General features: G+C 36.3%; 14 protein-coding genes, 1 long non-coding RNA gene and 2 other non-coding genes across 25 annotated transcripts in view; 10 read left to right on the forward strand and 7 right to left on the reverse strand.

The window, feature by feature from the left end:
- Nucleotides 1-3,512: 3,512 nt before the first annotated feature.
- Nucleotides 3,513-4,005, forward strand: LOC140789490 (glutaredoxin-C1). The gene has a single exon (XM_073139203.1). It carries the CDS (start codon nt 3,565-3,567, stop codon nt 3,874-3,876), a length of 312 nt encoding a protein of 103 aa, XP_072995304.1. The 5' UTR covers nt 3,513-3,564; the 3' UTR covers nt 3,877-4,005.
- A 910-nt stretch (nt 4,006-4,915) lies between these two features.
- LOC140789284 (pentatricopeptide repeat-containing protein At4g15720) lies at nt 4,916-7,409 on the forward strand. The gene has a single exon (XM_073138927.1). The coding sequence runs from the start codon at nt 5,263-5,265 to the stop codon at nt 7,108-7,110; it is 1,848 nt and encodes a 615-aa protein (XP_072995028.1). The 5' UTR covers nt 4,916-5,262; the 3' UTR covers nt 7,111-7,409.
- Nucleotides 7,410-8,972: 1,563 nt separating this feature from the next.
- Nucleotides 8,973-13,870, forward strand: LOC140789709 (tyrosine--tRNA ligase, chloroplastic/mitochondrial). Of its 2 annotated transcripts, XM_073139505.1 has the most exons (3): nt 8,973-10,690; nt 13,348-13,414; nt 13,500-13,870. In XM_073139505.1, the coding sequence occupies exon 1, from the start codon at nt 9,038-9,040 to the stop codon at nt 10,595-10,597; it is 1,560 nt and encodes a 519-aa protein (XP_072995606.1). In that variant the 5' UTR covers nt 8,973-9,037; the 3' UTR covers nt 10,598-10,690; nt 13,348-13,414; nt 13,500-13,870. The 2 variants fall into 2 exon arrangements, with proteins under 2 accessions (XP_072995606.1, XP_072995605.1); XM_073139504.1 differs by having other exon boundaries at nt 12,480-13,870.
- Nucleotides 13,871-14,598: 728 nt separating this feature from the next.
- Nucleotides 14,599-14,669, reverse strand: TRNAG-CCC (transfer RNA glycine (anticodon CCC)). Its single transcript has one exon. It is a non-coding gene; the product is annotated as a tRNA-Gly (tRNA).
- A 348-nt stretch (nt 14,670-15,017) lies between these two features.
- LOC140789972 (electron transfer flavoprotein subunit alpha, mitochondrial) lies at nt 15,018-25,434 on the reverse strand. The gene is made up of 8 exons (XM_073139917.1): nt 25,301-25,434; nt 24,121-24,303; nt 21,492-21,703; nt 21,000-21,163; nt 18,623-18,781; nt 17,611-17,663; nt 16,058-16,198; nt 15,018-15,390 (listed from the first exon to the last, which is right to left on the reverse strand). Exons 1-8 carry the CDS (start codon nt 25,394-25,396, stop codon nt 15,313-15,315), a joined length of 1,086 nt encoding a protein of 361 aa, XP_072996018.1. The 5' UTR covers nt 25,397-25,434; the 3' UTR covers nt 15,018-15,312.
- A 2,700-nt stretch (nt 25,435-28,134) lies between these two features.
- On the reverse strand, nt 28,135-32,285 carry LOC140789482 (vesicle-associated membrane protein 724). Its single transcript, XM_073139196.1, has 5 exons — nt 31,854-32,285; nt 30,771-30,912; nt 30,555-30,675; nt 28,653-28,715; nt 28,135-28,565 (listed from the first exon to the last, which is right to left on the reverse strand). The coding sequence occupies exons 1-5, from the start codon at nt 32,074-32,076 to the stop codon at nt 28,407-28,409; spliced, it is 708 nt and encodes a 235-aa protein (XP_072995297.1). The 5' UTR covers nt 32,077-32,285; the 3' UTR covers nt 28,135-28,406.
- A 7,883-nt stretch (nt 32,286-40,168) lies between these two features.
- Nucleotides 40,169-41,049, forward strand: LOC140788634 (protein RALF-like 33). Its single transcript, XM_073137980.1, has one exon. It carries the CDS (start codon nt 40,404-40,406, stop codon nt 40,737-40,739), a length of 336 nt encoding a protein of 111 aa, XP_072994081.1. The 5' UTR covers nt 40,169-40,403; the 3' UTR covers nt 40,740-41,049.
- A 2,887-nt stretch (nt 41,050-43,936) lies between these two features.
- Nucleotides 43,937-48,838, reverse strand: LOC140788635 (translocase of chloroplast 159, chloroplastic-like). The gene has a single exon (XM_073137981.1). It carries the CDS (start codon nt 48,576-48,578, stop codon nt 44,175-44,177), a length of 4,404 nt encoding a protein of 1,467 aa, XP_072994082.1. The 5' UTR covers nt 48,579-48,838; the 3' UTR covers nt 43,937-44,174.
- Nucleotides 48,839-52,166: 3,328 nt separating this feature from the next.
- On the forward strand, nt 52,167-59,490 carry LOC140787910 (uncharacterized). Of its 3 annotated transcripts, none has more exons than XM_073136936.1 (5): nt 52,167-53,207; nt 54,363-54,757; nt 54,948-55,157; nt 55,540-55,718; nt 58,943-59,490. In XM_073136936.1, the coding sequence occupies exons 1-4, from the start codon at nt 52,352-52,354 to the stop codon at nt 55,669-55,671; spliced, it is 1,593 nt and encodes a 530-aa protein (XP_072993037.1). In that variant the 5' UTR covers nt 52,167-52,351; the 3' UTR covers nt 55,672-55,718; nt 58,943-59,490. The 3 variants fall into 3 exon arrangements, with proteins under 3 accessions (XP_072993037.1, XP_072993038.1, XP_072993036.1); XM_073136937.1 differs by having other exon boundaries at nt 55,540-55,575; XM_073136935.1 differs by lacking the exon at nt 58,943-59,490 and adding an exon at nt 56,495-56,698 and having other exon boundaries at nt 55,540-55,575.
- Nucleotides 59,491-64,464: 4,974 nt separating this feature from the next.
- Nucleotides 64,465-89,837, forward strand: LOC140788399 (uncharacterized). 3 transcript variants are annotated; one of them, XM_073137642.1, is made up of 28 exons: nt 64,475-64,677; nt 64,778-64,970; nt 65,055-65,176; nt 67,289-67,405; nt 67,539-67,685; nt 67,887-67,998; nt 68,068-68,587; nt 73,025-73,146; nt 73,238-73,329; nt 73,506-73,725; nt 73,813-73,876; nt 77,656-77,804; nt 77,909-77,979; nt 78,052-78,225; nt 78,443-78,511; nt 83,675-83,776; nt 83,883-83,972; nt 84,852-84,927; nt 85,008-85,107; nt 85,237-85,306; nt 85,596-85,775; nt 86,991-87,113; nt 87,201-87,284; nt 87,400-87,584; nt 87,681-87,819; nt 87,907-87,966; nt 88,299-88,403; nt 89,435-89,837. In XM_073137642.1, exons 1-28 carry the CDS (start codon nt 64,588-64,590, stop codon nt 89,546-89,548), a joined length of 3,690 nt encoding a protein of 1,229 aa, XP_072993743.1. In that variant the 5' UTR covers nt 64,475-64,587; the 3' UTR covers nt 89,549-89,837. The 3 variants fall into 3 exon arrangements, with proteins under 3 accessions (XP_072993741.1, XP_072993742.1, XP_072993743.1); XM_073137640.1 differs by having other exon boundaries at nt 64,465-64,677; nt 67,887-68,587; XM_073137641.1 differs by having other exon boundaries at nt 64,465-64,677; nt 64,790-64,970; nt 67,887-68,587.
- A 1,687-nt stretch (nt 89,838-91,524) lies between these two features.
- On the forward strand, nt 91,525-96,165 carry LOC140788736 (uncharacterized). Of its 4 annotated transcripts, none has more exons than XM_073138147.1 (4): nt 91,525-94,725; nt 94,883-94,980; nt 95,595-95,685; nt 95,786-96,165. In XM_073138147.1, the coding sequence occupies exon 1, from the start codon at nt 91,754-91,756 to the stop codon at nt 94,520-94,522; it is 2,769 nt and encodes a 922-aa protein (XP_072994248.1). In that variant the 5' UTR covers nt 91,525-91,753; the 3' UTR covers nt 94,523-94,725; nt 94,883-94,980; nt 95,595-95,685; nt 95,786-96,165. The 4 variants fall into 4 exon arrangements, with proteins under 4 accessions (XP_072994248.1, XP_072994249.1, XP_072994247.1 ...); XM_073138148.1 differs by having other exon boundaries at nt 94,939-94,980; XM_073138146.1 differs by lacking the exon at nt 94,883-94,980.
- A 461-nt stretch (nt 96,166-96,626) lies between these two features.
- On the forward strand, nt 96,627-97,169 carry LOC140789142 (pectinesterase 1-like). The gene has a single exon (XM_073138749.1). The coding sequence runs from the start codon at nt 96,627-96,629 to the stop codon at nt 97,167-97,169; it is 543 nt and encodes a 180-aa protein (XP_072994850.1).
- A 12,619-nt stretch (nt 97,170-109,788) lies between these two features.
- Nucleotides 109,789-113,190, forward strand: LOC140788739 (nucleoside diphosphate kinase 2, chloroplastic-like). Its single transcript, XM_073138150.1, has 7 exons — nt 109,789-110,094; nt 110,506-110,559; nt 110,690-110,776; nt 111,406-111,486; nt 111,630-111,742; nt 111,846-111,895; nt 112,864-113,190. Exons 1-7 carry the CDS (start codon nt 109,861-109,863, stop codon nt 112,929-112,931), a joined length of 687 nt encoding a protein of 228 aa, XP_072994251.1. The 5' UTR covers nt 109,789-109,860; the 3' UTR covers nt 112,932-113,190.
- Nucleotides 113,191-114,326: 1,136 nt separating this feature from the next.
- Nucleotides 114,327-116,401, forward strand: LOC140788741 (translationally-controlled tumor protein homolog). The gene is made up of 5 exons (XM_073138151.1): nt 114,327-114,505; nt 115,235-115,308; nt 115,497-115,625; nt 115,767-115,924; nt 116,105-116,401. Exons 1-5 carry the CDS (start codon nt 114,478-114,480, stop codon nt 116,220-116,222), a joined length of 507 nt encoding a protein of 168 aa, XP_072994252.1. The 5' UTR covers nt 114,327-114,477; the 3' UTR covers nt 116,223-116,401.
- An 82-nt stretch (nt 116,402-116,483) lies between these two features.
- On the reverse strand, nt 116,484-119,421 carry LOC140788742 (uncharacterized). The gene is made up of 2 exons (XR_012109083.1): nt 116,797-119,421; nt 116,484-116,719 (listed from the first exon to the last, which is right to left on the reverse strand). It is a non-coding gene; the product is annotated as an uncharacterized lncRNA (long non-coding RNA).
- On the reverse strand, nt 117,494-117,675 carry LOC140789995 (small nucleolar RNA snoR127). The gene has a single exon (XR_012109295.1). It is a non-coding gene; the product is annotated as a small nucleolar RNA snoR127 (small nucleolar RNA).
- Nucleotides 119,422-122,806: 3,385 nt separating the features above from the next.
- LOC140789143 (trafficking protein particle complex II-specific subunit 130 homolog) overlaps nt 122,807-142,568 on the reverse strand; it is a 23,919-nt gene continuing 4,157 nt past the window's right edge. Inside the window, 19 exon segments of the mRNA XM_073138750.1 lie at nt 122,807-123,293; nt 123,385-123,475; nt 124,697-124,968; nt 126,970-127,153; nt 129,786-129,870; nt 129,982-130,072; nt 130,159-130,546; nt 130,845-131,057; nt 131,326-131,871; nt 132,757-132,976; nt 133,096-133,253; nt 136,564-136,654; nt 136,822-136,883; nt 137,204-137,362; nt 137,503-137,592; nt 141,212-141,231; nt 141,234-141,371; nt 142,165-142,255; nt 142,386-142,568. The exon segment at nt 142,386-142,568 is cut by the window's right edge and continues 1 nt beyond it. Coding sequence (XP_072994851.1) covers nt 123,118-123,293; nt 123,385-123,475; nt 124,697-124,968; nt 126,970-127,153; nt 129,786-129,870; nt 129,982-130,072; nt 130,159-130,546; nt 130,845-131,057; nt 131,326-131,871; nt 132,757-132,976; nt 133,096-133,253; nt 136,564-136,654; nt 136,822-136,883; nt 137,204-137,362; nt 137,503-137,592; nt 141,212-141,231; nt 141,234-141,371; nt 142,165-142,255; nt 142,386-142,568 — 3,258 coding nt within the window. The 3' untranslated portion in view covers nt 122,807-123,117.

The following is a 142,568-nucleotide window of genomic DNA, read 5'->3' on the forward strand; positions in this document are numbered from 1 at the left end:
GAGTTGGGCTAGCCCAAGCCCAGCATGAGTGGGTTGGGGTGGCTCGAACCCAGCATGAGCGAGTCGGGGTGGCTCGAGCCTAGGATGGGCTATGGGCTAGGTTGGCCCGAGCCTATGCGGGTTGCAAGCTGGTCTGAGCCTATTTCTCGGGTGGGCCTTAGTTGAGTCCACCAATGGTGGTTTTAGCATTTTAATCATTTATGATAGATTGTGAAGTTGATGGTAACTAACTTTTACAACAAATCTCTTTGGCACTAGAACGAACCTCAAAGCAAACTCAATTTAAGACGGGGCTTTCTCATCACTAGGGAATTTAACGTATCTAGGCAAGCGAATTATCTTTCTTGATTGTTATTAACTCTTATGTGCTAGTCTGTACACTAGAACAATTCTCATATAACATGTCGTTTTAGCATTTAGTTGCAAATATTGATTTATTATGATGATTTGTATGACTATATTTACTTAAGAATTCCATGCACCTCATTAGCATGCTCATGTACGATATTGCATGTTACTCCATGATGATTATATTTTTCATTGTACTTGCTGGTTAACATGTTATTATACTGTTAAGGTCTATTCCTCCTCTTAGGGGCATTTATTTGGGGCGAGTATAGGTGTCGACTAGTGGCCTAGTGTTGGGTTTAGTACGGGTGTTGGTTAGTGGATCTAAAAATAGGTGAGTCAAGTGGACTAGTGAATATAGTGAAAATTAGCATGTATAAGAGTTGAATTTGCTAGCTTATATAATTTGAAGCTTGACTTATGTCGTGCATTGAGATAATTGAGAATAAGCATATTATTCATATAACATGGTGAAGACCTTGAGATTGTCTAATATCGTAATTTCTTTGGCTATTCATGTATGTGTCATGTTGAGTATAACACATAAACTTTATCATGCTATAAAATCCTTTATACATTGTCATTATAGAGATAGTGTTACCGATCGTCAAATTCATTGTATTGACATAAGATATAAATTGATTAGGATCATGCTAGGAGCTTATATAGTAGTTTTACTTAGTAGAGCATTATGCCTCTCTTATTTTTTTTGTGTTGTAGTTTTGTATTGAAATGTATTTTCTTTTTATAGATAATTGCAGCATGTACTTTTGTATTCGAGCAATCCATCCACTTTTATACTATTGATGAACTTATTGTGGCATGCAGGCTTTACTATTATTTCTGTTATTTTAATTTTATATGATGACGATGTGTATATATGCTAGCTCATCTAGCATACATGCGAGCTTCACATTCGAGGGGGCCATACGACAGATCTGAGATATTTTAAGAAAAACACATAGTAAGAACTCAATAAAGGGATAGTGTCTAAAAGAAGCCACAATTTCTTCATTTAAAACAACTATCATATCAAGACAATTAACGTATCATTTAACAATGACTCTTTCACAAAGAAAGAGTGCTAGAGGAATCAAGCCTATATAGGAATTTATTACAATGAAAGCTAATTTTTTAATGCTTCTAAATTTGGAACCATGATTATATATATATTAATATGTATTTATTTGTGTACAATAACATATATAGTATTTTGACATGTATATAATTTGTATAATTCAATAGCTAGTTTGTTTACCAATGAGTACAACACTAAAAAAATAAGATAAAACCTACATTTAATATTACAGTTGATCAGGACTATATGCTGATAAATAGGTTTAAGGGCATTATAGTTATTTTATAGCTAAAATGGGTATAGCTAAAGAGGGTAAAGTAAAATAGGTAGGGGTGTATTAAAAATAAATAATATTATTTTTTGATGTAAATCAGTCATTTATTATTTATAATATATATTACTAAATAAATCTAGCCTTATAGAGCATAGATTGATTAAGTTAGCATATGCTTAAGCTCACTTGAAATTAATTTCGAACCTAAACAAGCCAAGCTGACTTGATTATTAGCCTAATCACATATATTTGACTCTTCACTTCTAGACTTAAAATATTTTAATAATTTCAAGAAGTAGATTTGACTTAAATAAGTGGACATTAGAGTGTATAAATAACTTCTCTAGTTAAAGTGGTTAAATTGCTTAGTTTCCTGCACACTAATATATATTAATCTCTGAGCATGGCTTCAAAGCTCTTGGGATCAACCTCATTCTCTCCCTACATATATATACTTCCAGATGCATTAATATTGTCAGCAGTTGGAAGACTACAAAGGGAGCACTTCATTTTGCATCACATACTCCATTTCTGAAAAGCATCATGCCTTTCGTCATCATCTTATATATTCCCGATTGCATCTCATCCATTTTGAAGAATGTCAACTTTATTGAGCATGCGTGCAGCTAGAGTGCATCAAAATATAAATTAACAACGAAGAAAGCAACGTCGGATCGCAGCATCACGTACTTCACATCGGATGAAATGATGCTATTTATTATGTGGTACAAGAGCACACAAATGGATGGCTTTTCTTTTTGTTCATATCTTTCTGAGATTCTAAGCACAAATATAAGAGCAAGGAAAGCAAGAGGGAGATCATTTTGAAGATAGGGGTGATCTAATTCAACTTCAAACAAGTTCCTTTGTGGAATCAAGAATCTCTTTGTCGATGACGATTCTGCTGATATGGATCATATTATTCCATATGTTATGCAATGCGGCATCGACAAACAACATCGATCGCGCTGGAATTATTCTCAGTGTTTGTCAAGTGATGATTGGATAGCACAGTATCAAAGTTCAAACTCAAAGGTTCTACAAACTTACATAAGAAGTACTGAAAAGAGTTGCAACTTGCTCGCATATAAATGGCATGCATATGCTATTTTGCTAATTACTCACTTTTGCTTCCTTCTTTTTGCCACCGTTTACACCATATCTAATTACATGGTGTTGAATTCTTCTCCCTTTCTATCCATCTGGAGTCACAATTGAAGAGAATTTGAGTGGTTTGCAAAGTTAGGAAGCACAAGTACTATATATAGATAGATAGATAGATAAACTCAACAATGTAGTGGTGGCTAATCCACTGTCTTATGCCATGTTTGCATGAGATCATCCAAGTTTTTCAAACACATTCCTTTGCAAATAATTATCATTTGAAACCTTCTTCAATTTTCTGGGTTAGGAATTATGTATGTTGACAGTAACATACTGACTAGCTTACAGAATGAGTCAATAGGGAAGGTATATATCCAAACCTTATCAAAAATGAGTCAATATATAGTGGGGTTGCCATCCAAATATTCCACACACCACTCAACCCTATCTTTGCCCCCCAGCTGAAAGAAGATCATGACTTCAATATTATCCAACTCCCCCCCTACCAACTTTATCCAAAAGAGTACATCTGGCAGAATGTGACACTGTGCTTCATCACTCTCAAAAGCTTATTTTTATCCACAAGTCTAGCTAGATATACATTTCAAACCCTACTCGGATGAGAAATTGCAACCCAATCCTTGTCTTCTTAACCTATATAAGCCCAGTCTTTAATTGCCATGACTTCAGCTTCCAAACTCTCATATCTAATCATTTGTTATATTAGAGCTAGCACTCGATCAAGCTTCTAACGGTTGTGATGGATAGGGTGATGAAGTTGGCATCCCAGCGTGCGGTGGTGATCTTTAGCACCAGCTCATGCTGCATGTGCCATACTACAAAGAGGCTCTTCTGTGAGCTTGGGGTGAATCCTACGGTGGTTGAGCTTGATGAGGATCCGAGAGGGTGGGAGATGGAGAAGGCACTGGCTAAGCTTCTCGGCCGCAGCCCGGCGGTGCCGGCGGTATTCGTCGGCGGCAAGCTGCTTGGGTCTACTGATAAGATCATGTCACTCCACCTCTGTGGCAATCTTGTGCCTCTGCTTCGAAATGCTGGCGCTCTTTGGCTTTAGAAGACTTGAATCTCGCCTCTGATGACATGTTAGAAATGATTACTTTCTATGTACCATGAATTAGAATCAGATGTAGTAAAGCAGGCCTTTTTTTTAAAAAAAAAATCTTTGTTGTGAATGATATAGTGAGTGACCTTTTTGACATGGTAAGTTGCACTCATAAAATTTTGACTTCTTTTTCTTTGAATTTATTACTGGAAGTGAGATAAATAGGGCAGCACATCTTATTATCTTTCATCTATTTATATTAATTTAATAGTATACAGAGACATTCAAGTATCTAGTAATAACTATTGATTCAATTGGACAACTTACAAATATGCCCTCGCCTCTGGCACAAAAGTTCATAATTGGACTGAGCCCGATATGAGAGTAACTCTGTCTGGGTCCTCCCAACCCAAACTGGAAGCCTAGAACCGCAAACCCGAAGCCTAGAACCCAAACTTGAAATATGGAACGAAATCAAACCTGCAATCCGATAATTAATAGTATAGGCTAGGGTGGCCCATACATTTCTTGGTTTCCCATCTTCAAAATAGTTTTTTTTTTCTACCATCACACTAATATTTTCCTTTGGAAGAAGATGGTATTTTCTTTTCTTTTCTTTTAGCCTTATAAGCCATAGATGATAGAAGCCATGATGGCCATCAGTAGGCAAAAATCCTCTACTTAATATACGTGATAGCCTTTTATTTTTTTTTGTTCTTACTATCCACTATTACCACCAAGAACTATTCAATATATTATAGTACTCGGTATCTATTTTCTTTCAAGTAAAGCTCTAATTAATTCCAGCCTTTAAACTAAAATCCGATCCGATCTGGACTGTGGGAAGTTGGATGGCAGCAGCTTGTTTTATAAAACCGGAATAATACCTGGGCTTAAAAAAAGAAATAGTAGTAACATTTCAGCATACAAATTTAAAGAATTTCTATAGAGCTTAGTTTTTATTAAAGAAAATTATATTATTCTGGATCCTTTGTAGCAAGAACTTTCAACATAAATTTTCCCCCTCCCCCTCCCCCTGCATCTCATAACATTGCAGAGATATATCTTCTCCAGATCATTGCCCATCTCATAGATTGGCATTCTCTCTGATTGTATTTTAAGATAATAGAATGGAGATGGTAGTTTGTATACTTATTTATACGTAGTTGAGTAGACAACAGAGTAATTGAGTTGTGAACCAAAGAGTACACCCGCATGCGTATCAGCACCTCTCTCGGCTTCGTGAACACCTGAGGCGCCGCCCGGCCGGTTCGTTCGGACGTCCAATAAGCTCGCCATCTTCTCCAGAACCGCCGTTCAACCCGTCGCAGTGCCTCATCATATGCTTCATGTCGTAGATGTTCTGCGCTCCGAGGAAGAAGTCGACGTGGTTCATTCATGAAACCTCCCATGTCGTCGGGGAAAGTACTGTTATTATCTGCAGGAGAGAAGAAGAAGAAGTTAGTCTCTCCTCCAGCCTTAGTTGACCTCTCTCCCTATTTGGTTCGTCTTCTCCGAGACTCGCGACATCTTGACTCGGTGTCTTGTACACACTCCAAGATCCTCAAATCGGGCTCCTCAGCTACTGTTTCCGTAGGCAACTACTTGATCACAGCATATGTACGATGCCAAACCATCGTAAACGCACGCAAGATGTTTGACGAAATGCCCGAAACAAATGTAGTCTCATGGACATCCCTGATGGCAGGCTATGTCGATGCCGGCCAACCAGAAAAGGCCATCCTGCTCTTTGGCGCAATGGGTCGTTTTGGAGTCGAGGCGAACTCTTACACATTTGCGACGGCTGTCAATGCTTGCTCGCACCTTGCCGACCTCAAGTTGGGCCGGAGAATCCATGCCAAGATAGAGCTTTTTGGCCTACGGCCGGACGTCGTGGTCTCTACTGCACTCATCGATATGTATGGCAAATCTGGCGCGCTTACAGACGCGCGGAAGTTATTTGATGGTATGGTTGATAGGAACGTCGTGTCATGGGGTTCGATGATCTCGGCCTACGCGCAAAATGCTTGCGGCAATGAGGCTCTCTCTCTTTTCGGAGAGTTTCTTCATAGGAGATCTTTGTCAGGCTTAAGTCCTAACCACTTCATGTTCTCGAGCATCGTGAATGCCTGCGCGATTGTCGGAAGGCTGGGAATGGGGAGATCGACTCATTGTGCCGTTATCAGGTATGGACATGATCGGAACGATGTGATCGCCGGTGCATTGATTGATATGTACTCTAAGTGCGGCTGCATTGCTTATTCAAGAAAGGTGTTCGACCAGATCGAGCACTGTTCTCTCATTCCTTACACTTCCATGATTGCAGCGGCGGCGAAGTACGGTCTTGCAAGGCACTCCTTCGACCTGCTCGAACAGATGATCGATGAAGGAGTGAGGCCCAACAGTGTGACCCTACTCGCCATCCTCCATGCTTGTAGCCACTCGGGCCTTGTAGACATCGGCCTTTGGCACCTTAAGTCCATGAGGACCAACCATGGAATTGAGCCATGTGTGAAGCACTACACCTGTGCGGTGGACATGCTCGGCCGTGCAGGTCGTCTCGACGAAGCATATGAGCTGTCTAAGGAAGTCCGAGCAGAAGGCGACGATGCCTTGATGTTATGGAGCGCATTGCTCTCCTCTAGTAGGACGCATGGGCGCCTCGACATAGCGGTTGAGGCTGGAAACAGAATTGCTGAGTACGATCGGGACGTGGCAGGGACCTATGTAGCAATGTCGAACACCTACGTTTCAGCCGGTCAATGGGATGGTGCGGCAAGTGTGTGGTCTGAGATGAGGCGGCGGGGAATTCGGAAGGAGCCCGGGTGCAGTTGGGTGGAGATAAAGGATATGGCCTATGTGTTCTATGCCGGGGAGGTCTCATCGGCCGGCAGGAGGGCAGGGGAGGTGATGGAGTTATTGGAGGAATTGGAAGAGAGAATGAGGGAGAGAGGTTATGTGAGTAGGGGAGGTCACTGGGTGTTTGATGGTGTGGGAGAGGGGGAAGAGGAGGGGAAAGGAGTGATGGTTGGAGTACATAGTGAGAAGCTGGCTCTGGGATTTGGGCTGATAAGCATTCCAAAAGGGGTGACCATCAGGGTGATGAAAAACTTGAGGATGTGCAAAGATTGCCATGAGGCATTCAAGCTGATCAGCGACATTGTAGGGAGGGAGATTGTGGTGAGGGACTTGAACAGGTTTCATCACTTCAGGGTTGGCTCTTGCACTTGTGGGGATTATTGGTGATTCTGATATATAATACCTTGCAGAGGACCATTTTGTACAAGAGATTGGTTAGCCTAGCCTACTGTCCAAGATTGCAGAAGAATGGCAGGTAGAAGTCAACTTTTGAAGTATGTTTATATGTTATAGAAATTGAATTGGATGAGTTTGTGGTTAAGATCTCAGAGGATAGACGTAACAATCACATGATGCATTTAATTTGGACAATAAGATTATGGGAGTTATGCAAATTGCCGACCTGTTCAAAAAGTGGGTTGTTTCTTCTCCCTGGTTCATTTGCGTCCAGGATAAAATTATGTTGTCAAGAGGACCAAACTAGAAAATGTTGAAATAAGCTACTTGTTTGTGCCGATATCAGGATAAAATTTAAGATATTGGCATGTAGGCAGATATCATCACAAAGAAGACAAATAATGAGAACATAGTAAGCTCTAATGTTTTTTTTTAAAAAAAAAGGTCCTTGTCATTAATAAAAACAAGCACTTTTTATCAATGACAAGGACCTTTCCAAATTAAAAAAAAAAAAAAAAAAACTTTCCTATCTGCAAAGTTCAAAGTTTCATTGGGATGATAATGTCTGAAGCTGTGTATGTGTATATAAGACATGTACTTGTCGGTGATGAATGGAACAAGGAATTTGCCTTTTCTCGTGTCTCCTCGTTAAGTAGACACTAGAACGACCAGCAATACTCCTGTTGCGGAAAATCTCAGATGCCTCTTTGAGCCCCTACATTGTACATTGTGTATCTCCAAACAAATATGTTAAACAACAAATAATAAGAATTCTTAATGCTAACGGGATAATCCTTGGATTATTAAAAGAGCTCATGTTATATGAGTGATCTCAAATTCGAATCTCAACGGTATCGATTTAATTAGAATTAAGATTGTCAAAGAAGTTTGTCGACTCGTGAGCTCAGTTCAAACTCTAAATAAGTTAAGCTGAGCTAGAGTTGTTCGCTCGAGCTCTCCAAACATACTCCAATCATTTTTGCTATTTTTTTTTCTAGAATTAAGCTTTAATCTTTAGTCCATATCAGAAAATTGGTAGTACTTTTATGCCCTTGTGAGCATCGTTCCCTCTAATACATCAAATCAACTTATGTGATTTGGACTAATAGCATCAAATTAACTTAAACAAATTAATTTATAAGTTATTAGCTATTTTGGCTCAAGCTTTGAAGCTGAGCTTAAGCCTCAGTCGGGTTGAAGACGAATAGAGCCAGCTTTTCTAATTTACACTCTAACACCGTTAAGTTTTCACTTCTCCTAAAAGATAAGAATTCTTAATCTTCATGTATTACACTTTTCACCATTAGTAATACAATCATCTTCTCTCCCATTTCTATGAAAAAAAAAGTTCATCTTCTCCTACGTTATATTGAGAAACTGTAAATAAAATATTTATCCCCTATGATTCATACCACTTAAATATTATTAATAAATATATTGAAAGACTAATATATCCCTTCCAACTTCTCTAATGCCCCCTTCTAATTAGATGGATAAAGGTGCTCTTATTTATTTATTTATTTATTTATTTTTATTCTACTCTTGTGTTAAAATTAGATTTTAAAAGAATTTGAGAAGATGGATTTAAAGTTTGATATTTTTATCCATCTATTAAATTAATTAAAATTATTTCTATTAAGATTTCGAATACAATATTAATGGTGATATATTTAAAAAATTTAGGGGTGTATCTATTTATTTTTCTTTCCCAAGGAGTGAAAGTGATATAGCGATAGTTAAGGGGTTCGATATGTAATTAATTCTGGTATTTCAGTATACGTGGATCCAAAATCCAATTCACAAGTTCAAATATTTGAACCATATTTATTGATGACATCCGGATTAAAGCTGCCACGAATCCATATTATCTCTCTAAAACTCGGATAGATAGACTTGGGTGGAACAACGGAGCTCTCCCATGGCGGCGGCCAGAACCTTCCTCATCGTCCAACCGAAGCTTCTGGGACCTTCCAGAACCTTCTCGGCCCTCTATCGGCACCACCAGCGGAGGAATCTGCCCCTTCTACTCTGCCGTAGCTCTTCCAAATCCTCCAGCTCCACCCTCGAATCCGAGAAGAAGACAGCAAACGTAGTTGAAATCCTACAGAAGCGAGGCCTAATCGAATCCATCACTAGCGAGAATCTCAGGTCTGCGTGCTCTGATCCTCGCGTTTCCCCTCTTAAAGTCTACTGTGGCTTCGACCCTACGGCCGAGAGCTTGCACTTGGGTAACCTTCTCGGTATCATTGTCCTCTCTTGGTTCCAGCAATGCGGGCACAAGCCCGTCGCTTTGATCGGCGGCGCCACCGGTCGAATCGGGGACCCCTCGGGCAAGAGCATGGAGCGGCCGGAGCTCGACATCGAAAGCATCGAGAAGAACAGCGCTGGAATCAAGAATTTGATATCCAAGATCCTTTGGAGGAATGCAGTATGTGGGAAGGAGGGAAATTTGGATAGGGGCAGTGTAAAAGATGGCATTTTGGAGGTAGGCTTTCAGAAAGATGGGATGTTGAGCTCTGGTTTGGAAGACGGTACTGATTCTTTTACTATTTTTAACAATTATGATTGGTGGAAAGACATTACCTTGTTGGATTTCCTTAGGGAAGTAGGGAGGTTTGCGAGAGTAGGTGTGATGATGGCAAAGGAGAGTGTTAAGAAGAGGTTGGCGTCGGAGGAAGGGATGAGTTATACTGAGTTTACCTATCAACTGTTGCAGGGTTATGATTTCCTCTATCTTTTTAAGAACATGGGTGTGAATGTTCAGATAGGCGGGAGTGATCAGTGGGGCAATATAACGGCAGGGACAGAGCTGATTCGGAAGATACTGCAGGTTGAGGGAGCCTATGGCTTGACATTTCCCCTTTTGCTCAAGAGTGATGGGACCAAGTTTGGGAAATCCGAGGGGGGAGCAATATGGTTGTCGCCGGTGATGCTATCGCCTTATAAATTTTATCAGTACTTCTTCTCCGTGCCAGATGTTGATGTTGTAAGGTTTTTGAAGATCTTAACATTCTTGAGTATGGAGGAGATTCAAGAGTTGGAGGAAGGGATGAAGAGGCCTGGCTACATTCCGAATACAGTTCAACGGAAGCTTGCAGAAGAAGTGACCCGCTTTGTTCATGGTGAGGAAGGATTGAGCGAAGCTTTAAAGGCAACAGAAGCTTTAAGGCCTGGTGCAGAGACACAGTTAAACTCAAATGTATTTGAGGCAATAGCTGAAGACGTACCATCATGTACTTTGGCATATGGTCAGGTGTTAAACTCTTCTTTGGTTGATCTTTCAGTTTCTATTGGTTTGCTAAGTAGTAAGTCAGCTGTGAGGCGTCTGATGAAGCAAGGTGGACTTTATATGAATAACAAAAGGGTTGACGTGGAGGATAGAATGGTTGAAGAAGGTGATATAGTTGAGGGGAAAGTACTGTTGTTATCTGCAGGAAAGAAGAACAAGATGGTAATCAGGATATCTGATTCTTCTTGATTAAATTTCAATGCTATTTTGGTTGACACCCCCGTCATATATTTAATGGTATTTATGAGGCAACATAAGCTGCTTTCAAGTTGAGAAATTTAGGTACTGTACTTCATCTTTTGGGCAATTATTCACACATATATGCGTCACTTTTGGACTGAAAGTGTATCATTCTTTCTCCTATTTGTGATTTCTTTTTCTAGTAAAAGATCTTTTTCTCAAAAATCCATGCTATTTGTTGTATTTTGCAGTAATAAGCTTTTTTCTTATCTAGTATCAGTTGTGTTGTAATTATATGTTTAGGCAGTAATCCCTTCGTCTTATTTATGATTTTTCGTAGTCCTCTGAATGTGCTGCTCACTCAGCCAGGTATTCCGATTTGTCTTATGATTTTAATTGTTATTGGTTATCTTATGGTCTGTTGTAATATCTTGCAAACATCCTTCAAGTCATATGTGCAATGCATTGTCTCTGGTCTACAAATTATGAAGATTATCAATTATTTGTTTGTTGCATGGTTTGAAGTTTTGGTTTTGGGTATTGCCTCCTTCAGCGAACAAAAAGTTTGTGCCGAAATGGATTGTTTTCAGCCATGGGTGGGCAGAAAATGGGGAAGAAGGACAACGGATGTACCAAGTAGTTTGAGAGAGGAAAATTGGGTGATATATAGAGAATAGAAAGAAACAAATCCTAGGTTCAAAAGAAGATACAGGACGAGAAAAAAAGAGAGGTGAGAGAATCTCAGTACTGTACGGAGCTAGAGAAGATTGCCCACTCTTATTTCTGTGTGAGAAGCTGCAGTCAGTTCTCTCTTGAGACAACAGCAACCCTCAATAGGATGAACTTTCGCAATCAACATTCCAATCTGGAGTTTTCTAAGTTGACTCATAATCCTCGAAGGAGAAGTGTGCAATGCTGGGGAAATAAATGGGTCCAAAACTAGGTGCATAATTATAGTTGACTTGTAATCCTCAGAAGTAAGTTATGGACAAAGCAAATGGTGGTAGGAGGTAAAGCAGTAAATTCAGTTTCTGAAGGCTGTCTGATTAAAACTCTGTGGTACAGCACACTGATCGTGGGATAAGATGCAATAAAGAATAAATAATGTGCGCTGGGATGGCATTTGAATTAGAGAACCCTTTAGGCCTTTATCATGCTATGTTTGCTGGGGAGAAGCAAACAATGAGGACATGGGAAGAAGTCAATCCCCCAATATTGTGTAGGCTATATGATCCCAAATCTCGCAGAAATAAGTGTTGCTATTGAGATAACATATCAAATGGTCTTTTTAGAGAAGTTGGCATCTAATATTGGCATAGTTAGGGACTTAAGGTAACTAACTGATAACAATATTCAAACTTCTTTTGTTATCTCTACCCTAAGGGATCTTTGTTAGTTTTCTTAAGAGAAGGTTTCTGTAAGGACCAAAGAGGAACAAAGTGGAGAAAGCATTGCAGAGGCCAGAACTTTTCTGTGTGTATGACAACTCAACTTACAACTGCTGGTACGGATCCTGTTACTGAGATCCTACAGGAAATATAACAATCACCATGCAGTGGCTTTAAGCTTTTAACATTACCATCTTAAAGTCTGATTATTACTCCTGAAGCAGATAGGCAGATGATTCGTGAACTGCACCAGTATCCTCTAGCAAGCAAGGCAGAAAGACCTTTGAAATGCCAAATTATGGGAGCCATGCGGACAAGAGATCAGAAGCCATGTTAATATTACTGCAAAGCTTTCATCATTTTTCCATTCCAGTCAAGTTTGTAGGGATGACAAACTGGCTAATATATTCTGAAAATTTGCAAAAGTTCCAATGGAATTTTACAACCTTGCTGATTCATTTATTTATTTTGGTGCACAATTTGACAATAAATCAATATTGCAGGGCATGTGCTCCTTTTCTTGGTGTGGATCTATTTGATATATGCCATGGTAGTGCAGGATCCATCTATTATTTCTGAGACTAGGAATTCATATGAAAAGGAATAACCGAAATAAAATTTGACAGACATCCATGACAATAAGCAATTTAATAGCTGCAGGGTATGTGGCACCGTCACCATCTTTGAAGAAAACTTTGCATGTGTCAGGCATGATTGTCATCTATCTGTGGTAAATGAGATGCCCCTTAAACAGTGAGAAGGAAGATTTATTCGCAGATTTGCTCACAGATGTTAAAGAAGTATTACAATCTAGTTGGCAGGCATTGTGTGCTAATATGAAAAGTGCACTGTAAGGTAGTGTATTTGACTAGTTGAATCCACTGCTAGATCTTTGTCCTTCTATTTTCACCAAAGAAAAGTGGATGAACATTGGTAGACAGAAATATAGCAGATTTCCTTACTAGATCTAAAATATTTATCCGACAAAGATGTCCTCCGGACAATTGACTAATTTGCATCTTCCACACTCCAACAGCATTTTAAATGTTTGGAAGAGAATTTAAGATGTTGATGCATTTATCCTTTCAGCACTTGAGGTTGGATAGTGTGTGTTGTCTAAAATTATTGTGAGTGAAAGACCTAAACAATAATTCACAAGACTTGTATATTAGTTTGCAAGTGGTTGACTTTGTAAGGATATAGTGTGGCTTGTTTGAAATTTTCGACTTCAGAAGAATATATATCACAATTTGACTGGTGAAAAAAGGTAATGTACATGGGTCTTATGTAATGTCAGAGTTTTGCAATCTTACTTTGAGGAGTGAAGACTTTGATAGATGCATCATCTTTTTGAATTCTATGCTTCCACAGGTGTATTCAATTTCAGACACACTGATGCTTCCAATTTTCTGCCATTCATCTGAAGAACACTAGAATAGTGAGTAGTTCATTATATCAGCCATATTCGCTTTGAGATTATTACTTATCAGTCTTAATTATAGCTTACTCCTTCCACAATATAGCTAAATGAGCATGATGATAGGCTGGATGGAGAGCTGTACATTTCTGTATTCTGTTTTCTCACAGAATCCTCGGTCAAGTGGTAGAAGAATAACGCTATTATATGAATCAAGCATTTTTGCTGGGAAAAGCTGCAATGCGAGGAATTTTAGGCTCCCCTCTTAATTAAAACAGAAGAGGGAGAGGGAGGTGTTTTCAGTTGCACATGCTCTTTTTTCTTTTCAGTTGTGTATGAAGATTTCTCGCACACTGGCGAGAGTCTTTTACTGAAGAGATTTTGTAAGGAATTTGTGAAGAGGTTTTTAAGGTCTTTCTGGATTCATTGTTTCATTAGCATTGGACCTATTGAAGTTTCATCATTTTTTTCCCATAATTGAGGGTACTTCTACACAAATGTTTCACATATTTACAGTTCTTATGCTGATCTTTTCAGTGGTTTGGCAAGATGATTCTGGCAGAACTGTCAATTAAGCTTAAAAATTGTGAAAATGTGCAACATTGACATTTTTCAAGAGTTCCAAATGCATATTTTTATTTGAAAAGTTTATTTTGTTTTATGATCTTGCTTCACACAGTCGTCCGAGATCTCTGAGTAGAATGAGAAGCTCTGGATTAGTTGTTTGGTTGCTACTTTTTGGCTTTAGAATGACTACTTCATTTTACCATTTCCTCCATCAAATTGATTCCAGGTGAAATAAAGGGAAATTTTCAAAGAAAAACCCTATACGTTATGGACCTTTTACAGTTCGAAACCTACTAAATCGTAACCAAAAAGAAAAATCCTATCTTTTAATAATGAAAAAAACAATGCAACTAACACCTTACAGTTATTATCATCATAGCACCCTAATTCTACCATATGAAAATTAAGTGATCATACTTCTAAAAATTATCAGAATAGTAAGGAAGAATCGATACAAAATGTACATGATCGTGAAGGTAAAAAAACTATATGATCTCATTACAAGCATTGATGAGCGTAAATTTTAAAAGTGTTATTTTGAATAATATTGTTTAGAACCAAAAAATAAACGGATAAGATAAAGGGTTTCTTTTGCAGATTTCCACAAGAAAAAAATAATAAAAGAAAAAAAATAAGCGTGCGCATCCAGGGAATCGAACCCTGGTCAGTACCGTGGGAGGGTACTATGATACCACTACACCAGATGCGCTGGGATGATTTAAATTGAGTGCTGAAATTATCTCGTATTATATTATTTCTAAAGATAAAAGAATATTAAATACCTAAAATGCTCCTCACCTCATTTGAACTTAAAAGACTGGTTCCATTTTTATTTTCACATCAACGATAAAAAATTTGTATTAAGGCTATTTTGCATAGAACGGAAGTCCGGATATTTGTGAAGAATTAAAACTAAAATGTAGAGGTTGAATGATAAATAAGTACATCGTATAGTTTTAATGATAATAAAGGCATAGAAGATGAATGAGGTCTAATACTTGAGTTCAGCAAATTTTTCTCAAAAAAATGACAGTAAAGAAAAAATAAATAGAAAAAGGGGAGAGGAATACTATGCATATCCCATAAAGGTTTGAGAAATACTATGTTGTATCAATGCTAACTTAATGACTTCTGGAAGGGCTCTTCCATCCCTCATTTGAACAGAAGAGAGTGGGAAAATGATGAAAGAAAAATGGCAAGATTGCCAGTCTTTACAGTGCCTTTAAATTTACAGTTGGAAGGGCCCTTAAGCTTGATCTTATCCACAAGAAAGCAAGGGCTTTTATTTTGCTTCTTATTTACACAATTAGAACATGGGAGCAAAGTTAAATGAGGAACTGTTAACAGAAAGATCATTTCTTCTCTGGCAGCTTTTCTAGCAATTCCGGAATCACCTCAAACAAATCGGCAACGAGTCCATAATCCGCAACCTGCAAGCAGCGATATCACTAGTTTGAGGTATAGAAAAAGATAATTTACTCCACAAAAAAAGCTCCATAGTAGTTAGATATTATGTGATTAGCAAAAAAGAAGGAAAAAATTGATGCAGCAAATGAGCAAGTTAGTATACATTTTCCATTACCCCAGAAAAGAGGATTCATAAAAATATAATATTGGTGCAAGCCACTGTCTGATACTACTGCACCTACAGATAAGATTAGCAAAACCAAAAGCAGTGCTATGTCATGCTTGGGTGTGCCACATGCAAAGGTACCTCAAGAGATGCCATCTAAAAGTTATAACTGTGATTGACCAAGCAACTTGGTGACAATTTTGACTACTAGTTACATGATTATTTCACTAGGGCCCCTGACTAAAATCATAAATATTCATAAAAGGCGGAGAGTCCTGCTGTCATTAAAATATTAATAGGAAAGCAATTAAAAGATCAGCAGTGGATAGATGAGAGCAGAAATAGCATAATCCACCTAAATGTAATCAGTATTCTCCATTACTAAGTTTCTTCTTTTCTTGGTGCAAACTCAAGTATACATAGAAAATTAGTGATAAACATATCTCAGTAATTTCTGATGATGCCAGACAGTGGCCAAAGCCTAGTCAGACAGAAATTATTCAGATCACAAGTTCTCTCATCACCTGAAATATGGGTGCATCTCCATCTTTGTTTACGGCGACGATGACCTTGGAATCTCTCATTCCTGCCAAGTGCTGTATGGCACCTGAAACCCCAAAAGCCATATATAATTCTGGAGCAACAATCTTTCCAGTTTGACCAACCTGACAGGAAATTCCTTTGTTATACTACGGGAGAAAAAACTAGCATCACTGTAAAAAGGGAAATGCTGAAATTAATGATTTCGAGATGGTAGAAAACTAGATATTACTCTATATTAGATAGATGAAGAGTGAATGTTAATGGCATCTGAGCAACTTTGTTCCACTTTAGTAGCTGTGCCCATAGATTATACTATTATCTTTATGAACCTTAGGTCCTCCTACTGCAATAATTGATTGATGATATCACATTAATAGGATAGTACTATAAATCTGATAATGGGGAGATGACATACTACTTTTGAAGGTTAGGAATGCATTACAAATCTAACTGTACAGATAGATAATGCTGGCACATGCCATTAGATTCATAAAAGGGAAGAGGAATTTATCTATAACAAGTGGTAGAATAGGTTTAATAGAACTAGACCGCTATCCAGGTCAGACAAGTATACTACACTTATTCTGCTTGGTTACAGAAGGTAAAAACTTCACAAGGATGTTGACAGTGATTGAAAGAAAAGAGCACATAATCATACTGTATTTCATTTCAGATGAGAAATCAATAAAGTTGTGAAAAAAAAATAGAATGGTATTATTCAGATTAAAATATCCAACAAAAATCATACCTAAATAGATAATTACTAGGAATGCTAGCAAAGTTCACAGCCCAAATGCCACACCAACATTAACACAATTGCTAAGTCCAATCTAGTCCATAACAAGATCACATAGAAAACCAAAGTCCTCTTTGAAATGATAATTCTCTGTTGTTGATTGGCAAATAAGGACCCATCATGAATGGCACAAGGAATGAATTTACGAAGGCATGGTTACTCATTTGTTTATGAAGAAAACCACACAACTTGAAAACATGTGATCTCCTTCATGTTCCATTTTCTTCCCTCCATGTCTTCATAAGAAAAGAAAACCCTAATTATAATTCCTTTTTCCTATCAAGGGCATAGGATCATTAACCTGAACTATTTAATTTAAGAGGATTAATTTCTCAGTTTTCTACTTGAAATCACTAAAACACTAAAAATGATCAACAACGAAAAAAAGCTAAAAGGATCAACCTGAGACACTTTGAAAAACAAGAGATAAGAGATCATTACAAACTTGACACATCCATAGGAATGCTGGATATACAAATCAGGGTCTCCAAGTAACTAATAGTGCCTTGGTCAATTTCTGGTCTAAAGACTAAGATATTTCATTCCAAAAGAAGTAGGGTACTTTGAGCTCTCCTCACGAGATAATGCCAAATAAAAAGGTCTTTAATTTGGGAGCACTACATGTACACCTTTTGATATAATGTATCAACACTTCTAAATGGCAAAACATTGGAAAATAGCGATTCTAATCTAACCATAATAACATAATTAATTTAACCGATATAATCTAAGTGATACCTGGAGGTCATTTGGCACAAATCCTGCATCAACAGCAGCCCGAGTCGCCCCAACTACAAAAATGAAAAGTAGCAGTCTGTAAATATAGAACAACATGAATTACACTAGGCACCAACATGAGTTATACATGAAATAATATGAGCCCCAAGAATAAAGTTTCAGCTAAACCATAATTCAAGAAACATTTGTGAATACTTATAACACAGCTCAAAATAGTGTAATGAACAAGATTTGATGAATATTTTTTGCCACTAAGGAAAATGCCATCCCCTTTTGCTTAGAAAGGATATAAACAAGTAACCTATTTAATCCGCCAAGGCAGACGGTTTTTCAATTTTAGGTGCCCTTTCATTTACGGAAAATGATGAATTCAGGTAAACCACATTTTACAATAAACAGAGAGTTGTGGCCCTTTTGCAGTTAGAAACTGGAAGAATACATAACATGCCCAGAACCATAGGTAGAGAGTCAAAATCAGAAGGAAAAGAATTTACCAAGTTCAATGACAATTTATCCAGAGAAGACATGAATGCATAAAAGAAACAACATAATATCCAGCACTCATTAGTACACTGCATCTTGCAAGTATTTGAGATCCTATCAATGTGAAAGCTGACTGTCTGATTTGCAGTCTAAGCTGGTTTTGATCTGGTGTCAGATGCACCATGCATCTATGGGGTGCCGCTGGTAGCATGAAATATTTACAAGGAAAAGGAAATACACATCTGAATAAACTTTGCCAAAAGTAAGATCTAGCTTCCATCAAATTCGAAGACCACAGAAAGCTGCCATAACTAAGAAAATAAAATCCAAATAAAGGCATCAAATAACTTGTACTAACAAAATGCTTCGAACTAACTTATCCCTTAAATATCAAACTGATTGACACCCTCAATTCACATGTTATCTGATATGCGATATTTAATAATTGATTTATTACAAATAAAGTTACTTTTTTCTCAAGGCATGCATTTGTAATTTGTAAATTGTTAACAAGACTTGGAAGTGATACCTGCTGCACCAAGTTTCTCGGCTAGCCTCTCCAACATTTTGAAGTTCTCTGTGCTTTTCAATGCCCGGCCCCCTGTGACTACGACACGTGCATTTCCTAGATCTGGCCGCTCTGTATCTTGAGATGCTAGCATTAAATACCTCGATTTCCCCAAGGTTTCTGCATAATATATAATCAGAAAGATCAAACTGTATAAGTTTGAAATTTTTTAATTTTGTTACCCAACAATGTAATGACATAACGCAGTAAGAATTTAAAGACAACTTAAGAGGAAGAACTGATGCATGAATCAAGCCTTTGGCATGGTCACCCAATTCTAGGCATGAGCATCTTACATTTCAAAATGCTTAAACCTCAAAGTAGAGGTATTAACATCAACTAGAATGTAGAATATGCTTCAGCAAATTAGTACCGATACTAAAAAATTAGAACCACATAAATGCAACATTATTGACAATAGGATGAATTTCCCATGTAGAGAGCAAAGTTTCTTTGAGGCTAGCAATTTATACTTATATTTTGTCATTTAAAAAAATTAAGATTTCTTTGTATTTTAAAACAATTTTTATAATTTTTATGTAATAAAAAATCTCTCCTGCTCACTCTCTCTACCAGTCCCACACGCCCACTCTCTCTTCCACTCCATCTCTTCCCCCACTCTCACTGTCAGTCAGAGGAGCTCCTACTTAGTCGTCCCCTCTCTTACTTTCGCTCTCACTCATCCACTATTCTCCCTTTCGTTCTCTATATTGCTGCACAATTGAGAGGAAGAAAAGAAAACAGGAGAGCAAAAGGGAGTGAGAGAGTGGTGGGAATGTATGTTGGAGGAGATAGAGATAATGTCGGAGTGGATCACCAGAGAGAGAAATGGAAAATCCCTAAAAGAATCAAAAATAAAGAAAAGGGAGGGAATCACGAGTGCAGTGCTAGAGGAGGAGCTTGCCGGACTTCTATTTTGATAGATCAGCATCGGAGGACTTCGTTAGAGGAGGAGCTCGTTGAGAGATGAGATGCATCTTGTACTAGTCTCTCTCTCTCTCTCTCTCAGTTTGTTTCGGCCGAAACTCGCTCGATCTGGATCAGGTATCGATCAATCCAGCCGATACCTTACTGAAACAAATTAATAAATTGGTTTCAGAATGGGATCGGAATCGATCGGAACTAGAAACTTTAATTACTATTTTTAAAGGTGTCCATCATGGCGGGGTGGCAAGCCAGCCACCCCACCATGCACTTAGGCGACCTAGAAATGGCGAGCAGGCTGCCATTCCTCGTCCTTTCCTTCTTCTTCTTCTTCTTCTTCTTCTTCTTCTTCTTCTTCATTTTGGCCTTGGGAACCCACTTCTCATTTTCTCTCTCTACCTTGGGAACCCACCACTTTTCTTTTCAAAGCATTGTAGGTTCCTAATATAGAGAGAAGTCTCTTTCTGTTTTAGGAACCCATATCTCCTTTTCACTCTCTTTGCTTTAAGAATCCACCATTTATCTTTTCAAAGCATTATGGGTTCCCTATGTGGAGAGGAGAAATAATGAGATAAGGTATCATGCTCCATTATATATATATATACACATACACATAAATATACATAAATTTGTGATTTTTTGTTATTATGGTTGATTAAAATTTTTATATATGTTCTATTAATATATAATATATATCATATATAATTTTTTTTTATTTTTTATATATTAAAAATGTTAGACTGCTTTGGCGCCCGGATTCTTCCTAAGTGCTACGCAGTGGGGTGACCGTCTACCACCGGCAATCGCCATTCAATACACTGACCTTGATATAAATGCAAGTTCATTAGATTTAATGTAGATAAATAATACATAGAAAATTTGAATGTAGTGAACTCAAGAATATCCTCATGAGTCAAGGAGGCACCATTTGCTCACAATCTCCTCAGAACTAGGTGCTAAACAGGGCAAGAGACCTAAAAATCTTCTCACTCAGTTTTTTTCCTTCATGGAGATAAGATTATCGGCAATATATAGTTATATTCTAGCTTGCATGCCATTCGCCCCCTTAAAGAAAACTAAAGGGCATCCAAATGCCCAAGGATTCTACAATTGCAGGGTTTGGTAAAGAAAGATGGTATGTACCCTTAGCTTTAGTAAACAAGCCATCACACCAAGTAAGCCCTCGTAAAGAAAAATGATGTTGTAATGATGTTATTAGTAAGTTTTTCTAAAATCACTGACAAAAAAAGAAAAGAATCAAAGTCACACCAATATTCTTCAGCATGATCAAAATTAGCAAATAAATTGAAAATGCAAGAAGGAATTTTAGTAATAGACATACTAATACTACTGCAATAACCCATGTTAATCTCTTAAAGAAAATACAGTGAAAAGGCTAAAGTATTAAACAAACCTTCACTGAAGAAAGAGAGATCAACCTGGGTGATGGGTGCAGATCTTGCTTCTGCATCAGTCAAGTTGATATGATAGGGGAAAGATGTCGATCTAACAGTCACGATACAAGGATCCTGACCAGTATATCGTACAGTACAAAGTGCATTTCCAGCATATATTGGTCTGAAAATTTCAAATAGACATGTTAGTATGTTACATAATAATAAAAAATTCATCAATAACATCTATGATACATGACGAGAGTACAAGAAGGAATGCAAATGACAGCGATACAGAACTTCCAAGAAAATACCAAAAAAATTTAAATATTAAAGGGCCACTGAGAAGAATCTATGATGACCAAAATAATTCACAAAATGGAAAAGGAAGAATATTCAGATGTGCAAGCTCGAATTCTATGAAAGAATATCTAAACACAGTGCCTAACAAGCTGGACCACCATTTACATGCTAAATCACAAAATCAAGTACAAAGATGAGCAGTACTGAACCTCACAAATACCCGTGGCTCAGCAATACCAATGACATCAGTAATAGGAGAAACATCAAGAAGAGCTGCAGCACGTGGAATCACATTCTTCCCAAATGAAGTTGAAGCAGATACTATATGAGAATAACCACCTTTCCGCTGAATGGAATGAACAAGTTCAGCCCAAGATTCAGCTAAAGGATGTTCCAATATATCTAAATCAGCAACAAGAACCTGTAGGAGAATCAGCCGATAATAAGTAGGCAAGCCGTTAATCTAGTGAACAAAACCATGTTGCAACACTATTTAGAGACCTTTTACTTGTGTACCTCTGGTAACTGAAAGGATGTCATTTCTAGTACAGTAAAGCAGGTAAATGATCTAAAGGATATAGGTCAGATCAGCTCAAATAGTATCTTTGTTAGGCCAGGCAGTGTAGCCTCGCTTATACTTCCTTGGTCAATGTGTATGATGAGAAGAGTGCAACCATGGTTGGTTGTGTCCAACAAAAATATCTTACAACGATTACAAATATATATAAGCTGAAGACGGGAGATGGAACAACAGAGAAAACAACTGATATTTATTGAGCCATAGAAGACAACTATAACTGTATGAGCATGCCATCCAAATGATTAGTTCTCGGCTTCTCATTGCCAAAAGTTTGAAGATAATCTAGTGCCCAAAATATACAAAAATATTAGTTAGAATACAAATTTGTTAAAACTTGGAAATAAGATTTAAAACGTTTGCAAACATTGATTGCATCTCAGGATTCTCAAAACCTCATCTTGATTGTCCATAAAACATATAGGTATAAGGCATGTGGAAGATGTCAAGGACGTAGTGCAGTCCCATTTTAGCTGAAGTCGAAGTGGATAATAAAGTATAAGAAGGAATTACGTTGGACGTTTCCAAAGAGTTAAAAAGATAAGTTCACCAAACAACAAAACACGTCAATTTAGTAGAGCATTAACTAATAGTAGCTTAATTACAATCGGACAAAATGGGAAATAGTGCTCCATAAAGAAATCTAATGGATCCAATGTGTTTAGTTTTTGTATGCTAATATGTTTGTTGTACAGTATTTGTATATTTGGACTCGGATATGATCGAGTAGCATTGATAATTCAATTATACCAGCGAAAAAACAAAAGACAGGTCAACCAAATTGACATCTACATTAGTCACAATAATAGGAACATCCTAACAAGCAAAGACTGATACATATGAAAGATTACTTCTCTTTATTCTTATAATAAAAGGTAAGAAATGATCTCAGTTAGATTAATATATGTTAAAAATCTGCATACTTCAGAGAAAGAGAGAGAGAGAAGGGGGGATAAATAACTTTTTTTCAGGACAATAGGCAACACGACTCCCAACAGAGGTGAAAGTTCCAGCTCAAAGCCAGATGTCTTTAGAGCCTTCTTCTTGAAAATTCTGGCAATCCTGTTCTTCCAAATTTTTCACCAAGTCAGTGATATTAACATGTCCCAACTCTTTCTAAGTTTCTGTTTAAAATACTTATTTCTACAATCTGTCCAAAACTCTTTGACAGATGAAGGCCACTGATGTAAATGAAGGTCCGAGATAATATTAAGAATTAGTTTCTGAAATAAGTGCATGGGACAAATAAGTGATCAATGGTGTCTTCCTCTTCTAAACATAATAAACATATTGTAATTCATATTTCATACTACTCCTTTCGTCATAATATTCTTCCTGTGTAATTTATGAGAAGTTGTCAGCCATGAAATGATCCTGACATCCATGGGGGTAACGTTCTCCATATATTTCTTGGCAAGGTGAAAAGAGACCACCAGATTTATTGCAGTAGCTTATTATAGCAAACAATGGGGAGAAGAGGAAGAGACTATCAAAAGGAGAGTATTTGAATTTTGGACCAAATAAAAATACTATAAGATACAAATCCCGACAAACCAACTCAAGAAGCTCAAATACCTTTTAAAACAATGCAGGTCTTGCCAAAAGCTTAGTAAGAAAAAACATGGTCAGAAGTTCCCGCCGTAATCAATATGTAGCCCTTGTGGTTCATGGTTCTAGCCTAAATCCTTCCTCTTTAAGCTGAAACTGACCAAACTGATATAATTTTGCTCCAAACTCATTATTAAGAACCTACATTTCATAATTTCTTTGTTTTTCAGCTTATTTCATAGTTGGCATCAAAGGTATGAATTTATTGAAAAGGTTATCTTTCTCAGATTAAATTTCACAATAACTCCTCAATCCTCATTATCAACTTTCAAGTGCATGTTACTTATAGATTTATAAACAAAGAGGCCCCAGAATGCCTCAGTCTTAACACTCTGAACTCCACCACTGATCCTTTGAGTATTAAATGCTCAACTACTGGTAAATTAGGCTGAATAACATATCATGGAAGGGCACCATGGTGAAGGAACCGAAAAAATTATTTGCAACATATAGTCTTATATTATTCACCTTGGACAAAGGTTAGAAGCTACTAGTAAACCTTCTAATTCTTGGGTTACCCCAAAACATAGAAATTCATTTGGATAAACCAAGAGAATATAACTTAATAGTAAATATTTATCTTAAGAATGACTATAGATGAGGAATCAAATTAACAAAATGATGTAAATAAGGAATAGTAAAATAGTTGGTACCTCAGAGATCAATGGATGACTCGATGCAGCATGTGAAGCAGCTTTTTGAAGGGTTGATCCTGATCCACCCAACAGAACAGATACTGAATTTTCTTTTGTAATAGCCTCTGCAGCTGCTAATGCACTCAAAGATGATGGCTTCACAAATCCACCTTCATGTTCCGCTATGACCAATGTGCTTATCTAAATATATACATAATTAAACACAGCAAAATGTTGTTTCAGCTTAGTATTAGAAGAAAAAAAGAACTACTTGATAAGGGAATTCTGATAATAGACGAGGAACCAAGATACAACACAAGACATGAAGGGAGAAATAAAATATAGAATGGCATCATAAAGTTTACTTATCATTAGAAAGGTAGGAAATTTCCACCCAAAACATGCAAGCCCATGTAACCCCACGGAAGAAAATGCATCTAGTAGGGAGATTCTAATGTATATAAGCCGCCTTATCAATTTGCCAAAGTAGATCCTACTATAATCGGTCAGATGTGGCCTTCTCACCATCTATACACAAAAGTCACCTTGTAGCTCCCCTACGAAATTCATAATTGAAAAATCTGAAGAGAGAAAGTTATCAGAAAAAAAAAGGCAAAAGAGAATATAAGTCGTCCTTAGTTGTCGAGTTATCTAGCGCAACCCTTCTGCTCCACCAAAGTTTAGGACTAGAAATTGGATAATATATAACATTAAGCATGCAGATATGGACTTAGGAACTGTACTATGAATTATAAATAAATATATAAAATGAATGAAATAGCAAATGAACATCTCCAGAAAGGAACCTTCAGACAAAGAGTCAAAATTACAAGACGAAACACATGGATAAATTCCAATATTAGCCTTATTGCAAGCCCCCTCATTCTGACATCTAAAACGCTCCTTTGCAGGTATATTCGCTACAACCCACCTCCGTGAATAAAGGTGTCCTTCAAGCAGTTCTAAGTTGCAAACATGTCAACAACAAAAAAAAAAAAAATCGTTCAAGTTTTGCACTTCCTATACGAGAACAGAATCTAACAATCAAGCTTCAAAATTTAATATCTCATCCCGCACGAAATCGGAGATAATGCAAAACTCCTCAATGCGATCACCAACGAACACAAACAACTCGTATGCATCAAAAGCAACCCCGAATCTCGAATGATTTGGGAAGAGAACAGTATGAATCACTTACGAATCTGTGGATGGATGGGTGAATCGAGGTGGGGAATTGCGCAAAGGAAGAGATCGAGCGGTTTCGAAGAGCTCTCAGGGTCGCGACCGCTGCCATCTCTCTTTGCCGTGTAGTGGCTTCTTGTTGTTGTTGGGTTCGTTTGCTCGCTATATATTATAATTTATAAGCGAACCTCCTCTGTTTATTTTAGGGATAAATACCAACTAATTAAATATAAGGATAATTCTACTTTTTACGTATATTTTTAAAAAAATTATTTAAACTAAAAAAAATATCCACGTGTACCTCTTAAATAAATAAATAATTACTATACAAACTTATTACATCAGAAAAATTAATTAGTTCGGAGACTTCCTATGCTGTAAAAGAAAATTAGAAAATATATGTGAAAAATAATATTAGCTCAGAGGTCTGGAAAAGTATTTTCTAAATTACATTTTTGTTCAAAATATTTTCAAACAGCAATTTATATAAAATAATAATATTATTTTCAACTTATTGGGATACCGATAAATTCACCGCTATCTCTTAGCCTTGTTCGCTTGAGTTTAAGAATTCTTAAATTAGTTTAGTAAATAAATATATATTTTTTAAATATCTAATTAAGTTTATTGTTTAAAAAATTAAGACTAACTAATTGAGTTCGGAGTTTAGTCTCAAACTAAATAAAATTATAATTTTAAAAATAGTTTAAATAGTATAAAACTTTTGTAATTATTATCCCCTAATTGAATCAAAAACTCGTAAATTTAAAGAAAAAATAACACCAACAGGCAAGGACACCTAAAAACTATTTAAATATTTTTAAATGATTTTGTTTTTGTTAGCCTATCATTTACTTTTCCGTCTAAAATTGACATGTGAATAGCATGCATATAATTTATACTTATTTTGAAGTACCCTCACCTCCCTCCCTTAACCTACATTAATATATTTATACTCTATTTCTTCTTAATCTTTGCCAATCTTTTTCTTCTCATTTTCTTTCATCATTTTCCCTAACTGCCCCTACATTTCTTTCTCCAAATCCCAATCCAATAAGTTCTTTAATGATATTGATTTCAATTTCACTTCTTCCTCTCCCAATCTCTCGAAATCTCTATATCTTTTAATATTTATTAAACTCTCTCATTTTTTCTAAAGCCTGAATATGCATGAGGATAGAGAGTAATTTCATAAATTAACTTTTTCGTCAACTACATATTGAGATTATAAAAGTTCAAGAGATTTTAAGTGATACTAGATTATAGTTCACGGAGTCTACATATAATTTAGTCTATATTTTCATTTTGATTTTTATCACTTCGCTCTTTATAATGTGATTTCAACTAGGGTTACCTACACCAAAAAATCTTTAGCTTTTAGTAATAGTAAGATTGAACTTTTGATATGCTTTTATTTTCTATACTAGACACATTTTTTTTCATAATAGAGTGCATATAATTTACATTGGAATTGAATACAAGAACCTAATCTTATTGGTTTGAAAATTTAATGGTTTTGGTGCAAATACCCCCATTAGCTGAGATACAAAACATGAGTCTAATACACCACAATATCCTTATAGAGATTTGCATCTATTGAGTAAATTTATAAGATTTGATTTTGTTGTATACAAGAAAAGAACATGGATTTAGTGTTAGGCCTGTAGGCCAATGCATCTGGGAATGCACATCAATGGATCAATCATATGTTTCCTGATCACATCCTAAAGAGAATATGATCAGTAGGATTTAAGCAGATGAGATTAAAACAGTACAGATTCCAATTCACAAAATCAGGATTTTTAATTTAATTTAATTTTATTATTATTTTTGCTGTAGTTTATTCCCTCAACTGCTTCATAACAGTTTTCATTTGCTTTTGGATCATTTAGATAGAAAAATTAACCATTTCATATCAATTTCACACCAAGGGGGTATCCTGGTGATACAAATCAGACATATGGGAATGTACTTTGATTTTAGGTCTAACCACAAGGTGTCAAATAAAATTTGCCCATATACATTTATGGACATTGTTTGTAGATTCTTAAAATTGGTCCATATAATTTTATTTATATATCGGTGGACTGTGGACATGAAGAAGAAAATATAAATAGAAGCCTTTCTAAATAGACGAATTCCTGATAGCAATATACATGAGGTTTTTGACAACTATGCCTTCAAAGAGAAATGGACAATTTAAGATATATCAACTTACAGATAGGGAGAAAAAAAAAACACTCTACTTGAGTCCATAAAAATTTCAGGTAATTGGGTAATTATTCCACTTGTAATTAAAGAAAACAAGATCAGAAAGTCTCTATTTCTTTTAAGCAGCTGCTTTGCTGGTAATGATAGCTTTCACACAAGTTAACAGTAAAAATTAGAACCGCTTAGTTTCGGTGTCAGAAAGTTGTATTAGATTTTTTTTTATACTTATATAATTGTCAAATTATATTTTAAAATATAATTTATATTTATAAAATATATAAAATATTTAATGAAGAATATTAAAATAGAAGATTAATTTTGAAGTTGAAGTATTCGATACAATTTTAGCATCATTATTGAAATGCTTATTAAGTGTCAGGATGGCCGAAAGAATATAAAATTTTACCTAAATGCAGAGGAACAACTATTCTACACTCAATTGTTTAGTCTACCGCTTGAACAGGACGTTTGAGTGCACTCAATTTAGATCCAAATTTGAATCCTTAATTTTTATTCAATTTAAAAAAAATTTATGTAAAAAATTTTGTATTTAAGATTATCTTTTTCACATTTTATTTTTTATATTTGATTATCGACAGTATGTGATAAATCACTATCTCCTACCAAATAAACAAAGTATACAAATGAATGACCCATTAACTCTATTATTGATCTCACATTGGTTAGACAAGTGGATTGAAAGATGTAGAAGAAACAACTCAACCCTCACAAACTACTAAGCCCCCAGGACTAATACTATTCCACCTTTGCAGTTGGAATGAAGCCATAAGATTCAAAACTTAATGCGCGAAGATTAGGGCTTGAACTCACCAACAAGATCTCATTTGTGCAACTCCCTTTAAAGCTGATGCATAGATTCCATTTATACTAGGCCACTGATTTTTCTTTTTTCAGTTTTCTTGCTTCGTGCAGTCCAATCCATGGCAGACAGACATCCAAATAATGAAGACTAGAATCAAGAGAATTGAAAGAACTACCAGCTTGATTTTCATGTTCTGCAACCACATCTTTTTACGCACCTTTGTCCCCTGTTTCTTAAAATCTTGAGCCTAAACAGATGAAATAAAATCATTAGTTGACTATAAGATATTACAAATAGAAAGTAATTTATTTCATAGATTTTTTTAAAAAAAAACCTGACTACGTAAATCAGAAGCCTTATCTTCAAGATTACTCAGCTTCTCCCCACGGTCAACAGCCTAAAAGGCAAGACATATTTGCAGAAATCAATAAAACGTAAAGAAGTGCAACAAGATGATATCGAAGTAGTTATGCAAAGTAGAATTTCCATGATAGTAAAGCTTACATGTTATGTAAATCATATATTTGGGGTATATATTCATAACTACATCCTTATACTAAATGGTTGTTGATATGCACATACTATTTAAGAAAGGGATGGAAACTTGCCTTAATTGCCTTAATTACCTTCAATACTATTGATATATATGTGCGCACATATGTATCAATAGAAACAAATTTGAAGTCGCAGATACTTTACAAAAAAATGATATATGAGTCATCACATTAATCTATCAAAATGTTACAGAATTTATAGCTGCTATTTATATATTGCCAGATTCGTGTATGAATAAATGATCTTAGGGACAGCAACTTCATGCATCTTATTTTTGCCACAAATAAAGAGAGTTGTCAATCTGAAGTTCATTACGAGTTTGAGTTAGTACATTCATGGATCTTAGCTCAAGCGAGAACTGAATGCGTCAACCATGAATCCATTCAAAAAATTCCAAAGTGGTTCACAGAAAACAAAAGGAAACAAATGAACTGTTGCTCAATTGATATAACAATCTCAAACAACAAAGTTTTGAGACCAAGCAACAAGTACTAAAAGGGACTCCATTTCTCGCATGTAGCATCAGACCTTTAGTGACTTAGACTCCCATCCATTCTCAAATTGGTTGATTTTTTGTTATCACCATTCACCATTGTGCTCAGTATTTCCGACTTTAATCTTCCATTCAGTGCCTACAGACACATAATATCACCCCAATCCATCTGAAGGCCAATAAGTTAACTCTACTATTCTAATGAGCTCTCTGGATATAGCTCTTTGATTCAAAAACACTAAGCAACTAACAACCTAATAACACTCCTCGGGGTTCACATAAAAAGACACATTCAACCACCAGCTGATACCAACCTAGCTTTACCTGACTCTCATTAACTTGAAACAGTCCAGCAATTGACAACAGTTCAATACAAACTAATGGCCAATATAACATAATATATTTCTGGAGTTCACAACATCTAACATTTAAGAATTATATGAATGGATCATATTGTGTGAAAAAATAAAATCAGTAATAAGCTAAAGTTTGACGTCTAACCAACATGTGCAGCTATATGGCTTTTGTCGTTCCACCTTCATCTTACAAGACTCAAATCTAGAGAACAGAAATGATTGCAGTAATAGTCCTATTGTGGACCTCAAACTATTCATGAGGACATAGAATTTAAAAGAAGAAATTCTAATATAAGAGCAACATTAGATATATAATTTCTAAATTTTCTTTTTCAAATCGCCACCACCTGCATTAAACACTTAAGTTGAAGTGTTTAGAAATTCACAACATTTCTAGTTATGGTTACAAAACCACCTCTGGTTAGTTACGATCAGGCTCAGTCAGTTCACAGGGAAGATTCACACCATATATCACCTCCTTACATATTAAGTTATTAACCAATATAGTGTCAAGTACTCTTCCCTTAAGCTTACTCCTTCCCCCAAATAAGGCTAATTCTTCTTTACCTTTTAAATCATGTCAATTTAACCTGGAGTTTACCAAGCTTTTTCAATAACCAAATGGATGGAAGAGGATAGGTGGTTTTTTGCAACTACAGCTTAAAAGTGAGGATAAGTCAAGTGATAGATTGGCAAAACACCCAATTTTTAAATGCCAACTTGAAGAGAGTCCTTAGATCAAAAAAAGAACTATAGCAAAAGAAGATTTACTCTTGCAAATGCATGTGTAACCTCTTAAAATTGAAGAAATGTGAAATATATCTGTGACTACCTTCTCTATGTTGTCTAACATTATGCTTTTAACTTCTGAAACTTGCGCCTTCACTTTCAAAAGCTTCTCTATCTCTTCTGCATGTTCAATAATATATTGCATATGCTCCTTTATGACTGGACTGCATCGGAAAATACAATATAAGCATAGAAACATAATGATAGGAGAAGAAAAGAATAATTTCATTAATAAAGTAAACTATCATGACTGTTATACCCGAATTCTTTATTAAGACTTTTAGCAATTGCAGTATCAGCCTTTCCACCACCATATCTCTTTCTAAAGTCCGCCTTTAACCGCTCTAGAAAGGCTAGGGAGACATGTTTTTGGGCAGATTCCTTTGCAACAACACAATATGCTGCAAAAGATCAAAGAAGAAGAGCTTCGTCAAGTATCGGACTGGCAACTGCAAATTATTACCAGGTCCCTACCATTCTAAAGATCAAGCAAGAGTATTAAGACCAAGTTTTTCAATAAATGCAGTAGAATTAGTGGCCTATCAACTATCTTATCTAAGGTGAATTTACAAGTTTGTTATTCCCTAGCCAAAAAACAGCTACAGAAGTTCAAGAGGGAACTCCAAGAACCATCTTTGTTCTTTGCCCAAATAGCATTCAAGGACAACACATATTGATATGCTAAACTAATGTAAGTATATCCACGTATAAATCCTACACTGGAATAAATGGAGTTATAAAACGTACAAAACAAAAAACAGTATAGTATAGCAGGACACAGTGCATGCTTTAGTGTCGTATGACTTTTAATTTTAGGAGTACATCTAAGCAAACAATTATCGTTAAATCCTAAATAATTGGCAGGTCTAACCCTAACTATAGAAATTTGCAATTATCTACTCTTCTATGGTTGCCCATAATGGCAAATCTATTCTTGAACTCTTCTATCTCTACAATTTTACTCCTCTAAGAAAATTAGGCTACTTGATGAATAGTGTACACCTAGAGTTTCACCAAACCAACACGGTTCCATATGAATATACATAAGATTTTTGTATATATATATATGCATGCATAAAAAAGTTTAGTTTTACAAATAGTTTACACTATGCCTTACAGATCTCTTAAGTTACTTCATATCATTCTGATGCTTGGTTGAAGAACCAAGGTCAGAGAACCACTAATCTATGTCAATTGCTCATCATCTATGTCAATTTGCTCATCCGTAACAACTACATCAATCCACCTCCTAACAATAAAAAGATATAGCCTTTGCATCTAAAGAAAGGAGATCTCAATCCACATTCACACACGGAAAACTAGTTCTAAGATCGATTCGCACCATATCCGTCGTGGACGAGGAAGTTGAAGGTGTGGTGATCGCACGCGTAGGTAAAGCGGTTGTTGGAGGACGGAAGCTTCTGGAGGCATCGCTCGGCGATCGCCGGGAAGTTTCCGGTGAACTCCGTGTACTCCGCGAGAACCATCGTCCCCCGAGCCACGAAGCCGTAGATGAACCATCCGCCCTCCTCCTCCTCCTCCTTCCCCTCTCCTCCTCCGTTCATCTCTCCTCTCTCTCTTCTTGATTTGATTCAGATCTCTAGGTTAGACGGAAGAATCGATCTCCTCTTCTCCTACTTCCCTCGCTTCGCTTGTTCTAGAATCAGATCTCTTCCTTCCTTCCTGAGAGAAGAAGAGTGGGGGTGTGGAAGAGAGAGTGGGAAAAGTATCGAAGAGATGCTGCTACCGCAGCACAATATCGTACCCGGTGAATGTGTTTGCTTTCTTTACTGGGAAATTTGTAGATAACACCCTACATTTTGTGTCTATTATTATACAATTTAATAGTTCAGTATGCGTCCAATAGTAACCAACAAAGAGTCAGCACTAAATCTATTTATAAATTTTATTTCTATTATATTATTATCTATGTTTTTGTCTTATTTTATATGATTGACTCTTTTAGATGTTTTGAAAAAAAAAACTGTAAATACTTTATAAAAATTGATTATTTCGTGTGGTTTTTATTTTAACAATAAGTTATTGGACTAATTCTACTAATTATATTATTATAATAAAAATCTGACAGACATTATTAAGTGTGATATAAACTATTAATCAATTATTTAACAGCATAAGATTTTGGGTAAACAAATTATCTAATAAAGTTAAATTTCAAGAACAGTAAAAGAGCTAGAATATAAAAATATTAAATATAATAATAATAAAATGGGGGCATTTGCCGTATGGGACTCCTCGTGCCACGTGCCGGTATGCCGCCAACACGGTAAGTGCTGACCAGCATGCCCCTGCGCTCGAGCTCACACCCGACGCGAGCGGCAATTGGCGACAGCAACGATGAAGGTGAGAATCCCTTTTTTTTTCTCTCTCTTTTTTACAGCACAGCGACAAGTGTCACGGCACGGTCATCATTGTTTGAAAATTCTTTTAAGTTTCGGTAATAGCACTTGCACTATGTTATAGAAATACACACATCTTTTAGAGATCCACTTAGTTTCCAAAAGTTTAATCTCAGCATTATCAAAACTTAAGTTTTTTTTATTTACAAATAGGCCCAAATAAAATATAGGGACCAATTCTGAAAAATCACAAACTAGGTGGAGTGATTTAGAATATTATCTACCAGACAATAAGTGGTTTCGTGGTACATTGCGGGGTATCCGATGGCCGAAGCTTAAACACTTTTTTGACTTAGAGTTTGTAACTTTCGCCGACAAAGGTCTCCACGGGTACTAAGTGACTCCGGATTTCGCTGCGGGCAAGCAACAGCAAACACTCTAATTGCGGCCTCCTGCATGGCACGTGTACTTTCATTAGGCCTCCTAGATGGCACGTGTACTTTCATTAGCTTTCCACAATTTCTGTAGTAGATAAGTTATCAACGAAAGTACAGTGCAATTTGCATATATAACATCTGTGTCTCTTAACGAAATTATAGTTTATATTTTATATTTTTATTATTTATAAATCTAGCTTTATAATTTAATAAATATGTACAAAAAAAATACTCCATCATTAGATAAGTTAATTAAGCTTAACTAAACTTTTAAGTTAAATTAATTATATTAAAAAATTATGAAAATACCCTCAACTAAGCATTTTAGTTATTTTAAAAATAAAGGCATTTTATAATTTAAAAATAAAATATCTATACTTAAGTACTCTCACAGTGTTAGCTCAAATTTAATTCAGAATATTTTTTGCACATATTCAAGGGCTCGATTTATAAATAGTAAAAATATGAAGTATAAAATATAATTATATTAGAAAATAGGGTGTTATATGTAAATTTTTTAAAAGTAAAAAATTAGTAAAAGAGTAATTTTCATTTAGAAAAAATAATTTATTTTGGTTTTTTTAAGGAAGAAAAATTATTAATTAATCACCGATAATACAAAAAAAGTTACACAATAACTCCGTAAGTAAGAATGTGATCAGTTAAGATTCTTATTAATCTTGCAAGCTTGAGAACATAATTTACGAACTGCATTAATTTATGTTGCCAGTGTATAACTTATGAAATTTAAAAGTTCAAACGGTTACATAACGATATTTTAATATTTTAATATTTTATATTTTCCTCTTATTTCTAGATTAAATTTGATGACGACTCAACGAGCAAAGATTTAATATTTTAAATAGCAGAAGAGCCGTCTGCTCTAATTTTATATTAACTCATAAATTACTCTAAAAATTTAAACCATTAGAGAATAATATTTTTTATGTTTTATAACTCTATTTCTCCTGAACAAATAGTACTAATCGTTGGAAATATGAGTGTTTGATTTGTGAGGGAAAAACCATACTCCACAAAAGTAAGTTTTATTATTTGGTAAATGGAAAGTTAACATTATTTTTTTAGTTGATTGGGTGAGAAGCCCAAGATTAAGGGACTGGTTGGTTGCTTTGACATTAAGGTTATTATATATCTTGGAATCATTATATGTTATTATGAGTTAGTAGTGGGCAAGGACAATAATGGAGGAGTAGGTTGGTGTTAGTCAACCAAGCTAGTGTTTTATTAATAAAAAAAAGTATTAGAGGGAAAAAGTATGCAAGACCCAGTGTGGGATATCCTCTCATCTTTGTTTGATTGATGAAGAGCTAGGTTTAAGCCTTTGTGTTTTGTTTTGTAGCTCATAGGAGAAAAGGAAAAAAAAATTATCAAAAATATATTCTATTTTTACTATCATTTTAACCATTATATTTTTATTTAAAATGTATAAAAAAATATTCTACTGTTAATTTTCTTAACAAAAAGTTACTATATAGATGAGTTAAAGTAACTATTGATGCAAAATAACCTTAATACTATTGAATAAGTTCTTTTTAGATTAAGGTAAATATAAATCCAGTATTATATTTTAAAGTCAAATCAGGAGTATTTTAGGTTGTTTTATATTTAAAGTAAATATTATCTATTTTGTTACTTGTTGGCAGGATAAAATTTGCTTAAAATATTTTTAAGACATTAAAAGCAAAGGTAGATTGCTGATTTACAACACTAATCCTTCTTCCCTATTGATTGAAGAATGGCTCAATACCTCTTTGGCATCTTGTTTGATGGAGAACTTTGGGATGCATAGTTGATCAGACTAACAACCAAATGCATATTTATAAAGTAATCAATAGGTATGTTAATCCATCAATGAGACATTTTTTAATTCTAATCTGAACTGAAAGATAAAGTCTTTATCTTTATATCATTATAGGATTAGATGAATCCAGTGATTGTCATTATCTTAGACCAACTTCAAGATATGAAGTCTAATAGTCTTGACATCCATTGATAAGAAATTTATGATCTCCATAAACTAAAAACTAATTTTTATATTACACTTTATATTTGTACAAGCAAGTAAAAGAAAGTATTAAGACCGGAGATTAACTTATCGACTACTCTAAAAATTTAAGCTATTAAGTAAAGGTAATGAAAAGTATCAAATGCAATTACTTTCATGCAACATTATTCTTACAGCTGTATAGCTATGACCTACACAAATGATTTGGAAAAAGCAAGTTTACCTAATTGAGAGAGATTGCAATTATGCCACCAACTCTTAGATTAAAGCATGGTGTTAATTAACTTTCATTTCCTTTTCTTAATTTTGAGGTTGGTCTTGAGAAAATGCAAACTTTGTGGAATAAAAGTTACATTCAATTGATATCTAGATATTTGATGCTAATAAAATGGCAGCTAGAAGTTGGAAATCATACATTCATGTCAAAGATAATCATAAATATACTTACCTTTTGTAATTTCTATTGGAAAATAGAGCCAAAATAATAATGTAAGGTGCCATGTGTTGGTCTGAATCCAAGAAAATGAAACAAGACATGTCACATATTACAACAAAAAATAATTACACCTAGGTTCTATAAATTGTTCCTCATTTTGACATAAATCACTCTTTCTTTTTCATGACATATTAATATGCCTTTAACTATAGAAAATCTTTGCAAACCCCTTCGAGTTAGCTTTCCATCAGAATTTTCTTTTAAAAAACAACATGTGAGTTTCACTGATCAATGCGAGGTAGACCTAATCATCGGCCCTGACCTGCTCGGCCTAAGTTTGGCTTGAGCCTGGCCCGTTATGCTTGTCTATTTTTATAATTTTTTGGTCTCATGTCATAATTTATTAGATATCACAATATAAGTATGTTTCTATGAAAATTAACTAAAATATTTTTATAGGAAGCCCATTATAATATAATTATTTTCTTCTATAACCAGCCCGTTACACCTAGCCCAAGCCTAATATCTCGTGAGTGGTAAAGAGCTATAAAATTCTAGTCTGGCTCGATCGGCCTAATGATCACCTTTAATTGTTAGGCTCTCTAAAAAACATTTTACTCTTATTTTAGAGAAAAATTAAAAAAAAAAGTTGATAGTAAGATAGTCATTTAATTTTCTTCTACTAATATCATCAGGGGCTAAGAGGTTTTTTTCATAGTTTAGGGTATCCATGGGTATAAAAAATGAGGAGGTGCATGGGAAAGTAGACTCTAAAAGAGTTTTAGTGTAATGATCCCTAAGAAATAATACATTCATACTCCTTTGTAACCATAGTTAAGGTTAAGAGATTTCTTCTATGAACAAGGACTTGAATAACTACCTAATTGGTTCACCAGCCCAAAGTTCTATACAGGGAACAAGACTAACTGCAATTGTGATTGAAGTGATTTACTATTACCCACTCCTATTTTTCTCCTTGATTTTGAATATTTAAGTATACAAATTAAAAGGAATATGCCTATAGTCTATTCTTGATCATCTTTATTTCATTTCACTCCATTATACAAGAGTATATGATAAGCTTATGCATTTATTCCCTTGACTAGTCGCCAGGCTTATCAAAATTGACCCATTATATTCGAGTTTGACTGGTTTAGCTCTGCACACAAAATAATGTATCCAATTAAGTGAGAGTTACAAATTTATTTACACTACTAATTTTGTTTTAGTCCATATAAATATCATGTAAGATAATATATACACATCTACTAAAATCACTATCTGAGTTAGCAATTTTTAGTAATAAATTTTTTTTTATCCAAATGGTTGATCAATTCCTATTGTGTCTCTTTAATTTACTAAGAATATCAAAGATTGATCATCGAGTTTGCGATTTTTATTGAACAAAATTGCTATATCTACAAAACGGTTCTATCGGTGTTCACCTGAGCTAGAAGTCATCCGCACAGGTAAATAAATTCGTAACTACTATCTAGGTACAATATTTGGTGCGAGACCTACATCGATCGACAACTCGATAAGATCCCTTTTTTTGAGAAATATTTAGATTTTCCAAGATGCCCTTGCCAAATTTCTTAGGATGTGCTCTTATCAAGAACACTTCTTATTTCCTCTCCTATAGTTTTGTGACCATATACCCACACACCCCCAATAACTCCCAACAATAAAGGTGAGGGAGCAAAGATTCTTAATTTGCAACTATGATTGGAGGGCATAAAGTGTAAGCAGCTCATCACAAAAATACTTCTATGCCATGCCATTGAGAAGTCTATAAAGTCCAGCTTGGTGATGGAGAAATGGATGCTAATTGACAAGGAATCAAAGAGCACTAGCACAAGCATCCAACTGAAGCTTAGCCCCACAACAGTGATGGGTGTTATCCTTCCACTGCTCTTATCCTGCACTGCAGACATATACATGATGGTCATCCAAGCATGCATGCATGATGCATGCATGCATGGCAAGCATCAACACATGGTAGGTCTAATGGATGCATCCACTTTCCTCTCCATCAATACATCATGATCTTATCCTATAAATAGCCTCTCCCTTCTCCAATGCTTCTGATCTCAATTGCAACTACTTGTTATCTTTGAAGTAGTGAATCAGGTGAACTTTCTTGGAGTAAATTATGAGACCACCACATAATCTACCAGGAGAAGGCTCATGGGCTCATGAGATGAAACAAGCTATTGGAGATAAGCTGAGGAAGGCATACAGTGCAGCTAAGGTTTCGCCGGCGGGGAGCGGGAGCGGGAGCGGGAGCGCTCCTCCCCGGAAAGAACAAGGGATGTCGAACTCCGGTGAGGCTTGTCGGCTTTCGAGCTTTGAAGATCCTATAAGAAGAGTTATGTTCTTGGGGCCATGGAGTCACACATAGATAGATCTGGAAAGATTAAGCAGACAACCAGTTTGGTTGTAAAGAGTAAACTTGGTTGTATCACTTGCATAGAGTAGGATGGTAGCATCCACAAGTATGAGAAGATAGAGAGATGGATCCAGATCTTGTGTGCATAACTTTGGACCATGAGAACAGCTTGATCAAACCAAATCTTTCTTCATCTTCTTCTTCTTCTTCTTCTTGTATGTATCAGAATTAGAAGATAGAAATATAGATGGTTAAAACCAAGTCCAGATATCTTTTTACAGCTTCTTTATCTTTCAATAGCTTCAAAGTTTTCAGGTAATAATTTCTTTGAATTCTTTTTTTCTATCACCAAGATGTTTGCCACATCCAGTAGCAAAGTTACATCAAACTTAAACTAGATAATTGTAAAGAAGAAGCATCATACAACATAAACTAGATAATTGTTATAACTAGGAAAGGAATCTACTGAGGGCCTGAGGCTAATGGTATAAAGAAAAGGCGAGGAGATTCCTCTTTTGCAAAAGAGAGACAAGAGGAAAAGTATATCTTTTGGAATTGATTCTATCTTAGTTGGTTTGAGTTGGAAGGAAGAAAAAAGGGAGAAGTTCTTAGGGACTCCTAAATGCCAACCATTTGTTTGATTCTCTTCCAAAGCATATATATGTGATCAGATTAATTAGTGAGCTAATCATGCAATTGGTTAATTAATTCTAGATTCGCATGACAAAAACTAAGGCTGCAAGGGAAAGATCTAATCTAATTTTGATGAGTTATATTAGACTAAGATTTGATGAACTCAGCGTTTAATTAATCTTATGAAAACATAAGGATTAATCTCAACTTGGTAGAATTGAATCAATCTTAATGGGGAGTAAATAACCATGCCAATACTCTGTCATCTTGAATTAATCTAATCTGCAATCCTAAGCACCTCTTCTATGGTACGATCTCCTTTGCACAGTCGATCTCTGAACCTGAGAGACAGGCCTAAATGTTGTTCCAAAGGCCATTCAGAGAGGCCTTTCGCCCTAGCTCATCCCAAAGAGGAGGTGATCTCTAGTTTTTCTTGACCAAACTCATTAGTATCTTATTTAGTGTTTTATCTAACAAGAAGAAACACTAAAAATTCAACTTCTTTTTCCACTAATATAATTAAATCCGTCAGTGTTTTTATATGAAATTATTTAAATAAACCCGTCGGTAAGTTTATCAATTTACTTCGATATAAACACTGAATTTATTAGTATTTTACTTTTAAAGCGTAAAAAAATAGGGCTAGTTTTGTATAATCTGTAGATATTCTTCAACCAAACTGCTATTAGTTCTTGCAAGAATTTAATAGATAGCAGATTTGAAGACTGCTCAACTCTTGGTAAAAGAAGAGACCTTGATGGGATAAATCAAGAATGACTGTGCAATCATAGTCATGAAAATTCATTGAAGTTTTTATCAAACTAGTGCTGCACTATAGTTTTTAACCAGACTAACAAACTAATTCTAAAACTACTACTACTTTTGGCAGCTTACTAGCTCAGTGCCTAAGTAAAAAAATAGTTGTCTGTTGTTGTTGTCTGTCACAACAATTTTTATGCTACCTTTTCTTTTCTTACACTTAAAAAACTTTTTATTTTTATAAATATAAAATGATTGTCTCGGAAATCAATTTATTATATATATATATATATATATATATATCGTGACATTGTATATAAACCGTTATCAATTTACTTTAGATAAAAACTATTATATGATATATAAAGATGATAGAAAGTGTAGTAGTTTTGAAATAAGTTTGAATAGGATAGTAGCTTTTAATAAGTAAATTATTTCTTGTAGCAGTAGACTTTTTTCGGTTCTTTGCGCAAATCATCTGGTGAACATTTTTGTGAGGATTAAATGCAAGGTGTTTCAACAAGCAGATCGTTAGAATGGTAAAAGGTATAATATATGAAAAGAGAGCGTATACGATGATCCCTATCTCCAAGTCCAAGCCAAAAAAAATGCCCACTTGTGAGTGAGATTATTGCTCATCACCAACCCTCCTCTCTCCGTATTAAATCCCCCACATTACATAGCACCTCTCTCTCTCTCTCTACTTGGTTTGGTGGGCGGCCACAAGGTAGTATGTATAGAGAGAGGGAGAGACACAAATAAGCGCACAAGAAAGCTATTTATTTTTTCTCCCTTTCTCTCCGCTGCGGAATAAAACCAAACACCTTGTCCGCAAAGATCCGAACCCACCACATGGCCAAACTCCCATTCTTCCTCCTCTTCCTACCTTTTCTCGCCGCAGTTGCTGCCGCCTCCGTGGCCGGCGACCACCTCCACCTTAGCTGGGTCCCACAGTCGTCTTGCAGTGGTACGACAGCCGAGTGCCTCGCCGGCGAGGAGGAGTTCGATCTCAGCTCGGAGGTGAGCCGCCGCATCCTCGCCACCTCCGGTTACATCAGCTACGGCGCTCTCCGCCGCGATAGTGTTCCTTGTTCTCGACGCGGCGCCTCGTACTACAACTGCCGCCCTGGTGCCCAGGCTAATCCTTACTCCCGTGGTTGCTCCGCCATTACCCGATGCCGTGGCTGAGGAATTCGTCTTGCTGGTATGTTTCCTTTCGTCTTGATTTGTTCGCTAGACGAAGAAAAAAAATCGGTCCTTTTCTCGTTTAGAGGTAGAAAGATTAATTGGGTATGTCACTTGTTGTCGTCGTTGTTGTCCTGGTCGTCGTGGTGATGTTCACTTACATTATAATAAAGAATTAATGCTGCCATTGTTGTTGCTATTGTTGATGATGATGTTGTTGTTGTATTGGGATTGTAAATTGAGGACTAATCAAGCTTGTTATGTAAAAACAACAACAAAAGGGGTCTAATTTTTATGTCCTTTTCTGTTGGAATTGTGACTTCGTATGTGTGAATTTGTTTCAAAAAATTCCTTCTTTTCCTGGCATTGTGAACCTTCTCTAGGGATGCTGTTTGATCGGTTGGATTGGATCCTTCTATTTTGGTTTGGATTCTTTGGGAAAAATTGACATTTATGGGTGTCGGCAGGGAGAATTATTGGAATTTAAGGTGTCTTATGAGCACAATTAGTTGTTCTTCATCATTAAAACGTAAGAAGAGGAAGACTTGAGAAGTTGGAAAAGGGAGGAGAGGGGGAGAGTAACATAGGAAAGAGGAAAGAAAGAAAAAGGGAAGTAAGGAAGGAAGGAATTGGGTGTCTTTGTGCAAAACCATTGGAGGCTTGGGGGGGGCATCTCAATCCCACTTTGTGTGCATTAGAGTCGAAGTAAGTAACCTTTATCTAATGGCTTTGGTCTTGTGGGGGTGAAATTTAATTTGAAAGTTAATCATTGCAACATGTTGCAACATGAGATGGGTTATAGGTGCTAAAGTTCTCTTTTTTATTTTCTTTTTCTTAATTAATACTAAAGCATCTTGTGCCATCTTATAGCACCAATGCTTTGCTACTGGATACTGGAGTAAGACATTGGTGGTGACATGGGAGGTAAAATTGAGAGAGTGTATGTTTGTGTTTGTGTTTGTGTTTCAAATTGGTAAATGTTAAAAGATTGAAGTGGGTACTTTCCTAAATAAAGATTGACTAGGTATCTCTCTCTTCCTCTTACCTAGGCCATTGGTGGCCACACAAATGTTGTCAGATGGTCCTCTATCTTGATGGTATCTAGTAGAAAAATCTTTTCTGCAATTAGGAAGAATTTAATGAATGGTTGGGAAGACTGTGAGGGCTATAGATTTTACACCATACCTAGCTAGGACTGATGAAATATGTGTTTTAAAGAGGCATTTGATCACTTCTCATGTTAGCATTTCTTCCAATTTATATTACTCAGATGAGTAGCTCTTCTAAGTTGCAATTTCTGCTCATAAAATTTAGTAGCAATTCTAAAGGAAGTGTTGTGATATGAAGATAGTTTATATGCAAGGATTCACCTTTGCCAATGAAATATAAATTGTTGGTTTTTTTTTTTAATTTTCAAAATTGGAACAGGAAGAAGATCTTCTCTCTTCTTGCCTGATAACATTCTTTCAATATGTTATATCAGATGTAGTTTTGTATATATGCTCGAGATAAAAGTGGATTTTAAATGAATTATATTCCTTCAAACTTTATTTATTTTTCTTTTTTCTTTTTTCTTTTTTCAGGTTAGAATAAGTGTTTTTTTTAAAGATTATAAACTTATTTGTGTTTCAAATTTTGGTGAATAATCTCTTCACGCGGTAACCAACTGTGGCCAGCTGGTTATTGATAAGGATATTATTGTCTTTTTGGTATCCAACTTGTTACGTTTTGGATGCTTCTGTTCAAACTTAAAAACGTATGAAAGATTACCCTTTGATTCTAAAGAATGCCAACATGGTATGGAGGCAAATATAAGTATGTAGGGTAAACTATATTTTACCCCGTGGTTAGATATAAATTCACTTCACTCCTCTATAATTTTATCTGTTATGTTTAAACTAAATATATTATATATTTTTTTTTATCATATTTGATGAATCTACAAGTTAAATTTTAAGATATTTATTATATAAAAAATTATATATGATTGAGTAAGTTTTTCAATGTATTTAAAATAATATAAGTTGAATTTCAAATAATAAATATATTGAATATATTTATATATATTTTTACGTCTTATCATCTAAAATTTAATTGGTATTATTTTAGATGCATTGAATAATTTATTCAATTATTATAACTTTGTTTCTAATAAGTATCTTCAATTTTGATCTACGGATAAATCAAATATGATGAAAAAAAGTAGCAGTTTCAGTTTGAATATTACTATAAAAAACGAGGGAAGTGAAGTAAATTTATACCTAACAAAGAGCAGAAATATAATTTCCCTTAGTATTTTTTTAATTAATTAATCTTAAAAAAAACGTTCTATTTTGTGTATACTGAGAAATTTGAGTGTCTTATCGTATACATAAATAGCTATATTTTACAAAGTTAACGTATGAGTACAAATAATATATGGATTCTTCCCCTACGTTCTCAAAAAAATAATAATAAATAAATAAATAAAAAGACTGTTCCTATTATCCTTAGATAAATTTTGTAGATCCCTATCCTCTCAAGACCTCACAATTATTGGAGTTTTTCTCATCAAAGGGAATTGATAAATTGCTCCTAATCATATGAGCAAAATCTGAAGCATTGACAACAACCATCTCCAAAGCCAAAACCAACTTCAAAACAGCATCATCACAATTAAATTTAGAAGTCAAGACAATGATTACAGTGTAATTAAATCAAAGACAACAATAAAATTACTTCTGGAAAAAAATATTTAAGTCAAATTACTTCCATCACTCAAACTGCATCAAACCAAAACCTTTCAAACTGGTGACATAAAAATGACAAAGATTGAGACGCAGATTCAAGTCTTTTCTATGTAATGTCTCTCATAGCTCAAGTCGCTCCTAAAAAGCAGTAGATAATGAAGAACACTCCTATTAATAATCCATTTGAAGAGGATAAAATAATTAGCAATAAACTTTCCCCAGTCAATTTAATTCTAATAAAAGAGGCAACAAGACAAGAGTTTCCAAATGATCCACATTTTGTTCCATTACGCACTTTAACAATCACAAAGCAACTATGAGAGATGGATGCTGTTTGAAAGAGAAGAGAGTAAAATATTAGTCAGAAGGTATCGCACCTTGAACTGATTCAAGTTAAATGATCAATTACAGGCCACTGTAATCAGTATCCAGATGTGCTACTAGCATAGAAGGCGTTAGTCGCCGTGGAAGTGAGAAAAGATAGCATCCACATAATATATGAATCAATTTTTAACAACAGTAATACTGCCCTGATGCCAACTCATATGCTGTTATGCATAGCTCTCTTCAGATTAAATGATGACCAAAAATAACTGCAACAACTGCAGGAACCTTAATCTGTAGTCAGAACAACATGTAAACAAAGACATGACTGATAACAGATTATCGACCTTAAGAGCCTCGAGTAGCTTTTACTCTCATGATCTAATTAACAAGAAAAAGACCCACCAGATCGAAGGCTATTGAATATCGACATAACAATTGGAAGGATACCCACTAGTGCAATCTGAAGTTGTTCAGAAGTGCTTGTCCTAACAGTGATTTGTCCACTCAGTTTATTATTCAATCCAATATGAACTGCCATCTTTGCACTCCTCCCAACAGAGAGCTGAGACTGCAAATTTGCCCCCAAAGCCAAGTCACTACGCCACCTCATTAAAGATAATCCCAGTGTCGAAAGGACTTCGCCAATTGGATAATTCTTCTCATGAAGGCGCGCCTCCAAGTTGGCTCCAAATGCAGTATCACGCTGTGCTCGGACAGCACCAGTACTTGCAACCAGTGCCACCCTCTTCCCAACAGAAAGCTGGTCTTCAATCTTCATTCCAGTAGCCACAGTGTCCCCTAAGAAGGTCACAGAAATACCACCAGTGGTTTTATTCTTCTTGAAGTTCTTGAATTTGGTCTCACCTCGAAATACGTAAGCTAGCTGCTGCCCAATGGGTTGTACATCAAAACCAGCAAGTGTGGAGCCATTTTCCCCATGCTTGGCTGAGATTGATGAATCCAAGTGGATGCTGAATTCCTTCTTGTCCTTAGTGACTTGAACTGATACCACAGCAGGAAACCTGCCAGCGACAGCAAGGCTTTCTTCAAGGCTAACGCCGTCGTATCCACAATCATGATCCCATCCATATCTATCCATAACAGGCCGAGCCAGAAGTTGTGAGGTTGGCTCCAGAAACCGATATCGATATGTGGGACAATCACAGTCAAATGAAGGAGGCAATACCATATCTGGCAATGGAACTGGAACAGCTGAAGGAGCATTCTCTTGATCAAAATCTTCAGGCAGCTCACTGGATGCAAAACCATCCTGGTTACCTTTCCCTCTCTTCTTGATTTCCCTTAATCTTCGAAGCTCCTCCTTCCATTGTTTCTTCTGAAGAAGCTTGACACGGTAATCATACTCATCAAAGTAGGCTCTCCTTTGCTCCTTAGAAAGCTTGGCAATATGAGTTTTCTTCAGTGGTTTAAACGGTGGAAGCTGATCGTACTCATCTTCTTCATCCTCTTGATCGGCATCTAAGTCATCCAGATCAATATCAGAGTCTCCATTTGCACCATCTTGTTCAGTGGAAAGCTTCGGGTGTGCTTTAGACTGCAAGAGAGAAGATAACAAGGAAGGAAGCGGTGGAGAACGGAAACGAAATCCATAGAGCTTTCCAGGAGAAGGATCTTGAAGTTTTATAAGGGAATCAGCTTCAGATAGCATCTTTGAAGAGTAGCACAACAACAGCATCTGAGGTCGCCAATTTACGCCATTGGGCAGCACCCTTTCCCCCTCCGCGTTCATCCTACATGAGGAATGATTCTCAACAAGACCCACAGGATTCATCAGACGCATATCCCCAGCCGCTTGTCGAAGCACCTGCTGAACAAGATGAGACCTTTTAGCTACAAACATATCATAACTTAGCTGAGAACCACTGGGCCCATAAGGAGGAGGAGCAGCAGCATGTGTGAGAGCAATGATGGTCTTGAACCATATCGATGAGCCCAAAGTACTAGTAATGGATCTTAATAGAGGCAAATCATTAAAATCTCGAGTATGGGTATCCATGCGGTCCACATACAAAACAATATCTGGAGGACATCTCTTGGTATACTTCTTTACAGATAACAGTATCTTCCTATTCAATGCTTGGTCCATTCCAGAGGATTTAAGGCCTGGAGTATCGATAATGCGAATCTTAACACCATCTACAGTCCCAACAATCTCTCTCACAGAAGCAGTTGCTGGTCCAAAAGCATTGGTTTGAGATTTTTCTTCACCAAAGATAGAATTTATTGTTGCACTCTTGCCTACTCCAGTCGCTCCAAGAACTAATATGTTACAGCTAAAGTCCAAATCCTCTTTACCCTTTCCCTCAAGCTCCACAGCCTTCTTTCTGGCCTCCGCAAGGCTGAAGGCATGATTGGTTTGCCTCCCACGTCGAATACCTTCAGCAAGGCTTAGCCGGTGAAGTACTTGCATGGCAACTGTGTCTTCAGGAGAATAGCCCAACCTGTGAATAAGCCACAGGAACTTGACCCTTATCTGCTCAACCTTCTCATGCAACTTCTTCTCCTCATCGTTCACTTCAATTTCAGGTTCAGATGGGGCAAAATAATTTGGCCGAGCTGGGATGGGAGGAGCTGGCCTTAACTGTGGAGCTGAGCCCAAACCAGCACTGTCAACGGAAAAGATCCTTGAACTATCTTGAGAAGTCACAATGACACTCCCATCAGGTGAAGAGCCGGTTACTGCCTTCAGAAGTGCAGCCAAGGCAGCAGAATCGAACACTTCCTTAGCGTCACCCTCCTCATAGTCATCCACCTCTTCATCTGAATCAGAAACAATCTGACCGTCTACTTTTTGTGAGCAATCTCTTGAGCTATCCATACCTGAATGAATGCTTGTGTTGGGAGAGCCTTCCTCCGACTCCTCCATGTGCTGCTCCACTGGTATAGAGTTTTCTCCATTCAGCTCAATGTCTCCATCAACAGCAGCCACAAAAGCACTATCACCAACATTTTGGCGTTCATCAGTTTTCTCATAATCACATCTATCATTAGACAAATCTGACCTCCCCACAAGCTCCACTTCTGCTTCACTTAGGTTAGGCGAGGACACAACCTCAAGGACTGAAACCATATCACCACCATCTGTGATGATGTCAGGCTTGGACTCACCAAATTTTTCAGCAGAATAAATTCTTGTTATATCACCACTAGTTTCCCGATTCCGACTATTCACAGAATCAAGTTCAAGTCCATAACTTTCCTTGAAATTCTCAGACTTCCCAGAGCCATTAATAGCTCCTAGACTAGTCTCAGTACCAAACTTCTCCGCAGCACCCACATCCTTAACAGAATACATAGAAAGAGTAGAAGAGCTTCCATCAATACCAGAAACAGAGGCACTTACAGATTCAAGATTCGAGTTTGAGTCGACTCTATCATCAGCATAAGGGGCAGCACCTTCTTCCAATTCACCAACCAAGTTCTCATCTTGATCATCAGAGTTTCTTTCTTTCATGTCTCCTTCTGCGGATCCAACATTGAAACTCAAAGAATCAGCAGCCTCAGAAGGGAGATCGGTGATCAAATTCTCCAAATCAAAACCCAAAGCCTCATCTTCCAACTTCTCTTCCAGGTTCTTGCCATCGGCCATATCATCTTTTGAGCTCTCTATCCCAATTCCACTATCCACAGCCACCAAAACCAGTGTTCCTAATGATGGGTCATCTCCCTCACCACCCAAAGAATTATCGGCTCCAGCAGCAACGGCAATAGCCTCACCGTTGATCAAATCCTCCTCTTCCACACCCAAATTCTCATCCTTTGAGCTCTCCACCCCAATTCCACCATCCACATCTGCCAAAACCTGAGTGCGTAATGATGGGTCATCTCCCTCACCACCCAAAGAATCATCGGCTCCATCAGCACCAGCAATAGCCTCATCCTTGATCAAATCCTCCTCTTCCACACCCAAATTATCGTCTTTTGAGCTCTCCGTCCCAATTCCACTATCCACAGCCACCGAAACCTGTGTTCCTAATGATGGGTCATCTTCCTCACCAGCCAAAGAATCATCGGCTCCAGCAGCAACAGCAATAGCCTCACCGTTGATCAAATCCTCCTCTTCCACACGCAAATTCTCGTCTTTTGAGCTCTCCACCCCAATTCCACCATCCACAGCCACCGAAACCTGAGTTCGTAATGATGAATCATCGGTTCCATCAGCAACAGCAATAGCCTCATCTTTGATCAAATCCTCCTCTTCCACACCCAAATTATCGTCTTTTGAGCTCTCCGCCCCAATTCCACCATCCACAGCCGCCGAAACCTGAGTTCCTAATGATGGGTCATCTTCCTCACCACCCAAAGAATAATTGGCTCCAGCAGCAACAGCAATAGCCTCATCCTTTATCAAATCCTCCTCTTCCACACGCAAACTCTCGTCCTTCGAGCTCTGACCAAAATCACCTTTGGAGCCATCCACCGCACCTTCACGCTCCACAGCCCCTGAAAGCCGATTTCCCAATGATGGGTCGTTTCCCTCACCTTCAAAACCCTCGCCTTTATCCGCCAAGATCGAAACTTGATCCCGCAAAGCAACTCTGGCCACCCCAGAGAAGCCATCTCCATCATCCAAATCCTCCTCCTCTTCCTCCTCGTCCAGTCCGGTGATCTGGGCTTTCGGCCTCGCGCCCATTTCCCCGTCGGACGCGGACGCGGACTCGAAGCTCTCGCCCTCGCTCGCGTCGGAGAAGAGAAGCGAGTCGTCCTCGTCCTGGGAGGACAGCGGGGCGCGTATGACGAATGAGGCCGAGGAGGCCATGGGCATCGATAAATGCACCGCCTTTATACTCCGGGGCAAAGCCACATGGCAAACAGTGGCGAGAGGTGGACCAAGATGGGATCTTTTTGGTTGCCTCTTCTTGCTGTTATCTTCTTCTATTAGATTCCCACTACTACCAGTGAGAACGAAGACCTCCAACGACCTACCATGAATGACGAGAGACAAAGATAAGGGATGTGAGAAAGAGAGCGAAGATAAGGTTAGATAAAAAAAATAAAAGATGGAGCGTGATTAGGGTTTCTGCTATAAGTTGAGCAAGAGTCAAAGAGACCCAAAGACGACACTACCTTGAAATTGTATAAATAAATTAATATTATATATAATGGAAGACAACAACCTTTGTGTGTGTAGTTGGAACTCGGAACTTTTTATAGAAACTAAATACTATTATATGATGGCAGTTGTGTATATAAAATCTATGCTTCGTGTGTTTAAGTATAAGATCACTTCAGAGATGACCAATGAGATGGATTTTCTGCATGGCAGAGTAAACGAGCAAGGGAAATTTACCTTTCACACCCTTTATTTTTTAATAAGTAATTTATAATTTACACCCAATATCTTTAGCATTTCCTAGTCTAAGTTTGGCTTTTATTCTCATGCACACCGTATTATATGAATATTTATTATTAGACTCCAGTTTTAGTTAACATCCACCTAATGGCAGCAGAGAATATTTTATTAATTTTAATAAAATATAAATATACATATTTAAATTACCTCTTAGTTTACCGTAAATTTTGGCTGTCTTACTAATAGTATTAAGATCATTTAATAAATAAGCCCAATTTTTTTTATAGACAAATATAATATAAATTAATCACCATATTGAGTTAATTATCTAACCAAATTAAACTTTCATAGCAGCTTGGTAGACAAACCAAAACACAAATTTCTAACAAAGTATGATCAATTCAAGACTCCAAAAATACTAAGATCGCATCTCAATACTGTATCCCATAAGATTCAATATATTTCAAAACTGCTGCTATCTAATCTAAAAAATTATATTAGGAGTGAGATAAGAGCAATTTAGTAAATATAAACATATTAGCTCAATATATTTTAGTAATGAAAGTTTAAATATTTTATTTATTTTTGTAATTTTATCATGGAATAAAGTTCTACTGGATTCTAGGTTACATGTGGAGTAGCTGTTGCTATGATCTATATATACATAAAATAAAATTTAAGTAGCCTTATTTAAGTCAACCTGTCCACAGTTAAGTAATAATATACTTGATAATTGTGTGGCTTTCCTTGTGAAGTTTGCAGAGCTCAGTAGCATATTTAATCTGCCACACTATTTGGAATCTTTCAAATGATCTTTTATATATATATATATATATATCTTTTCCCCTTCCTTCATGAGTTTAAATAAGAGGATAGGAATCAAATTGCACTAAAAACAACTCTATTTAACTAGTTATTTCTTATTGTAGATCATGCAATGAGCTCAGTGAGCTAATTATTAACTCAACAAAATGTACTACTTATTTCTCAAACCATGTCATAATAAGTCTAAATCATACACATATAGGAACACGAGAACTGGCCACAAAATTAACCAATTAATAATATAAAATGTTGGTTAGATCACAAAAATTTTATATAGTAGTGTTTATCGATTTTAATTTAACTCCTTATATTTTAAGGTTAAATATTTTACTCTCATGGATTCTCCCTTGGTTTGCAATTATTAGCCTTACTAAAAATATGAGAAAAAACTTAATTACCTAAAAAGTTAGTATAATTTGAGGATGATATGAATAGTTTGATTATTTAGCAACTTACCACGAAAAATATTAGCCTCAATAAACATTGACCCTGACTCTAACATTTGCACCATTGAATTTGGATGAAAAATCTAATTATTTTAGGTTGATGTGAATCATACAGAGAGATAAATTAAAATCAGATCAAACCACAATAAAATAAATTATAATTCTTATTTATTTATTAGGGTTCTTGTTTCTCACTCTCTGTACTCTTATCTTTCTATAAACGAGAGATAATGAATGTGCCACCTATGTTCAATCAATCACCATCAATGAAGCAACTTTAAGATCTTCTCTAAGAGTGCCTTTAATGTCCAACTCGATAAAACTATATCAAAGCCCAATTCAGGTCCATTTTGAGCTTAATTTTACCCATTTTACCCAATCCAAAGTCTATTGGACTATCTCAAAACAAGCCTTGTCCAAACCCGGCGCGCTCCGAACTATAGCATTCGACCCCATCTTCTTCTTCTTTTTGATAAAAATCCAAAAATTTATTCATTCGGATAAGGAAAGGTTACAATAAAAGTCACAAAGTGGGTTCAACCACACCTTGCTAACCCGATTTGCTAAGGCAAATCTAGCAAAACTATGAGCCACAAAGTTATCTAGCAAAACTATGAGCCACAAAGTTATTTTTTCTACTTGTATAACATATTCGAATTGATAGGAACTCCTTCATTCATCCCAAACATTCATTAACTAGCGAAGCCAATTCCTTCGTTGATCATATTAACCAGCATTTGGCTATCATTAAACAGCCAGACGCTGCATGCAAACATCTTAAGATGGGCTTCCTCAATTAGTAAACACATAGCTAATATCTCATCATGCAACCCGTTGTAGCAGTTACTAAAGAGAGAAGCTTTGCCCAAGTATATATCTACCGGAAACTCTAAAATAATCAGGCTTGTATTCAACACATCTATTAGAGCTTGTATATAATGGCCCATCCAATGAAACTTAGCTCCTCCATAAGTAATTTGCCCACCTATATTAGATTTAAATTTCTTAAATTCTCATTTCAATTCATTAAACTCCTAGGCACATTCCTTAATGAAAACACTCAATATGAAAAGCATGCAATAGTTTAAAAAAAATTAAATCCAAAAGTACTTAATATGTAAAGCATGCAACAATAAAAAAGTTCAAATTTTGACTAAAAAAATAATTATATGAGAGGCGTAAAATTCTGGCTCCCTATATTTTAGCCTAACTCTCCATTTGCAATCTATCATTCCTAATATTAATATGGCATAGGTCGAACATACTAGTCACTTATGATAAGTAAAGTTATAACTCCTGAGTGTGACAATTTTTTATTAGATTAATATATATAATTGAGTTCATGCCATAAATGAATTTACTCGTCTAACATGATTAATTTGTAAACATATCATATCCTTATTTATTACTCAACACATTAAAATTTGAGTATAATTAAATTATTTGTTCACTACTTAATTTAACTCATTTATAATCCTACTAATTTATCTAAACCTAAATAACTCCTTCAACCTGTTTAAATTTAATTTATTAAACCTGCCTATTAAGCAGGTTATAAGGGTGACGAATAATTGCTTCGAATAAAACATCGTCAAGATCTGCTCTAACTCATCGCGCTATCGAGCTGCTCTTTCAAGCTAACCGTATTGTTGAGCCACCAATTGAATCAAACTAAAACATTAAAATACCAAATAATTTTTCTATAATACTATATTAGAGTCCAACCCATCACTTTGCGATGGTGATTGTTTCTAATACTTAACCCAAAGGCTTCTCGCGTACACGTTGACTTTGAACTCATCCGACTCGGATCGGACACGAACCGAATGCCACCCTAGAACACTCTCTGGGTTTATCCATGGATACAAACCCCTCTCTCTCCCTCTCCATCCATGGCTAAGAAAAGAGCGGAAGCGGAAAAGTCCCTCACCCCACTTCACTCTCTATCTCCTTCAATGCCATGGTGAAGCCATCATGGTCTCCTTATCTTCCAATCTCCTTCCCCTCTTCTCCCTCTCTCCCCTCTCTTCTCCTCCCTTCCGACGAACAACACAAAGAGGAAGAGGAAGAGTCCTCCATGCCTCGGCCTTTCCCTTCACCAAACCCCGAACCAAGCGCCGCAACCACCTGCGCACCAAGCTCCCCAATACCCAGATAGCCAATCCCCCGAACCCATCTTCCCTCCCCCAAGAGACCCATCTCCCCTCTCCCCCAACCCACCTGGAGGAGTCCTCCGTTACCCGAGTCCTGGTCCTCGAGGAGGTGGAAGCAGTCGGAGAAGCGTTGAAAGAGGGAGAGGGAGTCGACCCATTTCCCGTTGCCTCCGAGAGATTGTTCCCCGGTCCGGTGCTCGACCTCGCGTTGCGCTTTGCCGCACTTCTCGCGGTGCAAACCGTAGTCGCCGTTTGGTTCCTCGGCCGGAGGAGCGAGATTTTAGAGGAGGGAACGGTGGAGAAAAGAGTCGAGAAGAAGGAGGCGGAGGTGGAGGTGGAGGAGAAAGAGGTGTTGGAGTTGGAGAAGATGGTGGGGATGATCAGAGCAATGGCGAAGGAGGCCAGGGAGAAGGAAAGGGGTGATCTTGCTGCTAATAAGTATGGAGCTAAGCAAGCAGTAGGTCAGGGGATAGGGAGGCCGAGGAAGAATGTTAGACAAGTAGTTTTGGATGGGAGTGCTTCTTCTTCTAATAGTAATTCTAAAAGTGTGGATAGACAGAAGAGTGGAGAGGATTCAATTTCCAAGAAAAAAATTAGAGTTTTTAGCTCCAATACAAAGACTAGAAATGTTGCAAAGGGGTTTGGTAAGTCAAAGCCTAATGGTGATGCTGCAAATGGTATGAAAATTGTGCTTCCTTTTTATCAATATTCTGGCTCTGCTTTGTTGATTCAATTGATTGCAGATTTCTTTGACTTTGTAGTGTTTGACCAATAGTGCGTTATTTTGCATAGGTAGTCTATTTTATGGAGAGCTTTCTTTGGTATTAGCCCATTGTTTTTAAAATTTCTCTATGGTATAGTTTCATGATTCTATTTCATGGTTTTAAGCTGATTTTTGGTTATTGAATGTTTTGTAGTTTCAATAAGAAGACAAGTGTTTGTCCAACTTCTAGTCACTGAAGTTAGTTTAGGAATACCACTTACAAAGTCACTTGATGTCACAACAAATCCAATATATAGTAAAGAATATTGTTCTTATATGGATATATGGTTATACTAGTATCTACATTCTACTACTAATGAGAGAGAAAATCTCGACTCTGCAAATGTGAAAGCTGAGGGATTGTAAGAATTTCTAGAACCACCAAAAGGTTGGAGAAGAAGTAGAATATCTTCTCTGTACAGCATGTTGTCTTAAGTGATTTAATAGTCTTCCATACTAACAACCTGTAGTATCTAAAATGAGAGATCATAAATCTTTGGAAGTCTGAAACTGGAAGAAGAAAGAGTACGAGGGATGAAGCACAGAAATCCAGTTCAAATCGCATAACTGATGTCTAGAAATGGCAAGAATTAGTTGTGAGGAGATTTATACTCTCTTTTCAAAACTCTCTTATGCGTCAGGGTTATACTGGAGTTGATATTTCATTCAGTTCACTCGCTGATGAGTTATATTTTCTCTTTTATACACTATGATGTGTAATTGTATATAAAATATCTATATCTTTTCTCTTAATCTCAACTTTTTGCATGTTATATGCGTAATAACTAACAAGCATCCCTGCTTTTGGCTGTATATTTCTATGTTTGAAGAAATGCCACAGTTGGATGCTTGATTTCCTTATATTGCAATATGATTTGTGCTGCTAGTTATATATTTTCTTTTCCTACTGTCTACCAAGTTTATTATATTTTGTTACAATATTTTTCCTCCCAATTGTGCCTGTGCTTGATTAGTTGATTTACTATCTAGATAAACTGCATAATACTACGAAAGTTGTCATTAATGATACAGTTGATTATCATATAAGATATTTATTTATTCATTTTAGGTGGTTATCAACAGATCAGTTATCAAAGTCCTGTTGAACGAAATAAGAAAAGAGAACCAAGACCTCCTCATGCTGAGATGGCCAGAGAGATTGCCGATTTGGAGTATTTTACAGCTTCACCAAGTCAACAAGAAATTGGAGAAAATAAAAGTGATCACGATGCTTCTGTCAGTACTGAAGGGAAAGTTCATAGCCATGTGGATGATATTGATGGAAGGTTGCCGCCTTGTGAAAATCATTCCAACCATTTCATAAGAGAAGGTAATATTGACTACATGCCAAGAGAAGGTTCACCAGAAGCAAAACAAATTAGACAAAATACAAATGGAAATCGAGTAGACAACAATATCATGACTGGATATAAGCCATGGTGGTTGAAACTTCCATATGTGCTGGTAAGTAATTTTCATTTCATAAGATGTGCATTCTATCTCTTTAGGTTAGCTTACTATACAAAGTTTGTCTCTTCATTGATAAGGTCTTCTTAATAAATGCTTCCTCACTGAATTCTTGTATCTGATACTTTGTTTGCTTGTATGTTCCTTAATTTTCTGGATATTCATCTTTGGATGTGATAAATGACAGGGTATTTTTATACGTCGAGGTATGGACCGTACTGGCCGGAGAGGACTATATTCCTTAAAAATGAATTCATCTTTAGAAGATGAGGATTCACCATCCTATACTATTACCTTCCAAGATCGTGGTGATGCAACAAACTTCTGTCTTTTACTTGAGTCATATTTTGAGGAATTGGGGGATGTCAGTGCTGATATTGTCCCTTTGACAATTCAAGTAAGAATAATTTTTTATTGTTGTATGTCACATTTTCATCTCCGAGCAAATATCTTTCTATCTTATGATCTTATCGAAGCAGCCATCAGTGGAGCAAAGCATTAGAGATCTTGGCCATATGAAATTTAAATTAAGAAAAGGAGCATTTAGTAGTATAACCCTTTTTTAATTGCGACCTTTCTGCATCACGTAGTGAGTCATCAAGTATTTGATGCTAGGCTATTGTCACCCTTTCTGCTTACTTTCTTTGTCAGGTTCTTTGGTTTCTTGTAGAATCGGTTATGGCAAACGACAAGTTTATAGTGGGTTGCCATGCAAAAGTTTCTTTTCCATTTGGATTTTTTATTTGTTGCTATAAATGTGGATGATGTGAATTTTGCAGGAACTCAAGAAGGCTGTGGAGTCAAGTGAATTTAAGGTAATCGTTGTACCAAAAGGAAAGCTTCGATTATATGCTGGACAGCCTCTGGCAGAAGCTGAGACTGCATTGCTTTCTTTGTTACATTCAATTTAAAACAAAAGATATGCTGAAAATGACCAGAGGGAAGAAACACCTAGAAGGTTGATATTTCTGTCAACATAGAGAGTAGTTTTGCACCCTTTATTTCATCTAATGTGATTTATTGCATCCCTTATAGTGTTAAATTTTCCAATTCTTTTTAGGTGCATAAGTTTTTGAAATTATAATCTCATTAACTTGCACAAGGATTTTCTTTTTCATGAGTTTCTCGTTATTCTTCGAGGGTGTTTTTACAGAAGTCCAGTGCCTCTGTTAGATATTGGATATTACTTGTGCTAATTAAGAAGGTTCACAAATGTCGAAATCATTGTTCTAGTTAATAGCCCTTATATTTCAGAAACATAACGAACAAAAACCTGAATTATGTTTTCATTTAGGCAGAACTAAAGCAATTTGGCTGAAATGGAGGTGTATATAGTGTGCCCTTTTATGATTTTATGTCTCTTAGGCTGAACAGAAAATTTTAAAGGACTGCTATAAGACTAATAATCAAGGATGGGCGTGCCGGTCGACACTTACCGTGCCGGTGGCATACCGGCACACGGCACGAGGGGTGTTGCACGGCACCCATTCTAATAGTTCCGCCGCTCGCCGTCGACCTCGTTGCCGATCGCCGTCGGGTGCCCTAGCCCGAGGGAGAAGAAGAGATCGAGAGAGAGTAAGAGAGAAACTGAGAGAGAGAGAGAGAGACGGATCCGCAACTTAAGTTTTAACCGATCTCTCTCTCTCTCTCTCTCTCTCTCTCTCTCTCTCTCTCTCTCTCTCTCTCTCTCTCAGTTTCTCTCTCACTCTCTCTCGGTCTCTTCTTCTCCCTCAGGCTAGGGCACCCGACGGCGACGGCGGTGGCAACGGCGATCAGAGAGCGGCAAGCGGCGACGGCGAAGGTGGGTTTTTTTTTTTTCTCTCCTCTTACAGTACGGCCGGCAAGTGCCGCGGCACGTGCCGTGCCGGGCCGGCCGGTGGTCGGCACAGGCCGTGCCTGTGGCACGGCCATCGTTGCTAATAATACTTTATGGACTGAAATATCAGATCTAGAGAACAATAACTAAAACAACTGTCTCATCAAGATGAGGCTGCTGAGGCATATCAGCGGGGTTAGTAGGAATTATGTAATAATAGAATGATTATATTAAACATTAGCTGCAGTAGAAATACTATGTCTATCAGCTAAGATAATTTAGATATATCCAAAAGAGACCATGTCATGCAATAGTTGGAGGAGAGATATTAGTTAAATTGAACACTAAGACAGCATGATAACAATTTATCTGATATAGATCCTATATAAAGGAAGGGGAATGGTAAAGAAGCATCCGTATAGCTAATAACAAGTTGTTGGGACTAATTGCTTGGTCATTACCATCATATGCAGTTATGCACATCATTTTGCAAATTATTTCTCACTGTACCATTATTGACTCTGAGGGCATTCGTAGTCTGGTTTGAAACAAGAAACAGTTCATCTTTGACATGATTTTTGATGATGCCAACTTGTAAAAGGCTTTCCATGTCTATTATGTCCAGTTCACTATGGAATGATGTAATTTTTTTTGTTCTTACATATGCATACATTCTAAAAGTTTTTTTAGTTTTTTGTAGAGCTTTCTGTTCTCCAAGAAAGAATCGGGTATCATTAAATTAAATCAAATATAATATTAGAGGTTGATGTCATAATAATACAATTCTGAAAATGTGCATCTCCTCTTTTTCTAGAGATTATGGTGTACAATGATGCTTTACACTTTCTTTTTTCTTCCTCTTCTAGATGCCCTACATTAATTAGCCTGTTGAGAGAGATGAAAATGTTCATCCAAACAAGCTGATGATTGGCATTTTAATTCATCTCGTAGTCATCATCTAAATATTCACTCTTGGTTCCTAGTAATGTCAAGTTTCATCTATGTTGATGCATCCTGAGGAAGAACCATGGACCAAAAGATGAAATAGCAATGACTGGGAGCTACTAAATAATAACTTACTAAAAGTTTGTGTCCTATTGCCTGCCAACTGGAAAGTTAGTTTCACCTCATTCAACACTGAAACACATAGGATGCCTACCGTAAACTTGGTTCCTAAGGAATGTGATCCAATGAATGGAAGATACTAACTAATAGCTTACTGAAATTTTTATGTCCTATTGCCAGAAAGTTAGCTTCACCTTATTTTGTGGAACATTGTTTCTGATGAACTAAGTTTAGGGTAAGTGTCCTATGTTTTTCAAGTTCCTAGAATGACTCTTTGGACATGATGATCTTTAATAAATTCACAAAGTTGAGCTGATTATTATTGAAGGACCTAAACTACTTCAGAATGATTACTGTACTGATTGCAGGACCTTTTCTTCCACTTGTAATTAGCTTAAAGCTTCTGTGCTCACCAACAGTTGTCAGAAAAATTAATTGCAAGTAATAATTGACCTCTTTATTTCTCTAACCATGCCTTACTTTAAATTTCTGTACTTGATAAGCTAATTGAAGGAAAGTGAATCAAATATCTGATCAAGGCAATTCTTGATGACGTCCTAAGATGTATGAGTGAGTATACTACCAAAAAATGTGAGATTTTATTGAAATTGACCTACATCTCCTAGAGAAGAAGTTATCTTCATAACCTGTCTTGACTTTCTCTCGAGGTTTCCTTGATGGTACCTATTTATTTATTATCATTGTAGCTGAAATTGATCTACCTATAATTTGATTTCAATCAAGATCTGTGCTGTCTAAGTTAATAATACACCTTGAAAATTATCTTATCTACCAGATAATACTAGAGAGTATTTTCTTTTTCTAAATTGGGGCAATAGAAAGAAAGAAAGTATGCAATATCTTTCATAATCATCTTCCTTTAAGAATGAATACTGGAAGAACTAACTCACATTCATCCCTGTCCATAGGTTCTACATGAACCAGACACAGGAACAGCTAGTAAATTGTATTCTTACGTTGTACACTTAAATGATTTTTAGTATTTCAGTAAACGTAAGGATCTTGAAATATGTGCGTGCCTGCTCTCACAAGGTATCCTTATAATAGATTTTTTGGAGAAATCAATGGAGGGAGAGTTTGCTTGTTGATGAGTTTGACTTACATTTGTAGTATGATAATGATATATGTTTGATTTCTTGTTTCAAGGAGCTGATTTTCATATTCCCCACCTTTCATGCACTGAAATGATACAGAATAACGTTAAATGTTGCGTTCTTATACATTTGTTAGAAGAAAGGTTGGTATTAGTTGATTGCTAATATACAACTGCTGATTGACAGGTAAACAGATCACAGACTTTGTGAGTTGAAGCAACTGCATTATTTGTTGTCCTTGCTGAAGAAGTACCAATTCTTATTTGCTACGTTCATTGCCATTAAATCTTGAATTCAGTGGAGCAAAAGACAGAAGAGTTTGAGGTGTCCATCTGTTCCACCATCTGAACCATGAGAAGATTTGCTCTACTTGACAGATGTCTAACCAGAGTCCACAATACTGAAGAGGAAAGTGGGTATTTTAGAATAAAATGAACTGTTTTAATTTCTAAAATTATGCTATTAAATGGAAGATTGAGCCGTCGGAGATTGCATTAACAGCGGAAACTGCCTCAAGGAGCTCAAATTAGCAGTTCCATGAAGTTGGCTAAAGCTTCTCGTAGATACACAAGTCATTATAAGACATGCAAATTTATAAGCAATTCAAAAACCAATATTGCAGCTGGTATCAGGTTCTTTACTAATTGATTTTGATCAGTAGAAGGCGAATCATGAAATTTTTCTCTGTACACAAATTTATGAACAATTTTAATTATACCATGTTTCTTACTAAATTTTATACTTGCAGAAATTGTTGGTTGCCCTAAACCTCACATTTAGCGTGCCAAAATGTCTGATGTGAAACTTCTTTTATTTTTTGGTTGTGAACAAATAAATGAGCAATTACAAAGTGGATCAACTAAAATGATAGGCATATTCCAGTAACTCCTGGCAAAAATTTTCATCAGAAAGGAAGTATCAGAAAAGTCAACTAACTATGCAAGGCAAAATCATCAAAGGTATTAGGATAAAATGTTAGGTTTAATCTTAAATATTGTTTGGATGCACCATTGTAGTAGTTGTTCTATTGAATCTGACCAGAAAACTTGAGCAATTGCAATCACCACATAAAGTAAAATGAAGGATTAGTTTCAAAAATTTCCCTTCCTAGCAACAATGAGATTTGTTAATATAAGCAAGAACAAGCGCTTGAAGCAAATTGGGAACTAATCGCATTTGTAGGAGAATCAAATATATAATATTTGCCATTAGCTAATAGAATTCAATCACTAGACTATAGTGTCGATATATCAAGTGTAGAATCTTTACTTCCCCTCCTATCTATGAGCAAGTAGGCAATAATAAAAATAATAGCTTGGATTGTCTAGCTTTTGCTGCTTAGTGGTGAGATTTTTCTTATTTAATCTGAGTTTCTTCAAGCTAATAAGCATGATACCTGCAACCAAAACATACAGCCCTGGTCAATAAATTCACATAAAAGTGCCTTCAAATTTACTAATTTGACAACTCTTCAAAATTATCACACAAAATGATTCCCAGAAAGCACCGTAAATTAATCTTGACTAATGAAAGTGTATTAACGAAAGAATATTCATTAGATTTTTTTCGAAAAAATTCTCTCTCTCTCTCTCTCTCTCTCTCTCTCTCTCTCTCTCTCTCTCTCTCTCTCTCTCTCTCTGACTCGCTCTCAAAATAACATAACATGGGAGTATTTTTTAGAAAATCAAGTTTGGTTTTTGACAAAATATTTCAATTTAAATTAACACGAGAGCATACTTGTTTGAGTCAATAGATCGTTTAAATTTCAAATGGTCACAGCATTTGGCGTCATAGTTGGGATGAACAAAAGTCTTAATCCAATCATACAAACTTTGTATTGATATGGAAATAACTTAATTGATTATCCTACACATGTCATGGGGGTCCCATGCTTGCCTAAATTATCCACAACCATTCAACCAAGCATCTATTCCTTATCCTCAAAAACAAAATGTGAAGCCTCTTCCAACTTGTACTTCACAAACTCCTTTTCGGCCGGAGTCCATGTCATTTGCCATCCTCTCTTTCACACATTGAGATCAACAAGGTCTTCTAGGGTCCACTTCAATTCCAACTACCTACTCTACTAGCTAATAGTTTTGATTGCCATTCCTTCACTCATTAGTTTGCAAGTGCTCCACTGCTCAATCTAGCAATCCCAAGTTGTAGAGTTTTTTATTTTTATTTTTATTTTTTTTGAGAGAGAAAGTATATAGACCGATTAAACTTAGCCATACGTTATAGTTTGAGGAATGAAGAAAGGAGATAGGGCTTCAGCTTTTAAAATAAGTCTTACGTTTAGCTGAGACGTACCAACAAAAAAATGTAGTATCAAATACAATACTAATTACAAACACTCAAGCATAGAAAAAAAAAGGATGACAACGGCCGTGGAAACAAAGTTGTAGGAAAAATTATGTATTTAAATATAAATATTTTATAAATTTTGACCTAAATTTAAGCACGAACCACACACATTATCAATGATGGATTGATGGTGGTATTAAAAGTGCTCAAAGAATACTTTAATGTCATACATTCACTTATTCAAATTTATAAAGTGAAATAAATAAAAATTGGCTTTTAAGTGGCTATATATAACAAAAAATAAAGAAAAGTAAGTTTAGTATCATATTGATTATTTAAAAAGTATTTGTATAATGTACAAGTGTCAAACTATTCATGAGTTTTGGGTCTTAAAATGCATGTCATCCGACTTGGCTCAATTTATGCGGGAGTCAAATCCAAAATTTATTTTTTACTTGATGCGTCTCTTTAAATGAAATAGTTAACCTTCCTTAACCTATTGTAATATGTGTATCTTTTTTATGCATCATTTCATGACAAGATGCCTTTCATTCTAATTGAATTGGTTCATTTTATTCATAAGTTTTTCTCAAATTTTTTGCTTAGAGGTGAGCAATGATAGCATTATCTAAGGTGAAAGTTGTGAAATCTAAAATTGAAATAAATAGTTGAATGGCAGGAGCAAGATGTTGACTATTGCGACAGAATTTGAGAGCCCTCATCGAACGGGGATCAAGCACGAAGAGACAATGTCGACATCAGAGTCGACAAGAAGAGCCCTCATCGAATGGGGATCAAGCACGAAGAGACAATGTCGACATCAGAGTCGACAAGAAGAAGGTTGAAGGGGGTGGCCTCAAAGGTTGGTGGTGGAGGAAGTATGTGGTAAATGGGTGATAGAGACCAGAAAAAAAAAGGATTATCTAAATACAATCGAGAGAGTTGAATCCCTCATAAGAGTATATGCAATACAGTAAGGACATCATAAACTATTAAAACACTAACACAAAAAACATCAATGGAAAGAGTCCTATTTCCATACAAAGTAATATATTGCCAAACCTTCTACTAGATCAATACGAAATGAATCTAACATGAGTATCTATATAACTAATCATCATAATAGTAAAATGAATTATGCGTGTATTCAGTTAGCAAAAACTGACCTTACTTTGACTAACTTGACTCCGACTAACCCTATCCATCCTATTCTTGTAGTACGCCTCACCATGCAACCCATCGACCACCAATCATACTCAACGAAAATAAATGTCCCCAAGAGAAGGTAGAATCATCTAGCCAAGTCAACAGCATGACCTACGTCATCCTATCATTTTTTTTAAACTTAAATGCCCTAAAGGGTTTTTGTTTAAGATCTACACACTAAGACTTTAGAAATAGACTCTACTATATAATAATATACATCCCCGCCCCTAACCCTAGCTCGGGTGGTATCTGGTACTATCAAGACGTAGAGATCACTACTTTTATAGTAATGCACGTTTACTAGTGACATGATATTATACAACACGGGTAAGCAAAATAAAATAGCATGTGCTATCATGTTTAAGTATATTAATGCATAACGATCAAAATAACAATAATTACGTCATGCATTATGTTAAAACAAGTTTGTATCATTACGACATTCAAGCTATCATGTCATAGATAATTATTTAGATTCTAACACATCACATCAAGCGATAGCAATGGTTGACAATCCATTTGCCTAGATTGCTACAATTCCTTAGTGAAAGTGATTCTACTTTAATCATGGCCTTATTTGAGACGACTGTTGGTCTTAGGGGGTTCTATGGCAAAATTACTAGGTCAACGCTTATTTCAAGTCTTAACAAAAAGAAAGGTTATTGAAAGAGAGAATAAATAAAAATGAGGAAAAGATTAAGGCGCTGAGATTGGTGTGATCAGGATTCCGGGCTGGCAATGATTAGCCCAACTTGGTGTGCTCGGGCTAGAATCGACCAGCCTAACCATGGGTATGCTCAGGCTAGCACTAACCAACTTGAGCGGGCAGTCCCTGGCATTGCAATGGTAGAAATGAGCTCCCTCTTCCCCGTTCGACACCACATCACAAAAGGAAGCCCTCCCAATGGCCTATCGATGCGGAGGCGCCACACGCCCAAAGCCATATAATCTGAAACGAATGAGTGAGGGAGAGGAACTCATCGACGACAGCATGCATAACTTCAACCAGAGAGAGAGGAGGTGGCGAAAATGAGGAGGGGGTGAGAGAGAAAAGAAATAGAAAGAGGGGAAAGAGAGGGCAGCCTAGCATAATGCCAACCCATGGCACACACTGTCGGGGGCGAGGAAGGGGGAAGGGGGTAGCTGAGAGTGGCACATGCACCCACCCCTCACCCTAACAAGCCATTTTTTTTGGGTGTTATAATAGCCGAGTTAATAATCTTTTTCTTATTTCTTCTTGCTCAAAAAAAAAAAGAAAAAGAAAATTAATGTAACTTAATATGTCATAATTAACTAGTAGCCGCCACCTAATAAATAATAGTATATCACTTTTCAAAATTGTGCCAAAATATAACAACTTTTTATATTGGAAGTGGTCTTTAATTCATTCATAAAAATAGTTAAATATTTGTTAATAAATTTAATATCTTACTTTGTCATTAAACCAAATAAAGGTAAGTTTTATTATGATAATATTAAGGAGATGAAAAATTCAAAATTTTGATAATATTAAGCTCTACATACATAAATAATATTCAATAACGAGATCTTCTAGAGCAAAAGGTAAGTTTTATTATGACCATTTTTAAAATAATTGGACCCGTTAGATTTAGAAACCTCCGAGTCAAGCAATTTTCAAAGTAGTATATTCATTTTATGTTATGATTTGAACATCGTTTTAATTTTGAATTAAATGAGATAATTCAGGGAAGCCTAATATGAGAAATTGAATTCGACCCCTGTTACTCTATTATTATAAATATGAGTAATTATATGTTAATTATTATAAGTGAAATGAATATCAATTTAAGTTAATTTTATTATCTTAATTTTATTTTTAATTATAATTATTTATTTTCCTACGAATATATTTAATCTAGATTCTTTATTCTAGTCACAATCGACTACCCTCAAGAGCTACTTGGAAATATTTTTTCGTACGAATTCAGATTAGTGTTATTTTAGATACGTTTAGAAAGGTCATCAAAATTTAGAAATGTAGTACTAACTTAATTTTTTTCCTCAAAGATTTTCAAATTAGAACGGACGGTCCAGATATCCAAAGTTGGAGATGATGATCAAAACGGGTGATGGATGCTGTCTGCATCGTTGATCCTTTGAGGTTGGTATTTGGATCCATAATTCCATTAAACCTTACTATATTTTTGACACAGAGGTATATAATTTCACATAATCAGTGATAAATACAAGAAAAGCCAGGACACCAACTATTGGGTGACTTTTTTCTCTCTCCCGTTCTCTCTCGTCGCTCGGGAGAAAAATATCGGAGCCGAATCGAAGAAACCAAGGAGGAAGACATGGTCGAGACGAGGCGGAGCTCCGCATCCTCTAAGAGGCCCCTCTCATCTCCTTCTCCATCGCCATCTCCGTCCTCGAAGCGCCCCAAGGTGCGATCTTTCTTCCCTTCTCCCTTTCTCTTGATTTCGGCATCTTGTTATCGATTCGATTCTTGGGTTTTGCTCTCTCTTTTCTTGCTGAGATCTGAAGGGAATCCTTCAGGCTGAAGCGGCGCCGTTGTCCTCTCCTAAGGAGCATGTCGCTAACGAGAAGGAGGAGGTGAGGCAGTCGTCGGAGGACCCCCAGATCGCCGAGACGAGTGGAAAGTACGGGGATGAGGCTTCGAGACGGGAAGAGAGCAGGGAGGAGGATGCTGCGGGGCAAGCGGAATTCGTAAACCAAGGTGAGTTTTTTGGGTTAATTTTTGCCTTCTTGGCCCCTTTTCTTTAATTGGATTTCTTCATTAGTTATTATTAATTTTTTGTAGATCAATCGGCCAAGGCGGAAGCAGAGCAAGTGGAACTGCCACCGTTGGATCTCCTGAGGAAACGAGTTGAAAAGGAGCAGCCAAAGGTTCCTTGGGCCAAGCTTCTGTCGCAGACCTCAAAGGTAGGGAGATCTGTTCCTTATCTTTGTGATTCTATAGAAATTGGGGATTTACTCACTCTGTTATCAGACCGAATTGCAACTAATGATACTTACAGTGCCGCATGCCCCTCTTGCATTAGTTTGCTATTGTTCTGGAAGCTGCCTGACTGTTTTTAGAGCATGTCATGCTTGATAGTATCTTATATATATATATATAATCATTTAATCAATTCTTGCCTTGTACCTGTGCTCCATAGCTGGGCCATATATTGGAAAGGATTTGAAAGCTGATGCCAATGCTATTATGATGAAGATAAATTAGTAGACACCTATCCTCTTGTTTCCGTCATTAGACCTTGGGCATGTATATGTAGATTGATGGTATGATTATGTTAGAGTGATACTGTAGTTGTTAAGCACTCTTTGAACATGATACAATGTAATGTTAGAAGAGCTGTTAGCTAGAGTTGTTTGACAAAGTGATAAATGTAGAATGGAAGGCTGTCAGTTGGAATTACATATCAATGTACATGGTGTATTGTTTAATTTATTAGTAGCCAATTAGAGAATTATCTTCATCAAAGTTGATGATCCTACATCCAAACATTGCATATTATAACCATATGATAACATGAGTAAACAAGTAAATATTTCCATCATATATGATTAGTTGAAGACCACCGACAAAATATGAATCACCAAAAACTTATAAAGATAGATACATCAACAATACAACTTTTAGTTATCATATGCATATGCAGCATTTAGGTTATCCGTGCATAGGCACATATACATATGCAGCCCATATGCAATCCAATTGTATATAAAGAAACATAGTGCTCATGCGGGAGGTTTACCCACTGCTAATGCCTATGCAATTGCTTTGTAAAACTATGCTCAAACAATCAAAAGAAGCACCAACATAGAGCTTTACCCACTGCAGGGTTGGTGGTTCCATTTTATCCTAGACTATCAATGGAAACCATTGAATGTTAAGTTGGTCTAAACATAAGCAACTAGTGGGGTAAATTTCATTTCGAGGACCACATGGTTGAATAACGGACACAACAAAGAAAGATTGTCACGTTAAAGTTCCTCCAGATTTCGCAAAAAAATGTTGGCAATATAGGAGTCTACAAAGGATGCCGGAATTAATAATATCTTGTCATTCCTGCATTCTTCAGCCTAAATGATCTTTGAAGGAGTCTTGGTTCCTTCACTATGTCATACACTTATCCCAATATTGTTTAATATATAGTTATTGGAGTCCAAATCATGCTGAACCAGTTGAAGGAAATGGCAGGTTGGTGTAATCTCATAATACTCTTGAGGGTCAGCCTTCAAAACACATACACTGATATTCACATCTTGGAGGAAATTGACTAACAAATTCTACCATAATTAGGTATACCTAAAGCCTGTAACTTTAGTTAAGTTCTTTTTCTCAGTAGCAGGAGCAAGCAGTTACCATCTCGAGAGTCTGCATTGAGTTGGGTCCCTAATAATTCTTGTTCATTAAGGTCCATTACTGTTGTGTTCGCTAGTTAAATAACATGAAAGGACTGTCAAGTTCATATCATATTTCATGGCTCCAGAACATTTACATATTCAAACAAGAATTGAAACATTTCAGAAACTTATCTCCTATGAATAAAGAAGCCAGCATATCAAATGCTTTTCAGTAATATCATGTTGCCTGGTGGGATGGTGACCAGCTATCAAAATCTCTGCTTCTCTAGAATTTTGTTGTATGCATGTTTATGTTATAACAAACTTGATGGTTGACAGGGTCACTAATTTAGTAACCAATGATGTAGATTTACCATGGGGTGCAACTTAGTAACATTTGGAAAATGGCTGTTTGCTAAGCAGATATTTATGGTTAATACTTAATACTATATGCGACATTGATTATGGTATACTTCTGTGGGTACTTGAGCAGTTAACTGGTTACTGTGGTAAAATTCTGCTCTAATACAGAGGAGCCTTGCTGTATTTTGTATCTGATAATTATATACATCTAGCAGGATGGATGATTTTCATCTTTTTGAGGTATAATTTATTGCATTTTGTCCTTAGCTGAATATTTTTGCCTGTCTCTTAGTATTGTCTGACTATACCTGTATTTTGCAGAACCCTCATCTTGTTATTACTGGTTCTCAATTCACTGTTGGCCAAAACAGAAACTGCAATCTAAGATTGAAGGACATACCTGCTAGCAAAACTCTTTGTAAGCTGAGGCACATTGAGGTACATCCTTTATTATTTTGTTTGTCTACTCTTGTGTATAAGATATCAGTTGATTAAATCTAAATTGAAGATACCATGTGATGTCACTTGGCATACATAATGTGCCAATCGTACTTAAAAATTCTTATTTCAGCATGGAGGTGCATCAGTTGCCTTGCTTGAAATAGTGGGTAAAAAAGGACTTGTCCAAGTAAATGGAAAGATCATTGATAGAAGTTCGAAAGTTATCCTTAAAGGAGGGGATGAGGTTGTTTTCAGCTCATCTGGAAAGCATGCCTATGTATCCTTTTGATCCTTTCCTTCTTTTCTTCTTGTTTATTCTTTCTTTCCCTGTGTCTTCCTTTTCTGTACATGTAGCTGCGAGATGTCTATACTTCACTATAACTGTTATTGCATAGTCCTTTAATGCCAAGTATTTGGCATCAGAAATTGGTTATAATCATTTTATTCATCAGAAAAAAGTTCCTTGACCTGTTGGTAGATCTTTCAGCAACTTGCAAATGACAAAGTATCTAAACCAGCACCCTCTTCGCTTGGCATTCTAGAATCACCAATTGCCTCTGATAAGGAAATTCATTTGGAAACCAGATCAGGTGACCCTTCTGCTGTTGCTGGAGCATCAATATTGGCATCTTTATCTACTCATCTAAAAGACATTACAGATCCTGCCCCTGCATCAAGTGGAGGGGATGCTGAAGGGGTGGGACATCTTGTGCCGCCTTCTACTTGTGATAAATCAGAAGGCCATAATGCAGACCATGATAAGACTTGTGAAACTAGGAAAGATAATAATAATACTGTGGATAGTGGAAACACTGAAATTCCTCCTACTGATATGACTGCTACCATTTTACCTGCTGATATTGGCGCCAATGATACTAGTCAGAACAATGGTATTGGATCTGATGGGCATCTTGATGCAGAAAGCGGAAAGATGTATTGTAGAAATTATCATAGAAGGCAGCTTCTCAGTATGGTCGCAGGATCAGCTCCTCCTGGATTTGATTTGAGCAGTCATTTTTTTAAAGCGTTCGAAGATCAGATGGATCTACTCAAAGATTTCAATTCTCCTGCAGCTTTACCTACAACCAGGTGCCAAGTCTATAAGGATGGATTGAAACAAGGGATTCTAGGTTCAAGTGATATCCAAGTTTCTTTTGAAAATTTTCCTTACTATCTAAGGTGAGATATTTGTTCATCTACATCTAATTTTATTAGCCTACTTCCTGCATGCTTTCTCTCTCTCCTTTCTTTTCATCTATAGTTTGCTTTTCTGACTCTCCTTTTCTTCCTGGCTGTGATGAAGTGCAATCTGAGATCCCTCTTCCATAGATATTAAATAAATTACTGCTATTTCACCATTTTTGCAGAACTAAAATCGTATTGGTAATGACCCATTAACCAGTGCAAAGCAGATGCTATCTTGCCTTCCTAAATTTGTCTTTAGTGTCTATAGGTGCATACCCTTCTTCAATGCAGGATATGTAAATCTTGGAATAGCAATATAGGACATATATTTTGCAGAGCCTCAATTGAGTATCTAGCCTCTAAAATCTAACCAAGATGGTGAATCGATGTTTCTAAGGGTGGTTGGTTTCTCTACTAGTAAGAATCCCTTATTCACAAGGTTCTTTAGACTTCTGAAGATTGACATGATTTTTGGTTCTTATGGAAAGCAATAATTTCTTTTGCTGTATGTTGGATAGTTGGATGCTACTTACTTACATGCTTATTACTAGGCACTAGTCCTAAATTTTGAGTTCAATTTTACAATTCTTATTTGAGTAAATATGTTGGATATTCCCTTGTATATATCAACAATAGGAGAAGAAAAATATTTGATAGGGGGGAAAGAAAGCTGACCTATCAGAGAACCATCACAACTTGTGAACATGGTTTACATTATTTCAGCTGTTAATTTGGTTGTGGAGATGAGAAGTAACTTGTGAACATGGTTTGCATGTTCCTTTTGAATATATTATTAGGTGTAGCATTCTAATACCTACAAGCTTTAACTCAAAGTTCTTGTAACCAACTAATGCTAATGTTGTGATTTACACTTTTCTTGAAATGATGATAGTGGAATTATGTATAGTTGTTTTACAGTGCCAAGTTGGAAAACTGCCTACATCCATGCTGCAATTAAGAACTAACATATTTCTACCTCAGAAGAGTATCATTAACTAGTGTCCATTAGGATTTAGAATCTTTTCGACAAGAAGAACTTCATAAAGGTTTGTTAGTTCTGTTGGATGTTTCATTGACCTTTTTTTTTCTTTTTAAATCTTTAGCTGCTTTCCTTTTCTTGAGAAATGGCTTAGATCAGATTGACAATGTTAGTAGTATCAGAAAATAGCTGTTTCATATGAAATGCATTGTTGTTCCGGACCTGCCTTATATTAGAGGAAGTTCAAACTGTTAACACTTTGAAGTACTTCAGCTTCGCACAAGAAATGTCGATGCTTAAGTTAGGCCCTTTGGAAAGGACTCAAGGGGTAGGTGAATAAGTTAATGAAGCCCCTGTGAAGCATGTTGCATGTGTTTTGGTGGGTATCTAGTTGAATTGGGTGTATCACGAGCCTTTTATGCTCTTGTTGATCCAAATATTTGATACTAAAGTCATGAACAGTAAGTGTTGCAGTAGTGTTGAGATCAGTTAGAACTTATATGTATCATACTGGTGGTGGTGGATATGCATATAACTAATGTTGGCTACTGTTTAACTTCTGTAAAGTTTAAGCTAATAGCAGTGTCATCACGTTCATGTAATGTTGATGGCACAAGAAATGGTAATTAGTTAACATGTCATTGAAGTGAGGTTATTCTATGACTATCAATTTGCAATAAGCCAATAACCATAGAGGCATAGACTACTGATTGAAACTACAAGATCCATCTATCTTGACATGGTCGTGTGTGTTCTAACTTTCAAAAGATAATGAAATGTTGCAATTCTACTGTCAATAGATTGATGACGGTCTTGAGGAAGGTTGATACTATAAGGATATCCTCATACTGGAGAATATCGGGGATCATGGAAAAAACCTTAAGTCCCTAACACTCAGACGGATCAAATTCTTCTCTTGTAGAGAAACTTATCTTGAATGTTATTTGTCCTTTCCCCTTTGCTTCTCTTGTGACAATCTTGATTCTTCCTCTTATGTAGAGAGCTCTATGTTTATTGTGTTAAAAGTTATTCTATAAAATTGCTATCCATTTGTTTCCAGTACCTTACTGGATTAATGTAGCTGCTGGATGTCATTTAGGCATGATCCAGTTGCCTATCTTCCAAGCATAGATAATCTCATGATTGTACAAACTACTGACGCTGCATTATCATTTTCTTTTTGAAATATTTTTGTATTTTGTGGGCTACTCCAAAATCACTTTATTTTGAAGCAGAGTGATCAAGGAAGATAAAATCACAAAGGGCCTATTTGGGGAGACTCAAATCCGTTTTCCTGTTGGAATTTCAGAATCCTATGGGAAGTGGGGATGGAAGGCAGTCTCTTAAAACGGTGTTTGACAAGCATTTTAGAGGGAGTATTTGTAGAAAAGGCTTGTTCCTTGGGGTTAGAAATCCACTATGACCTACTCTTCCCCCCCGTATCCTCCAGTTCAGGCCCTTTCATCTGCCATGTTTGAAATGCTAATGCCTCTTTCCCTTTCATTCCTAACTCCTCTCTCTCTCTCCCCTTTTGGATGGGGTTCCTATTGTCTTTCTCACCCTTGATAGTTTCTTATTAGTACCCATGTAGTATCCAAACAACAAAATAGAGCCATTTGTAATGAAAACATCACTTTGGAATCCTACATTTGAAAAAAATGTGGTTTCTATTTGCTGAAATTCCTTTAATATGTGTTCCCACATAGGTACTTAACATGAAAACGAAGGTCCGACCTGTCCATCCTGGTGCTATGAGATTGAATCATAGAAGCACCTATTTAAGAAGGAAACTACATAGATCTTACTTTTCAAGAACCCATTAACATAAGGTTTTATGCACTTAGATACTCTTTTACTGTCAGTTGAAATACTTTGATACCAAATGATAGGCTCTGATACCAAATTGATAGGATCTGGAACCAAAAGATCGGCTACGGAACAATTCCTTATGATCTGAATTTATTAGAGGAAGCAGTCCACGCAACCGTGGAAAATTATTCGTCAGATATTCTCCGGTAGTCAGAAAATTATGAAACCAATTGGGTTGGATCTGTAACTTCCTAGTCTACAACTTTCGTATTTACGCCCTTCACTGATTCAAACTGTAGCAGGGACGAAAACATAGAATAATGTGGGTGATGGTGGTGGTCACGGGTGAAGTGGATGTTAGGGTTATGGATAGGTATGGAGATGATGGTAGATTATAGAAGTGATTAAGGGAAATAGACTAAGGGAACGAAGTGGTCGAGATCCCAAAGAAGAGGGGTGACTCGACAGTCGAGGGAGATTAGAAGCGAGGAGAAATCTTGCCAACAGTAGATGTGGAAGGATGGTGAAGAGGGAGGAGGGAGATGTCTAGAGAGAAGATAGGAGGCAAGAAATCAATAATCCAATTGCATAATGAAGTTCACTGCCATCCACATATTTATAGAGGCTAGCCAACAAGTCCTAAAATAATATCAAACCCTAACAAACCAACATAATCTCTTTTTGATGTGATTCGATTTGATCCGATTCGTAACAGTCAGGTTAATTACACTTTGACTCCCTCAATTATATACCATTTTCACTTACACTCAATCTTTTTCCCTCTAAATTTGACCTCCTAAACTATTCAAAATAGTCAAACCCCTTAACAGCTTTAACTAAGATTGGGGAATGATTTTTTATAACTCTAAACATCCACTCCTTTGGCAAATTTGTTCTTCTCATGGTGCTCAAGGATGGATTCATATTGAAGGCTTTGTGGGGGCATTGAGGGGTTGTTGAACAATGATATTGGTGGTGGTGGTGATAGTTGTGGTGGTAATGGTATTTATGTAGGAGGCCCTTGAAAGTGTTAGTAGTGGGTGGTGGTGTAGTGGTGGTAGTGAGGTTTATATTTAGGGTTTAGACTTGGGAGAAGAGGAGGGCATAAGTTGAAGAAGAGGGCATTTTGGTATAATGGAGTCATATGCTAAACATGTGATAAATTCTGTTAGAAACCCTAACAGTAGACTAGTGAAAGGACTTTTAAAGGCATCAAGTTGGAGAGCAACTCAAGATCGAAAAAGTCAAACTGACCCCCAGGAATCTAACTTTTCCTTCTCAAGATAAGTTGTTCTTTGACTTTTGGACACTGGTGCATTTAGTAGCTAGCAAGGTGTTGTAAAAGTTTGTAGGCTACTTTCTATAGGTGTTTTGTTCTTTGGATACTGAGATGCATTTCGTAGCTAGCAAGGTGTTATAAAAGTTCGTGGACTATTTTATGTATATGTTTATGTATACATGTATTACTTATATACAGGCTTTCTAGTGCATGAGGCCCCTGCATATGCGGGGTTGTGGGATTGAATGTTTTCATGTATGATTTATTCATTGTCAGTTGAGGTCTTTTTTTTCTTTCCATATTTTCATTTTTTAACAACCCTTCATGTGGTTTATTTATGCTGAGTTTTTCTTTCCAAACGCAGTGAAATTACAAGGGATGTACTTCTTGCATGTGCTTATATTCACTTGGAATGCAAGGACTTCGTAAAGTACACCACAGATATTTCATCTATACACCAGAGAATTCTATTGTCTGGCCCTTCAGGTATGTTATTGCTTAATATGCTTATGTGGAGGTTATCTGATCTTCTTGTTTCATACCTGCACTAACAATGTTTCTGCAAACTATTATCTAGGGTCTGAAATATATCAAGAGACTTTGGTAAAGGCCCTTGCTAAACATTTTGGTGCTAGACTACTCGTAGTAGATTCTCTTTTGCTACCTGGTGTAAGTTATCTTGCTGTTTCCATATACTGGACATATTAATTACTCAATGACACCTGAACAAATTAGGTGTAGTAAGTGATACCACCTATAGTTGAGGGGTATTAATGTAATTATACCTAAAATCTAAGTTGACATTATTGCAATCAATCATAGACGAATTAAAAGAAATCGTTCAGGTGCCTTTTCCAAAGGATTTGGAACCCCAAAAAGAATGCGGGAGGACCGATAAACCAGGCATCATATCCAAGCATCGCTCTGCATTGGCTGATGCTATATCGAGGAGACCAGCTTCAAGCGTGGAGGCTGACATTATAGGGGCATCTACATCAAATTCTCAATCTTTGCCAAAGCAAGAGTCCTCCACTGCGTCATCAAAAAATTATACATTTAAAGAAGGTATGTTTCTCTTTAATGTTTTATTTAAAGGAAAATTATTATGCTCATCTTGTAGGCTGTTTGCTGACTGAAGATTATGTTAAACAGGTGATAGGGTAAAATATATAGGTGCAGTTCCTCAATCAGGCTTTCCTCTTCAAGCACCCCAGAGGTATCTCTCTGGCTACAATCACTGAATATATTTCTGATATTTTCTTATCCCACTTTTCTGTTTGTTGATCATTATAGAGTTAGAACATTTCAGCTACATGAAACTTGAAACTAGCCTTGTGAGGTGGGAACCACCACTTGTTACATATAATAAGGTGGTGACTACTAGATATTGAAAATTGAGTTTGGAGAATGTAACTTCAAAATCTATCATGACTTGTTGAGTCCTTAAATAGCACTTTGGAGTCGCAATTTCTGGCTCATTTTGCAGCAAGAAATGTATCTCAGAATGTCCTAATGTTTCTTGCATTTTGATGAACTTCTTTCATCAGTTGTACCACTTTTTGCAAGGTGTACAGCGACTGTATTGCTTATCTAATTTTAACTTGCCTCTCTATTATAACCATAAATACCCTGAAGCATTTGAGTGTTTGAAAGAGTTATGTTGTCTTCAGGACAAACCAAGGCATCGTTCTCTTTTTCTTGTAACTTCACTTGCTGCAGTATACTATTTCTGATCCACCTCAGCAGCCATATATATATATATATGTTATATTTTCTGTATGGAAGAAGATGTTTTGCCTAATTTCTTATTGATGTGTGTGGAACTGTAGATTAAGTAATATATACTAGATTGAATGAAGCAATCACAACCTTCTCAGTTAGCTCTGTTGATTTCTATAGTACGGAGCTCAACAATGGCATTTTGTCTTCTTAGATGACATGCCCTTGTCTTTCGGTTTATAACTTTATGCATATTTGTAGAAAATGCTACCTTTTGAACTCGAAAAGTGGTATTGCCAAAATTTGGTTTGTAAATATGTTTATTTCATTTGAACAGGTTGCACTAGAATTTTTTTATGCAACTAGAAACTTATGAAAATGATAACCATGTCTTTCTGAATGCACCTACTTACTGCATATGCACTATCTGTTCCGTCAGCGAACTGCTTAAATGTAGCCTCTTTTTAAATCATTGATTTGAGTAATTATCAAATGCAATAAATTGAGTAGAAATAGTAAATAATGCTATTTTGAACCTTGAGTCCTTGGCAACACTATAATCATACTATATCTAATTATCTATTGGATAAGCTTTTCCTAAGAATTATAATTAAAGATACTAGTATTACCAGGAAACATTTGTCCTAGTAGAGAGGTCCAACTTAATATTGTATATCTTACTCGCTATGTGACACCCCAGACACATAACAAACTCTTTGATGCTGAAATTTTAATCAAGAAAGATCTGAGTCTTGACAATTCTAACACTATTTAGTAAATTATAATTAAGCACCGTAAAATAGGACCTTTTATCAAGTAATGTGCTTCTACAGATGTGTTATTTTTTTCTTCAATAAAATCACTATCTATTCATATAGTGCTAGCACCTTTTATGATTGCTTCTTATGTAGATAATATGAACTTTTATTTTCCTTTCATTGTAATTGGATTGTTCATCTTTTTCGTGAATCAATTGCTTAAATGATTTCCAAATCCAACAACCATGTTTGTGTCTTTGCAACCAAGGATTGTCATATTGTAATATAAGGGCATGCCATCTATGGACAATATGCCATGTTTCATGTGCCTAGTTGATTGCATATTAGCGAGCTGCACCAACCTCTTTACCTTTCCCTCTCCCATTTCGATCCACCCTTCATGCTTCTTTCTTTGCATTCTTCCCCAACCTTTCTTTTGACCAAGACTTTTTATAAAATACTTGAAAGTAATTTGTAGTTTACTACTCTTCACTGAAGTTGCGAATTCTAATTTTTGAGTGCATCCTTCTTTATTTTTCTCTTCCTTGAATTGCCAGACAACAACCTTGAAGTTGGTGAGTTCCTTTTTTCTTTCTTCTCCCTCTTCCCATATTTTCTCCCTCATTCTATCCCCTAACATGTACTAAACTATGCAGTAAGCCAGCCATCTTTGGCCCGAACCCCACATGGCTTGGCCCATGAGCATCCCAACTTCAATCTTCTCTTACAAAATTCCAAACCTCAGTTCTTGAGCTTCATTTTCTACTCAAGTTTCTCTCTCCTTGTTCAAGGTCCTTGATGAGGGAAGATGAAAAGGAGAATTTGAGAAAGAGAAGAGAGATGGAAAGAAAGAGGGAGAGAGATGTTGTACCTAAGCGTCCTATGTCTAATACAACCATGGAAGGGGAAAGGGGAGAGAGAAGGGGCAATGGTGGGAAGACGAGGAAATGGAATATGTGGGCTTTCTAGGGTAGCCACCAAAGGTTTCCCTCCAAAATAAAATTGTGTTTTTTTATATAAAATTTGAAAAATGAGTCAGATAGACTTTATGCACCCTAACTTTATTTAAAAGAAGGGACACAAGACTAACATGAGGTGTATTTGGATCTCGGTTAAAATTGAACTAGATATCATTTGTACACTGCAAATTAATTTTTAAAGTGAAAAGAAAAAAAAAACTCGTGCCGATTGATGTGGCACGACACAAGGCCGTGTTAGCTTGGCACACACCTGTCCTACCAGCACGGCTCAACACATTTTGGCACGAGTCTATGCCCCGTGTTGAGTGCCGATACTCTATCAGCATGAGGCGTGCCAACCAACACAGCCATCCTTGAGCTCTAGATATACAAAGACAGAGAAATCTAGAAGAAGCCTCCATGTCTAGGTGTAGTATAGTGACTTCAAGAATCCTCACATCAAGAACATTTAGTTTGCTTGGTTCATGTGACACAATGGCTTTCACATTTTGCACTTGTTATGCCACCGAAGATCCATTGAGCTTTTCTTTATTTTGGGTGATATCATTAGAGAATTAGTAATGTACGTGGTGATTCACAATCTGGTGGTGCAAGGGACTAGAAAAGTCTTAAGTTCTGAATAAATATGTTTGTAAGCTAGTGGATTGAATTATTCTGAATTTTTTTGTCCATTTCATGACTGGTAGTAGTCTCATCATATGTGCAACACAAGAAGCTAGAAAGCAATTTCAAATTATCAAAAATTACAGCAAGTTAATTTTTAAAATATGCAACCATGACAGATGATTTCCTTCAAGAGTGAGAGTCAGAAGATGATTTATCTACAGTACATATTGCACTATGTAACTCTTGGAGTAGATGATGATCAATTGCCTGAAGGTGTAACTTGACCTTCCAAAGTTGTCTTAATGAGCTATCTTTTGTATGGATCCAAAACACATTCACATTCTCTTAAGGCCCAGAAAATTTTACCTTTCTAAGCATAGGCAAGATTATGGAAAAGAAGGCATTGGGGAGTAAAAACTAAAATGTATTTGCTCATTTATTGAACTATGGTTAAAAGAAACTATGAGGCTCATGTACTTAGTTCTAATGAGGTTCTGAACTTCTGATGGCCCTTGCTAAATAATCAACCAGTAGTATAATTAATCAACTATGATCTCTTCGTCAAAACATTGTTTGTTCTCATGCTTTTTGGTTTTCTATTGTACTTCTGATGGCCCTTGCTAAATAGCAGCTAAGATCAACTTCTGAAGTGATCTCAGTTGGTTCTCTCTAAATCTATCAACTTCCAAATTGACTGTTATAATATATGACACAAATGATGTTTGCCAATGTGTGGCACATCTGTTAATAATGAATGTCCAAAAGCTGCATCTTTGGAAGATATGATGCTCGGTTTTAAGCATGTTGCTATCGTCAGATTTGCTGATAAGCTGGTTTTATCTTTCTGCATTTGCAAGCAAATTTCTAATAACTTTTGTGGGATAATAGCTTCTGCTTCTGCCAGGTTTTCTAATTGTTTCAACGATGTGCAGGGGTCCTAATTATGGTTATCGAGGGAAAGTGGTACTTGCATTTGAAGATAATGGTTCCTCTAAAGTTGGAGTCAGATTTGATAAACAAATCCCTGATGGAAATGATCTTGGGGGCCTATGCGAGGAAGATCACGGTTTCTTTTGCACTGGTAGTTCACAATGCACATCTTATTTTGTTGCCTTTCAAAATCTTTTTTCTTAATTTTGTGAGTTTCTGTTGATCATTTATGTACTTCACCTTTTCTCCTGTCAGCTGATTTACTTCGTCCAGACCCCTCTGGAAGTGAAGAAGTTGAAAGGCTGGCTGTCAGCGAACTTCTAGAGGTGCGTCTGTTAATGTAGTGATGTGCAACAATCTATATGTTTGCCTGATCATGTATGCATCTTTTTTTCCAGGTTGTCTCAGAAGAAAGTAAAAATGGTCCTTTAATTATTTTACTTAAGGACATAGAGAAATCTGTGACTGGAAGCACAGATTCCTATGTAGCATTGAAGAGTAAACTTGAATTAGTACCCCCAGGTGTTCTTATAGTAGGTTCTCACACCCAAATTGACAGCCGCAAGGAGAAGGTAACATTTTAGAATTAGTCCTTTTTATCTATCTTGATTTAAAATTTTTTTTTTTGGGTAGTTTTTCCCGCATTTCATGCGTAGTAAAATCTGTAGAAATCAGCAGTACAGGAGGATCCTTGTAGTTGACCTCTTAATATTAGCACATTTCTTACTATCATTTTATTGGTAATTTTTCCCCATTTCTTACTACCATTTTATTGGTTACATCTTGCAGTCACATCCAGGAGGCCTTCTTTTTACGAAATTTACAAGCAGCCAGGCACTGCTGGACTTTGCTTTCCCGGTAATATTGCTTAAACCACTGCAGAATCCAGCATGCATATTTACTGAATGTCTTGATTTTGATTTTATTCCTGATGGTTTACGGCTTACTGATTGTTTGGCCTATGCATTTCATTTGGTAGTGTCATCTCCACATTATGCGTAAGGCAGAATTTGTTTATGTAGTAATATAACTTGTTTACATGTTCTACTACAATTAATGATAGAACATCTTTTGTTTGAGTGTTTTTGTTTTCTCGAGATATTTTTGTTTTGTTTTTGATTAATCGTATAAGGAGTCAGGAGATATTGATATCTGTAACCTTTAGGTACTGTAAAACAATTTCAGCTTACCTACTGTAGCAGCTAGATGCTTTGTGTTATCCTGCTTCTTCCGGGTATTGGTTAGTTTTCTGTTGGGTACAAAAACGTGAGAACTTTATGGTTTGTATTGTCCAACCATTATGTCAAATATAATTTGCCTTCTAAAAGGATAGGTCTGAACTAGAGTTTCAGATTATTTTTCAGCAGAAAATGAGATTATCTTTTAAAACATTGCAATTGATTTAGAACTCCTTGAGTTGAGGAGTTCTGAATTTTGGAGTATTAGGAGATAAGTTTTGTTAGGAAAATTTTAATTTGGGTTCTTTTTAAGTTTTAAGTCATTTTTTTTTTCTAGAGGAGCTCCAAACCAATTTAATTCTACATTTGAGTGAGAAAGAATTAGACTAGTAATACTTGTTATTTTGTGTTATCTACTTGTCTCCTGAGTGAAAAAGAATTAGACTAGTAATACTTGTTATTTGGTGTTATCTAGTTGTCTCCTAAAAGGCCTGAGGAGAAATCAACTTTTTTGGGAGATTCTAATTTTAATACCTTTAGTGTCACTTCTCTTCTTTCCCTCTTCTTTCCTCCCATGCATTCTTATTTATCTATTGTGCTAATATGGACAAAATACTGAGGCAGAAAAAGAGATCTGGAAATACATTATCTTTTCTATGTCTGCATGGATTTGTACTCCTCATCTTTCCTCATATCAGCATGGTTGTAATTTTTGACCTACATCGGAGTTTGTCTTAAATGTTCCATCCACTAACTCAAAGTGATTTTCTGGAGCCTATACCATTTTCTCATGGTTGGCTTCCCATTGTTGGGTTGCCCTTTTCACTTTCTTGTTTCATTGTTACTAGTTTTCAGAGGGAGGAAAGTGAACTTTACTGAACTCATAAAGACTACGATCATGTGCCAAGATTTGGGGGATGAATATATAAGAAGATTACATAAACAAAAAGAAAGAACTTGAGGAGAAAAGCATGGTGAACATTTGTTGCATAATGTGAAGTTGATTTTTGATATGATCTATGAGGGCCAATAGAACTCTCATAAGAAATTAGGAGAACTCAAATTTTGTAGAAGAGATGTATTTACCGAGAACAACAAGCATATGAAAATGATGTAATCTTTGTTAGGCATGACTGGTGGTGTAGTTAAAAATGAACCTTGAATGTGCATGATAAGTCTAGATCGTCTCTTGTTTGCATGCTTTGGTTTATTAACATAAGATAATACTTGTATCTATAGAACATATGCAGCTAAACACTTCTAATAAATGGAGAGAATTGTGAATTAGTGTAATTCTTTATCTACTACTAAGAATCATTCGTGGCCTTTGTTAAAGCTATTCTAGACATGAAAACAATAGAATTCCATCTGGTCCATGGGTAAGGTCTTCCGTAGTTGCTACAGCCAAAGAAGGCCATGCCAAAGCTTTGTGTGGTGCTGTAACCTAGTCGATACAGGGTGCCATTGTATGCTAGTGGCATGCCTCTAATATATCTTTTTAGGCTCTTTATACATATTTCTAGTTTGAATATATATATTAGAGCTCTATATTAGAGTCTTTTATCCTTAGGTAATGTTGTAAATGACCTATTTTATTAAAGATATTATTAGTAGTTAAGTAGAAATATGATTCAACACATAATATGATTGAATACGTTAATTAATTAATAAATTAAAACCAAAATCTAGATGAACATAGTTAATCCAACATGTTCCTATATTAGTTTTGATCCAATTTGAATGAATTTGATATATTAATTTATATTTTTTAGAATTTAAAAAAAATGGAGGAAATTTAATTATGCTAAAATTTTAGCTAAAAATTATAAATTTTGTGTTCAGATCAATTTATACGGAGTTAATTTGATATGTTTATATACTAATTTTGACTCAATTTAAATGAATTTGACATATTAAATGTTTTGTTTTTATATCAAAAATTTCTTTTGATTCCTATATTGAAATAATTTTTTTTCTATAGATTTAGCACAAAAATGCTAAATCTTCGTAAAATGACTCACAAATAATAAATCTAATAAAATTAAGCTAGATCTACCATTTATACACTAAAAATTGGTTTTTAAAATGCAAAATAAAAAAATAGAAAAATAAAATCCTGTGCTGATTGTAGAGAAGATTGGTCATGACCTGCCCAAATCCAGTCTGAACTCGCTCGGGGTAAGCCTGGCCTGAGCTCGATTTTGGCATGGCTCGAGCCGAGCCTGAGATGGTAGTGAGCGGTATAGGCTAAGCCTTTGTCCACTCGGCCTGACCTAAAAGCTTGACCCACTACTCCTATCGATGGCCAACCCATAATGCATACTTATTCCTATAGTTAATTTAGTCCTACATCGTATATTTAGTAAATTATATATCAGTATATCAGTATGTTCACATAAAAGTTTAACTAAAATGTCATCATATGGACCCATTAAATTCGACCCAATGGAAAATAATATTTTTTAATTTAACCCATTATATAGACCCATTATGTTCAATTCAAGTCCAATATTTAATGGGCTAGTTTATTGTAACGAGCTAAAATATTCTAACTCGACTCGAACTCGGCTCGAACCCGACCCAACCCAACCCGACCTGAGTTATTGGTGGGTCGAGCCGTGAACAAATATGTAAGCCCGGCCCGGCCCGCCTGATAATCACCTCTAGTTGACCGGCACGGGTCGATAGAAGGCTGTGTTGGGTCGGCATGCACTCGTGTCGACCGACATAGTCGCGTGCCGGTATTGAGTGACAATACTCTATTGGCACAGGTCTCAATCAGCACGGGGTGGGTCGACCGACATGGCTATCCTTAGATTTACCTTGTTGACACGATAACAAGTTGTTCTAGTGCATGAGATTCAATCTCTATAGGTTTTGGTGAATAAGCAGTATGCAAACAATACACTTGTCAATAGAGATGGTGCTTTTGTAACTTGAATATGCACCAACTATTGAGCATGGGCTAGTCATTTTTATACTCACACAAAGTGGCATCCTAAATATGACAACTCATTCAGTAATGCTAGCCTCATTCACTTAGGATTAAGAACACTTCTATAATAGGTTTCTTATTTGTTATTCTCAAAATAAGGTCTTTATTTAGAAAAAACTAATTTTATGCATTATCATTCGATATATATGCAATGCTTTTGTATTGCCACTACGTGTGCAATGCTTTAGAGGTCGCTAGTTGTGTAAGGCTTAATCGCTATCCGTGCAATGCTTGAGAAGTTTTTGCTACATGGTTAGTAGGATCGATCGATCCGAATCTGGATCAACCAATCTCGATCCCGATCCATCAGGCAGGACTGGCTTGGATCGTTCGATCCTGATTGACTAGGATCGGGTCTGGATAGGCTTGAATCGTCCGATCCCAATCCGGATCGGGATCAATGGGTTTGGGTAAAGTAGTGCATGCATGAGCTAGGTTAATAACTTAATACTTAATAGAGTTCTAAAAGCATGGAAGATGGTGAGCATGAGCTGGTTGATTAGTTCAAATGTAATAACTAATCTCTTGTGCTGACTCAAGGATAACGCAAATTAATAGTTATTCTCAAGGTTCCCAGTATCGGGATCGAGATCGGTATCGGGCGTATGAAAAAATAATACGTATTGGCCGTTCATATCAGATCAGACTATTTTTTAATTATGTAAAATTCTAAATATTATTTTAAAATGTAGAATTTTTTAAAAATTTTTAGAAAAAATGACAAGTTGTAATAAGATTTGTTTATGGTTTTTAGATGTTTGGCTACCTCCAAATATGTGAAAAAACAGTCTCTTTGGATTATTGATCATTGAAATTGGTTTTCATCTAGGCTTGAGCCATCTTCATCCTTCTTGGCGTCCAATTTGAATTCTTGTCTATGATTGAGGTTAATCCTCTGTCGTTTCTTCCTCCTTCCTCTAACAATTAGCCATACCTGGAAGTTCTCTTCTCCCACCTCATTTAGTTTTAAGCACTAATTCATCCACCATATCCATAATCATTTTTCATAATCCTAACCACATATTCCACTTCCATCTCGCTATCTCATAATCTTCAGTTATTATTTCATACGTAATTTTCGATCTATTCATCCGATCGACAAGATTTCAGTGACGTTAGATTCCTAACTCCTAGAGGAACAACACATTCGAATTTTAGATTGATCCAACAGTTGGATCGAACCTAGTTACCTTCGCAAGTTCCATACTGAATTATATTCAGATTATTAAATTGGATAGAAAATCATCTTCATCGAAAGCGACCGTAACAACAAGGAAAAAAAAAATATAAAATACTCACATGTGAAACATAAAAGCTTAAAAATATATTAACTTACTCAGAATTCAAAACAAAGCTAGGGTGTTTTAGATATATAATGTTTCATCTGGCTTGTAGGTCTGTGTATGCCATAAAGATGAACGAAGCTTTGTATAGTTGTATATCAAAGTCATATCTTTATTTAGTATCTAGGCTGTGTTTCTTGGCAGTGAATTTTGGAGAGTTGCTAGATTGCTCCCTTGTTGGGAACATCTTCTTTAGCTGCTCCATAGAGCCGACATTGATGGCAGTTTCATGCACTTGAATGCCCTTTTGTTAACCATGTTATAACTCTTCTAATATCAAATTAATTGATGCCCATGGATGTAACTGATGACATCAAATGAAATTTGACCTTAGTTTTCTTCATGTTTCCCCTAACTCGTACATCTAACAATTTGTGGAAATTATCTCATGCTTTCCTCTTTCATCACTAATTACTGATATAACAACTCCAAACTACCCGAGAGATAGAAATTTCCTTTCCTGTTTGCTTTTTTTTTATAATAAATTTATCTTCTGAAATGCTAGGATAACTTCAGTAGGCTGAATGAGAGAAGCAAAGAAATCCCCAAGGCAATGAAGCAGCTCACTAGACTTTTTCCTAATAAAATTTCCATTCAGATTCCACAGGTGCAATATTGGTTTTTCTTTTCTTTTTGTTTTTTGTTTTGTTTGTTGTGACAGTTATGCTTGTACTTTTACAAAGCAGATTGTGATATCCTTGAATCTTTGGCAGGATGAGGCCCAACTTTTAGATTGGAAGCAACAATTAGATCGTGATGTTGAAACCCTTAAAGCCAAGTCCAATATTGTTAGCATTCGCTCTGTAAGTTTCAAATGATTTCTTGTTTGTACACTATAGATGCTTATCCTTACCATCAATTAGAATTGTACTCTGTTTATTCTGCTACTTCCCCGTGGCTCTTAGCTCTGTTTAGTTCTTTACGAGCTATTTCCTATTGTATTATGTCCTTTTTAAGTTAGTGAATAATGTTACTTTCTTTGCTTAACATGAAATATTTGTTTGTTTGCAAGTATTATTTTATCAACTTCTTTCATTTTTTTTTCATCTGGAAAAATCATGTAATGGATGACGTTGCTATTATTTATCAGCACTCCTAGATATGTAGATTGTTGTTTAAATTAGAAAGATTGAATCAAATCAACTATTATTATTTGGATTTCCCGTGGCTGCTTTGAGACTACATAGTTATCTGATATAGTGCATAATCCCTTTCTATTGACATACCTTGTCCTATGAAGGTGCCTGCCACAATAAATTTCTTTTGTTCATGGGAACTTTTAGTCTATTCTCACCAGCATATCTTTTATTCATTGAGCGAGAGCCCTTCGAACTACAAGATCAATAAAAGTTGCAAAATAAGCTAGATTGTTGAATTCTCCTTAGGCTGTAAGTATACAGTCTCAGGTTGACATGAGATGAAATGCAGACTAACTGTGATGAATGACTTCTATCACACATAGCCACATACCTTAAGTGATCTGGTCCTTTCTATGCTTAGTCACCTTTATGTTTTTCGTTTTGGTTGTTCTTCACTTTTCCCTCCAAAATCAATTTAAATTGAATTCACCATGTTAAGACCTTTCCTATGTTTGTGCTCTTTCCACCTTTTTCTTCCTAATTTAATATCACATAACTTTCTTTCATCACATTTATTTCCTCTGGATATTTCATCTTGTACAGTTTCTGAATCGCAATGCACTGGACTGTAATGATCTTGAACTGATATCCGTAAAGGACCAAACCTTGACAAACGAAAGTGAGTAAATTGTCATACTTGTTACTTTTACTGTGTATTAGGTAGCTAACTTGACCACCTTTTCACTTTTGATTTAATAGATGTGGACAGGATTGTTGGTTTTGCTCTTAGTCATCACCTGAAGGACAACAAAATTGAAGAATCTATGAAGGATGGTAAACTTGTACTTTCCAATGAAAGGTAATTATGTTTTTGACAGGCTCTATGCTATGTTCTAAGTTCTAACATTTTCTCTACTAGTTCATTTGATAATTTAAGACCAATGAACATATACCCTTAACATGTGAAAGTAATCATCATGCATGACAGCATCAAGCATGGGCTTCATATGCTACAAAGCATGCAAAGTGATACAAAGAGCTCGAAAAAATCACTAAAGGTACTTATCCAAGAACTGTTTAAAACTCCGATTGTTATATACTAGAGATTTGGGGCAAGTATGCAAATGTATGACACACCCACCCACCCACACACATACATATATATATATATATGTACACATAAACATGCAGGTTGGCGGGCATGGACACCCCTTGCATGTTTAAAAATACTTCAGCAGTGTTGTCAGCTTTTACATTTCAAAGTTCTGACTTGTGTACAATGGTTTTGTTTCAGTTTTAATTGGTTCTCCTAGTTATATTTCTATTTTTCGCCTTGATTATTTTCAGGATGTGGTCACCGAGAATGAATTTGAGAAACGACTTCTGGCTGATGTTATTCCTCCTAATGATATTGGGGTTACATTTGATGATATTGGAGCATTAGAAAATGTAAAGGAGACGTTGAAGGAACTGGTGATGCTTCCTCTGCAAAGACCTGAATTGTTCTGCAAAGGACAGTTGACAAAGGTGCGCTTTTGACATCGACTTCTGGCATGTGCCAAATAATAAGAGATTCTCCTCTTGGATGGATTTTTCTTTGAAATTTATTTCTTGTTTAATGCCTTTGTACTTCTTTTGTTTGTTAGCAATTTCTTTAGAAGGCAAGAGCAGCTGAATGATTCATACATATTTCTAACTCTATTATTGTTGGCTCTTTTATCTTCAAAGACTTCCATTGTGTAGGAAATCTTTTCCAGTGAGTGTTGTTTGACATCAAAACCTACAGTTTTTGCATTATTAAGGAAGTTGTGGGGCTATTTACCTAGGTTTGTGATAATAAGCTTACATTAGTTTTTAAGCAAACAAGGCTTATCTTAACAATTTGTTTTCTGTAGTAAGATGGTTGGATCCTCACAGTTTTTTGTTACATAGCATAACATTCTCCATTCCATAGGTATTCCATCATCATTCTCAAAATATTGCCTCACTGATGGATCAAAGATGAAATATTTATCCAGAATTTTCAAATTACAATCTAGAAGGCAATGACTAGTACTCAAAAGATGTTTTTGATATTTGGAATATGGCCACAAAACATTGTGGACATATTTGCGCAATGGTTAGTGTTTGTGCAATGGCGGGCTTTCTTTTTGGGCCAAGCTCAACATTTTTATAATGCTAGTTGTTTATAGTGGAGAGTATTTGATCTACTCAATGATATGCAGGTGCCATGCACCTCAGCACAATGGAAATTGTAGATGTTATTTAAAAATTGAAACTTCATTTCATTAGGCTAACTAACAAATAAATCATGTTGAGACAAGCTATCAAAAATTAGAAATCCTGCAGAATCTCTATCATCAATTTATATCATTTTTTAATAGGAAAAGGAATTTGTGATGTTACAGAAGATAATCTTATTCATTGATATTCCTTAAAGGCTTGAAGTATGTATGTGAGCTGTTCAATGTAGAAATTGGCTATTTAATCTTTTGATCTCATCCCACCTATGTTGATTAGAGTTTGTCAGTTTGATATTGTTCCCTTTGACAAAAGAAATGCAGTTCGGTCTGTCTGTATGAAGAATTTGGATAGTTTCTTGGTAGCTCGATTCTTAAATATTTTATCAACTTTGAGGTTGTGCTGATGCTGGAATGCCAGTTTTTGGACATTATTGAAGCATAATCTGTTTTATTCCTTTTGAAACTTTAACTGTATCAGCTTTTCCTTTTACTTTGACAGCCCTGCAAGGGAATACTGCTCTTTGGTCCTCCTGGTACAGGAAAAACCATGCTTGCTAAAGCCGTTGCAACAGAAGCAGGGGCCAATTTTATCAACATATCAATGTCAAGCATCAGCTCAAAGGTAATTCTTGATGCAGGAACAATTTTAATTGATATTTGATACATGTTTTTTTCCTACTAAATCTAATGCAGAGTTCATTTACATTAGTGGTTTGGTGAAGGAGAGAAGTATGTAAAAGCGGTTTTCTCATTAGCAAGCAAAATTGCTCCTAGCGTGATTTTTGTCGATGAGGTTTGTGAGGAAACTGTTAGCGCCCTCTCCATGTCTTTCTTAATAACTGAAATTTTAGTAACTTGACCTTCATATTGTGTTGATTCTCTTAGTTGACTTGCTTTTCTTTATGCAGGTTGATAGTATGTTAGGAAGGAGAGAAAATCCAGGAGAGCATGAAGCCATGCGCAAGATGAAGAATGAATTTATGGTGAACTGGGATGGGCTACGTACCAAAGATAATGAACGTGTATTGGTGCTAGCTGCCACAAACCGGCCTTTTGACCTTGATGAGGCAGTAATAAGGAGGCTTCCTCGGAGGTAAATGAAAGAGTTCTGGAGTTATTCACAAGTATAATTTGCATACTCGTCACTGATGATAGATTGTTATTTTATTTGCTGAAATATTTCTTGCAGATTAATGGTAAACTTGCCAGATGCGTCAAACAGAGAAAAGATTATCAGAGTAATTTTAGCCAAAGAAGACTTGGCTCCGGATGTTGATTTGGAAGTGATTGCCAATATGACTGCTGGATACTCAGGAAGCGACTTGAAGGTTGACTTGGAAATCAGGTTTTCCTATTTGATTTTTTGTTGTTGTAATTATGTAATCTGCATTTATATTTTCTTTTTCCATTTTCAGAATCTCTGTGTTACTGCAGCACATTGTCCCATTAGAGAAGTTCTGGAGAAGGAAAAGAAGGTTAGTACTGTACAACTACACTTATTTCTAAACATCAGTTTGCAATTGGAAATATTTTCTGCATTTTCTATTTCTTGCATTCTTGTCAATGATTGTAATTGTATATTCTAGTATGACTAATTTAGCTATTCTTGCTTGCAACTTCAGTTTCATGATACAAGGTTGTATTATTCCAGTATGTTCTTTTTCTTTTTCTTTAGTTGTCATATAAAGCATTAATCTTGTCAATGTTTGGAATAGTGTCCCCTTCAGTATTTGCCTTCTCTTCTGTTTAAATGTCATGATGTTGCTTGTTATTACTGTTAACGTTACCAATACTGTTTCCACCACAGGAGAAAAGTTTGGCAGTATCAGAAGGTAGACCTTTACCTGCATTGCACGGAAGTGACGATATTCGTCCTTTAAATATGGAAGACTTTAAATATGCACATGAACAGGTGAATTACTTCATTTTACCTTATTTGCTATTCCATTAACTTTCTAAGAATAGGAGAGAGAGAGAGAGAGAGCAGTTGAAATTTGTGCTGCCTAGGTTTCACCATGTGTAGGATTATGTGGAAGAAGGATTCCACTGGTCATATTTGGTTCTGGACAGGCTTGGAATTCAATATCCAAAACCCTTCAACATAAGTGTTTTATATTAAGGTGTTCTGGATTCTGGACCAATTAAGGACCAAAGTCGATCCTTGAAAATTTTTCTACTTCCTCCCCACCCTATCTAATATGAATTGAGAACCCCATGCCACATCGTTCACCTTTTTGCTCCCTCTCTCTCTCTCTTGCCCTTTCTTCCTCCCTCTCTCTTGTTCCCTATCTCTCCTCCCCCTCCGATACCTCGCTGCCAACCTCATCCATCAGGAACACTAGTTTTTGGCCTCTCTCCCCTGATGGCATGATGCTAGTGCAAGGCGGCATGGCTCTGGCAATGTTGGGCATGACCCCACGCTAAGAATCATAGAAACTTACTTATGCCCACTGACATTTTAATCTTACCTTTTCTTTTATTAATATTTGCAAATTGACTTCTTTTTGGTATATTTGCAAAAACAACTTGGTACGGAATATCTCATTTGATAATGTTATTTTGACGAAAAATGCTCTTCTTCTCCCCTTGTCCTATATATCCAAGAAGCACTTGAAGGGCATTGTAGTCAAAAGAATAAGACAGAATAATTTTGTGAATGAACTAAAGGCTGTTTATTTGCAAACTTGCCTTCAATCGGAGTCTATTTACAAATTTGTCAAAAGGGGAGGTTCTATGTAATGCAGTACAATTATTATTGACCTATAAAAGTTTCAAGCTAAGTACACTGGGCTTTTTAAAAATGTTACCAACCTTTTGATGTTTTCCCAGAAGAAACTTATTGCTGGATAGGAACACTGAAAATCACTTCCTGCAGATTGTAGTTTTTGTTCATATTTGTCTGTTCAAGCAGATCTAATAAAATAATAATGGGTGCTCATGTAGGTATGTGCTAGTGTGTCATCGGAATCTGCAAACATGAGTGAGCTTCTCCAATGGAATGAGCTCTACGGTGAAGGTGGATCAAGGAAGAAGAAAGCACTTAGCTATTTCATGTAGGAGTCACCAAATGTACAGTCTACTATCCTTGCAAACATTCACAACCTCGGCAAAGTTCGTGGTTCTTTTTCTTGTCGAGCTCCCCGTGTAATTAAATTCCATATCAAGTCATTTATCGGTCGTTAAGTTATATCATAATTAAGTAATATTTGGTGTATCTCTCGTAGTGGTATAACCGTAGCCCTTTTTGTTCGTATTCTATCACTTCAGCAATAGAGGCCTCTCTATCTGTACATGCAATAGAATTTGCCAAATGGAATAAAATTTGCAACTCCAAATAATTTATTTACTTGCTTGATTTATTTGTTGTCCTGGTTGTAAATATAGTTGAATGATATAAAGCAGCTATTCCTTTCCGCATATCCTCAGTCATGTTATGTAGTTAATTTGATCATCTGCAGCTCTCAATTCTGCCATTTCCTTAGCAAAGGTCAATTTTCTTCTATTGCATACTACCACCACCACCCCCCAAAGACATACTTGTACTTATGTTTATTGAAGCAGACAATGAAATATAAATGATGTCAAACGAGCCCCAAAGCATGGTCAGATAAGTTTCTGATTTTTGCATCGAAGGGAAACTGTTCTGATTTTTGCTCATCACTTTTCAGTGTAATCCTAGTTTTTACTTGCTGTATTGGTTACTTGTATATGACTTTGATTTTTGTAGTCCATTACCCTTCTAATGGACCTGAAATTGACCTGACCACAACTATGGACTGCAGTTCTCCTGTAATAGCTTGCTCATGTTTCTCGATGGTTTGGGCCATTTGTACTAAATAGCTTTTTAAGTTTTTGTGATAGTAAGATTGAACTCTTCAGCTATTTTTAAGTTTTTGTAATAATAAGATTGAGCTTGTAAAATTGAGTGCTCTCATTCTTTATAATAGATGCACAGATTTTTTTTATTATAAAGTGCACATAATTTATACAAGTGATTAACCTAAGAGTTTAATCTTACTTTTCTAAAAACTTACGGGTGTTTTAATGCAAATTCCAGTGGTTTAGGTTGCTAATCTAAGAGCTTCTTGAATATTTCAAAATTACCAGTTTAATGGATTTATTATTGTAGAACATCATTTCAAGTATCTACTTGCAAATAATTTGTTGTACTCTTTTCAGGTATTATTGTTATACTCTTTTCATGTATAATTGTTATACTCTGTTCATGAATATTTCTTGTATTTTTTTTTTATCAGTTATGCATGGAATTCTTGACTAAAACCGACCCTCTTGTATGGAGGATGAGGAGTTTTTGACTCCAAACTGACCTTTCAGTATTGTTCTTGATGACTGTTTTGGAAATGTCAATTGTCAACTAGTATTTAAAAAAAAGAAAATGTTAGAACTGATCAGCGTTTTTATCTAACTTCTAGAGCATCAAAGAATTCATGAGAAACACTAATTGTTTATTTTATATTTATTGCGTTAATTAGACAAACAAGACAAATAGTTTATTATATTTTAATCGAGTAAATTAGAAAAGAAAATATTAGATTCAGATTAAGATAAAGATAAATACCCATTTTTGTACCCGTCAACATTATACAATTGGAATAAAAATAATGGAAAGACCTGGGAGTAGTTTGCAGCTGACATGGAATAAAAATAAGGAGGCTTAGAGCTCTATGGAAGCCTTGGGGTTTGATCACAGTTTTCCAATACAAATTTACTAATTTTTCTAAAATTTTATATCATTATAAATGATGTTATATTGATATTGAATTAAAAAAAATATTTTGATATTAACTCCTTTTTCTAGTAAATGATAATAATTTTTTGTTTATTATTAGTGTAGCAAGTGGCGCTCAGGCTTGACCTCAATCCGATTGTTTCGGGGAACAAAAAGAAATTATTCGGAGCAATGTCTCGGGCGTACTTAAAATTGGTTTAATCAAGAGTGCAGAGAGCTTTTTAGTGAAATAAAATATTGTTTGGAATTTTTATTTTTCTATTCGTTATCGAACTGAATTTTTCGATGTCTATGGACTACGGCACCCCCGCCCATCTGGAAACAAACGGGGTTGCACGATGATTTCGACCAGGGTTTAGGGTTTCGCCCTCCCTCTCTCGACTTCGTGAAAGAATCACCAATTTTTTCTACATAAATTCGCAAATTTAGACTCCAATTCCAGACCATCCCACGTATTCCTAGGATTTCCCCACCTCCGCTGTTTCCGATTTCTAGTGCTTGATTGACTCCTTATGGCAATGGTGGCAAAGATCCGATATTTGTCCTCCCGCTCGAAAGCTCTAGCTTGCGTGTCTACTATCGGGTGCACAAGGTGGAATCCTTGTCCTCGGTTCCTTTGTCGCTCTACATGGGAGAGGAATCGCGTGATCGATCAAAAAGATGCGACCTTTGCGCAAATATGTAGGAATTTCTCCTCGGAAAGGCCTCCGGATCCGGTCGGAGACAATCATAGCGAGAGGATAGCAAAGGACGGCTTAAAAGCTAATGTTGATGAAGTTTGCCGCATTATAGATTGCGTCGGCCCTTGGGGGCCAGAGATGGAAAGATCTCTTTCTTTGCTCCAGCAAAAGCCCAGCTCGGAGATCGTTGTTGGCGTCTTGAGGCGACTTAAAGATTTGATTTTGGCTGTGAATTACTTCCGATGGGTAGAAAATATCAGAGGCGAGCCGCATACTCCTGAAGCATACAATTCGCTCCTTATGTTGATTGCTAGCTGTAGAAAGTATGAGATTTTGGAGAAGCTCTTGGAGGAAATGAGCCTCCTTGGACATGGGTTATCGCCCAATGTGTGCATTGAATTAGTAGGAAGTTTTATCAAGTCTAGGAGATTGAAGGAAGCTGCTGATGTGATACAGATGATGCGGAAGTTTAAGTTCCGCCCGGCCTTCTCAGCATACACGACTCTGATCGGTGCCCTTGCGGATGCACATGAACCCGACTTAGCTCTAACCATGTTTCATCAGATGCAGGAGATTGGTTACGAAGTTAATGTTCATCTGTTCACGACACTGGTGCGGGTGTTTGCAAGAGAGGGAAGACTTGACGCGGCTCTCTCTTTGTTGGATGAGATGAAGAGCAACTCGTTCAATGCAGACATCGTGTTGTATAATGTCTGTATCGATTGTTTCGGCAAGGTGGGTAAGGTGGATATGGCCTGGAAGTTCTTTCACGAGTTAAAAGCTCAAGGCTTGAGGCCGGACGATGTGTCCTACACTAGCATGATTTGGGTTCTCTGCAGAGCAGAGAAATTGAGAGAAGCGGAGGAGCTGTTTAAGCAGATGGAGCAAGATAGGAGTGTTCCTTGTGCGTATGCTTATAATACGATGATTCTGGGGTATGGTTCTGCAGGACGCTTTGGTGATGCTTACCAGCTACTGGAGAGGCTAAGAGAGAAGGGATGCATTCCATGTGTTGTTGCATATAATTCCATTCTCACTTGCCTTGGGAAGAAAGGGAGAGTGGATGAGGCTCTTAATGTGTTTGAGGATATGAAAAAGGATGCTGAGCCAAACCTCTCGACCTATAACATCATAATTGATATGCTTTGTATCACAGGGAGACTTGAGGAAGCTTACAAGATGCAAGATGACATGGAGAAAGCTGGCTTGTTTCCCAATCTGTTGACTGTTAACATTATGGTTGATAGGCTATGTAAGGCAAAGAAGCTTGATGAAGCCTACAAAATATTTGAAGGCATAAGTCAGAAAGGCTGCACACCGGATGCGGTGACATATTGTTCTCTTATTGATGGATTGGGCAAGAAGGGCAAGGTTGATGAGGCTTATAGTCTGTTCGAGAGGATGTTGGATGCAGGGCACAAATCTAATGCTGTTGTGTATACATCTCTGATCAGAAGCTTCTTCCTGCATGGAAGAAAAGAAGATGGACACAAAATCTTCAAAGAGATGAATCGTCGAGGGTGCGCCCCTGATCTCACACTTCTCAACACATACATGGATTGTGTTTTCAAGGCAGGTGAAATTGAAAAGGGCCGTGCCCTGTTTGAGGATATCAAATCTCGTGGGCTTTCCCCTGATATTCGAAGCTATTCCATACTGATCCATGGTCTGACAAAAGCTGGCCATGCTAGAGAAACCTACAAATTGTTTTACTCCATGAAAGAACAAGGTCTTGTACTTGATACCCGTGCTTACAACACTGTTATTGATGGGTTCTGCAAGTCAGGTAAGGTGGACAAAGCATATCAGCTTCTTGAGGAGATGAATACGAAGGGCCTGCCACCTACTGTCTCTACATATGGAACTGTCATTGATGGACTTGCAAAGATTGACAGGCTAGATGAGGCTTATATGCTATTTGAAGAAGCAAAATCAAAAGGAGTGGAAATAAATGTCGTTTTGTACAGCAGTCTTATCGATGGGTTTGGCAAGGTAGGCAGAATAGATGAAGCATATTTAGTTATGGAAGAGATGATGCAGAAGGGTTTAACTCCTAATGTATACACATGGAATAGCCTGATTGATGCTCTGATAAAAGCAGAAGAGATTAATGAAGCCCTTGTCTGTTTTCAGTCGATGAAAGAAATGAAATGTGCTCCCAACACCTATACTTACAGCATCCTTATAAATGGTCTTTGTCGAGTGCAGAAATATAACAAAGCTTTTGTATTCTGGCAAGAAATGCAGAAACAGGGTTTGATTCCCAGTGTGGTCACATACACAACCATGATCCAAGGGCTTGCAAAGGTTGGGAATATAGCAGAGGCTAGCAGCCTTTTTGAGAAGTTCAAGGCAAGTGGTGGTTCCCCTGATGCGGTTAGCTTTAATGCTCTTATAGAAGGCATGAGCAATGCCAACAGAGCAATCGATGCATATAGGTTATTTGAGGAAACACGGCTAAGGGGGTGCAGAATCAATGCCAAAACTTGTATTATTCTTCTAGATGCTTTGCATAAAGCTGAGTGTCTCGAGCAAGCTGCAATTGTTGGTGCTGTCCTGAGGGAGATGGCAAAGTCCCAACATGCTTCTAGATCTTTGTAGAATATAGAGAGTGGATCGTCTTTGTATATTTACATCGGGAGCTTTATCATCCATAGTCGATCTTGAGTTGATTTCAAGAGCTGTGCTTCTCCATTTGTTTTCCCTTTCAGACAATCTGACAGGCATGACAAGGTTCAATGCTATTGTGATCGATTGTCAATGGCAGTTCGTCAGAAGGATGCAGCTCTTCTGTCATGAAAAGGGTACTTCACTGGATCACTACATTATTGAATGTCTACTAGCATTATATACCATAAAGTTCATTTCTTTGCTACTAACTTCAGTGGAGTTCTTGATTAATGATTGCATAACAAAGATGAACTACTGTTCAATGCTTTTTTTTTTTTGTTATGAGAGAAGTGGAAACTTAACGGTGTCCCAGTTAAACTGAATGACCATTCAAGGTTTTATCGCAGAATCACATTTCTAAGATCGGAGTCTACAATTATTTCATTTAGGTATATGTCTATCTCTTCTTTTAGTTGAATAAACAACATAGTCCAAATAATTTTTCAAATGATTATTTAACTATGCTGGTTATCCAATGATTCCTGCAAATAACTTACTCATGGCAAGTTCTTTATCAAATAGTTGTTCCTAACTAAGATGTACAAGCAGTTTTACAGTTGATTATAAATTATCGTCATTCTTTTCTGTGTGTCTGCATGTTATAGACAATGCCTAATTACTATATGTGGCACTTCGACTTTTAAGCATATGGTTTGCAAATATTATCATACACAGATTATCTGGATGAATTCCTCTATTCCTGTAATGAAGCATGTTGGTAACTTTTTTAGGAAATAGAAGTCCAGGCATCAGATGTTTGCATCTTATTTATCTGTAACTGGAAGACATCCATATAGCGCAGATAAAAGGCACCAGAAATTGAGCTAATAAGGTCAACTGTTTAGAAAACAAATTCAGTGAATGAACCTTCTGGTTTTGCTTCTGGGAATCAAAATATGTTAGCAAATATACATGCATAAACAGGTTTCCAAACAAATATATAATTGTTCTATCTATTTTTTGCTTTGAGATTGATGAATATTAAGCACTATTGGCTTGACAGGATGAGGTGCTCTGTGAAGTTGATGCCAACCTACAGAACTAGATGATTGCTGAGAGGAAAAGAGGACATGCATCATTGTCAAAAACACAAGGCCTGTATTATGATTCATTTACATCTCGGTCTTCACTTTCTCTTTTGTCTTCTTTTCTATGTGAATTACACACATAGTTGTAATAGTAGCAGAACTGCAGGTTCGAGGAAAGATGTCATAGTTACATTTGTGCTGCTGGTGTCCGGATACATGCGCCCACCTCAACTAGGTTTGCCTGATGTTGGTGATGATGCAATCCAGCAGGGCCTCACCTAGTCTGTGTCCTCCCGCCTGAACTTAGCTCATGATGTTGCATACCGGCATGATTCTCATCAAGTTGATATATTGCATACGTGCTTAATTCTCATAGATAGTCTGCATATTGCACACCGGCATGACAGTCTTTGATCTACTAATATCTGCAGTATACCTTTTCAGGAGTGTTACATCTTGAAATTTCTTATTCATTTGTTTTAGTACTCTAGTATTCAAGTTTTGGTGCTAGTTTTCTGTTATAAATATGTGACATTTTCTCTCTTATGCTATTTGTCCTTGTCTCTGTCACATATTGTAGCAAATGCTCAAAACCGTCGTTGAATGCAAGTTGAATGGCCCTTATCCAGTCAAAGGAATCTGAATGAAGCTTCAATTAACGGAAGGTTGTCTCTTTGCTGATTCCGATTAATAGCTTCTTAACAGGGCTTTGCTTTTAATAGAAAGGTTTGGCCCAGCTTGAATTTAGCTAGCATGCAAACTCTCCCATATTTTGGGCCTCAAAGCTGAAGTTTAATACCCACTGACCGAGTCTCTTGTTTTATCTCCTCCATCCATGCAATCCCATGCAACACCAATCTCTCTCCACCACATCCTCTCATTGTATCGCAACGTTAAACGTAGACCAAACAATCTTCCTATATAAACATGTACGTGAACTCCTCCCTATGCATACATCTAAAAGAGAATAACTCCCATCGAGATCTCTCACTTATTATATAACAAAGATGGCATATTTTCACCCTCTCCTCATCCTTTGCCTCTCCCTAGCCACTCAATCCTTCGCCCACACGCCCCCGCCGGCCGTACCCTGTCCGGTCTCTTTGCCTGAGGCATGCAAATACACATCCCACGTCGACCGCTGCGTCCAATCCCTCACGGGAAAGCACGAGAGCCAGGGCGCCGACCTGCACGGCGTCGTCGCCATGTCCTTTAAGGTGGCAGTGGAGGTCGGCACCGGCGTCGCCGCCGACATCTCAAAAACCTTGAACACGGGCGTCAAAGACAAGGCCCTCTGGCAGTGTCTTAGTGCCTGCTCCAGTGGCTTCGAGAATGCCATCAAGAAGCTCGACGTATCCATGGCGGGAATGGACAGGAAGGCCATGGCAGACACCATGGGTTGGATGATGACGGTCGTCGCAGACACCGAGAAGTGCTGCGGGGGCTGCAAGCATTTTGAAGGGGAGGTGAAAGAGCAGCTGATGGGGATGATGGGGAAATTTGGGAAGCAATGCAGTATTACATTGGATCTCGCCAAAGCCTTCCCTTGATTTTCGTCGAAAAGGAGTGTGTTGTTGACTTTCTCCGATTTGCCACCAAAGAATAAGACGTTACGTTTTTTTTTATTTCTTTTTTGTTTATGTACCAAGTTACTTAATATTGTAATAAAACCACAAAGTAATTTACAACCATTAATACTTTTTTCCTCTTCACATCGATGCGTGTTTTTAGGGTTGCCTTCGGTGAAGTTCTCTATTTCTACATTATATTTTCATTTTAGAATGTAAAAAATGACAAATATCACTTCATATAATTTTCATATATTTTATTACCAAAATCTTCTTTTATTATTCATCAGTAACAGTGCAAATGCTCTTTCTTTTCTAAAATAATTTTATCTAACAATCCCGCCACATGCCTTCCGTAAGGGTTTTTCACCGTGAGTCGTGTGGGGATTAGGAGTCCAACAACATACCATAAAAAATGGAGAAGACCCAAAAAAATAATGAAAGCAAAATGCGGCTTTCAAAGTAGTAGCCCTAGAAAAAAATTATAATATTGTACCATGCAAACCCTAACACTCACTATGAATGCCACAAACCCAGGCGACTAGCCCCATTGCTGCCACTTCCCCCTTTCCACCACCTCTCAAACTCTCTCATTCTCTCTCTCAAACTCTCTTATTCTCTCTCTCAAATTTTCTTATTCTCACTCCCACACTCTCTCTAGTATCACCACGAGCTATAGACCGTAGGGAAGAGCTGTCGCCGACTCTCCCTTGTTGGCAAACTTCCCTCCCTCTTCTTTTATATCTATTACTCTCTAACATTCTCGTTCTCCCTCGTTATCAAACTAGGGTCGTTGAAGAACCGAGTTGCTTACAAGAGGCCGACCGTTAAGTAACCACCAACGGTCGTTCCCTCCCCTAAAGCCTAACTCCCTCTCCCTCTTTTCTTTTAGAGTGATATTTTTACCCTTGTTATTACTATAAGCATATAACTTTGTACTTGACTTATTATGTATATACTTCCCTCCCTCTTCCTTTATATCTCTTACTCTCTGACCTTCTCGTTCTCTCTCATTATCAAATTAGGGATCGTTGAAGAACCGAGTTGCTTGCAAGAAGTTGACTGCAGAGTGACCACTAGCGGCCGTTCCCTCTCCCTAAGGCCTAACACCCTCTCCCTCTTTTCTTTTAGAGTGTGACTTTGTACTTGCCTTATTATGTATATATAACTATTATATATATGTAACCGTGAGACTATAAGAGTATAGACAATTTTAAAAGAGTACATTCTAAACGTAAGATACAACAAGAAAATAATATAAACCCCTTATAAAAATAGTAAAAAAAGCATTAAAGGAAAGGGATCTAATACCCTATAAGGTAAACTACTGCCAAGTATCTTGCTATGGTGTCAATCAATATGCATCATATATCAACACTAAATGAGCTTAACACTCAACAAGTTGCACTATCACTAGTCTAATATTATAGATAACAATACACACAAAGATGGAGAATGCGTGCATAATTATGCAACTAATCATCATGAACATAAAATGAGACATGCATGTCATGTGTGGCGCACCTCCTACACAAACCCTTGGCCATCAACACTCATGCTCAACAATCATAAAGACCCCAAAAGAAGAGTAGACCCTAGCGGTAGAATCATTTGCTCATCACTCAACGAACAGCATGACCAGTCGTCCGTCACCGCAAACTAGGACCTCAATTGTAACAACCCAACCTTAAAAAAAATTAATTAATTTTGGGCACGACGTGGCCGGCCTCGTGCCCACGCAAGCTGCTCATGCAGCTTGTGTGGTAGGGCGCAACGCGCCCACTGCCGCAGCCAACCGGCTGCGGCCAGATGGCCGCGGCAATCCCCGGCGCCGCAACAACCCCTCCTCCACCGCCTTCCCTCTCTCTCTTTAAATCTCTCTCTCTCTATCGCTATCTCTCTCTCTCTATCACTCTCTCACTCTACTCTCTCTCTCTACTCTCTCTTGCACTCTTTCCTCTCCTCGTTGCCGACGTCGGCCCGCCGCCACCCCCCGAAACCGCCACCGCCGGTGAGATCCCTCATTCCCCATCTCTTTCCTTTTCTTCCTCTCTCTCTCTCTCTCTTTCTTGCCCGAGCTCGGGCTCGTCGGAGCCGAGCCGCCGGCGAGAGGCTGGCCAGCAACGACCGGTTCCCTCCCCGCCGGCCTGGGTCCGCAACCCCCCTCCCTCACCTTCTCTCTTTCTTTTCTTCCTCTTCTCTTCTTCTTCTTCTTCTTCTTCTTCTTCTTCTTCTTCTTTCTTTCTTTCTTTCTTTTTCCCCTTCTTCCTCAGCTTCTTCTCTTTCTTTCTACACAGTGCTCAGTGCTGGGCCGAGCCTAGCACTGATGGCAGAATTAATTAATTTATTTATTTATTTATTTATTTATATTATTTATTTAGGTATTTTTTGTAGCACTCAAACCCTAAACATGTGCATGGCATGAGCTTAGATGACACGTGCATGGTACTTGACTGTTTGGTTAGTTAGTGATAAATAAATAAACTTGTATCAACATCATAATTTTATCCACAACATCTAAACTAAAAATAACTTAAGTCTAACTGTCAACAGCATACAGATAACCCTACTTGTGCCCCACACAGGCCACAACACATCATCAAGAGTTTTTCATAATTATATATACACAATGGTGGTATATATATAATTATACAAGTACAAAGTCACCTGTTAAAATATAAGATAAGGATACATACACACTTTGGAGGATGTCTACTAATATATCAGACAAGATAATTTATCTAGCATATAACACTAACCACACTCTACTCCTCACCGGCAAGGCCTCTAAGGGAGTATCATGCTCCACTCGTTCACCTGGGTTATTGGAAAGGAGAAAATAATGAGAGTCATGAGCTAAAGGCTCAGTGAATAGACCTTGCTCCGAATCAGTGAAGCCAAATAGAGAGTAATTTTTGTACTGGATAATATAAATCAGAAAAAACATCATGTCATGAATAAGTATATGAATGCATCCTCAATAATATATAAGTGAAAAATAGATAACATGTCATAACTGATAAAAAAATACATAATCCTCGACACTAAATAAATATGTCGCCACGTCATACGATCATCATAACTCTCTCTCAAATATGACGCATGGTGCATGCCGACCATGACGATGTTATGACATCAAATGCAACTATATATGATGAATATTGACCACTCAATAATCAGGTAATCAGATGATAATGAAATCATATGTATTTCTTAACATCACGATCATCACTGACATCTCGGTATAATATCATCATACTAGACCACTATGCATAGTCAGCACCCGGTACCCGGTCTCAATATCATGTCCGAAGGCTTAGAGCATACTCCGCCACCCGCAAGAGTATCTCAAATATAACCATACCATGTCACCCGCTAAGGTATCAATATCCATCTAGACCGGGCACCCCCATAGTTGATAGAAACATCGTGAGGATAACTCGCACACAAACTAACGACCTCAGACGCAAGGCCAATAGGATCGCGACTATGTCGAGCGACCAATCATCTCCAGGCACGCCCTAACCCTCGCGCCCACTCAGGTATTATCACGCTTTCTATCAATTATTCTATCAATCACATTTCATATTTTTCTTCTAAATGACAGATCATATGCATATATCCAAAAGACGATAATAAGTCAATACATAATAGAAATTTAGGTGGAATAGGAATCAAGAGAAAATGATGCAATGTAGTCTCTAACTATATCACAACACATGCATACTGTGCTAATCTATTACATACATACTCATGCTACGAGATCAACTCGGTATATAATTATAGAAGTAGAATCATCTCTATATATATATCACTAATGTACTCATATTCCATATCAGCATAATCAAATGTATGATAAAATATGCTCGACTATAATCATCTCTAGATAAAATCATATAATAATGCTGGAGGTCAAAACATGCATGTACATAATATATAATATAATCTAATTTGAGAAAGGCGTCTAGGGGATAAGACTACTGCAAATATTAAACAACCACTCGTTCACGTTGTTACGACAATTATCAAGCCTCGATAGCTAGGTCCACAGGGTCTAGAACAAAAGGGTCGGGATCTGAAATTATTTATAACAAATAATGTTAGTCTTTCTATTCATTAAAATTAACACAATAAAAAGATAGTTTCTTGTTGTAATTATGTACTCTTCATTTCTATATTTTTTTGTTATTTATTAACCATAATTATATTATTTAATAGTGTATTTAAAACATAATTATCTATCTATTATTCTCCTTGATAATTAAGAAATTAAGAATTAAGTTACTATAAATAATTACGTAAGAATATACGTACATAACCCTAATAATTATTATTACTTACCTAGGATTAAAATAGTAATTTATATTGCAGGTCTTTTGCTAAACATGATATAATTAGAATTATATACTAACTATGATATAATTATATTTAATTTATATAAATTAAATATATTAAATTAACTAAACTAATCGAATAATTAATAACATAATCAAATATAATTAGAAATAAATAATGTGCATATATATATATATATATATATTTATATTTATATATATATAAATTAATAATACATAGTGTTTGGCCGAGCCCAGCACCACTTGCAGGGTGCAATCCGAGCGAAAAGAAGGGAAGAAGGAGGAGGAGGAGGAGGAGAAGAAGAAGAAGAAGAAGAAGAAAGAAGAAGAAGAAGAAGAGGGTTGGGCCGTGGGGAGGGGTGCGCCACCGGTGGCCACTCAACAACGGCTCTCGCCGACGGCTCAATCCTCCGGCGGCCCCGAGAGGAAGCCGATAAAGAGAGAAAGAGAGATAGAGAGAGAGAGAGAGAAAGAGAATGAGGGAGGCTCACCGATGTTAGTGGAGGTGGCGGCGGCAGCGATAGGCCGACGGAGTGTCGGCGATAGCGAGTAGAGAGAGAGAGAAAGAGTGTTTGAGAGAAAGAGTCCGAGAGAGAGAGAGAGAGAGAGAGAGAGAGAGAGAGAGAGAGAGAGAGAGAGAGAGAGAGAGAGAGAGAGAGAGAGAGGAAGAAAAGGAAGAGAGGTGGTGGGGAAGGAGGCTACGGAGGCGGCGACGGGGGCCCACCGCGCCAGCTGGCTCGGCTAAGTTGGCCGAGCCGGCGCTTGGGGCGCCCTTCCCAGCTACCACTGCATGGCACGAGCCGTCGTGCCATGCAGTGAAGGAATTTTTTTTTTTTGTTGTTACAGTTTTCTTCTTAATTAATGCAAATAGATTATTTAGACATTAACTATTTTAATAATATTATATATTCTTCAATATAATTTTATTAATGATAATTTTTATAATTAATGATTAATTAGGTATAAATATAGGTAATACTTATATTTATTTATTTATTTATATGTCTATTAGATTAATAGATAGATTTATAAATTATAATTATTAGATTTATATTCTAATGCCCTTATCATATATATTTTAAGTATTTCTATTAATTTTTTTATATATGATTATTCTGCAATAAATAAAATACTAAGCTAATTTAGTTATTTATTTATTATTTTATCGAGTAAAGACTACATTGTCCCTAATTAATCAAGATAGTGTATGAATTATAAAATTAATTATAATTAGACCTTGTCTATACTTATAGTTATTTAACCTTTTATTTTATTTTATTTTATAATTATATATTTAGAAATACTCTCATATAAAAGGAAACATACCTCTTCTCCTTACGTTATAACTAACATTTTACGATAATAATATAATTATAGTATTTGAATCATATCTATAATATAGACCTAGTTATGTAATTAAAAATAAAGAGAAGTAATTCTAAACCTAATAAACATTTATATTCTAATTGAATTTATTCTAATTAGATAAACGACTAACATCATACTACTTAAATATTTTCAGATCCCGAACCCCCTTATGTGAGACCCTGTGGACCCTAACGATGAGTTGATGCTTGACTGACGGACGTGAGAGATATGTGGTTTGTGTCTTCTGATCAGACTATGAGTATTTTTATCCCCTAAATGCCTTTCTCAAATTAGGATATATTATATCTTATTTACACGCATGTTTTGGCCTCCAGCATGATTATATGACTTTATATAGAGATGATTTCTGTCAAGCATATTTTATAATGCATTTGATTAGGCTGATCTGCGATATGAGTACATTGGTGATATATAGAGATGATTATACTATTATGGTTTTATGTCGGGATGATCTCTATCATGAGTATGCATGTGATAGACTAGCGAAAATATACATGTGTTAGATACATGGCTAGAGTCGGCATTGCATCATTTTTCTCTTAGCTTCTTTACCACTTAATTTCTGAGTTGCATGATCTGTTGCAATACCGGATATATGCATATAATTTATCATGTATAGAAAATCATAAAAGTATATGTTATATGATGTGATGTGATATGATGTGATAGTTAGAACGATATCTGGTCCGAACTGGTACTAGACATATTCTTAGCATATGACAGAGTATGGTGATTAACTGATGGTTGTACTCTTAGCGTATGAGAGAGTACAACTATCATTGAGATACCTTTAGCATATGGTAAGGTATGATTTATCTAAAGAGATATTCTTAGTATATGACAGGATATGCTCTGAGCTTGTGACATGATGTGTATTGAGTTTGGAGCCGGGTACCATAGTCCAGCATGGTGGATGATATTCAGAGTTAAGATGGATGATTGTGATAGTGAGAGATATGTGGATTATATTTGCCTTTGACATATACAATTATCTGGTGGTTGGCATGCATCATGCATCATCATTGATGTGACTAGTATCATTAGATCATAATTGTTATACATGATATATTATTATATTCAGTGATGTTATATGGTAATTTCATCATGTGATATATTTTTGGTTAAAGATATAATATGCTTATTCATGAGAATTGATTCCATTCATATAGATGTCATTGAGGATACATATATACATGCTCATACATGGTGTTAGTACATGATTTACTCTTTGTTTGGTTTCATTGATTCGGGGTAAGTTCTGTTCACTGAGCTTTTTACTCATGACTATCCTTATTTCTTTTCTAACCCCACAGATATTATGGTATATGATACCAACTTGAGTTATCCTGATGAGATATTTTAGAGCAAAGATGAGGTGAGCTATAGATGATAGTCTATATAGAAATTAAGTTGTACTAGTATTTGATATTTGTACTCTTTTGTATTAGACGATGATTTGTATAATACAGGTAGAATCATGGCGTACTGTTGTATTAGTTATTTTAGTTGTATCTTGATAGTTTATTGTGGCCTGTGTGGGTCCTGCCATATTACGTAGTGGTCTAGTGTATATCATTGTGGACTTAGATATTCATATGTTAACAAGTTTATTTGGTTAATAGTATAATTTATTTAGTGGTGAATTATGTGATCATGGATAGGTTAGCATGTTTTATTTGATGATGTCATGATTACATGTGCACAGGAGAGCATCTGTGCGTGACGGGTTCCGCCCGATTTGTCGTGTGCGCCGCGCGTACCGTGTGGGCGCATGGGCGTGCCCGTGCCGGGTAGGCGTGCCCATGCCGGGTGGGCATTACATCAATCATAAGCTCAACACATGAGTCAAAATCACACATCGACACTGCTCTATGAGCTCTTGGTTCATTTGCACCACTGTACGATAAATCATGAGATGTTGCTCAACGATGTTCTCACCTTATGTCATTGAATACCACTTGGTCTACATTACCTTACTCTTTTTGCTATCTCTTAGATACTCTAAAAGGTTAACTCTCGTCAATCGAAGGAGAATCGCTCATCCCCTAGTGAAACGACTACTTGATTGTTTGAGATTTATAAACTAAGACCTCAAACACGAGCCCTACTATATAATAATATAAATATTTTTCGCTCCTAACTCTAACAAAGGGAGGTGTCGGGTACTGTAGAGCCATAAAGTTCATTCCTTTTATGATTATACTGTGTGCTAGTGGCATGATAAGATGAAACACGACTAGCAAAATATAATAGTTAGGAGGGTTAGCATGTCTAAGCATGTTAATGAAGCATAATAATCAAAACAATAGTGGTTGTGTTAAACAAAATATTAAACAAACATGTATCAGTATGGTAAATAGACTATGTCAAAATATTATTTAAATTATAAAACATCACATCAAGTGATAATAATAATAAGGGTTGATAAGTCACTTGATTGTATTCGCTAAAATTTCTTGACAATAAGTAATGTCACGGTAATCCCGACTGCTTCGGAGCAAGAACTGATCCTAGAGAGCTCTCGATAAAATACAAGGTCGGCACCTATATCTTTGTCACATATTGTAGCAAATGCTTAAAACCCTCGATGAATGCAAGTTGAATGGCCCTTATCCAGTCAGCAATCTGAACGAAGCTTCAATTAACGGAAGGTTGTCTCTTTGCTGATTCCGATTAATAGCTTCTTACCAGGGCTTTGCTTTTAGTAGAAAGGTTTGGCTCAGCTTGAATTTAGCTAGCATGCAAACTCTCCCATATTTTGGGTCTCAAAGCTGAAGTTTAATACCCACTGACCGAGTCTCTTGTTTTATCTCCTCCATCCATGCAATCCCATGCAACACCAATCTCTCTCCACCACATCCTCTCATTGTATCGCAACGTTAAACGTAGACCAAACAATCTTCCTATATAAACATGTACGTGAACTCCTCCCTATGCATACATCTAAAAGAGAATAACTCCCATCGAGATCTCTCACTTATTATATAACAAAGATGGCATATTTTCACCCTCTCCTCATCCTTTGCCTCTCCCTAGCCACTCAATCCTTCGCCCACACGCCCCCGCCGGCCGTACCCTGTCCGGTCTCTTTGCCTGAGGCATGCAAATACACATCCCACGTCGACCGCTGCGTCCAATCCCTCACGGGAAAGCACGAGAGCCAGGGCGCCGACCTGCACGGCGTCGTCGCCATGTCCTTTAAGGTGGCAGTGGAGGTCGGCACCGGCGTCGCCGCCGACATCTCAAAACCTTGAACACGGGCGTCAAAGACAAGGCCCTCTGGCAGTGTCTTAGTGCCTGCTCCAGTGGCTTCGAGAATGCTATCAAGAAGCTCGACGTATCCATGGCGGGAATGGACAGGAAGGCCATGGCAGACACCATGGGTTGGATGATGACGGTCGTCGCAGACACCGAGAAGTGCTGCGGGGGCTGCAAGCATTTTGAAGGGGAGGTGAAAGAGCAGCTGATGGGGATGATGGGGAAATTTGGGAAGCAATGCAGTATTACATTGGATCTCGCCAAAGCCTTCCCTTGATTTTCGTCGAAAAGGAGTGTGTTGTTGACTTTCTCCGATTTGCCACCAAAGAATAAGACGTTACGTTTTTTTTATTTCTTTTTTGTTTATGTACCAAGTTACTTAATATTGTAATAAAACCACAAAGTAATTTACAACCATTAATACTTTTTTTTTCCTCTTCACATGGATGCGTGTTTTTAGGGTTGCCTTCGGTGAAGTTCTCTATTTCTACATTATATTTTCATTTTAGAATGTAAAAAATGACAAATGTCACTTCATATAATTTTCATATATTTTATTACCAAAATCTTCTTTTATTATTCATCAGTAACAGTGCAAATGCTCTTTCTTTTCTAAAATAATTTTATCTAACAATCCTAGAAGATAGTTTCATAAAATATTATTATGTAACACCAATGCAAATTATGCACAAAGACTACAAAACATACTAGCCAGGTATGTATTGAAAATAGTAAATTATGTACAAAGACCGTATAAAAGTATGATTTTTATATTAGACAAAGTACATATTAAAAAGTAATAAAAAATTGTATATATCACCTATGTAAATTATGAGATATCACTAGACAAAATATAAGCTTTCATATTAGCTAAGACATGTATTAAAAGTAGTGAAAAAGTCGTGTAATAATCTGATCCCGCCACATACCTTCCATAAGGGTTTTTCACCGTGAGTCGTGTGGGGATTAGGAGTCCAACAACATACCATAAAAAAATGAAGAAGACCGAAAAAAATAATGAAAGCAAAATGCGGCTTTCAAAGTAGTAGCCCTAGAAAAAAATTATAACATTGGATTGCATGGCACAATATTGTACCATGCAAACCCTAACAGTCACTATGAATGCCATAAACCCAGGCGACTAGCCCCATTGCTGCCACTTCCCCCTTTCCACCACCTCTCAAACTCTCTCATTCTCTCTCTCAAACTCTCTTATTCTCTCTCTCAAATTTTCTTATTCTCACTCCCACACTCTCTCTAGTATCACCACGAGCTATAGACCGTAGGGAAGAGCTGTCGCCGACTCTCCCTTGTTGGCAAACTTCCCTCCCTCTTCTTTTATATCTATTACTCTCTAACATTCTCGTTCTCCCTCGTTATCAAACTAGGGGTCGTTGAAGAACCGAGTTGCTTACAAGAGGCTGACCGTTAAGTAACCACCAACGGTCGTTCCCCTCCCCTAAGGCCTAACTCCCTCTCCCTCTTTTCTTTTAGAGTGATATTTCTTCCCTTATTGTTACTATAAAGATATGACTTTATACTTGACTTATTACATATATACAACTATTATATATATGTAATTGTGAGACGGTAAGAGCATAGACCCTTTTATAAGAGTACATGCTAAAAGTAAGATACTATAAGAAAATAATAAACCCCTTATACAAATAGTACAAAAAAAGCATAAAAGGAAAGAGATCTAACACCCTACAAGGTAAACTACTAGCAAGCATCTTGCTATGATGTCAATCAATCTGCATTATATATCAATACGAAATGGGTTTAACACTCAACAAGTTGAACTATCACTAGTCTAGTATTATAGATAACAATACACTCGGCATGTAGAATGCATGCATAACTATGGAACTAATCATCATGAACGTAAAATAAAACATGCATGTCATGTATTTGGCTAGCATGGTTTGACATGACTCCCGCTAACTCTATCCACCACTTATGTGTGGTGCACCTCCTACATAGGCCCTCGGCCATCAACACCTATGCTCAACAATCATAAAGACATCTAAAGAAGGATAGACCCTAGAGATAGAATTGTTTGCCGGTCACCCAAATGAACAACATGACCAATCATTCGTCACTGCAGACTAAGGACCCTAGTCATAAGCCTAACACATGAGTCGATTATCAAATATCGACACTTTGCTCTCTAAGTTCTTGGCTCATTTGCTCCACCGTACGACAAATCATTAGTTGTTGCTCAAGGATGCCCTCACCCTACGTCATTGGATACCATTTGGTCTACACGTCCTATTCTTTTTGCTATCTCTTAGATGATCTAAAAGGTTGACTCTCATCGACCGAATGAGAATCGCTTATCGCCCAACAAAACGGCTGCTTGATTCTTTAGGATCCGTAGACTAAGACCTCAGACATAAGCCCTACTATATAATAATATAAATATTTTTTGTCCTTAATTTTAGTTGTGGAGGTGTCGGGTACTGTCAAGCCGTAGAGATCACTCATTTTATAATTATGCTCGTGTGCTAGTGGCGTGATAAGATGAAACACAACTAACAAAATAAAATAGTAAGGGATGTTATCATGTCTAAGCATGCTAATGAAGCATAACAATCAAAATAATAATAATTGTGTCAGACAACATATTAAACAAACATGTGTCACTATGGTAAATAGACTATTATATCAAAAGATTATTTAAATTATAACACATCACATGAAGCGATAACAACAAGGGTTGCTAAACCATATGCCTGAATTTGCTAAAATTTCTTGATGATAAGTAATATCACACTAATACCGACTTGCTTCGAGGCAAGCACTGATCCTAGAGAACTCTCGACAAAATACTAGGTTGGCACTATATTTCTATATTTAAAAGGGTAGCGAAGAGAAAATAAAAACAAAGGCAAAGAGGAAATAAGGGAAGAAAAGTCCTATAATATCTCGGATTCTGCTAGAGGAGATTAAGCTCGGGCTGGGCCAAACCCAATCAGACCCAAAAAGGATCAGGTTAGGCCAAGCCAAGGTCGAACCAAAGGGCTCGAGTTAGGTGGCCCAACCTGCCTTGTGGGAGCATGTGCCCCGCCCCTCTCTCTCTCTATTTTCTTTTTTTTTCTTTTGGGTGGGAGGAGGGTGTTACAATCATGTGTGTTATTTATATAAATTATGCAGAAATACTATAAAAAAAAAGCATTATAGTGTGTTTGGATGCTTACATTTTCTATTCAGTCTCGACTTTTAGTTTACTGCTCTTGCTCGATTTTCCACTTGCTCACTTGAATTCGATTTTTTTCAGTAGTATTTGGATTTCCTTTTCTTACTTCGTTTTGGTTTCAGAGTTCAATTTTATTATTTTCCTAAACCTAATAATATGGTTTAATATCTCCATGGTATTGCAGGGAAGAAATTAATCGGTTTTTATTTTCCACCTTATCAGTGTTTTTGGTTTTTTGGTTTTTAGCAAAAGACACATATGAAAGTATAAAAAAGGTCCTTTTCACCACTATTTTCGGAATATTCTAAATCAAAATTAATAGAAAAATCTCAATACACATCATATGAAACACAATTACGGACATATATACACAAAGCATTTTCCATACCTACCCCGAAACACTAGAATTGTACGTACAAGCAAGCAGTCCACACCTCTCTATCAAAGTCCAATCCGGTAAGGAGAGAGAGAGATGGATGCTCTGGTTGTGCTTGGGAGAGGCCCATGTCTCCTATCCAAACCCTCCACATCTCCGAGGAACACCGCCGCCTTTTCCCGCTGTTCCAAAGGTGTCGCCTTTGCTTCCCTCTCGCACCTCGCTGCGTTCCAACCATCTCCCTTCCTCTCGCTCCGCGGAGCTCAGCACCGTTCCAAGAGGACCAGGACAAGAACCAACATCTTCCTTCCCCACCTCGTCGCCGCCATGGTTGGTATCTAACTTCTACCCCCCCTTGTTCCCTCCTCCTATTTGGAGGATAATGTGGAGAAAAAAAAGACCATTTGGGTAGATTCAAGATTGCACCTTTTCTTAGATGTTTTCTACCGACCATATTTGTCTCATCTGGGAATTTAGGGACTCGTTAGTTTCTTCCAGTTCTTCTTTGATATCGTCCAGAATCTCTCTGTTCCCTTCCCTTTTTACGTCTTTGAGTTATTGGATAATGTAGAGAAGCCCATTTGGGTAGAATCAATATCTCAATTGTGCTTTAGTTTTAACCTTCATCTCGGAATTCCAGGATGCCTAACAAAGGAATGCCTAGTAAAGGAAGTCCATAACTTTTCTCTTTATTAGAAATTTCAATTGCAAAGTAACAGAGTCTTTTCCGTTACTGGGCAGGAGGTTGAGGAGACTTACATCATGGTGAAACCCGACGGAGTCCAGCGTGGCTTGGTATTGCCTCCTTACACTTGTTTTCATTGGCTTTGGTTCCTTAAGCAAATGAATAAAGGGGTTTGGCAAGTGTAGTTACTTTGATATTTTCTAGTATTTGTAATTTGTTCTGTCTCTGTTTGGCTTGTAGGTTGGAGAGATTATTTCCCGCTTCGAGAAGAAGGGTTTTTTGCTGAAGGGTTTGAAGCTTTTTCATTGCCCCAAGGAATTGGCTGAGGTTTGTTTATTGAGCTACATCCGGATTCACAAAGTAAATGCAAAGGAGATAACTTTTCTCCTTTTCAAATGAAACTGCTTTAAAGTGTACAGAAAGATGACATTTCATGTTCAGCCTTAGACTTGGATTGTTCTACAAATATGCCATGTGAAGATGGTGTGGTGGTGCTCTATGTTTTCATTTTGATGAAGTAAATTGTTTATGAAAGATATTTCACATACAATTAGCCATTAAAGACCTGGATAATAATATACACTTGAAGTTGACCGCTAAAATCTGTTTAAGCTGAACAATATGTACATCTGGTCATAAAAATATTCTTGTGTTTGAAATTTTGTTACTTTTACTGTTTATGGTATAAGTAATACACTATCGCAGTTAATGATCCTACTTTAGGGTTTCTACAGAAATATAATGATAAATGTAAGGGTCACTCGCACTGTTTTGTGATTTGATGAAAAATGCAAGGTTCGAGCTAAAAATATTGAAAAGACTGTAGAACCACAATGAGATGGAAAATTCCTTATTTGCAAATATTCTGCATTAGTGAATGAATTGGGTAATGGGAAAGCTTTTCATATTTTAGTTTTCTGGCAGTAGTACTTTCTTATATAACTTTTGATGCACAGGAGCATTACAAGGATCTCAAGGAAAAATCTTTCTTTCCTAAGCTGATAGATTACATAACTTCTGGTCCAGTTGTTTGCATGGTAAGCATCTTGTATTACTGTATCTGTTAGTTAACAGGAAGTTTGTAAAGTGACGTCCACCACTATGCACATTTACTGACTATTAAGTTCAATTTACCTTTTTCATTGTTACGGTGAATGACTTTTTAACTGTCGCATGCAAGGCATGGGAGGGTGTTGGTGTCGTTGCATCAGCTCGCAAGCTCATAGGAGCTACAAATCCACTTCAAGCTGAGCCGGGAACTATAAGAGGAGATCTAGCTGTTCAGACAGGAAGGTGAAACTTCTTTCTCCATATAATTGTGTCAACTGCTGTCACAATTTGTTTTTGGGTGCCGTATGTTACAATAAAAGTAATTGTGCATTGACCTTCTCTGCAGAAATGTTGTTCATGGAAGTGATAGCCCTGAGAATGGTCGGCGCGAAATTGGTAAGTCATACAATATTTTAGTACTGGTGTGTGCAAAAACTGCATATACTTTATCATTGCTGCTAACCCAGAAAATACTGTTTTTCTCAAATTAACACTGTATTTCCAAAAAGCTTCTGCAGAAAACACAAAGTTCTTACACTCATAAAATACTTATTAGTGTAATTGTATCAGCAACTTTTAATTACTGTCAAAACCTAGTACTAGTTGACTAAGCTTGATCTACCTTGATTCTAGTACTTCATCAGTTCAGTATCTACATTTATGGAAGTTTGAGCTGTAATGCAAACTGAAATACTTCTCATTTTCAAGGTGCCCCTGTCGCTTAACTTCAATTGGAAATAGGTTATTTGGCTTCTAATCTTTTATTGTGAAGAACTATGAAAAGCTCACTTAATTATGGATGTATATTAGCATTCTGATAGCCAAGTGCTTCTCCATTATTTTTTGTGGAAGCATGTATGAGATTTAAATGAAGCTTTAATATCTCATCATTTATCTAATCATCATTGGGAGAGTTAACTTGTCTTATTTTATCTTAGTGTTAGAAATAAGTTACCACTTCCATGGAATATATTTATATTACAGCTAAAAAGTTTGGTACTTGACATGTTTAGGTTTGGAGTAAATTAAGATATAATTTGTAGGGCCGAGTCAAATTGGCAAGTGGAACTTCATCTCACCTAAGCACAGCCTGGATATTGACAGGCCTTTTATTTTCGGATTGACCATGTAGAACTACCTGACCCAACCTTGTAAGAATTGGACTTCGGGCCACTTAACTTGGATATAAAATATTGTGATGTTGCTGGTGCCACTGATAATGCTGCAGAGATTTTGAACATTTTGTTCATTAAGTTTAAAATTTAAAATGTTTATTTTGTTATTTTCCTTAAACAGAACAATATGTGGTCCTCATCCATATCATTTTTAACGATGTTTGACATCAACATGCTTGTTTTCAACAGCTCTGTGGTTCAAAGAAGGCGAAATATGTGAATGGGTATCTGCTCAAGCACCTTGGCTTAGAGAATAATGAATGGTTGTTTCAAGCAGCCATTTGTAAGGCTCGGTTGAGTTCTTTTAGCGCTATTTCTTGTGAAGTTCTCTTATTTTTGCTTCATGTGTTTCGACACTGCATGATTCTTGAAGGGCTGGAACAGGCCCATGGAGCACAGAAGGGATACTGTAACTCTTTTTTTCTTTTTTCCCCTTTATCTCCCCAAGTGGGTTAATAACAATTGAGGTAATTGAATCTTATGATTTTTCCGGCGGTGTTTGAGGGCATTGCAAAATTTGCAACATGTTTGGATTTTTTTTTTTTTTTCCTTGAACTCTAGGATCTTCATGTTACTCATGTCTTGCTGTCTAATTCCACCTTTTTCTTCAGTACACAGTTACTTGTGTTCTCCCTAATTACTTGTGCACGGTGTTTACATCTAAATTTCAGCTTTACTGTAGAAAAAGGAGTAAATGTTGCGCTTCAGTTAAACAAGCAATCTTGAGACCTTCAGCTTCTTTCTTCCTTTCTTTGTGGAACCTTGACTGGAAGTAGCAGCAAAATATTGATGTTTGCAACAACTGAAATATTCAAAATTCAACTCAGCCAATGTTAAATTTATTCATTATATTTTGGTTGTTCTTTGAGAAGATCTGAATCACTAGATGGTTGTATATGATCTTGATGATTTACTCATGGTGTAGATCGATATTAATGCGATGTATATAACTGTACAGTAAACGTTACATTATTCTTGGGAATTTTTCTTTGGACTGGTAATATTCAACGCTAAGCAATTTGTTTAGGCACATACCTTTATTCCATACTTCTTTCTAATAAAGTTCTATAGAGGGAATTATTTCCTTGCCAAAAGCATCACTTCGGCTTCCTTTATGCCTCCACTTTTATTCCTATTCCCCATCCCATTCACATCCACACACCACATCATAGTATCATAATTTATAAACAAAGCTAAAAACTTTTCTCCTTGTGATTTTTTATGAGCAGCTCGGTTTAAAGTAAATTTTGATAGCATTTAATTTAGAGTAATTATTTAGTGACATATATGACTTAAAATTTAGATTATACAGTTTATTATATTAGTTAAAGTTTTATGAGGTCTAAGTGTCTTTGTATGTTTGACTTTTTATTCCGTCTATATATACCATTTGAGCTCATAAATAATTAAAAATTAAAAAAAAAATCATCCAATTGCAGGAGATTTGACTTTATCGTGATCAGTTTATATGAGACCGTTCAATCTAATTAAGTTGACCTCCTTATTCGGGCTTTTGAATTTGTTTTGAAAAAAAGGGTTATATTCAGAAAACTAATCCTTCTTTTTAACAGGATTGCCATACTTAATATATGTACTACAAGATTTGGCCATATAAAGAGACGTCAGCTGTCAGATCTACAAGAATTCGAGTCTTATTTGGTCTGCCTATAAGACACCCGGCGGAACATCGCACCGTCATCTTCGCGTATAAAGTGACTCCTTAGTCTATTACCCCCCTACTCTCTCTCTCTCTCTCTCTCTCTCTGGAACTTTCTGGGCTAGGGTTTCCTTCGACGAGTCTTCATGATTGTCTACCAGGATGTTCTCACTGGTATGGTGCAGATATTTGTTCTATATATATATATATATATATTTCTGTTTAGTTGAATCTTGTTTTCCCTTTGATATTTGGTGTTCCAATGAATCCAATCATTAACATTCCGTATTTTTTTGGGTACAATTCGGTGGTTTTTGGTTGAGTAATTTTATATCTAGAGAAAAGTTCTCATCTTGGATGACTTAGAGATAGAATTAGTGGTCCTTCTATTTGTTTTTCTGTGATTCTCTAGTGCTGCTGGTTTGAATAGTTTGTGATAGAGATTTTTTTTTTTTTTCTATCTGTGACGTAATTGGGAGTGCTTACCCTTCATTGATCCTCGTCTCTTTCAATGAGTAGTTGGATATGTTTGTGTTCAAGTAAGGCATTGACAAAATTATTACTAGATATTCATGGAACGTGTTTGTTACCCTCTATTTGAAGACTCAGTAGCATAATTAAATCTCGTCTCGTCTGTTTTCTTGAGTGTAAGCTACTAAATTCATATAATAATAATAGTCTGACCTTTTCTTTTTGTTCATATGTTATTCAAACACAATTCTACAACAAAGAATGGCCTCTTTACATTAGGAGGTTTCTAATAGTGCTTGGTCTATGGCATGCAAGAACTCTCGAGTTGTACTTGCTATTTGTATTCTTGATTATGAACTACATAACATCATTTTATATTGATCTCTATTAAAAAAAAATTAGGGATAATTCCATGTTTCTTTCATTTGATAGGTGATGAGCTTTTGTCGGACTCGTTTCCATACAAGGAACTTGAAAATGGGATGTTATGGGAAGTTGAGGGCAAGGTTGGTACCTCTGTAATGATGTATTGCATTTTTTTTTAATCTTTGTTGCATTTGATATCGATGGTAATTTTTAACCAAATTGAAAGAATGTTCCATGTCATGCCCCTTTAATTTGGTACTTGATAACTCTGAATTGAATATGGTTTTTTTGGAAGTCAGATAGCTAATATCACTAATCTGATGTGCAGTGGGTAGTTCAAGGAGCTGTTGAGGTAGACATTGGTGCAAACCCTTCTGCAGAAGGTGCTGAAGAGGATGAGGGTGTCAATGATCAGGCACAAAAAGTAGTCGATATCATTGACACCTTCAGGCTTCAGGTTATTGTTTTTCTTTTGACCTGAAACGATTTCTTTTCTATTTAATCTGGATCATAGGTACAATTTTTATATGTAATATGGGTCATGTTAAGCTTTCATACTTTTCTTTCTAATAGGTATACACTTATTTTTCTCTCACAGGAACAACCTGCCTTTGACAAGAAGCAGTTTGTAACCTTCATGAAGCGATACATAAAGAACTTGACTCCCAAACTTGACGAGGAGCAGCAGAATGCTTTCAAAAAGCATATTGAGGCAGCTACAAAGTTCTTGCTTTCAAAACTCAGTGATCTACAATTGTAAGTTCTGTTTATTTCCTCATGCAAAGGTTTCTCTGGATGCCATATTTTGGATGCTTTTGATGATCTTGATGATTGTAGTGCTCATGAAAATAAAAAATTTAGAAAAAGAATCACTATTTCGACATGCAATACATCTGACTGGCTACTCTGCTACCTACTCGAATTCTTTTGTTGCAGTTTTGTGGGTGAGAGCATGCATGACGATGGAAGCTTAGTATTTGCATACTACAAGGAGGGAGCTACAGACCCCACATTTGTGTACTTTGCTTATGGATTGAAAGAGGTCAAGTGCTAAGGGGAATGCTTCTACTCCCTAAGTGGATGTTGTAGCTCTAATATATATAAAATACTTCGACTCTACCCCCAACCCAGCAAAGAGAACTTATGATGTATGTTACTTTGCTTTTTTATTTCCTTTTCTCAGTGTTTTGACCAAGTTAAAAATAAGTACTGGTTGAGTTTGGTTGAGTGTTCCGGTGGAGACCCATAATACTTATATTTTCTTGCATGCAATCTTAGAATGCTAGATTTGCAACTTAGAATCACAGACAACATATGCTGAAACAGTTGTTATATATTACTCGTTCCTAGAGAAGCAAATCGAACAGCTGTATTCTGAATTTTTTTTTTAATACTTGGGTTGAACCAGTAAATTTGAAACAAAATGCAGCATGACCATGTTGCACTATATATATCAGAAGACCTCATGGTGCACTCTTCAGCCTTCACCAACTGGCACAAAAAATGGGCATTTGATCAAGTTTGATGGTGCGTCAAATTCCTCTGCTATTCCTAGTTCCAGTAAAAGAGTATTGCACTTTTCATTGGCAATAAAATGAGGAAAGGAAAGGGAAGGGAAAAAAACTGACCAGCATCTACCACCAAAGTGATCAGAGTATTGCAATGAGCTAAGAAGTTTTCTTCGACAATCATCTCAATTAAATCATCGTTTTGCCAACATACTGAGGGAATTGTTTCATCCATTAGCAAAGTTCAGCTACACTTCAATATAACATGACCTAAATGAAGAATCTGGTATGTCCCATGCTCAATTCCTGAATTGTTAAGAAACCCAACACTACAGGAAGATAAGACAACAAAACCAAAATCATTCTTTTGTTTTCCTAATTGCAGTTATGTATGTGGTTTTACACATACATTACTTCTTCTATATACTTAAGGATAGATGGCAACATCAAGTACTGAGATTCATCATCTACTGGGCAAAGATTAAAGACACCCAAGAAAAGCTATTAATTTAACATCTTGCCCATGTCAGACCACTCGTTAGTGAGAGCCTTGTGCACAAGGACACCCTTGTTCCAGCTTAATCCTAGTACACATGAAATAAAAGTTTGTAACCAAGACTGGGTCTCTTTCACAAAACCTTGTCAACTACAAGAAATCAATCTTCAAGGAAAATTTAATAGTTAATGCAGAGTCAGTTGTGCATAACCTGACAAATCTTGAAAGTAATAAGTTCCTCCCATAGTATTAATATGCACAAATATATGAAGATACTAGCTTTGAAAGATCCAAGAATATTGCCTAAACAGCAGGAAAATATCTGGTCAGCAGGAAACCAATCTCACTTTTTATCGTCAGAGATGCGAGCTTCCACTATAGGCTTCTCATCATGTGCTTAGCAAGAACTTCCACAGCAGAAATTTTCGCAGAAGCACCAGTTGAAGATAAGAAACGTAAAGGAGCACATCAATGTCTGATTTGGCTAATTTGCATCATTCCAGAAGATGGGAAAATGATTGAAAAGTAATTGCATTTTAATTTGAATATAAGTAACATATGGTAGCGTGCTTGGGTGTGCGTGTGTGCATGCATGTGTGACATGCACGGATGCATGAACCATTATGTTGAAATTCTGAGAAGAGTTTTAATGCTTCTCTAGCCATTAGCTGCTTATTGATATCGAGAAAAAACGCATCCCAAGGATCACTAGGAACAACCAATGGCTATAAAAGTTTTACAATATTTCCTAAATTTAATCTAAAGTTTACAGTACATGATTATCAACAAAGGCTTAAAACCCCAAGGGAAGAGAACTAAGACATCTTCTTATGATCTGAAATAAAATGCCGACCAACATATGATAGCTAAAATAGGATGAAAATTATCGGTGTGAAGCAGATTTTTTTCATGCTCATGCCTCATAGTGATGTTTGTGCAGACCAAAAGGCCGGTCCAGAGTAATTTCTAGAAACACCACATAAACCACCTTCACATCCTCATTTCGATCAGCTATATTCAACCTTTGGCGAATATCTTAGTTTCTAGCTGCCCAACACTCTGATCCATAAGAATTGCCGAACTTAGAGTCATTCTATAAAACTCTCCTTTCAACTTGAGGAGTACGACAATCACACAACACAATAGAAGCACTTCTCCACTTTAACCATCCTGATTAATTCTATTATAAGAATAAAAAGAAAGCCCAAACCACAGCTAGTGAATATAAAAGTCAAGTGGGACGCTCCAGATTCCAACAGAAAATATTATACAGGAGGACTTACTCCGAGCCAAACAGAGGTAGAACAAATTAAAATACTAGAAAATATCAAAGAAGAAAAAACACTTACCAAACCCCCTGGCTGTTCATTTGCCCAAGGAACCAAAACCAATGAAAACACTTACCAGGCCACGCTACAGTTCACCATGGTGTAAGTCTCCTCAACATCCTCTTGCCCAGTAATGGAAAAGACTTTGGTATTTGTAATTGATATCTCGAAAGAAAAGAAAAAAGTTACAAACTTTCTTTACTAGACATTCCATGGATAAAAGAAACTAACGAATCCCAAAACACCAAGATGAGGGTTAGAACCAAAGGAGAATTGAGATATTGATTCTACCGAAATGGGCTTCTCCACATTATCCAATAACTCAAAGGTGTAAACAAGGAAGAGACTTACAGAGACTGCCAATGGAACCAACGAGGTGTGGAAGGACGCGAACGAGCCCCTAGAATCCCACATGAGACATATAATTGATGAAAAACATCAACGAAAAAGTTGAGATTTTGATTCTACACTGATGGGTTTTCCTTCACCAAATCGAAGTTGCAACAAAAGGAAGAAATAAATTAAGAACATCAACAAAAGGCACGATTTTGAAACTATCCTCCACATTCTCCTCCAAATCGGTGCAAAGATGGAAATCAAAGAGACCAGCCATGGCGGCGACAAGGTGGGAAAGAAAGATGTCGGTTCTCGCCCTCGTCCCCAACCTCTAAGCACGGCGCGGAGCTCCGCAGAGGGAGAAGAAGGAGATGGTTGGAACCAAGCGAGGTGGGAGTTGGAAGGAAAGGCGACGCCTTTGGAACTGCGGGAAGAGGCGGCGGTATCTTCGATATGGAAGGATTTATAGCAGGGTTCGTGTCACGGCCTCTTCAAAATTCGGCTAAACCTAAACTTTGTGCTCAACTAAGTTTAAAACCTAAACTTGTTGTTGTGACTAATTAAACAAGAGACACATAATTTAGAGAGACACCTCAAAATAAGAGTATGAGGTGCACAGGACAGTAAAGCTAAGATTTGAGAGACTTGAGTGGTTTTTTCAGACTTTCTTGCCAGCTTTGTTGGTTAAGAGACTCAAATTTATAAGCTGAGTTGGCTAAGGACTATTGTTGGACTGTGAGTGGACAGAGCCAAGTTATTGTAGCTATTATCAATTTTATGAGAGTTAAATTAGTCACTTGGTGTCTTAGAGATATACGTGTTGCTGGAGTAAATCAATATGACAGTGGAAGGAGAGTGTGCGTAGAATTTTTAACAGTAGATAGCCTTATTTTGAGTCTTTAACCGCTTATTTCTATACGTATATTTTTATCCCCTTAGCCTCTATATAAAATGTTAACTCCATCGACTTATAATTTATCTAATTTTAGTGTATTAAATTGTTCAATAGAAGAAAAAATATCTTACAATTCTTTCGGTCCTTTTTCTCTCTATTTTTGTCTTTACACTCAAATCAATTTAAGGTTGACTCTACGTTACGAAAAGGTAGAGTGTCACATGAACATGTGAGCCTAGCAAAAAAAATAAAATAAGATCGTAATAAGAGTCTATCCTCTCCCAATGTCCCCGTAAGTTATAAATATTAATTATCCATTGCATATTCTAGAATAATATATTTGTAACTAAGAGTATGAGTTGCTTTAGAGCACAACTGAACAATAGAAACTACGATTTGAGAGAAAAGTAGAGTAGTTTTTTTTCAAACATTCTTAAAAACCTATTCTGTGGGACATCTTATCTTGCACTTAGAATAACTTGCGAGCATTGTCTATTAAGAGATAGATACTTAAATTTATGAGTTGAGTTGGTTGAGAACTATTGTTGTACTGTGAGTGGATAGAGTCAAGTTGCAATAGCCATTATTAATTTTTGAGAGCCAAATTGATCACTCGGTGTCTCAGGGATAACCTCATCTACCTATAATTAATTTAATTTTAGTGTATTAAGTTGTTGTAACAAAAAAAAAAAAAAAAAATCTTACAATTCTTCTTACCCTTTTTTTCTTCTATTTTTGCCTTTACACTTGAACTGTTTTAAAGTTGACTCTACATTACAAAAGAGATAGAGTGCCACACGAATTTGTGAGCCTAGTAGCGAATGGATAAGCTAGTGACAAGAGTCTTTATCCTCTCCTAATGTCTCTTTAAGTTATAAATATTAATTATCCATTGGATATTCTAAAATGACATAAATGTATTTTAACCGGTGTACATATTAACTTTCACCCCAAGATTTTATTTGTTCTTGCTAACTCTTTATATACTTTTGAGTTTTGACTAATGAAAAAATGACTCATGTTTGTGGTAAATAAATATCCGGCGCATTGATAAAATTATTTTAGATGGAAAACCTAATAATTGCAACACGGTCAAAAAGTGCAAAAATACATAGTAATACAAAATAGACAAAAATATTGGAGGTAAAAGAGGCACGAAAGGGAGAATAAGAGAACTTATAATTTTTTTTAAAATTTTGAATCATTCGTAAACCTAAAGGCTAGATATTAGCTGGACAAAGAAAGCTAATCCTCCTCGAATATAAAAGCATTTTGGGTAACAATATAGTAAACTGTCTAGTCTAAGTTTCAATTTATGTGCATCGTCGAATAATTGCTATGAGCTAAATACCGCCGAAACTTGCTCCACCGTCGAGCTATCAACAAAGTCAACATGTTAAACTAAGTCACCAAGCTACTAAACCACCAAATAATTTTGTCTATAATAATTATTTAAGATTAGAGTCTATCCAATTACCTCCGGCAAAAAAACATGCCTATCAATCGGTACAACTTCGAGTGTGGGATGATCAACTAGCAGATTGTATCAAGTTAGACCGTATCTTGAGTTGAGCCTAGTCGAGTCCTTGCTCGTTCCCCACTCCCCTTTCAAAATAAAGTCGAGAGGCAACATGGCAGGCCTATTATGGCTCTGTTTGACGCTAGTCGTATTGGAACAAAATTTATTTTATTTTATTTTATTTTATTTTATTTGACAATAGTTGTTTATCTTTTTTTTCTTCTTTAGTCGTATTGGAACACAGAAGAGTGAGTATTTAATGATGTGCCAGTGCCACCAGATATTGATGCTGCCTGCCATGATTTGAACCTGAGAAGTCACATACTGAGGCTATTTCGTTGGCTTCACTAGTCATTCTTATCACTATGGATTATAATTAATTTTGTAATTCTACATTTAGATGTCTATCTCCTTGTCTTCATTAATTAATTTTTTAACATGACTAGCTCATGGGATAATCACATTCCCAAAATCATATGATGTGAAACTTCTATTTCTACACAAATTTAGCCCATTACCGAATCACCATTGAGAGTGTACCTAAGAATCCTAAATTTTATTCAAGAAAACATGTCAATATATACTATCTATATATATTACTACTCATGAAGCTAGCATCTTTTGATCAAGTTTGTGACCTCCCTTTCATCAACAAGATTTGACGAGAAAATGTTACAGTAAGTTGAAATGAGAGCAAGACTCTTATTGAATTTGAACCAAATTGATTGAGTTAGCTTAGAAATAATCCTGCAGACAAAAGTCTCTTAACATTCTTAAAATTATATTGTGACTTTTTTTTCCTCTCATTTTCATGTCCTGAAAAAAAAAAATGAAAACATGCGGTGGAAGTGGAGAACTTCACCAAAGAACTTCACCAAAGATTTTACCCTAGAGATAGACATTGGTGCGAGAAAACAACTAGGAAAGATAGGCCATCTTTCCTGGTGCAGATTTTGTAGTTGATGTGTATTTATATAGGAGGTTACGTTTGGCACAATGTCCCAAAATATGGGATGGGTTTATTTGTATGGAGTATACAGTGCCAAGACCTTTATCAATAGCTAAAGGGAATTAATCAAAAGAACTCTGCATTTAATAAATATTTAATTTGATGTTTATGTGTTGCTTTTAATGTCCCAAAAATTATGTTACTTTTTAAAATGAAAAAAAAACTAAAATGCCCAAAATACCGCTCACGAGCCACTTCATCATCCTTTTACATGACAAGAAAACTATAGTCTGTTAGTAAATAATTGAAAACTAAGTAAAATGGTAATGTTTTTCCACTGTAACAATAGATTGGTCAAAACCTCCATAAGATATTTCACCATTATAGTGGCAACTGTATGACCACTGCTAGAAAACCTCTCTCTCGCTGCATATATATATATATATATATATATATATTCAAGGATCCTTTTCTTTCTGAATCTAGAGTTTGATTTCATTCTTTAGTGGTAAACATGGATAACTACTTTACAAGTGACTAATTCTCCCCCAAAATATTTGGCACCAGACAAAGAAGTAGACACGAAATTTATCATGAAAAACTCGAGTTCTGCAAGGAGACAACCATACTCTAGAGGCTCCATTTAGATTGTTGACTGGCGAATGACCACTCAACTTGCATCCATCCAGGGTTTTAAGCATTTACTCGACCAAGACAAATGGAAATAAAGAACAAAACTTCACAGATTCATAAAAGGAAACTAACAAAAGACCTTGAATATACAACCTCAGGAGTACTAAAACAAATGAACAAGAAAGATCAAGATGAAAACTCATGAACAAGTATTACGCTGGTGTGCAATATGAAAGACTATCTATGAGAAGCATGCTAGCACGTAATATATAAAGCTAATGAGAATCACGCCGGTATGCAATATGAAGAGCTAAGCATAGGTGGGAGGACACAGACGAGGTGAGGACCTGCTGGATTGCAGCTAATGTTTGCATCACCAACATCAGGCAAACCAAGCTGCGGCGGGCGCACGTATCCGGACACCAGCGGGACACAGGTAACTGTGACCTCTATCCTCGAACCTGCAGTTCTGCTAATATTAGAATTGGGTGTGCATAGAATATCCACAAAGAGATATTGGAGATAAAGATGGAAATGAGTTATAATACAGGCCTTGTGTTTTTGACAATGATACATGTCCTCTTTTCCTCCCAGCAATCATCCAGTTCTGTGGGTTGGCATCAACTTCATACAGCACCTCAGCCTGTCAAGTGAATAGCGCTTAATATTCATCAATTCCAAAGCAAGAAACAGATAGAACAACTGTATCTTTGTTTGAAACCTGTTTATGCATGTACATATGCTAACATGTTTTGATTCCCAGAAGCAAAACCAGGAGGCCCATTCACTAAATTTGTTTTGGAACAGGCACCTAAATAGTTTCTTGCCTATCTGCTATGATAGTGGGCAAAGCATCCTCTTGGATGGTTCCAAAAATCATGTCCAAAAGGCTAAATGAGTCTTTTACGTGCTTTGGATACCATTAGGCTGACAATTCCATCAAAGAGTTCTTTTCACCAAAAGAAAAGAAAGAAAAAAAACACAAAAGAGGATTAAAGGGTGTACATTATTGGTTAAAATACATCCAATTACTCTTAGTAAGTTAGTAGCCTATAACCAAATTCTAAACTTCATAGTTGAGCAGTTGATTTTTTATCAGAGAGTGCTAGATGCATTAAATTATCAAAGCAAACTATGATTCTACTTTGAGCATGAGATTTTAGAACCTTTATGTCAGTCTGGTTATTAGAGAACTCTACAAGAAGAAGAACAACAACAACAACAAAGCTTTTAGTCCCAACTATTTGGGGTCAGATATATGGATCTTGCTTCTCCATTCTATTTAGTGCATTGGTTTGTGCCGACTCAAGCAAATATCATATCTTCGTTACCTAATTTCCTAGTGTTAGTTTTGGTTTTCCTTTCCTTCTTAAGAACCTTCTATTTGAATGAAGACACTCTTTTTTATGGGTGCCTTATGTGGGTCTTCCTTGGACATGTCCAAACTACCTTAATCTATTCTTGCATAATTTTTCTTACAACACCTAGCTTTTGTCCAATATAATCATTTCCCTATTCCATCTTTTCTGGAAGTGCCACATAACCACCTTCACACCCTCATTAAGATCGGGTATACCCAACTTTTGATGAATATGTTGATTTCTAGTTGCCCAATATTCTAATCCGTAAGAATTGTCAAGCCTATGGCCGTTCTATAAAAATCTACTTCCAACATAAGGGGTATACCATGATCACACAACACACTAGAATGAATGATCACACAACACACTAGAAGCACTTCTCCATTTTAATCATTCCAATTTAATTCTATTAAAAGAGTAAAACGAAAATCCAAAACACAGCTAGGGAATATAGAAGTCTGAGTATTTCAAATTCCAAGAGAAAAATATTGTACAGGACTTACTCGGTTTTCATCTATATTTTTCAATCTTTCAACTCTCCATCTCATATTGACCAGCTGTCCAACTCTCAAGCAATCACATGAAAATGGAAGAAAGCCAACCGCTACACATGGATCAAGTACAGGGCGTTGCAAAACAAGTGCACTCTTGAACAGAAGCTCCCCATGATTTCCAGGTTTAACTGACACTGCTGTATGCGCTCCAACAGTTCTGTCCCCAATAATTCCATATTTAATATTTAGTAAGCTGTCTGTTTGTACTCCGTCCTCCTGATCTGCATAATTTAACATTTTTTAACTAATCTAACCAATTCATGTGAACAACCAAATAAGATGTTACGGAAAATAACCAGCAATGATGGACATCAACTACATGAATAGAGTCAACCGGAAGGAAAGAATACAAGACATCAAAAAAATAATAGTAAGTTAGAGCCATATCAATAGTCTGAACCATCATGTCTAGAAAAGTAACAGAAAGCCATAGGAATACAAGCCCAAGCTATGCTCACACTTTTCCTTCTCTATTGGGTAAAAGGTACAATCACACTCTGTTGCTAATATTTCAGTCATTTTATTAGAATTGTTGTTACTTGTTAGAACAGCATAATCTTAAACTTAAAAGAGGACAGTTGTTTATTTATAAATCTGTATAGGATAAGGCGATAGATATGGATGAACTCTGTTTATAACCATCGCTAATGTTTTTTACCAACAAGGAAGCGCCATAATTTAGTTCTTCAAGATGAGATCCAGTAACCAATAATAACTGAATTATCAAAATCAGATATAGCAGTAAGAAATATGTACACTAAATAGACAAAAGCACGACTAACGTTTCTCATATAATCAATCCAAAAATAATTGAATCCCCTATCTGCTCCCATCCAATTAATGGACTCATCCAATAGCAACAGTTTTTTATGAACTTCCTCACAAGGACTATCTAGTTTCTTCTGAACCTCCTTTAAATTTCAAGAATCTAATGATCAGCATTTCACTTTTCTTTTCATTCCCACCATATCAGATTAATTTGTGACATCTACATTGTTCTCATATGATTGGTTGTCTAGATCAGACTAAAATTCATGACATACACAGTGTTCTTGTATCGCTTGTCTACCCTCTCTATAACCAAAAATTCTGATCAATGCTACCATTCCAGTCTTGTCATTGACTTTTTTATAAATTTCCTTCACACCTCAAAGATGCACAAAGAGTGCACAGAAATTCCACTTAAGAACTATAAAGTACCAGTACATGGTAGCATCAATGCACAACATATAGAAGGCAAGGAAAAAGTTGTGAATATCAGTATGTCACAAAATCAAAAAGCCTTGCACCAATAGTGATAATCTCTTCTCGTCCAGATCAACATTCTAATAGGCCTGTGGCATGTGGGCGGCAATGGCACCACATATATACACGTGAAGCCACATATAAAACTGTGTAGACTCGGCCGCATTTAGAAATTTTAGATTATGAAAACTTGAGTACAATATACTGGCTTAATTAGCAGTTCTTCCTTGGCGACAGTCAATTGAAAAATTAGTTCATGTTAGTCTAACAGAGACCACTAGGGACCTTGTAGGTGGCAGTTTCTTTCTCATCTGCTGGAAGCATAATAGATTACTTTCTTATTTTTCAATGAACAAGAAAACCTAGAAAATATTTTAATATCATAGTTCAAGAATCTTGATCAAAAAAAAAAGAATCAGATTGAAGTTTATCTATAAAAGGTTTTCATAATTATCGACAATTTAGTATGTAGGTAAAATTTAAGTTACCAAAGAACGAAGTTACAATCTATCACTCATAGTAAAGATAAGGTTATTTGACTATTTTAGGACATAGGGCTCGATTTATAAATAGTCGAAAGAAAAGGTTTGAACTTTGAACAAAACAAGTCACTAATGCATGGTGTGAAATTGAAATTTTCCTTTATTTCTTTTGAAAGGATATACACCTATTACAATGGATACAACTTAGAGCACAAAAGATGTATCATTATTTATATCAAGCAATACATATGAATGACTTTGTCCCCAACAAACAATAATAAACTAAACTAAGCAAAGATTGGTAATATGAACCCATATTATACTAGTTCAGAATAACGGCATACTTTGTCTCATGCATGATAACCTATAAAAATGGTGTAATAAGTTGAAAGTGCAACGTGAATATTCCAGAAGTTACCCTTGTAATAATCACTAACTTCGACAGCCAAACGGCCCAAACATATTCTCTAAGTTAAACGAATGTGAAAATTTTACCTCTGGTATTAGCTAAGCGTATAGTAAATAAGATTCCTGCTGTAGAAGATGGAGAGATAACAAGGGGGAAGAAACTTGAGGTTGGTCGTCCATCACCCTTGCCTATGTGGACAAATCCAGCTTGAAGATCTAGCCATGCATCATATAAGTTCAGGGTAGCCTTCACTTGGGAATGCAATATCACCTAGATATTCAGACAGATTGAAAAAGAACACCAAAATAAATTTCGATGAAGATCATTAATTCTTTCATACTATTTGGAGAGGTTACAACATTGTGTACAACTGTACTAATGCAAACCAGTAATCCACGTAAGAGAACTTTCTCCCCAAACTACTTCATGTACACAGCAAAAAAATTTCTTCATAAACAAACCTATTAGTCTCATTCTTTTCCTAGAAAGAAGGGTTGTGATTACCATTGATTACTGAATGTTCCTGATAGCTGGGGTCACAGCTCAAAACTAACAGCAGCAGGATAGTGCTCAGCTCAAGCTTGAATGAGCTGTGGATTATGTGAAGCCAGGTTGGCTCGCCCTTAAAGGCTAAACCAACCATGTTCAAGCTCAGTCTACCAAACAAAATTCCAAGTATGGGTATAAACAAGGGGAGCTCGAGTGACCTCAACCTAGCTAAGCTTGGGTCAAAATCTATTGGACACAGGTTCAAGCTTCAACTGATCAAGTGATCCAATGGCTCGTCGGCAAGCTCAATAACCAAGCTGGCTCAAATTTGACTCAATTGGCTTGGTTTCAAAAATTTTAGGGAAATTTGCCCCTTATCTTATGGGTTTATTTTGGTTCAAACCTCAGCTTCTCACTTCTTCTTAAAATGTCTCTGCAATTTTAAAAACAAATACATTCGACACTTTGAGTTTAATAACTCACTTCACTTTAACATAAAAGTCAAAGAGAAATATTCGATCATATTCAAGGGTGATATTTTAAAAAAATATCTAAGATTACCCTCATCAATGCTCATAGTGAGCTCATATGTAATGGTTTTACTTTCACAATTATGTCATTTTTTTTTAATTCTTCCGACTAATTTTTATATTTTCAATTTCAAATTATTCCTATGTCAATGGGTATTCAAACTGTTCCCTGAGCAAGGTATTATAATAATATTAAAAGTTTAGTTAATTAATTTTTTATTTGGTAAAATTAGGGTATTATGATGGTAATAGCAAGGATTCGAGTTTCGACCGATCCCGAGTGGGGTCGGCCGAAATGGATCGGGATCGGCTATCCCGATCGGTTTCGGCCTGCTGTAGGTGGCTGCAAGCAGCAGCTAGAGAGAGAGAGAGAGAGAGAGAGAGAGAAAAAGAGGAAGGGAGAGTGAGGGAGAGAAAGGGAGAGAGAGAGTGGGAAAAAGAAAGAGAGTGAGAAAGAGAGGGAAAGATTAAAAAAAAAAGAGGGTATGAGAGAGAGAGTGGGAAAAAGGAAGAGAGTGAGGGAGAGGGAATGATAAAAAAAAAAGGGTATGAGAGAGGAAAAAGGAAGAGAGAGTGAGGGAGAGGGAAAGATTAAAAAAAATGGGGTATGAGAGAGAGGAAAAAAGGAAGAGAGAGTGAGGAAGAGGGAAAGATTAAAAAAAAAAGGGTGAGAAAAAGAGAGAAAGAAAAAGATAGAAAAAGAGTGTGGGAGAGAATGAATACTTTAGACTAACAAGTTAGAGGGATAGAAAAGAAGAGAGGGAGAAAAAGAGATTTTTACTTTTTAGGCTTTATATGTGAGTAATTATTATTTCTTATTTTCTAAATTTTTAGAAATTTCTCAACATTTTTAATAATATTTAAAATTTTTATTTAATTAAAATAGTCCGATCCGATACAGGCGGCCGATACGGCTGATACAGCCGATACGTATCGTTTTTTCGGACGGCCGATCCCGATCCCGATACCGATTTTTGGAACCTTGGGTAATAATAGGGTGTAAATTGGAATTTCTTTTGGTAAGAGATAAGGGTTTCTTTATATAAAAAGGGATAGGGTAGAGTTTGAACCATAAAAATTCATAATGCAAGGGTTTTTGAAATTTTCCCAAAATTCTATATCAGTTTGACACCCCTAATTCCAAGTCGACAAGTAGCACATTTAAATCTCTAGAACCAGCATGTTCATGTGCTTCTCAATCACCATAACAAAGCCAATGTAAGGTGCTGTTGAGTGAACAAATGGCCAATGTTATCATGTGAACCTAAATAGTCTTTGTTGAAATATTAAAGAAAAGCTAAAATCTTATAGCATGCGCCAGCTCTGAACCCATGAATCATGCATTGTACATAGCTCGCATCAACTATACTACCATAAAAAATGTTTAAACTTAAACCTCATGGACAAATATGTATAACCTAGGAAACATCACTACTTATATACTTACTATTCAAGCTATTTAAAGAACTCAAACTCAGCTCGTTTATTAAACAAGCGAGCTCAACCTGAGCCACAAAAGAGTCAAGCTTGAGCAGCTCCAAGTTTATTAGCTCAATCAATACCCCTATTTGAAACCTCATGAATGTTGCAAGTTGTACGTATTGTCCTTCCTAATTAAACCACCACAATATAAGATTAATTGAGATGACCAAGTTTAAAGTGTAAACAAGGATGTTAGGTGTGTGAATCTTGTGTATTGATTTTTGAAAATCTCACAGAATAAAAGCAGTTATGATATCTTTGGTTCTTTACAGTAAAAAAACAGAAAAAGAATAAGTTAGATAAAAGAAAGTCAAACACTCAACAGACATTGAAAAAATCAGAATTATAATAGCCAATAACCACAACTTTCAAGAAACTTCTACAATGTTGAGAATCCATACCTGCAAAAGTAAAATGCCATCACTGCATTTATCTGCAATGCGTGTTGTGACATTGAATGGGTCAGTAAAATTCACTGCAATTGTCCTGGAAACCAAGTATATGGTGTTAAAGATTACTTTGAAGAACATATATCTCATTAACTGATAAACCTGATTCATGATAAAAGAATGAATGAAATCTGAAAATGAACGTTACCTTTCAAATATTTGATTGTGGAAAGCTCCAAATTCGAGTTTCAGAGCAATCATTCTCATTCCATCTACAATATTCTGCTTTTGAGGAAAGACTGAAAATAAACTAAAGTCAGAAATCTGGAACCTTACTCTACCCATATGCATGTGATACATATATCTTTAGCTATAATGAACAAACCTGCTGATGCTCCCCTTGAAATCCTGTCATCAATAGCACGAACAGGAAACCACACAATAGTAGTTGTATCACTAGCCCAATCAGGCAACTCTATTTTACCACTTTGAAGCAACACCTGTTCGAATACTCTAGCAGAAGTGGCAGAGCTTGTTGTAATGTTGGAGTCACCAGCATAAGTTGCCCTCTCCACAGCCTTTGAATGATCCTCTATTTCAATCATATGAGACTCCTCGATTATTAGCCCTGGACCCGTGTCTATATGCAAAATAGCACCCTTCATAGAGTAGTTTATCGGCTTAACAATTATCCCAAACCATTGGAGCTCATTCATAAGCAATGCAGATGATACTGCAGCAGTAATGTCAACCAAAGGTCTAGGCTTGAGCACCTAAAGAGCAACACCAAACACTTAAATGCATAAGATGAACATGAACACTTAAATGCACTAGAGAAAATACTCTTTTGTTTGACTCCTGGCTTACTTTGTATAATATCTAATAATACTGAAATTATCAACTTAGATATAATAATACTGAATTATCGATGTTTAGATCGACTATCTTAGCCCATTAATTTTGTACGAGTTGCAAGTTTCTCAACAACAAAGTTAACAAGTTCAGAAAATTAAACACCACAAAAGATTTCCATAAACTAATACAATACAAGCGAGCTTTTGAGAGTAATACCTTGAGAACAGGTCTTGTTGGCTTCTCATAACTCATGAAATCATCACTATCTTCAGGACCAACTTTAGAGAAGCCATGAGATCTGAATCGTAGATGGCCAATCTGTCCAGTAAGAGCACCCAAGACATAGGAACCAGGCTTTTGTGGGGGGATGTCAAGAGTGATGACATTTCTACCTGGTTTAAGTATATGAGCATTGGAACTCTCAATTGCCTACAAAACGGCAAACCAATCATATCCCTATGTCATAAAATTAAAATTGCAACTTACCAAATAAGCCACCTGACATAAAAGATACATAACTGACCATGCCATCCCCTTCCCTCACCCCCAAATTAATAGATTGTTCAGTATATATATATATATATATATATATATATATATATATATATATATGAAACCCAGGAAGACTTTGTAAATATGCCACCAAGTTTTTGTAGAATCAAACAATTTATAAAAAAATGAAAAACAAAAAGCATACCTCGGCACCTTCATCCACATTATAAGAAGCTGACAGTGTCAAACTAAGAGATTCGAGTGTAATATCGTCTGGAAAGCCACTCCATATTGTTACTGACAGTGTACCTGGATCCCCATCACATAGCTCAAGTGGCAGACCAGGATTTCCAGAAAATGTTATTAGAGATGAGACATCAAGTGGTACTGGATGCTTCATTTCACTATGAGCAAGCCTAACAACCTCTGACTGGAAAGCTTGCCGCTCTTTATTCAAGAATAAATCATTATCCAAAGACAATAATCTAACACAGGAGGAAAGGTAGCCAGCTTCATCATTAAGAATCTTCTGGCATTCTGCGAGATTCGGAAGTACATCAGCCAATAGGTCTTGCCAACCTTCACCAGCATAAAGTGCGCAAACTTTCTCATATGATTTTGCAGCCAAATCAAAGTTTCCATGCTTAAAAAGTATAGCTGCAATCTCTCCATCCAGGACAACACCATGCCTTTTCCACCAAGAACGGTGGTAATTTTCAGCAGCTCCTTTTGTAAGCTCCATATATTTTTGCTGAAAACACATTATGTAAGTGAATACAAGCTAGTTTGCTTTAATGGGTTTGCTAGTCAATTAGCCTCTTCTAGAGGCTAATAGCATGGACATTTGCAAACTTCCATGACAAATAAATCAAATTTGTAACCAAAAGCATACAAATTAAACATGACAGAACAGCCGAACTAGTTTATACACCTGAAGACAAAATCCTGCAAAGAGTCATCTCTGGCTCTCTGTCATTTTCGCTAACCAGAATTAAAGCTCAGAGCTACGGAATCTATTGAATTAGCTCCCAAATTTAAGGTGCATAAAGGGTTTATACTTCATAAATAGCTTGTATGTCTGTACATTTGAAAAACATTCCTCATATGCAATCTGTGGTGGTATAAAAAGTTAAACGAGCAGAGATTGAGATCAAATAAATAGTGTGCTCTCATCTCCATCAATGAAATCCAGATGTGCGGTTCATGGCAGCTATACATTCCGAGTATGAAAAAAGTAGATAAAGAAAATGCCACATTTGAAAAGAAGTTATAAAATCATATAATCTTCTATCACGAGGAAACAAATAAAAGATATCATCATTTATGTTTTTCCCCAGAAGCAGGGGAGGACTGAAACTTAAAAGGTTCCACAAGAAGAAAAGATAGATGGACTTATTTGACCAGCTATGATAGATCAGATATTAGCCATCTAGGAGTTTGTAACTTTGTATCAAATTAGGGAACAAAGTGAAATAATCTTCGTCTCTGATATCAAAGGGATAAACAAATTAGAAAAGATAAAAATGCTCAATTAGATCCGAAAAGAATGTTATTTAATTGAAGCTATTTTATTCAACCTACTGACAGAGGCGAAAACATGTAAATAGCTCAATCTTAATGCAAAAATCTGTAGTACCTCATATTCCTGCAGTGATGATAGTGAACTCAATAAATCGAGATTAGATATCGTCTGTTTCAGTGCATGCTCTGCTGCAACATGGATCTCTGATAATCTCATAGGGCGATCAAGTGACAATGAGCCTTCAGAAGTTGCTGGTACAGAATATGTCCTTGACATAGTAGCACTTGCATTAGTTTTATTGGGAGAGAACCTTGAATTTCCATCCAGACCTGAGCTGCCCACACAATGCAACATAAATGGAACACAAATGAAGCTTGATGTTTTTGAAGTTAAAGAAGAACATCTATGAGACAAAACCAAACCATATATTATCATTGTCTAAACAATCATTACCCATCATTATGATGACTATCAAGTAACTCGGACACATTTCCAATGGACAGGGCAGCTCTACGACGATTAGCCTCCCGTAAAAGTAAAGAAGGTTCTAGTGGCAATGCTTTCCTGTGAATGTTGAAGTGCTTTCCTCTACGATTTTCTTGAAGAAACATCTGCATTCAGAAGAAAGCACAACTTCAATATACTTTCTGTGAATTAAGCTGCTGTAAGATGTCATTTCAGAGGATGGATGGTACAAAATATAGCATTTCCTTCAACTTATCTTGATCTTTTAGTTGCAGTAGTCTAACAGCTTTGTCTAAGTTATCCTGCATGACGAAGTTCTCTACAGTACAAGAGATGTTCACACAATAGAAGTTGCTTGCTTTGGAAGTTAATTCAGCCTTGCAATTAAAAACAGAAACTAAGCGTCCCTTCCCTGTCCATGAGCCATCAAATGATTACCAAGTTTCTGCAGATTTATTGTCGTAGTGTACTGTGTGATCTCCAAACTAAAATCACTCATAGATGGCCATATAACATACCGGAAGCGTGTAATACATAGCATCCTCAGGTTTTCTAGGCAAGTACATAGTCAATAAATAACCATGAAGTAAAATTTCTAAAGTCAAGCTTGCTCATAATAAACTTCATAAAGGTGCTGAACTTTAATTCTATCAGGCTTGCGAGTAAGCGTGACCAATCGTCCTTCCTTTCTATTCCATGTGGATAGAGTCCAAGTGTTTAACTACTTATGTACTTAGTACATTGAGATTTCTAGAAAGAGTAGGTTTGCCGGCAAAGATGGCATGTGCACAGGAGGTGCTGCATAATAGTAACAACCCTGAATGCACAAATCTTCTACACAATATGCACCCTATATGGAACAAAATCCAACTACATTAAGTACGAAGCTAATAGCAGCTAGCTGCATGCTATCATGGAGTTTGGGGCATTTATTAATGATACATCAAACAATGCACCACCAAAGTGGAATTGTAATGTTTGCAAATCAGTAATAATGGACCGGACAGGATGTAAGGTCTAAGGAATGTAGAGAAATTGTCAAGTAATTGAAATGTGATACAGCATAAGGATCAAGTTCTCCAAGAAAAAGTCGTCAAATAAGCCATGCAAATAAACTGAAGGAGTGAAATATCTATGTGCTAAAAAATTGTTGACATTTCAAATTATTAACTTCTATTATAAATTATTCTTGTCAACCTACCAACTACTCTAAAAACTTAACCATGTTAGCCCCCATTCATTTCCAAAATATCTTTTTTCTAATTCCGAAATACAATTCTTTATCCCCAAATAATAGTTAAATATCAAAATAGTCTTATTCCAGAATACAAATAGTATTCATCAAAATTACATCTTATACTATACATAAACTCAATTATCAATTTATTCTTGATTTGACTACAAATTCTCTCAAATATTTTATCATACTTTATTACTTCTCTCTCATCTCTCGAACATCTTATTATAATTTATCGCTCATCTCTCTTCTCCCTCAATCATCTTATCAATACATTACCATAATTTATCATTCATCTCTCAAACATTTATAATACATAATACCACCTCATATAATAATTATAATAATAATATATTATTCTAATAGTAAATTCTTAAGATTAAGTATAAATATTACAAAATTTCTTAATAATATAATGTAATTGGACTTAAAAAATATATATTTATAATCTATTGTTCTATAACTTTTTTGTTTTACACTAATGAATAAAAATCAACTTAAAAAGTATAAATGTCAATAATTAAATATTCCATGAAAATAAGTACATTTTAAAAATTATTATTATTAGATACTATTTTAGAATATGCTTAAATATAAATATAAATATTAAAAAACTATTAATAATATAATATATAACTTGATAGAATAAAATTAATTATAAATTATCTTATTATTAAAATAATTTTTACATGTACTAATAACATTAAAGTATAATATTAATAAACCAATGTGTTATCAAATTAAATATTTATTCAAAGATAAAATAATACATTTACTATTTAAACCACATATTAACCTAATCGAATCTTTCTTTCTGTAAGTAATAAAATAAGAAATTACATACCTACTACTTCCCTCCCAATCATTGCACACCTAGGACAGCATTTTATGGTAACCATAGATGGCCATGCTATAGGCATGGCACAGCACGTGCCACAAGAGAGGAAGAGAAAAGATGGGGGCAACTACTCACCTTCACCCTTCTCTACTCGTCGTCGCTCGCCGCCAACCTCACTTTGTCATCCTCGACCCCCCCAAGCGAGATGCATCACTTGCAACAAACATGTCGGGTGCCCTAGCCCAAGGAGGAGGAAGAAAGGGGCAATTGGGTCGGGTTGATTAAAAAATTAAGTTGCTCATCTAGCTCGGGTGCATTGCGAGTGATGCGTCTCGCTAGGGGGCGGCGAGCAATGATGACGGCGAGCAAACCGCTAGGAGGGGTATCGTGCGGCACCCCTCGTGCCACATGCTGGTATGCCACCGGCATGGTCATCATTGATAGCAACGATAAAGTATTACCTACCTACCAGCATCCAATGTATATATAGACGACAACATAGTAATGAACACCTACCAACACTCTATATAGCATTGCATACATAAAACATAAAGCATGATAATACATTATTATATGCATGCATTACATACATATAATACATTAATTTATTTACCATTTATCCAATCAATCTACTTTCAATCATATCGAAGGGTATTTTAATAATTTTTCTTTTTTACCTTCATTTTATATCACATCAAACATAATTAGTACACCCCTATACTAGAATGCAAATAAACATAGAAATAGTTATTTCTAGAATAAATCCCTTATTTTGGTATTAATAAATAGAAATTGCTATTCTTATTTCACCTCTATTCCACATATAAACAAGGCCTTAGAAAATAGCAGTTTTAATCCTCTTTTTATTCTAAACAATCCTAGGCTAGAAACATTCCGGTAGGCCCAAGACATGGATTTGAATTAAAAAGGTGGAGGTTTAATATTTAATAGACAGATAGGTCTAGTAGGATTTGAACTCTATATCTCTTGCTTTGTTACCAAGTTGATTCATCGAAGGCCAGGTTGAAAAGGTGGCATTAGTGTATTTGGTAAGGCATGGAGAGATTTGTTCTACAAAAAAAAAAATTAAGCTTCAAATTTAGTTTGACAATGCACTAATTCTATATGATAAGGCCAATAAAGAAATTAATGTGAGGATTTTAGAGTGCACAGAGTGCTTGTAAGCCAAATTTAGTTGTCTGTGGAATGTACTAATGCAGTCCACAAACAACTTCTGCTTTACAACTGCAAAAGCAGTGATATTTCATGATCATACAATTAAATTCTCGTCAGCAGAATATTAACACAGGAAGGAACTTTATGATGTAAAAATAATGTACTTATAATAACAGGAGTATGCTTTTCAGCACAAAGGACTTGCCTTCTCCTTTGAAAGAACTTCAGCCGAAGCATCAGGTGGAACTGAAGGCCATGTAGCTGGTTTGGGCCAGGGCAGCATGCTTAGAGAAGCACTGACAGAAGAAGATTGAACACAGAGATCCGTGTTAGATGACACCAGAAACAAAAGCTTCAGGCGGGCAAAGATCAAGCAGATCATAAAACAGTAGCAAACTTAGATATACTGTGTACTTTCAGCAATATGAGAAACTGAATATATTTAGGTTAGCCAAATTTATACCTGTTAATTGGACTCTTTTCCATGTCAACTCCATAGCCTATAAGATATGCAAGTCTCATAAACTGCAATATCCATCAAGATCATCTTATAAAACAACCATGAATGTAGCAAATACTAAATACAAGTTCAAAGCTTAAAAATATTGCCTATAACTAGAATAATGAATATTACTTGCTAAATTTCAACTAGTAAAAGATGCAAGTTGACATGTTCAGCTGTTTTAGCATCACAAAACACTAAAATAGCAAAAACTTTAAGATCCATGGAAACAAAAGCAGCACAAATTGTTTAATTGTTTGGGCTCATGATATCCTAGTTGTGACAATCAAATGTTTGACTAGGCTGCTTAATTGAGAAAATACAAGAAGAATATGATTCTCACCTTAACTCGGGCAAGTGAATAAAGGTCACCTTGAAGACGATAGAACTCTTTCTCAGTATCAGGTGCAAGTCCACCATCATAAAGGGAAGTCGTTGAATTTATTAAAGCCAAACAAGCATTTATAACCCAAACTTCTTGAAAGCAAAATGATAGCAATTTCTGAGGAAAAAAAACAGACAAAGGCTGGTATTATTCAGTAAGAGAAGTTTCTAATTCTGCAAACCAGTTCTTCCTGTAATATTCAGTTGCTAGAAATACAAAGGATGACTAGAATGGGAACGAGGCAAAAGATACATTACTTCATGCATGGCTAGCGTCTTTGAATAGCTGATGATAAATGAGTAGCCCCTTGCAGCAACCTCAAGTGGACGACTCAATTTAAACAATAGCTGCAAAATAACAAGACGACTCAATTTGAGTGAACATAAAAAAAATAAACATAATTGTATTTAAAAAAAGATTCAAAATAGTTAGACTTATAGATCGAAAACTGCAAGTCTAAATCATAAAGTACTAATGTACTATCATATTCAAAGCCAAGGATGGCCGTGCCGACCGGCACTTGCCGTGCCAGTAGAGGCACGACACTTGGCACGGGGTGTGCCAATGGCACACCACCGTGTCGAGCCGTGCCGACCGTCACATACGCGTGTCATGCCACATGCCGTCCGGCACAGCCTCGTGCCGGTCATGTGCCAATGTAGAGGCTTTCTTAAAAAAAAAAAAGCTTATTTCAATCAATTTTTATCAAATCAACTTTACTTATTTTCTTAACAAACATGATATGACATGTAGAACCCATTTTTTTAACTTTTTCTTATTTTCATTAATTAACTTTTATTATTTGTTATTTTTGAAATGACAACTTATTTGTCATTTTTTAAAATTGGAATGACAATTCATTTGCTAGACCTGAACAACCACAAAACCGAATTTATCAGAGACAGAAGAAAGAAAAGAGATCATCTCAAGCTCAATATGATTATAGTCAAATGAGAGAAGGACTTGAGTTTATAGGTAGCAAGACATCAGGAGAGGTGCGCCCACAGGATGATATAAGTTCATCATCATTATCATCATATCAATCACACCCACCAGAGCCACAACACCCTTATTATACTCCATATCCACAATCTGCATATGCTTATGGTGTGCCTGTGCCTGTGCTGGTTGTTCCCGTGTATATTCAATATACATATCATATCATCGAAAAATTATAAAATTCTTATTTCTATGAAGACTATGTGAGACGTTATAATGAGCAATAATATCAGTAAATAAATTTTGAAGAATATCAACAAAAATATGTTATTTACAAAAATAATCTAAAGATAAAAAATCATAAAATATTGTAATGTAGATTTTAAATTTTAATACATATATTTAGACAAAAAAATCAAAGATTGACATACCAAAGACCTAAAAATATCTCTAAATATCCTAAAAAATTTATTAAAAATATTATAGGGGGCGTGCCGATGGTGGCACGACCATCACCGTTCAAAACTGCTGGAATTTCTATTGAAAACATCACAAAGCTAACTTTTGGATAAGATAAGCTGGTATTATTATATATGTATGTATGTATGTATGTATGTATGTATATGTCTTGCATAAATATGTGGACGGGTACATAGGTGCATAGACTGTAGACGGGAGAATTTAGAGTTTTACATGTAGCTTAAAAGCAAGGATGGCTATGTCGATGGAGTATCAGCACACGGCACTAGTGCGTGCTAAACTGACATGACCTTGTGCTGACCTGTACCAATCCAGATGAGTTTTTTTTTTTTTTTTAATTTTGTTTTCATACTTTAGAAACTAACTTGGGGTTTACAAATAATAGATTAGTCCAATTTTAGTAGATCTATTATTTATAAGGGTCTTTCTTTAGTGCTAGATCTATTAAAAAAAATACTCTTTGAAATGTAGGAATCAAAGGAAAATCATGATTTCCCTAAAAAAAACTCTCCTAAATTTTAAAAAATCAGAATTAATATGTTAAATTCATTCAAATTGGATCAAAATTGGTTGGAAACCAAGGATGGCTCTGCTTATGGCACAACTTATGCTACAAGAGTAGAGGCTCAACCCACTGTCAACCCCATGCAAGAGAGGGAGAGAAAAAGAAAAAAGAGAAGAAGGCTACACGCCTCTCCCTGTTGGCCATTTGTCATCGCTCTCACCGCTCGCCCTTGCCCTTCACATGCCCTAGCCTGACAAGGAAGAAAATGATGATGGAAGCAGGCTGAATAAAAACTATCCAATTTGCGGATATAACTTAAGTTGCAGATCGCTGCTATTTGACGAGAGAAGGGGTAACATGCGGCACCCCCCACCCCACCCCTCGTGCCACGTGTTGGAATGTCGGCGACACGACGATCCTTGATAGGAACATATAGATTAACTCCACATGAGTTGATTTAAACCCAAATTTTATAATTTTAGGGATAAAATTTCAGTCTAGTTAGATTTCCCTCAAATTGTAGAAAAAAAAATCTGAAATTGATATGTCAAATTCATTCAAATTAATTAAAATCTATATAAGAACATGTTTGATTAACTACATTCAATTAGGTATTGGTTTTTATATTGAACTATTGTCAATTAACAAATATATTCAATTATATTATGCATTCAATAATGTTTTTACTGGACTATTGTTATATCTTTAATAATAGGTCATTTATAAAAATAATATAGCATTAAAAGACTCTAACGTAAACTTTAATTACATGATGAAGTGTTAACTCATTAATATTAGTTTTACTAAACATATTCAATCATATTATGTGTTGAATAATATTTTTATTAGATTATTAATATATCGTTAATAAAATAGGTCATTTAAAAAAATAATTTAAAGGATAAAAACTCTAATGTAGGTTTTAGTACATATATTCTAACTAAAAACTAAATATTGGCATGCTAAAGACCCAAAAATATCTTTAAATACACTAAAAATTTTATTAAAATGTGCTAAATACACGCCAATGGCATGCAGGGGCGTGCCGACTGGGAATCGGCACAGCACATGCCTTTGGCACGACCATCGTTTATTCAAAATAAAGACTAAGAATTGTCATGCCGAAAACATTAAAAATATCTTTAATACCCCCCTAATAATTTATTAGAGGTTGTCAAAGGCATGTCGGGAGCATGCTGACGAGAGATTGGTGCCCATGTGCCTTCGGCACGACCATCTTGCTTAAAAGTGTTGATGTTGTAAATTCTAGATATAAGCTATTGACTCTAACTAGAAGATCTGAATGGTTTACATCATATTCTTATAACAAGACTATTTTCTTAATAGATGCACAAGATACATATATACCCAACTTTGGAAATGCAAAACTTTTGGGACTTACGGGAACTTTGATGCACATCATTGACCATATAAGTTTCCAAATATTTATAAACGTAATCTTTTGGACTTTGCAAGTCAGATCATATGATCAAGGCTGTGTTTACAAGATACAAACTCTTATAGCCATTTATATATGCTCTAAAATATGTGTATATGAACATTACACACATAAATAACATATAAAAATATACCTATCACTAAGATTCTCAAATGAGAAAATGAAAATAGAATAGTTCCATGCTGCTTTAATTAGCGAACTATGGGGAAAAGGGAAATGATGAAATCTAGATTCCAGTTGAAGCAGTTAAAGTATCAACAAGTAAAATCATCAATGGTCATAGCTAGCTAAAAGCAACATAGGATAAAATTTTAGCGACTCTCCAATGAAGGTCAATTAATTGACCTATGAAGCTTCATTGCAAAAGCTAACTCAGAAAAATCTTTCGGGGAGAAATATATTAAGATAAAGATGGAAAAGGACTGGCCAACATAATGTTAGTTCTATACAAGAAATACATAATGAACAATTGATCTAATTTCGCATGCTTCCTCAGAGTACCATTTAACTTTAAACTTTTCACGATACATTAAATATATTGAGCAATGCAAGAGAATACTGCAGTATATAATAATGGGCACACCTTTGATTGGCATGCAAAAGATATTGTCTAAATTCAAACTCTCTAAAAGAATCATCCTGAACGATTTGCGTTAATAGTTTGAAACCAGGATTCAGCAGAGCAGCCTGGTCATCACCATTTTCCAACCCTCCAAAATCTCTGTGCTTCCCAAGAGCATTTACTGCATATGAGAAAAAGCATGAGTGAGCTGATTGATGAGGTAAAAACAGGTCAAGGAACTATGTTCATGACTATAGGACAATAGCCCACTATCACACTAAGGAAATATACTAGTTTCTCCACAATATTGATAAAAGGTTTCATCCTTCTCAACCAAAATTCAGAGAATGGGAAAAGAGATGTGAAAAGGAAAGCTCAAAAAAAGAACATCTCAAAAGATAAGAACAAAATCAGTTGGTGTATGAAGATTGTAGGTCAAGGTAAACATGTAGCATCAAATTTATCGTATTGTCATTATTTATCCAAAAAAGGAAGGAGAAAAGGAAAATAAAATCTAGAATGAGGAGGTTCAATGTCAAATTCTATAGTCTGAAGAGCATCCATAGATATCAAGCCTTGTCCAATTAATTAAATTTTAATTTATATCCACTGAAAGGCATACTGTAGAGCTATTTTGGTAGAATAACTTATAATTTTAATTTGAGAAGGTTTCAAACTTTCAACATATCTAGTTCATAACAGATTAATCAATCTGGCCATTGTTGTGAAAGGACAGACAAAAACTTGTTATCTAAGTCAAATGACACAAATCCATGTGTAAACGGAGAAGAACCAAACCATTATTCAATCAACAATAATTATCTAACCACAAAAAAGTTATAGTGCAGCAGTGAATTGCAGTTTGAAGCATATATATTAGTATTCTATTGTGAACATCATATATTCACCTAGAAATAGATAAAAGTCAAATAATAACAACAATGAAGTGAACAAGAAAATAAATGTGCAGTAACCTGTTTCTAGATAACAAAGTTCCAGCTCATCATATTCACGTAATGAATCTTCATGAAGATGAGCCATCTCAAACATGAAAGCCAAGCTTTCCTGGAACAAAAAGAAATATCAACTTCAAAGGCAAAGCTTAAAAAAAAAGTTTCAGAGAAAATTGAAACAGACAACAGCTAACCCTTTCTTCACTTGAAACTGTTGACATCAAGTAAGTTTGGTCAAATACCTTCAAGATAAAGAAGTTGCAAAAGTTCCACACTGGCATAAAGCGTTGTTCACTAAGCTTGCGAATTTCCTCTTCATAAAATTGAACACGTCTATCCAACGTACTCCTGATAGATTCCACAATTTTGGAATCCAAGTCTTCCCAAAAGCTTGCATCAGCTCCATGTAAGTCCAATTTGCAGCA

The sequence above is a fragment of the Typha latifolia genome, chromosome 5 (genome assembly GCF_019914945.1).
Source record: "Typha latifolia isolate L0001 chromosome 5, TyphaL0001v2, whole genome shotgun sequence".
NCBI lineage: Eukaryota > Viridiplantae > Streptophyta > Magnoliopsida > Poales > Typhaceae > Typha > Typha latifolia.

What these genes read in the sequence shown, in the direction of transcription:
- LOC140789490 (XM_073139203.1), top strand. Translation starts at nt 3,565, where the DNA reads ATGGATAGGGTGATGAAGTTGGCATCCCAGCGTGCGGTGGTGATCTTT.
- LOC140789284 (XM_073138927.1), top strand. Translation starts at nt 5,263, where the DNA reads ATGAAACCTCCCATGTCGTCGGGGAAAGTACTGTTATTATCTGCAGGA.
- LOC140789709 (XM_073139504.1), top strand. Translation starts at nt 9,038, where the DNA reads ATGGCGGCGGCCAGAACCTTCCTCATCGTCCAACCGAAGCTTCTGGGA.
- LOC140789972 (XM_073139917.1), bottom strand. Translation starts at nt 25,396, where the DNA reads ATGGCAGCGGTCGCGACCCTGAGAGCTCTTCGAAACCGCTCGATCTCT. An exon ending in TCTCTCTTTCTTCAGTGAAG is followed by an intron (nt 18,782 to 20,999) that starts GTTTGTTTAATA and finishes TATATTATGCAG; the next exon opens with AAACCTTGGGGAAATCGAGG. An exon ending in GAGATGCACCCATATTTCAG is followed by an intron (nt 15,391 to 16,057) that starts GTGATGAGAGAA and finishes CGCTGCTTGCAG; the next exon opens with GTTGCGGATTATGGACTCGT.
- LOC140789482 (XM_073139196.1), bottom strand. Translation starts at nt 32,076, where the DNA reads ATGAACGGAGGAGGAGAGGGGAAGGAGGAGGAGGAGGAGGGCGGATGG. An exon ending in AGTCTTAATAAAGAATTCGG is followed by an intron (nt 30,676 to 30,770) that starts GTATAACAGTCA and finishes TTTCCGATGCAG; the next exon opens with TCCAGTCATAAAGGAGCATA. An exon ending in CTTCTGATTTACGTAGTCAG is followed by an intron (nt 28,566 to 28,652) that starts GTTTTTTTTTAA and finishes TCATCTGTTTAG; the next exon opens with GCTCAAGATTTTAAGAAACA.
- LOC140788634 (XM_073137980.1), top strand. Translation starts at nt 40,404, where the DNA reads ATGGCCAAACTCCCATTCTTCCTCCTCTTCCTACCTTTTCTCGCCGCA.
- LOC140788635 (XM_073137981.1), bottom strand. Translation starts at nt 48,578, where the DNA reads ATGCCCATGGCCTCCTCGGCCTCATTCGTCATACGCGCCCCGCTGTCC.
- LOC140787910 (XM_073136935.1), top strand. Translation starts at nt 52,352, where the DNA reads ATGGTCTCCTTATCTTCCAATCTCCTTCCCCTCTTCTCCCTCTCTCCC. An exon ending in TAATGGTGATGCTGCAAATG is followed by an intron (nt 53,208 to 54,362) that starts GTATGAAAATTG and finishes TATTCATTTTAG; the next exon opens with GTGGTTATCAACAGATCAGT. An exon ending in TGAAACTTCCATATGTGCTG is followed by an intron (nt 54,758 to 54,947) that starts GTAAGTAATTTT and finishes GATAAATGACAG; the next exon opens with GGTATTTTTATACGTCGAGG.
- LOC140788399 (XM_073137640.1), top strand. Translation starts at nt 64,588, where the DNA reads ATGGTCGAGACGAGGCGGAGCTCCGCATCCTCTAAGAGGCCCCTCTCA. An exon ending in TGCTGGACTTTGCTTTCCCG is followed by an intron (nt 78,512 to 83,674) that starts GTAATATTGCTT and finishes CTGAAATGCTAG; the next exon opens with GATAACTTCAGTAGGCTGAA. An exon ending in CCAAACCTTGACAAACGAAA is followed by an intron (nt 84,928 to 85,007) that starts GTGAGTAAATTG and finishes TTGATTTAATAG; the next exon opens with ATGTGGACAGGATTGTTGGT.
- LOC140788736 (XM_073138147.1), top strand. Translation starts at nt 91,754, where the DNA reads ATGGCAATGGTGGCAAAGATCCGATATTTGTCCTCCCGCTCGAAAGCT.
- LOC140789142 (XM_073138749.1), top strand. Translation starts at nt 96,627, where the DNA reads ATGGCATATTTTCACCCTCTCCTCATCCTTTGCCTCTCCCTAGCCACT.
- LOC140788739 (XM_073138150.1), top strand. Translation starts at nt 109,861, where the DNA reads ATGGATGCTCTGGTTGTGCTTGGGAGAGGCCCATGTCTCCTATCCAAA. An exon ending in ACGGAGTCCAGCGTGGCTTG is followed by an intron (nt 110,560 to 110,689) that starts GTATTGCCTCCT and finishes TTTGGCTTGTAG; the next exon opens with GTTGGAGAGATTATTTCCCG. An exon ending in GCCCCAAGGAATTGGCTGAG is followed by an intron (nt 110,777 to 111,405) that starts GTTTGTTTATTG and finishes TTTGATGCACAG; the next exon opens with GAGCATTACAAGGATCTCAA.
- LOC140788741 (XM_073138151.1), top strand. Translation starts at nt 114,478, where the DNA reads ATGATTGTCTACCAGGATGTTCTCACTG. An exon ending in TATGGGAAGTTGAGGGCAAG is followed by an intron (nt 115,309 to 115,496) that starts GTTGGTACCTCT and finishes TCTGATGTGCAG; the next exon opens with TGGGTAGTTCAAGGAGCTGT. An exon ending in AAACTCAGTGATCTACAATT is followed by an intron (nt 115,925 to 116,104) that starts GTAAGTTCTGTT and finishes CTTTTGTTGCAG; the next exon opens with TTTTGTGGGTGAGAGCATGC.